This window comes from Schistocerca piceifrons, chromosome 1 (assembly GCF_021461385.2).
Source record: "Schistocerca piceifrons isolate TAMUIC-IGC-003096 chromosome 1, iqSchPice1.1, whole genome shotgun sequence".
Taxonomy (NCBI): domain Eukaryota; kingdom Metazoa; phylum Arthropoda; class Insecta; order Orthoptera; family Acrididae; genus Schistocerca; species Schistocerca piceifrons.
Window position 1 is genome coordinate 1,144,572,638 of NC_060138.1, and position 144,179 is coordinate 1,144,716,816.

Consider the following 144,179-nt stretch of genomic DNA (forward strand, 5'->3'; position numbering starts at 1 on the left):
AAAATCTCTTAGGATTTTCTGCCAAGTCATTACATAGAACTTTACCACGGTACGGTTCCTTATCTAGCCCATCGAATTATTTGTTAACAATTTTTTGGTCTCCTGAGTAGTGTCCTCTTTCCTTACACTAGAAAACACGTTTTTGCTAAATATACTCGTTGTAAAAGACATTCCAGACTAAATTTGACATCTGTGTCAGGATCTTCGTATTCCATGCTCTGGTTCGATCGTATATTTTGAGACCCTATGGTTGAATGGTTGATTCATTGTCCACTATCGCTGGCCCTTAAGGCCGAAAAAGCGACTAGTGGCTACTGAAACTGCACGAGAAGCTCGCATAGCACATTATTATCCTTCGAGGTGCTTTCCTTCTCGCCTTCACGCTGTAAATCCCTGTATAATTGGATGAGTGAAGAAGTTCTCATTTTTTAGCGATGAAGGCATGACCCCATCCAATAAGACCGCACATAGTAAACTATTCTTTTATATTATTCCTGCCAGTTTCGTCTGGGAACTCTCGCACAGGTATCATTATTTTTTCCTTTCTGCTCGTCTGAGTTTTTGTCCTCACTCGTTCTTTGCACTACTTCTTCATCTCGTGTTTTCCTTTTTGACATGGCTTTCATATCCATCTACGGCACCACATCACAAGGTCTTCGAGTTTCCTCTTCTCTGATTACCATGCACTTCTGCCTTCAGTCATAAATAAATTGTGTGTTGTAGATAGTGTGATTTAGTAGGTCGTATGTTGTCTGGGAAGACAGTCTGGCGCACTAGATAGTTTGCAGCAAGTCCACCTAACATCACACAAGCACTTTTGGTTCAAATCAAATGGCTCTGAGCACTATGGGACTTAACATCTATGGTCATCAGTCCCCTAGAACTTAGAACTACTTAAACCTAAATAACCTAGAGACAGCACACAACACCCAGTCATCACGAGGCAGAGAAAATCCATGACCCCGCCGGGAATCGAACCCGGGAACCCGGGCGCGGGAAGCGAGAACGCTACCCCACGACCACGAGCACAAGCACTTTTGATAACAAACGAAATGTAGCCCTTCTGCGTTCGATGACCCTATAGATGCTCATCAGAAGAGGATAAACGTATTTGATAGGATGTAGATATAGATGAACGCTTTTATAGCGACGGTAATTATTCCAAGTGTTTACAGAGAGGCGAAGTCATTATCTCTGAACTTTGTGCTTTTATCGATAATCATCAAAGGACGCGATTTCAGTCGTATTAATGGAACTGTATATAAACCGAAGCGAGTTTAACGTCGTACGTTGCAAGCGCACAATCACTGTGGACGTACTAGGTTGAAGAAGACACTATGGCGAGGTCTTCGCTGCTTACGTTGGTCTTGGTGATCTTGGTGGCAGTACACTACGCTGCAGGTGGGTTGTCGCATTGCAATATATTCTGAAGAGCCAAAGAAAGTGGTGCACCTGCCTAATATCGTGTAGCGCTCCCACGAGCACGCAGAAGTGCCGCAACACGGCGTGACATGGGCTCGACTAATGTCTGAAGTAGTGCTGGAGGGAATTGATTCAATGAATCCTGCAGGGGTGTCCATAAATCCGTAAGAGTGCGCGGGAGTGGAGATCTCTTCTGAACAGCTCGTTGCTAGGCATCACAGCTATGCTCAATAATGTTCATGTCTGCGGCGTTTGGTGGCCAGCGGAAGTGTTTAAACTCCGAAGAGTGTTCCTGAAGCCACTCTGTAGCAATTCTGGACCTTTTAAATATCGCATTGTCCTGCTGGAATTGCCCAAGTCCGGAGAATGCCCAATGAACATGAATGGATGCAAGTGATAAGATAGGACGCTTACATACGTGTCACCTGTCAGAGTCTTATTTAAACGTATCAGGTGTCCCATATCACTCCAACTTCATACACCCCACACCAGTACACAGCCTCACAGTCCCCTGCTGACATGCAGTGCCTGTCCGCATCTCGTGGTCGTGCGGTAGCGTTCTCGCTTCCCGCGCCCGGGTTCCCGGGTTCGATTCCCGGCGGGGTCACGGATTTTCTCTGCCTCGTGATGACTGGGTGTTGTGTGATGTCCTTAGGTTGGTTAGGTTTAAGTAGTTCTAAGTTCTAGGGGACTGATGACCATAGATGTTAAGTCCCATAGTGCTCAGAGCCATTTGAACCATTTGAACAGGCAGTGCGCATGGATTCCTGAGGTTGTCTCCATACCCGTACACAATTTGAAACGAGTCTTTCCCGACCAGGCAATATGTTACCAGTCATCAACAGTCCAATGTCGGTGTCGACAAGCTCAGGCGATGCGTAAAGCTTTGTGTCGTGCAGTCATCAAGGGATCACGAGTAGGCCTTCGGCTCCAAAAGCCCATATCAAATGGATCAAATGGCTCTGAGCACCATGGGACTTGACATCTGAGGTCATCAGTCCCCTAGAACTTAGAACTACTAAACCTAACTAATCTAAGAAAATCACACACATCCATGCCCGAGACAGGATTCGAACCTGCGACCGAAGCAGTGGCGCGGTACCGGACCGAAGCGCGTAGAACCGCTCGGCCACCGCAGCCGGCCAAAAGCCTATATCGATGATGTTTCGTGGAATGGTTCGCATGCCGACACTTGTTGATGGCCCAGCATTGAAATCAGAATGGTTGCACTCCTTTCACGTTGAACGATTCTCTTCAGTCGTCGTTGGTCTCGTTCTTGCAGCATCTTTTTCCCGATATTCAAGGTACAATCGTGAAATGGTCGTACGGGAAAATTCCCACTTCATCGCTACCTCGGAGATGCTACGTCCCATCGCTCGTGCGCCAACTATAACACCACGTTCAGACTAACTTACTTCTTTATAGCCTGCCATTGTAGCAGCTGCATCCGATCTAACAACTGCGTCAGACACTTGTTTTCTTATTTAGGCGTTGCCGACCGCAGCGCGGTATACTACCTGTTTGCATATCTCTGTATTTGAATACACGTGCCTATACCAGTTTCTTTGACGCTTCAGTGTATGACACAGTGTCACTGACTGTAGATAATCTCATCGGACATTTATTAGTGATTGCCTTAAAAAATCACACTGGTGTCTTTCGATTTTTTATCATTTCGGGACCCAATTTTATAGGAATGTTATTCAAACTGTGGGCTGCACGATTTGTGTTGTTAATAGTGTTAGTCTCTTGACTTGTCGTTAGGCGCCGATACTGGTACGGCGACGTAGGGTTGGAACACAAGCATCAACGTGCATTACAGTTGCACATAGTCAGTGTGGGCCTGGATAAGCCAAACAGGACTTTACTCGTAAAACTGTTTTATCCACACAACACCAATGGTGATGCTGTTCTTCGCCAGTCTCTACGCATTAAAGGAGTAGTAAGAGTCCTCTTTTCACTTCGGGGTTGAAGAACATGACGCGCGAATGCGGATCAACTGGCGATCTGTGAATCGCTCCTGAGAGATGCCGACGTCCCATTGCGCCACAAACTGTTGAATAATTTACTGTTGTCGTGGCTGAGAATGTTGAGCGCAATGTGCGATCTTCGAGCAGTGCTCGAGCTGTCAAAACAGCTAAACATTCCATGGTCTAGCTTTCGAAAAGTGCTACGAACAACTACGAGGGGCGTTTGAAAAGTCGGTGCAAAATAAAAACTACTTACTTGTTTGGGGTAAATCTCTTTTATTTTTCGACATAGTCTCCTTTTAGACTTATACACTTCGTTCTAATTTATTGATCCCTTCCGAATGATAGGAATTGTCCAAAATAGCTATTAGTTGCTGCAATCACCTCCTCATTTGAATAAAATCTTTGTCCCACCAGCCATTTCTTCAAATTGGGGAACAAATAGTAGTCCGAGGAGGCCACGTCTGGAGAATAGGGGGGATGTGAAACGAGTTGGAATCCCATTTCCAATAATTTTGCAACCACAACTTCTGAGGTGTGCGCTGGTGCATTGCCGTGATGGAGAAGGACTTTTTTGCGGTCGAATCGTAGGCGTTTTTCTTTTAGGTCAGTTTTCAAACGGTCCAATAACGATGAATAATATGCACCTGTAATAGTTTTACCCTCTTCCAGATAGTCGATGAGGATTATTCCTTGCGAATCCCAAACCAGTCGCTATAACCTTTCCGGCCGAAGGAATGGTCTTCGCCTTTTTTGGTGCAGATTCTTCCTTGGTAACCCATTGTTTAGATTGTTGTTTGGTCTCAGGAGTATAGTAATGTATCCATGTTTCATCCACAGTGACGAAACGACCCTTAAAGTCCTGCGGATTCTTTCTGAACAGCTGAAAACCATCCTTGCAACACTTCACACGATTCCGTTTTCGATCAAGCGTGAGCAATCGCGGAACCCAACTTGCGGATAACTTTCTCATGTCCAAATGTTTAGCAAAATTTTCTGTACCCATATATTCGAGTTGCCCACAGAACTAGCAATCTCTCGCGCTTTAATTCTTCTGTCATCCATCACCATATCATGGAATTTATCAATGATTTTTGGAGTCGTAACCTCCACAGGGCGTCCAGAACGTTCAGCATCACTCGTGTCCATATGGCAACTCTGAAAATTTTGAAATCACTTATAAATTGTTCTAATCGAAGGTGCAGAGTCACCGTAATATTTATCGAGCTTCTCTTTAGTCTCCTGAGACGTTTTGACTTTCATAAAGTAATATTTAATCACCACACGAAATTCTTTTTCGTCCATTTTTTGACAATCACTAGACTTCCTTGATTCACACGAATGCCAAACACAAAGAAATAGGCCAATATGGCTGAAACTTGGTGTGAGTTCTTTCCAAAGATGCTACTAACTAAACATGACCTCGATTGGCACCGGTGGTGCAATCTCTCTGACTTTTCAAACGCCCCTGCTATGAAATGGTGTTACGGTGAAACAAGCGCTGTATCATTTGGGAGATTCAGAGGCGAGCGAGTGCGCGGGGACTTACCCCAGTTCACTGGCACTAGCGCCACGTGATCAGAACGCGCATGTGCGTAGGATACAGGAGTATTGTGCCATAATCAAGGAATGAAATAAAAAATTAAAGTAGCTTTTCCAAACTTTGTCAACATATGCTTCAGTATATTTATGTGATCAGATGAAGATGTTTCCCTAAATACATCGTTTTAAATAAAAACTATGTTGCGGCAAATAATGAAGCTAGAAAACCAAAAATTGCCCAGAATCGGCAAATGTATGCCACAATAAAATGTTTCCAGTCTCAACTTGATCGGAGCAACATATTTGTTAAAGTCCGAGGTTTTTACGAAAAACTGAAGGCATAAATATTAGACTCAGAAATATGAAAATTCTTATGAAGCTTCAGTTTGACGTAAAAACGTTAACTGTGTGGCCCCATTAAGATATCTCTAATACTTTTCAAGTAATTTACTAAAAACTAAATCTGGAACAAAAACTTCCTTATTTTTAATAGATTTGTATCATTTATATTAATGATAGAAAGTTCTGATTAGAACACTTGATCACATCCATTAAATAATAAAGATATTACAAATTTCCAAACTTTGATGCAAATACCAATCAATACGTGGTCTCTTAAACATGTTGTTGAAAGGTCATATTCTGCTATCGTTTCCGTTCTAAAAATTCTAGCTGCAAAGTTTAAATGCAGTAGAGCTAGAACTTTTTCTGTAACTAAAGCCAACTTAACTACATTCATATAAAAAACATGAAGAGTGTAAACTAAACATAACAGTGTTATGAAATAAAGTGTCCGAGAAAGTGGCCATTCAGATGCTGCTACCTGGGCATAGAGCAGATGATGGCAGATGTTTCGTTTGGCCGGCCGCTGCGCCCGTATACAGGGTGGTCCATTGATCGTGGCCGGGCCAAATATCTCACGAAATAAGCATCAAACGAAAAAACTACAAAGGACGAAACTCGTCTAACTTGAAGGGGGAAACCAGATGGCGCTATGGTTGGCCCGCTAGACGGCGCTTCCATAGGTCAAACGGATATCAACTGCTTTTTTTTCTTTAAATAGGATCCTCCACTTATATTACATATTCGAGTAGTACGTAAGGAAATATGAATGTTTTAGTAGGACCACATTTTTCGATTTGTGATAGATGGCACTGTAATAGTCACAAACGTATAAGCACGTGGTATCACGTATCATTCAGCTAGTGCGGACGGTATTTGCTTCTTGTTAAAATGGACCGTTCACCAATTGCGGAAAAGGTCGATATCGTGTTGATGTATGGCTATTGTGATCAAAATGCCTAACGGGCGTGTGCTATGTATGCTGCTCGGTATCCTGGACGACATCGTCCAAGTGTCCGGACCGTTCGCCGGACAGTTACGTTATTTAAGGAAACAGGAGGTGTTCAGTCACGTGAAACGTCAACCACGACCTGCAAGAAATGATGATGCCCAAGCAGGTGTTCTGCCACTGGGCACAAGAGAAATTACGGGATGATGACAAATTTTTTTGCACGCGTCCTATTTAGCGGCGAAGCGTCATTCACCAACAGCGGTAACGTAAACCGGCATAATATGCATTATTGGGCAACGGAAAATCCACGATGGCTGCGACAAGTGGAACATAAGCGACGTTGGCGGGTTAATGTATGGTGCGGCATTATGGGAGGAAGGATAACTGGCCCCCATTTTATCGATGGCAGTCTAAATGGTACAATGTATACTGATTTCCTACGTAACGTTCTACCGATGTTACTACAATATGTTTCGCTGGATGACAGAATGGCGATGTACTTCCAGCATGATGGATGTCTGGCACATAGCTCACGTGCGGTTGAAGCGGTAATGAATAGCATATTTCATGACAGGTGGATTGGTCGTCGAAGCACCATACCATGGCCCGCAAGTTCACCGGATCTGACGTCCCCGGATTTCTTTGTGTGGGGAAAGCTGAAGGATATTTGCTATCGTGACCCACCGACAACGCCTGACAACATGCGTCAGCGCATTGTCAATGCATGTGCGACCATTAAAGAAGGCGAACTACTCGCTGTTGAGAGGAATGTCGTTACACGTATTGCCAAATGCATTGAGGTTGACGGACATCATTTTGAGCATTTATTGCATTAATGTGGTATTTACAGGTAATCACGCCGTAACAGCATGCGTTCTCAGAAATGATAAGTTGACAAAGGTATATGCATCTCATTGGAACAACCGAAATAAAATGTTCAAACGTACCTACGCTCTGTATTTTAATTTAAAAAACCTACCTGTTACCAACTGTTCGTCTAAAATTGTGAGCCATATGTTTGTGACTATTACAGTGCCATCTGTCACAAAGCGAAAAAAGTGGTCCAACTGAAACATTCATATTTCTTTACGTACTACACGAATATGTGATAAAAAGGGGGTTCCTATTAAAAAAAACGCAGTTGACATCCGTTTGACCAATGCCAGCGCCATCTAGCGGGCCAACCATAGCGTCATCTGGTTTCCCCCTTCAAGCTAGACAAGTTTCGTTCTTTGTAGTTTTTTCGTTTGACGCTTATTTCGTGAGATATTTGGCTCGGTCACGATCAACGGATCACCCTGTATAAACACGACCTGAGAGGCAGTGAGAGACACACTGCACACCTAGCTATCAGCCAGTCCGCGTCAGCCAATCGCCGCTTACGCAATGCCACGAATGACGTCACAGGCAGTCTGCTGCTAAACGCTTGTTTTTCGATAAAAACAGGAAGCGAACTAGCCAGGACTGTACACTGTCGCTTAGATTTTGCGGAATAATTGTGTGCCGCCCATAATGTTAGCAAACCCGCGTCACAAGTGGTGAGATTAGTTTCCACTTTTGTGGTGAGCAATTAACTTTGATGATTAGAAGTCAGGGCGAAAGCCTATTTAACTGGAACTTGCCGTAGAGGTCGCTTCCGAAATGCTCATAATGCTGTTTGTGATAGAGACATCATTATTATTATTATTACTATTATTATTATTATTATCAGAGACATTACTGTGTTTGTGAGTGTGAAATTTTACTGAATATGTGAATCAGTTAGAACTCAAAACTTGTATTTATAACCATAGTTCCTGATCCCATGCAATAAATAGAGAGTAGAAACATTTCTTTCAGTGAGCACAAGAAGAATGGAGACGTGCAGACTGGAAAATATCGTCAGCATGTTCTCCATCGCTTTGTGGCTGCCCGCGTCTTGTAAAAGACGCCGACGAACGATCAAATACAGTAATTCAATTCTTACTACAAACATAAAACACCTCGGTTCCAAGAGTTCCGGAACCTGTACAGAAAATAAGAAAAGAGATCAACGTAAACATCATTTCCACCCTTTTTATTGCTCATGAAAACCACACATTGCACGTTGTACCACTATACAGCGAGACCTTCAGAGGTGGTGGTCCAGATTTCTGTCCGCACCGGTACCTCTAATACCCAGTAGCACGTCCTCTTGCATTGATGCAGGCCTGTATTCGTTGTGGCATACTATCCACAATTTCATCAAGGCACTCCTGGTCCAGATTGTCCCACTCCTCAATGGCGGTTCGGCGTAGATACCTCGGAGTGGTTGTTGGGTCACGTCGTCCATAAACAGCCCTTTTAAATCCATCCCAGGCATGTTCGATTGGGTTCATGTCTGGAGAACATTCTGGCCACTCTAGTCGAGCGATGTCGTTATCCTGAAGGAAGTCATTCACCCAAGATATGCGCTGGCGCGAATTGTTGTCCATGAAGACGAATGCCTCGCCAATATGCTGCCGATATGGTTGCACTATCGGTCGGAGGATGGCATTCACGTATCGTACAGCCGTTACGGCGCCTTCTATGACCATCAGCGGCGTACGTCGGCCCCACATAACGGCACCCCAAAACATCAGGGAACCTCTACCTTCTGCACTTGCTGGACAGTGTGTCTAGGGCGTTCAGCCTGACCGAGTAGCCTCCAAACACGTCTCCGATGAGTGTCTGGTTGAAGGCATTTGCGACACTCATCGGTGGAGAGAAAGTGATGCCAATCTTGAGCGGTCCATTCAGCATGTTGTTGGGCCCATCTGTACGGCGCTGCATGGTGTCGTTGTTGCAAAGATGGACCTCCCCATGGACGTCGGGAATAAAGTTGCATATTGCGCACAGTTTGAGTCGTAACACGACGTCCTGTGGCTGCACGAAAAGCATTATTCAAGATGGTGGCCTGCTGTCAGGGTTCCTCCGAGCCACAATCCATAGGTATCGGTCGCCCACTGCAATAGTAGCCCTTGGGGCGGCCTGAGCGAGGCATGTCATCGGCAGTTCCTGTCTCTCTGTATCTACTCTATGTCCGAACAACATCGCTTTGGTTCACACAGAGACGCCTGGGCACTTCCCTTGTTCAATGCCCTTCCTGGCACAAAGTAACACTGAGGACGCGATAGAACCGCGGTATTGACCGTCTAGGCATGGATGAACTACAGACAACACGAGCCGTGTACCTCCTTCCTGGTGGAATGACTGGAACTGATCGGCTGTCCGACCTACTCCGTCTAATAGGTGCTGCTTTTGCACGGTTGTTTACATTTTTGGGTGGGTTTAGTGACGTCCCTAAACAGCAAAGGGTCTTTGTCTGTGATACAGTATCCACAGTCAACGTCTATCTTCAGGAGTTCTGGAAACTAGGGTGATGCAAAACTTTTATTGATGTGCGTATTATCCACCGCCGCACAGTATCAGTACAAAATTCAGATTACCAGTCAACATTCGCCACGTGACGCACACATTCGAGTAGACTTTGTTCTTACGTTTCTTGCAAGGGCTGAAGCTGACGACAATCATGTGGCCTTGGAAAATTGTGTGGCGTGATGAAGCACACTTTACGCTCAATGGGGCAGTGAACACTAACAATTGTTGCATTTTTGGATCGTCATCGCCAACGAACGTTCGTCACGTTCTCTTGCATGATGAACGCGTCACTGTATGGTGTGGCTTCACGGTATAGTTCCTGATTGTTCCAATTTTCTTTGAGGAATTCGGACCCCAATGACCAACGACATGCAGCTTTGCTTTCACAACATGTGATCCCTGATCTATGGCAGAGAGGTGCCTTGGACTCAACTGTTTTGATGCACGAAGCAGCTCCTCTCAAATTGCTCGTACGTCGCTCGGTTAATACGTAAAACATATGCAGATAACGGAATCATTGGCCTATCGTCTCAAATTGCGTGGCCATCAAGATCGCTGGATTTGGAACCATATGACTTCTGGCAGTGGGATGGCCTGAAAGACAGGGTTCGTCAACGGGACACTAAGACATGCTGGAGATGGAACATGGGCATAGTGAGGGAGAAAGCCAACATCCCAACTGAGACGTTTCGGGCAGCAGTAGAGCAGTCTCTAGTGTGGTTCCAGGCTGCCGTGAATGGAGATAGTTGTCACACTGAGCAAAGTTTGTCACCTGGAAAGTAACCATGGCTCTCAATTAACGAATGTTACCTTCTCAAGTGGAAATTACAATGTGTTCCTTGTTAATGGTTTATTTGTTATTTCTCTTCCGAATCTCCTTACAATTGCTTCCACAAAGTATCTTTGCCCTACGGTCACTCCTTTTTCGTAGGAGACGTCTCAAGCAGCGAAAATTTAATTATACTCGTTACCACCCAGTAGCACTCGTACCAATTATAAGATTGGATTCGTGATTTCCTGTCAGAAAGGTCACAGTTCGTAGTAACTGACGGAAAGTCATCCAGTAATACAGAAGCGATTTTTCGCGTTCTCCAAGCCAGTGTTACAGGCCCTCTGCTGTTTCGTATCTATATAAACGATTTAGGAGACAATCTGAGCAGCCGTCTTAGGTTGCTTGCAGATGATGCTGTCGTTTATCGTCTAGTAAACTCCTTAGAAGATCGAAGCATACTGAAAAACGACTTAGAAAAGGTATCTGAAAGGCGTGAAAATTGGCGACTAACCGTAAATAATGAAAAGTGTGAGAGTGTGAGTTCATCCATGTTGTTGTTGTGGTCTTCAGTCCACAGACTGGTTTGATGCAGCTCTCTATGCTACTTTATCCTGTGCAAGATTCTTCATCTCCCAGTACCTAATGTAACCTACATCCTTCTGAATCTGTTTAGTGTATTCATCTCTTGGTCTCCCTCTGCGATTTTTACCCTCCACGCTGCCCTCCAATACTAAATTGGTGATCTCTTGATGCCTCAGAATTTGCCCTACCAACCGACTCCTTCTTCTAGTCAAGTCGTGCCACAAATTTCTCTTCTCTCCAATTCTATTCAATACCTCCTCATTAGTTATGTGATCTACCCATCTAATCTTCTGCATTCTTCTGTAGCACCGCATTTCGGAAGCTTCTATTCTCTTCTTGTCTAAACTATTTATCGTCCATGTTTCACTTCCATACGTGGCTACACTCCATACAAATACTTTCAGAAACGACTTCCTGGCACTTAAATCTATACTCGATGTTAACAAATTTCTCTTCTTCAGAAATGCTTTCATTGTCATTGTCAGTCTACATTTTATATCCTCTCTACTTCGACCATCATCAGTTATTTTGCTCCCCAAATAGCAATACTCATTTACTACTTTAAGCGTCTCATTTCCTAATCTAATTCCCGCAGCATCACCTGATTTAATTCGATTACATTCCATTATTCTTGTTTTGCTTTTGTTGATGTTCATCATATATCCTCCTTTCAAGACACTGTCCATTCCATTGAGCTGCTCTTCAAGGTACTTTGCTGTCTCTGACAGAATTACAATGTCATCGGCGAACCTCAAAGTTTTTATTTCTTCTCCATGGAATTTAGTTCCTACTCCAAATTTTTCTTTTGTTTTCTTTACTGTTTGCTCAATATACAGATTGAATAACATCGGGGAGAGGCTACAACCCTGTCTCACTCCCTTCCCAACCACTGCTTCCCTTTCATGTCCCTCGACTCTTGTAACTGCCATCTATTGTCTGTACAAATTGTAAATAGCCTTTCGCTCCTTGTATTTTACCCATGCCACCTTGAGAATTTGAGAGTATTCCAGTCAACATTGTCAAAAGCTTTCTCTAACTCTACAAATGCTAGAAACGTAGGTTTGCCTTTCCTTAATCTATCTTCTAAGGTAAGTCGTAGGGTCAGCATTGCCTCACGTGTTCCAACATTTCTACGGAATCCAAACTGACCTTCCCCGAGGACGGCTTCTACCAGTTTTTCCATTCGTCTGTAAAGAATTCGTGTTAGTATTTCGCAGCAGTGGCTTATTAAACTGATAGTTCGGTAATTTTCACATCTGTCAACACCTGCTTTCTTTGGGATTGGAGTTATTATATTCTTCTTGAAGTCTGAGGGAATTTCGCCTGTCTCATACATCTTACTTGCCAGATGGTAGAGTTTTGTCAAGAGTGGCTCTCCCAAGGCTGTCAGTAGTTCTAATGGAATGTTGTCTACTCCCGGGGCCTTGTTTCGACTCAGGTCTTTCAGTCCTCTGTCAAACTCTTCACGAAGTATCGTATCTCCCATTTCTACATTCTCTTCCATTTCTATAATATTGTCCTCAAGAACATCGCCCTTGTATAGACCCTCTATATACTTCTTACACCTTTCTGCTTTCCCTTCTTTGCTTAGAACTGTGTTTCCATCTGAGCTCTTGATATTCATGCAAGTGGTTCTCTTTTCTCCAAAAGTCTCGTTAATTTTCCTGTAGGCAGTATCTATCTTACCCCTAGTGAGATAAGCCTGTACATCCTTACATTTGTCCTCGAGCCATCCCTGCTTAGCCATTTTGCACTTCCTGTCGCTCTCATTTTTGAGACGTTTGTATTCCTTTTTGCCTACTTCATTTACCGCATTTTTATATTTTCTCCTTTCTTCAATTAAATTCAATATCTCTTCTGTTACCCAAGAATTTTTATCAGCCCCCGTCTTTTTACCTACTCGATCCTCTGCTACCTTCACTATTTCGTCTCTCAAAGCTACCCATTCATCTTCTACTGTATTTCTTTCCCCCATTCTTGTCAATCGTTCCCTAATGCTCTCCCTGAAGCTCTCTACAACCTCTGGTTCTTTCAGTTTATCCAGATGCCATCTTCTTAAATTCTCACCTTTTTGCAGTTTATTCAGTTTTAATCTACAGTAGATTACGGTCAGAGTCCTCATCTGCCCCTGGAAAAGTCTTACAATTTAAAACCTGGTTCCTGAATCTCTGTCTTACCATTATATAATCTATCTGAAACCTGTCAGTTTCTGCAGGCTTCTTTCATGTATACAACCTTCTTTTATGATTCTTGAACCAAGTGTTAGCTGTGATTAAGTTATGCTCTGTGCAAAATTCTACCAGGCGACTTTCTCTTTCATTTCTTCCCCCCAATCCATATTCACCTACTAATTTTCCTTCTCTCCCTTTTCCTACTATCGAATTCCAGTCACCCGTGACTATGAGGCACCCATATGAGTACTAAAAGTAATCCTGTAAACTCCGGTTACACGATAAATCAGTCTAATCTAAAGGGCGTAAATTCAACTCAGTACATAGGAATTACGAGGGTCGTTCAATGAGCAATGCCCTCAGAACATATTTGTTGTTAAGAAACAGAATTTGGTGTCATTATGCATCAACATGTCTTGTCCATGCCCTATTTTTCTACGCAGTCTCCATCACATTCTATGGGGACGTACGCCGTGGAAGAGAGAAGCTCTTGTGCTATATGCGTTGCCATGTTTTCACTGCATGACTGACACTCTCGTCATCTTCTAAGTGTGTTCCCCGTAGAGCAGGGCTGGGCAAATACCGTTCCGCGAGCACGGGCGCTCGCAGATCCCCTCAAGGCCTGCCCGCGGCTCTCCCCCACTCCGCCAGCCAGCAGTACCCCCACCACCTACTCGCCTAGCCACGCACGCCACTAGATCCGTTTACTTCCCGCCGTTTCTATCACATTCTGTGTTTGTGATGAAACAGAACTAGTGGGTGGAAAATGGCTGAGGAGGAGTTAAAATCGTTGAAACGAAAGTCCTTTGATCTTTAATCCACAGTGGGAAGAAGAGTACTTTTTTGTTGGAACGCAAAGCGGACCTCGGTACTTATGTGCAATGCGACATTGTTTTCACGGAAGAAGCACAATGTGAAGCGACTTTATCAACTGCTTCACGAGAGGGATACAGTGGTTTTGAATAATGAAGAAAGAAAAGCCAATCTTATCGAACCGAAGCAGAAAAAGGTTCAAATGGTTCAAATGGCTCTGAGCGCTACGGCACTTAACATCTGAAGCCATCAGTCCCCTAGAACTTAGAACTACTTAAACCTAACTAGCCTAAGGACGTTACACACATCCATGCCCGAGGCAGGATTCGAACCTGCGACCGTAGCAGTCGCGCGGTTCCGGACTGAAGCGCCTAGAACCGCTCGGCCATCGTGGCCGGCCAGAAAAAGGAGAAAGACGTGCGAATACATCTGCGGTCATCGCACGGTGGCGCTGGCAGCAGTCCACATACTCAAGAGGTGTGTTGGTGCTTCTCAGAGTACAGTGCAGCGAGTAAGTGTTCAGACGTGTCAATGGTGAACTTTCAATGCAAACGGGTGCTGAAGGAGAAGTTTCGCACTGCAGAAACCTTGCGAAACTTCTACAAATATTTCGCACGTGAACAGTTTGCAGGCCGGCCGGGGTGGCCGAGCGGTTCTAGACGCTACAGTCTGGAACCGCGCGACAGCTACGGTCGCAGGTTCGAATCCTGCCTCGGGCATGGACGTGTGTGATGTCCTTAGGTTAGTTAGGTTTAAGTAGTTCTAAGTTCTAGAGGACTGATGACCTCAGAGTTAAGTCCCATAGTGCTCAGAGCCATTTAAACCATCTGAACAGTTTGCATTGTTACTTAAAATAACTGCTTGCGTGTATAGTTTTCTTGGAACAACATACCTGTGCGAAAGTGTTTTCTCCATAATGAAACTGACAAAATCGAAGCTTAGTAGTAGTCTAACTGATGTTCATCTGACTGGTGCAGTGCGCCTAATGAACAGTAGTTTCACACCAAATATCGCGATGCTAGTTCAAAGTCATTCTAACAACATCCAGGATGATGTAAATTAATGCCTGTGTTCTATTCGTACGTAGCACCCCCGTTTCTGAACTACACACGTTTGTGTAAATATAACGTAACATTTTGATACAGGTTTGTTCGTTTCTTAATCTTTATATCTGTATCCTACACAATGGTTCGAAACTGTGTTTCATCCGTACATGGCCAACCGTTGCATGGCACAGGATACACAAACTTCGGGTAAGCACATTGTAAGACGTGTATATTTCTATTGTCTATTGTCAAACCACAATTTATGAAAGATGTTTATATTTTACTAATAGGTTTAAGTAGGAATAATTAATATTTGTCATTTTGGAAATAATTGTGGTAGCAGGGAATGTCTGTACCAAAGTATTGTTGGTGGGACAGACCGCACATTAATATAATTTTAAAAAGAGCGTGAAAGGCCGCGCATTGATACATTTTGTAATGGTAGCAGGGATTGTCTGCACCAGAAAGCATTGTTGGCGGGAGAAAAATGGTTCAAATGGCTCTGTGCACTATGGGACTTAACTTCTGAGGTCATCAGTCCCCTAGATCTTAGAACTACCTAAACCTAGCTAATCTAAGGACATCACACACATCCATGCCCGAGGCAGGATTCGAACCTGCGACCACAGCGGTCACGCGATTCCAGACTGCAGCGCCCTAGACCGCTTGGCTAATCCATGGCGGCGATGTACAGAGACATCAGCTAACTGTTGTCATAAGAGGAACTAATATTATTGAATTTTTTTTTTTGAGAAACTCTAGACTACTGAAGGTATGTTTGTGCAATGCTAGTTGTAAGATTATTGTAAAAAGTAAGTCCCAGTTGAACGTTTCTAAAATCATTTCATTACCAACAGTAAATATTTGAAGCATCGTTTTCAGAATATAATTAATAAAAATGGTTCAAATGGCTCTGAGCACTATGGGACTCAACATCATAGGTCATAAGTCCCCTAGAATTTAGAACTACTTAAACCTAACTAACCTAAGGACATCACACACACCCATCCCCGAGGCAGGATTCGAACCTGCGACCGTAGCAGTCGCGCGGTTCCGGACTGCAGCGGCAGAACCGCACGGCCACCGCGGTGGGCTATAATTAACATTTGCTAGCAATATTGCATTACTGATTATAATCAATCCCAAAAACCATTAACTTAAAACTTTGCAAAATTTTATTGTTGTCAAGAAAAAGTTTAATTATGAATTACGTAACTTCAGTCAAATTAATTAAAGAATAATGTCAGCTTTGCTATTAAAGAAAAACGTCAGCTTTGGTAATAAATACAGCCACTTATTATGACAGCCAGCAGCTAATATAGTATAGTAAAACAGAGTAACTATATTCATGCCGCAGTTCGATGTAGCAGTCAGATGGCGATCCAGTAACAGTAAAAAAGGTAAGGAACAGTTTTGGGTTATTGCAGGTAACGACTGAGGGCCACGACGACGACACATTCTATGTTTCGTCGAAATAATCAGCAAATCACTTTTAATAAGCAGCATTTAAATTTGCATGCGAAGACTGCACTTATTATTATTGAGAAAGAGAATTAATTTCAAAGGGAAGATTTCATTTGTTATTATTAAGCAAGAGATATACATCCTAAGGGAAGGTTTCATAGGTTATTGTAGAAGGGAAGGTTGCGTAGCAAAAGAGATATAAGGAGACGGGAAGGTGTCAACATTTTACACTTACGTCCCACACACGCATGTTGTGCACATATGATAGGCCCCCCGACAACCGTGTATCGGTGCCGAGTTCACGGACGCCACATATGCGTGAAACGACCTCTGACGTGTGTGTGCTCCACCTGCTCTACGTACGTTAGCTGGTCCATACTCAGCTGTGTGCCCGACGCGCTCTCGCAGCGGCACGGTTGCCCCCGTGCAGTGCGCATACCCAAGCGGCCAACCACATCGCACAGCTCTGCTATCCACAGTACGTGCCGTCACGTCTGCTCAGCGTTGCCCTCGCGGCAACCATGTGGGCAGCTCTCGTGCCCACCCCTGCCGTAGAGCATCTCAAAACGGTTGTGATGAGCCCGCCGGTTGGCACAAATAATGGCATCCGCATGATTCAGCATTCCTGGAGTAGTGGCTGCGACAGGACGTCCCTGGCGTGGCTGATCATGGAGCTCAGTTTCTGCATTTCCTGTGGCTGTAACTTCCTTTACCCACCGCCCAACTGTACTCCTATCAACTGCAGCATCGCCATACGGTGCACAGAAACGTTTATGGGTATTCACCACGGTTTCTTTTTCTGCACACAAGAACACGATAACAGCGTGAGTCGTATGTAGACGCCATTTTGACGCTGTACTATGACTCTGCCATCTACCAGAACGGTTCGAAACTTCACCGGCGCACACAAGAAACATAAAATGTGAAGCACCAACAAGGACGTTTGTTTATGTATATTAATGACTTTTTTTTTAAAAATTGGGTCATTACTTACTGAACGACCCTCGTACAATTTAAATTGGAAAGAACACATAGAAAATGTTGTGGGGGGGGGGGGGGGGGGGAAGCAAACCAACGACTGCGTCTTATTGGCAGAATACTTACAAGGGAACCTCCCCATCGCACTCCCCTGAGATTTAGTTATAAGTTGGCACAATGGATAGGCCTTGAAAAACTGAACACAGATCAATCGAGAAAACAGGAAGAAGTTGTGTGGAACTATGAAAAAATAAGCAAAATATATAAACTGAGTAGTCCATGTGCAATACAGGCAACATCAAGGATAACGTGAGCGCAGGAGCGCCGTGGTCCCGGGGTTAGCGTGAACAGCTGCGGAGAGAGAGGTCCTTGGTTCAAGTCTTCCCTCGAGTGAAGAGTTTACTTTCTTTATTTTCGCAGAGTTATGATCTGTCCCTTCGTTCATTGACGTCTCTGTTCATTGTAATAAGTTTAGTGTCTGTGTTTTGCGACCGCACCGGAAAACCGTGCGATTAGTAGACGAAATGATGTGCCTCTCCAATGGTAACCGAAAACATTTGATCGCAAGGTCATAGGTCAATCGATTCCTCCACAGGAAAACACATCTGATATATTCTATACGACACTGGTGACGGCATGTGCGTCACATGACAAGAGTATGTTGTCGACCCACCTAACTCGTACACTTGGCAAATGGGTAAAAAGATTCTTCTACCTTGCCCGATTTAGGTTTTCTTGTGGATGTGATAATCACTCCCAAAAAAGTGATTAAAACATAAGAGTTTGTCACATAAACTGCAACAAATGAATGCAACAGTTTCACAGTCGCACAGATTTCCCTGTGCTCTGTCAAAACATATGTTTTTAAAGTTTTCAAAATTTTCCGTGTGTAGACCGTCAAATCCTGCATATGTCCAAGCAAATATGAACATGTCCTGGAATTTTGGAGAGCGAAGTTGATTATGTGTGAGTGCCTGAACTTTGATAATTGTCTGAAAATAAAAATTTTTTCATTTGAGGGATAACTTGAACCATGGACCTCTCGTGACGCAGTTGCTCGCGCTAACCACGGGACCACGGCGCACATTAGTTCATGTTGTCTCTGATAATGCCTATCTTGCACATGGACTGCTCATTTTGTATATTTTGCTTTTTTTTCATACTTCCATACAACTTCTTCCTATTTTCTCGATTGATCTGTGTTCAGTTTGTCAAGGCCTATCCACTGTGCCGACTTATAAATAAATCTGAGGCGGGTGCGATGTGGAGGTTCCCTTGTTAGAATATGCAACAGATCTACTAAAGAAAGTGCCTACAGTACTCTTGCCCGTCCGCTTTTGGGGTACTGCTGCGCGGTCTGGGATCCTTACCAAATAGGATTAACGAAGCACATCGAGAAATTACAAAGGGGAGCAGAACGTCTTGCATTATCGCGAAGTAGGAGAGTGTCGTGGACATGATACAGGATTTGGGATGGACACCATTAAAGGGAGGTTTACTATATTTGGCCCGAAAAAAGGATAAGAATGAGAATTTTTTCTCGGGATGTGTTATAGATATCAATGTCAAATTTGGTCAAAATGTTTATTGATATTTCCTCTACAAATTGGAATTTTTTTCGATCCGAAATGTCAACGAGAAAAGGCGGAAGTGCTGTCGGAACGAAACAAAATTTCGATGTAGACTTCCACGCGCGGTATGTCACAGGTCAGCCGGGTCGTCATAAATCAAAATTGAGTTGACTTTAGCGAAGTAGATAAGATTCTATTGGAGTTGTACCTCGCTTAAGTTATTTGGATCATAGGGAACAAAATGGCGGCCATTTGAAAAAATAGGGTTTTTTTCATCGATTTTTCGACTTCGCCGGCCAAGTAATAATATTTATAGTTGATGGATCGGCATAAAAGTTGTACAACTCCTAGACAATTTATTTAGCCTTGGTGGGAAACAAATAATCATGCCAATCGGTTCAGTAGATTTGAAGTTACCATACCGCGCGATAAAAAAAAAGTCATTTCGAGAAAAACGCGTTTGAAGTTTCGACTGCATATAAATGCAATATTATGCAACTTACGTTCAATCTGCTATTCGAGTCCACAAAATAGTCCTTCCTATCCCTCACAGAGGGCGTTCTGCTCGATCTGGGCGATCCTGCGCTGCTCCAGAGTCGCTCGCACGGCCGGTGACAAGCGGTTTACGTCCGCTTGAGTCCGGTGGTCGTTCGAATGCTTGGCGAAATGCGTCGATTAGAGTCCTAGGGTGACGTCCATCGTTGTCACGGTCTTCAGAATTGCTGAATACCCACCATTGAAGCTGCTCACTGCCAGGAAAGTCGCAATCTCCACAGTCTTCGCACCAGAATGCAAATGCTTGGGGGCTAACTTCCAAACACATGCGTTCAAACTTTCATCTGAATTTTGTGTGTTTCCTCCCAGGCACCCATACAACAACTCGTCCTCCGAAAGGGCCTCGTAGATCGGATGAACCACTTTTTGAATCTCTTTGGAAAGCGGCTGGTCGTGCTCATATTCGTCCAGATGTCCGGTAGCCTCTGCAGTGCGCCACTTGCACCAACTAGTTTCCCCAGCCGGACAATTTTGGTGTTGTGGGAGGTCATCCGTGGAACACTTGTGGAAATACGTAGCCCAAATTGCCTATCTGTTCCTCCGAATTGGAATGCCGTCGGATTGCCAAGCTACTTGATCACTTTATCAGTTTCAGTCATGGGCAAGCACATTCCCGAAAAAAACTGGTTGTGAAAAAGGCCGATTTCAGGCAGGTGCATTTTTTTGTTCAACCGCGAATAACAAACATTTACGTTACGCATTCGGAAAAACCGTTTCAGGAGTGGATTCTAAACACTTTTATGGATCCAAAAATGCAATTTAAAAAATCGATTTTTTGAACCAAAAGATAGTAAATCTCCCCTTAAAACAAAGACGTTTTTCGTTGAGGCGTAATTTTCTCACGAAATTTCAGTCACCAACATTCTACTCCTAATTCGAAAATGTTTTACTGACGCCGACCTACATAGGGAGAAACGATCACCATAGTAAAACGAAGGAATCCGAGCTCGCCCGAAAAGATATAGGTGTTCGTATTTTACGCGCCGCTATTGGAGAGAGGAGTAATAGAAAATTAACGTGAAGGTAGTTCGATGAACCCGCTGCCAGGCACTTAAGTGTGATTTTCAGAGTATCCGTGTAGATGTAGATGTACCAGGTGGTCGCGTGACGCTCCATCGGTGATGCAAGTCATGTGAGTGAAGTGGTGTGTACTTGACACTGTGCTGCGTTGTATCAGCACAGTGAGATGGGTCTTCGATGGTAAGTCACAGAACGACAGCAGCCATGTGACACGTCGTAAGAGTAATGGTCGTAAAAAGATAAGAACCGATATAGACCGGAGAATGGGAGCCACGCCGGAGTCACGCCTCGTCAGTGGCAGTCGGACAGGAACCGCTGCTATCAGCGCATGCGCTCCGTCTCAACCAGTTTCCGAGAGGAGATTTCTAAGTGAACTGCTTGCTGTGGACATCGTGTGTCACGTATGTCGCAAAAGGCGTTGCTCACAGCACCAGATAAGGTAGGGCTGTTGATAAAATGTCGATGATTTTTCCAAAAAATATGTATACAGGGTGGCTCATTGATCGTGACCGGGCCAAATATCGCACGAAATAAGCGTCAAACGAAAAAACTACAAAGAACGAAACTTGTCTAGCTTGAAGGCGGAAACCAGATGGCGCTATGGTTTGCCAGCTAGATGACGCTGCCATAGGTCAAACGGATATCAAGTGCGTTTTTTAAAATAGGAACCCCCATTTTTATCACATATTCGTGTAGTACGTAAAGAAATATGAATGTTTTAGTTGGACCACTTTTTTCGCTTTGTGATAGATGGCGGTGTAATAGAGAACTAACTTTGCCTCTTCATGAATATAGAATGGCAAGTCATTAATATATATTAAGAACAACAAAGGACCCATATAACTGAGTCAGTCACGGTAAGAAAAGCGACAGTGAAACGTCACTGAACGACTTCAGCTCGAACTAGACCCTCCACACATTGTGAGTTAGACACCTCACTGGCCCGCCGTTACGCTATACGCTTCACATCATTTGGAAAGAGGCAAAATCGAAATTCATCTGACCCCGTTACAATCCTTCGGTCGGCTATTGTCCATTTTATGTGTGGTTTGGCGCATTGAATACGCGAATCTTCCTGTTAGGACTGTTGATATTTTAAAAATTATCAGGAATCAGATACACCGATATTTAAAAAACAACGTTATCTGCTCTTGGTGTATGGAAGAATAGCATCGATACATCGACGAAAAAAGTATCGACGACCCTGGCTATAAAAATATCGGCACCAGATTGTAGATATACTGCCGCTTTTAGAGCTGTATATTTAAGCATTGATTTGTTACTAGATATTCTGTACATCGACAAGCTGGCAACCAGCCTATCCCCCTTAGAGCAAGAATCGAAAGAAAAAGGAAGCACATTCACGCTTCGGCGATAACCACTCTCCTAGCGATAGCAGCTGCACATAAGTGGCACAACAAAATAAGTCCGATGGGACCGTTGTTCGGTTTCGTCACATGTCGTATGTGTCCGGAACACTTGCATGTCGACTTTCCTGTTTTTTTCATTCCTGCCAACGCCAACGACCTACCAGCTGTAGTGTCAAAATGTCGCGGAGAATCTAAACATTACAGTTTTTGGTGGTAGCACCGAGCGCAGTTTACGTCAGCATTTCCCCTCACACGTCTCCACCCACCTAAAAGCCCACATTTGTCATTTACATTTTTGTTCATCGCTTTCAGCAACTGTTTTCGAATAATGCCGACGTGAAGAAATAGCACACTAGCTGCGTTAAAAGTTTTTGTTTTAATGCAGCTGCTGTACAATTTCTTCACATTGGAAATCTTATCCCATTCATACCGCCACCGCCCAGTGCAATCGCACTTCATTTGTGCCACATATACTTGCTTCACGCAGTCAAAGATAAAGGTCGGACCTGATGAAAGCTAAAAAAGTGGTAAGACTCCTTCATACAGTGACAGTAAAATTATGATCTACTACAATTTCAAAAGAACAACTTCAAATACTTACCGAAAATTGTGGAAAAAAATAGACTGAAGAACCGGTACACCAGCCTAAATCGTGTAGCGCCACAGCGAACACGCAGAAGTGCCGCAACAGGTCGTGGCATGGACTCGACTGATGTCTGAAGTAGTGTGGAGGGAACTGACACCATGATTGCTGCAGGGCTGTCCGTAAATCCGTAAGTATACCACGGGATGAGGATCCCCTCTGAACAGCACGTTGCTAGGCACCCCATAAACGCTCAATAATTTTCATGTCTGGGGAGTTTGGTGGACAGCGGAAGTGCTTAATCTCAGAAGAGTGTTCCTGGTGCCACTCTGTAGCAGTTCTGGACGTTTTGCGTGTCGCATTGTTCTTCTGGAATTACCGAAGTCCATCGGAATGCAGACGAATGGATACAGGTGATCAGACAGGGTGCTTACGTACGTGTCACCTGTCAGAGTCGTATCTAGACATATCAGGGATCACATACCACTCAAACTGCAGACATTCCACACCATTATAGAGCCTCAACCAGCTTGAACTGTTCCCTGCTGACATGCAGGAATCCATGGATTCATGTGGCTGTCTCGATACCCCTATACGTCCATCCGCTGGATACAATTTGAAACGAGACTTGTCCTACCAGACAACATGTTTCCAGTCCAAAGTCGGTGCTGGCGGACCCAGGCGAGGCGTAAAGCTTTGTGTCGTGCAGTCAGCAAGGGTACACGAGTGCACCTTCGGCTCCAAAAGCGCATATCGATGACCTTTTGTTGAATGATTCGCACGCTGACACTTGTTGAAGGCCCAGCATTGAAGACTGCACTGATTTGCGGAAAGATAGCACTTCTGTTACGTTGAACGATTCTCTTCAGTCGTCGTTGGTCCCGTTCTTGCAGAATCTTTTTCCGGTAGCAACGATTTCGGAGGTCTGATGTTTTACCGTTTCCTGATATTCACGGTACATTCGTGAAATGGCCGTACGGGAAAATCCCCACTTCATCGCTACCTCGAAGTTGCTGTGTCCCATCGCTGGTGCACCGACTATAACACCAGGTTCAAACTCACTTAAATCTTGATAACCTGCCATTGTAGCAGCAGTAAGAGATCTAACAGCTGCACCAGACACTTGTTGTCTTATACAGGGGTTGCCGACGCAGCGCCGTATTCTGCCTGTTTACATATCTCTGTATTTGAATGCGCATGCCTATACCAGTTTCTTCGGTGCTTCAGTGTATGATATGAAATATAAATATCGGCACTCGACATTGATGATCTGCTGAAACGTTTGAGTTCAGCTACTTATGCAATAAGGGTCATTGCAAATTTTGGTGATAAACATCTTAGTAAATTATCTTACTACGCCTATTTTCACTCATTGCTTGCATATGGCATTATATTTTGGGGTAATTCATCACTGAGGAATAAAGTATTTATTGCACAAAAGCGTGTAATCAGAATAATAGCTGGAGTCCACCCAAGATCATCCTGCAGACATTTGTTTAAGGCTCTAGGGATATTCACAGTAACTTCTCAGTATATATACTCTCTTATGAAATTTGTTATTAACAACCAAACCCAATTCAAGCATAACTACAAGACTAGGAGAAAGGATGATCTTCACTATTAAAGATTAAATATAACTTTGGCACAGAAAGGGATGAATTATACTGCCACTAAAGTCTTTGGTCACTTACCAAATAGTATCAAAAGTCTGACAGATAACCAACAAGTATTTAAGAAGAAATTAAAAGAACTTCTGAATGACAACTCCTTCTACTCCATAGAGGAATTTTTAGATATAAATTAAGAAAAAAAATAAAAAAACAAAACAATTTAAAAAGTTGTTATATTAACTTAATTATGTTGTTAAATTAACTTAATTATGTCATGTATTGGAAAATTTGACTCGTTCCACATCATTACGAAATATCGTATTCATGATCCATGGAACTAGTATTAACCTAATCTAATCTAGGTTGCCGTTAACATGAAACAGTGAGCGCTTCGGTGAGTATATGTTGAGTATTCTTCTAAATCTTCTCATCCTCATGATGAGTGGGCTGTGGACATTCCTGCCTTCGGAAGGGATCTATTCACAGGACTAAGTATCCGTTTCTGGTCGCCAAACACTCTCGCACGTTAGCGCACATCGTCTGAGCCCCCAAATTAACCCGACCTCAACCCCAGAATAAACGCCTCGGCCGTCCGGAGTGGCCGAGCGGCTCTAGGCGCTACAGTCTGGAACCGAGCAACCGCTACGGTCGCAGGTTCGAATCCTGCCTCGGGCATGGATGTGTCTGATGTCCTTAGGTTAGTTAGATTTAATTAGTTCTAAGTTCTAGGCGACTGATGACCTCAGAAGTTAAGTCGCATAGTGCTCAGAGCCAATAAACGCCTCGAACTATTGGTAACAACGGGCGAAACGTAGCAATTAATATACCCGCAATTTGTAAGCTCTACAGGGTGGAATCATCGATGAGTTACTTTAGTTCGATATGACACAGCTGAAGAATTTGTGGACTCTCTTCCTCGACGAACTGAAGCTGTTATCTAAACTAGAGTTGGTGTTACGCGGTGTTACTGTGATGTCTCGTAGGGCTAAATAACTTTTTGTTACGTGTGGTTAGTTGCACACTTGCAAGTACTTTGACCAGAGACCATTGACGAGTTGCTGGAATATCCACATATTTTTCGATCACTGCTAGAACATTGAGACACTGCTGTTGCGTTGGGGATAACCTTGTTCATATATCCAAATTAGGTCTCTTGCGGATACTCAGCAATTATTTACAACAGCTCGCTCGTCGAAAGATTCGTAGGCCTAACTAAAGACCGGAAAGCTGGATAGGAAACACCAGTACCGAAGAAAGGAAATAGAAGTAATCCGCTGAATTATAGGCCCATATCACTTACGTCGATTTGAAGTAGGATTTTGGAACATGTACAGTGATCGAACATTATGAATTACCTCGAAGAAAAGAATTTATTGACAAATAGCCAACAGGGATGCAGAAAAAATCGTTTTTATGAAACACAACTCGGTCTTCATTCTCACGAAGTAATGACTGCTATCGACAGGAGACGTCAAATTGATGCCATATTACTGGATTTCCAGAAGGATTTAGACACCGTTCCTCACAAGCGACTTCTAATAAAATTGCGCGCCTGCGGAGTATCGCCTCAGTTACGCGACTGGATCTGTGATTTCCTGTCAGAAAGGTCACAGTTCGTAGTAACTGACCGAAAGTCATCGAGCAAAACAGAAGTGATCTCTGCAGTTCCCTAAGGAAGTATTACAGGCCCTCTACCGTCCCTGATTTTGCTGTCATTTATCATCCTATAAATTCATCAGATGACTGAAGTCATCCACATGAGTACTAAAAAGGATGCGTTAAATTTCGGTTTCAGGATGAAGCCAGCAAATCTAAAGGCTGTCAATTCAATTAGATACTTAGAGATTAAAATTACGGATGACTTAAATTGGAACGATCTCATAGGTTATGTTCTGAGGAAAGCGAACCAATGACTGCGATTTATTGGTTGAACAAAAAATGCAGCAGGTCTACTAAAGAGATTACCTACACTACGCTTGTCCGTTCTCTGTTGAAATATTGCTGCATAATGTGGGATACGCATCCGATAGGTCTGATGGATGACATTGAAAAAGTTCAAAGAATGTCAGCTCGTTTTGTATTACTGCGAAATAGGGAAGAGAGTCCCACGGACATAATACGCGAATTAGGATGGCAATCATTAAAACAATGGCGTTTTCCGTTGCGGCAGGATCTTCTCAAGTAATATCAGTCACCAAGTTTCTCCTCTGAGTGTGAAAATATTTCGTTGGGGCCCGCCTACATACGAAGAAATGAACACCATAATGAAATAAGAGAAATCAGAGATCGCACAAAAAAATTCAAGTGTCCGTTTTTTCAGTGCGCTGTTCGAGAGTGGAACGATACAGAAATAAGTTGAAGGTGGTTCGTTGAACCAACTACCAGGTACTTTAATTGTGAACTGCTGAGTATCATGTAGATGTAGACTTAGATATATATTCGAGATGTAAACTTAGATGTAGTTGTCGTAAACTGCTTAAATCAAATGTCGCGATGTTTCCTCTGCAAAAGACACGATCAGTTCTTCCAATTCCTTCCCCAGTCCGAGCCAACAAAACAAAATCTTTCTTTTCTTCCTGCTTTATTCATCACTTCTTCCCAATTCCTAATTGAGGAAGTTTGTTTATTGCCATACGCGTTTCGCTTCTTTTACTTGTGGAGCATCATCAGCGGCCTGTAATACATATTTCTTTTAGTACATATAATAAATGTATTATGTGGTAGTTACATTATGTTGCTGTGTTACATTTTGTCATGTCTTTCTCTTGTTTTTTAGGTTAGAATCAACTTTTGTAGCACATATTTCGTGATGTGAAATTATCGTTCGCTGTTACTTACGATTCACAGCGTATTTACCCCATTTCTGTGTTCCTGGAGATGTGTTCATTAGTTTCCATGCTCAGTTGCCCGATTTCCGACGTTCTTTCACCAACATTTTATTCAACACATCACATACACCACTTACACTTTATATTTGTACTGAATGTGTGTGTGTTTTCGGTGTATAGCGTTACCAACTTTCTCCGTGTGTTTACCTCTCGTCTTTTGTTTTTTGTTTGTGTCGTGTGTGTGTGTGTGTGTGTGTGTGTGTGTGTGTGTGTGTGTGTGTGTGTGTGTGACAGAGAGAGAGAGAGAGAGAGAGAGAGAGAGAGAGAGAGAGAGGGAGGGAGGGAGGGAGAGAAGGGACTAAGAGAGGAAGATTAATTAATTATTTAATCTGGTTATTTCAAGATCTCTGTTTGTTATTGTTTATGTGGCTAACATGATCATTGAGATATTGTTTATATGATTTTGGTGATCGAGTACCTTCTTTTTCATGCGATGGCTCTTTGAACGTGAAAGTTTTCTTGCAATGTCAGGAGCTTTTTGTTGTGATTATTCAATCTGACAACCGTCATAAGTTCAATGTTGGATAGTTCATGTCCATGTTTTATCAGGTGTTCGGCGAAGGTAGAATCGCTATTTTCGTGTTTACAACTTCTTATATGTTCTTTATACATGTATCTAGTTTTTAAGTTCCTACCTGTCATCTTTAGATATAATGACTTACATTCTTGGCGCTCTAGCTTGTATATATCTGCTCTTTGGTATTTATCTAGTTTGTCTGTTGTTTGTGTTACTATTTTGTGTTTCCGTGTGCTGCAGTGTCTGTGGGGTTGTTAGGTGTTTGTTTTCTCTGCTTGTTTTCATTTTTCTTTAATTGTATTTTAATGTTCAGGTTGAGTTTTCTTGCTACTTGGGTGCTGTAACCACTGTTTATGGCTGTGAGTTGTATTGTTTTTTCATAGGTTTATTTGCTGTGTGGGATGTTATTTAGTCCGTGTAACATGTGTCGTAGGAGTGCTAATTTTTGATTTTGCAGGTGGTTGGATGAAGCATGTACAATTGCGTCTGTGGATGTAGGCTTTCTGAAGGTGTCTAATGTGTGTTTGTTGTTGTCTCTCTTTATTGTTATATCCAAGAAATGTATTTGCTTTTGTGTTTCTCTTCCCATGGTGAATTGAAATTTTTATGTATATTGTTTATGTCTGTTTGAAGTTTGTCAATTTTTTCTGTTGGTTCATCTACCATACAGATTATGTCAACCACATATCTGTACTACTGAACAATTTTGCATCCTTTCTTTGTGACGACTGTATCAAAAATTGTGTTTTCTACGTGGCTGATGAATATTTTTGCCAATGTTCCTGATACTGGGGCTCCTGTTGGAAGCACAATTTCTTGTGTGAGAAAAACCTTTTCAAATTGGAAGTAATTTTAGGATGTGACTGCTTTGAGCGTTTTAGATATTTCATTAACATTATCTGTAGGTAGCTTGTTGTATGTCAGTAAGTTTTCTTGAATTAGTTTATTGTGTCAGCAATGGTTGTTAAGTTGTACATGTTCTCTGTGTCGAAAGAAATAGGCGATGCTGTCTGTGTGATGTGTTATGAGAACATTTGTGTTCTGCTGTCCTTCATTTCATAATGTTGCATTACAATTTTGTTCAAGTGTTTTGCCACATGGCATGGTGGTGCGTTCATGAAATTAATGACAGACTGCATGGGGGCTTAATTAAATAAATTTGAAAATATTTTTATTTTTTAGTATGTCCGATTACGCAGTGTCTCGTAATCGGTTGGCCCTGACTAGTATTATTACGCAATCTGACTGCAACAAACAATGTAAGAAGATTTTCGTAAACACAATTAATTAATTAAGACCCCAGCAACTATAAAAATCTACGAAGCCAACAAGCACAAGAGTAACTGTTCTGTATGTGGGAGTGTGACTCAACGTCCACATCTGGCACGGTTCTTTTCCAACAAGACAAGAATTTTCTTTTTAAATACCAACTATGCTGACGTGACAAAAGAAAATTTAGAAAAACTATAATTACGCAAGAAAATCACAATTACACTCTAATCCAAGAACACAAGCCAGATGCTTTGTTGACTGAACCTGTAGTGACACATTATTTCAGATACACAAAAAATAAAGGAACATTGTAAGTTTTACCTTCATATATTGATGAAATGCACTCATTACAATAACATCTGCTATCTCTCCCATCAAATAACTGCATAAAACAAGGAGCAACACTCTTTACTACCACATCTCACTCCGACTTCACGACAATCACGAGCTCTTAACACACACTGTGCTCTCTACTAGCACTGACTGCCACGAACTCTCAACAACCACTGACCTCTACAATCTCGTAACAAGCACAGACTGCCATGAACTCTAAACACACACTGTCTTCAACGATCTCTTAACAACCACTGTGGAGGCGGCTTAATAGTACTCTTTGGCGCACTCTCTGGCGCAGTGGCACAGTGTAGCCACCTTTCATATGCCCCTCCTCCACAGGCCAGAATTTGATGGTATTTTTGCCAGCATTGGTGGTGAAAATACCACCAAATTCGTCCAGAAAAATACAGACGAAAATAAAAGATAATATTAATACCTAAATATCACATAATTAGTTAAAAATTTTGGCTTTGCACTGACCTTCACTAACCTAATATATGAAATACAGTAAGCAATACAACTTCTTTTCATACATGTGACTTTACATAATAGTTTACACAATATACAAAAAATCAGTTTATACAAATGTTCACATAAAATGCTTTCAATGATTAGTTTATACAAACAAAAAAAAAAGACACTAACAGGTGACATCTTTTCAGTAGAAGCAGTTCATCAGTTGCACCCAGTAAAGTTTAGCAGGTACACCCAGCAACAAGTCACATTAGTTCAGTAGAAGCAATCCATCAGAGGTACCCAGCAATGTTGAGCAGGTGCAGACACCAACAAGTGACATCATTTCAGTAGAAGCAGTCCATCAGTTGCACCCAGCAAAGTTTAGCAGGTACACCCAGCAACAAGTGACATTATTTCAGTAGAAGCAGTTCCATCTGTGGCACCCAGTAAAGTTCAAGAGGTACACACAGCAACAAGTCACATTAGTTCAGTAGAAGCAGTTCATCAGTGGCACCCAGCAATGTTGAGTTGGTGCAGACAGCAACAAGTGACATCATTTCAGTAGAAGCAGTCAATCAGTTGCACCCATTAATGTTGAGAGCAGGTGCAGACACCAACAAGTGACATCATTTCAGCAGAAACAGTCCATCAGTTGCACCCAGCAATGTTGAGAGCAGGTGCAGACACCAACAAGTGACATCATTTCAGCAGAAGCAGTTCCATCTGTGGCACCCAGTAAAGTTGCAGAGATACACACAGCAACAAGTCACATTAGTTCAGTAGAAGCAGTCCATCAGAGGCACCCAGCAATGTTGAGTAGGTGCAGACAGCAACAAGTGATATCATTTCAGTAGAAACAGTCCATCAGTTGCACCCAGCAATGTTGAGAGCAGGTGCAGACAGCAAAAAGTCACATCTCTCAGCAGAAGCAGTTCGATAAAATTCACTAGCACTGATCACACTGTTCATCAGCAGAAATTAAACACGACCAAATGTCACACATCATATTGAAAAGTGCAGGTAACAGTTCAGAATATTTATCTTCACTAATCAGACAGTTCAGGCATGAACAATAGTTTGAATGCACATACAGTGCTTTTACACTAAACATACAAATCATAACAAACACACAAATGATATCAGATAATTGTCCTATTAACTATTACAATACACAAATACCAATAAACCTATAATATTCATGGGTGTCAGTGCAAGCCACTACAAACAAATAAAATAATATTTAGGAGATAGGTGGTTAGGATTAGGAAAGGAAAACACACAAAACACACTCACTCATCTCTCATCCACATTAAGTACTACTGTATAACTGAATAGTGTTAATTGTGTAAATGAAATTCTGTCAAAATTTAATGTTCATCATGTGTATCAAGTAGTACTGGCAGCAATGTATAACAGTCAATAATAGTTAGTCAACGTCATAGTCATCATGTCAAGACCAATGTTTGCCAAGCCAGATCAAAATGTACTGTTGTTGAACAACTGTCAGTGAGCCAAGATATGCAATTACTTCCTCTCTCCAAAAAAAAGTATATACTGCTTAGTCATTTAACAAAGTGTGTGTATAGACCATCTTCCTTCTATTTTAGTGTTCTAGTCTGCTCTCTTCATCCTCCTTGTTCCATAAGACCAACCAAAAAAAAAAAATGCTACTCACTTACTTTACCTCTTATACACCAAAACTCCAATAATCATCAGCTTCACATAATCTCAATACGTCACTAATACTTCTTCAATACGTCGATACATATAAACCTCATCATTAATATCACCTTACCTCTTGTCCACAAACAACTTCATATACTCTCAATACCTATAATAATACGTCGATAAATATAAACCTCAGCACCAATATCATTTCACTTCCATAACAACTCTTTCCTCTAGTCAGTCTCCTCGAACAAGTACAGATAAAATCCTAATGCAAACCTCAATTCAGCATCCCATACAATTCGAAGACACAGTGTCCACACACAACCTCTGTGTAATCCATCTGACCCAATCTTCTACTCATTATAAATTATAAGATACATTTTGGTTCCTTGTCCATCATTAAATAAAAGAAATGCATACCTGACCTCTAACAGACTTAGTTCGAATAACTCTCAGTAATTAAGTACGATAACGGAGTGTGAATAATCATAATGTTTCACAGTGTGTACACCACTTCAAGAATCATAGCAGACAGAAGCAAACATGTGGAGTATTTCTTGTGTCAAGTGTCACTTCCTATTTCAATTGCTCACGAAAAATGCAGTGTAATAACTGTTAATGGTCTAAACCTAGTATTGGTATGTCATGTCGTTAGCTTCCTTCCTATTAGCATAAATTTATACAGCTTCCATAAAACCTCAGCTCATGTGACTTCTATGACTTTCTTGTACTAATGTCGTTCGTCGAATTATAGCAGTTAATTTTCTTATCTTAAAATATAAGGCACTGAGCGTAAGCAAAACAAGCAATAGCGAGTAAATACACCAGTAGAGAACAGAATGTCAACTAGTGGATGCAGCACAATTCCTACAACGAGGCTTTGCCAAGCGAACAATCTATAATTAATACCACAGTGTAACCTAAACTCTATGTTTATACACAGTACATCAGCATTGCTATACACCAAATTAAAGAGCAGTTATGGCAACAAAACAGAAATGTGTAAATATGTAATCCATACAAAAAGCAGCAAACATATATCTTACGTAATAAACAGGTCATTAGCATCATATCAGCATAAGCAAATAAATGTTCATATGTAATCTTAATAAGTAAACATGGAGGCGCAAGCAGATAAATCACAAAGTATAACTTACATACCTAAACACATCAGCACAATAAATCCGGTTACCATTACAATTTAAATAAATAAGCACAGCAGGCACATAATTAAAAAATATGACATCAGTGAAAAAGCAGTGCAGCCAAGCGATGCATAATATATACAAGTTACAACCCAGTTCATTAATCAATAATTGTCAAAATCAGTAAATGTATACAAGCATGTCGCTTCACAAGTAAATTCATAGAACATGAAATTAGCACAAAGTATGAATCACATAATCGCGAGCAGCAAATTACGTCTAAAGTACGTACCTAAGTGGAAAGAGGTTACCTGTAAAATGAACTCAATTAATAGTTACCTTTTTTTTTTTTTTTTAGTTTATTACTTTCTTCTTCGAAATTACATTCTTCCTGAAATTTTCTCGATAGCAAGTCGTCTTAACGTCGGACACGCACAGAATTTACCTGAAGGTCTTAAATATTTTATACAACCGTATCCTGCAAAATACTGAATGTTAATAACACAATTCAACAAGTCCTTATAGCTTATACAGAATTTAGTCGGAGAAATTAGACTGTGTATTTGTTTACGGCTGTCAGTGCATTCGCACTGAGCGCTCGATCAGCTGTGGGCGCGTGACGTAGGAAGCTATTGTTCGCGGTCAACGACTGCCTTGTGCGGCGCGCAGACTTCACTGTTGCTTTGAGTATGTGCCGCCGCCAAAACACAGCGCGGTATCCTTGTACTCTCCGCGTGTTTACATGTAGCTGTTAGTTTCTCACAAGTATGTCATTCCACAAAAATTTTAACGTTTGATATATGATGTATTCCTTTAGAGCGTCGAGATTTAAGAGTTTCTACTTCAACAGTGTTATCATGTATAATTTTGCGAATTCTGTATGGACCGTTATAAAGCAGAAAAAATTTGCGACACAAGCCTTTTCCTTTGTGAGACAAACGGTGGGATTTAATTAATGCCTTTTGACCAACCGACAAATTTTTTAAACGACCAGGACGCTTCGCCGATTTCTTTCTTCTAGCAGCCGCAGATGCAATATTTTGTAGAGCCAGGTTAACAACTTCAGAATGCCGCAGTTTCCGTGAAGGCGGAAAAGGAACGATTTCAGATATGCGATTTGTCGGTGCTTTATTTTTTAATACCAGTATTGGCGGTAAAGAAGTTGAATCATTAGAGAGTTCATTCAGAATGTTTTGAAAAATATGAAGATACTGATCCCAAGTTCTGTGATTCTGATGACAATAAAGACGGCACAATTTATTGATTTCCTTCATCCATCTCTCTGAAGCGTTAGATTGAGGGTGAAAAAGTGAAATGAAGATTGGTTTAATTTTACGACGGTGTAGAGTACGAAGCCAAATTTTAGAACGAAACTGTGATCCATTATCTGATATAACCTTATCAACGTGACCGACTTCTTTAAGAAAATGTTTGATGAAAGCGTTAGATACTGAACGAGCTGTTGCTTTGCGTAAAGGTGTAAAACACACATATTTTGACGTCAACTCCACTGCTACGAAAATGTACGCAAAACCATTAGTAGAACGAACCACTGGACCAAACAAATCGACTGCAGCCATCTCCTTTAATTTCGCTGGAATGATGGGAAACAACGGTGCTCTGTGAGAAATCGTTGGAGGCTTAGCCATTTGACATAATTTACATTTGGCAAGAACAGATCGAATACGTTTTTCCATATTACTGAAGTAACAATTTTCTCGTAATTTATGAAAGCATTTTCGGGGACCAAAGTGTGCATAACTGAAATGCGTATACCAAATCAATTTATTGACCCACTCATCAGGAATACAAACTAACCAAACGAAGCTGTCGACCGATTTCCGTTTAAAAAGAATGTCATTGCGAACTAAATAATGCTGTCTAATCGCCACGCTTTCCTTTCTCCTCCACTTCTCCTTAATGTCCTTCCAGATAGGATCCTTATTTTGCTCCTTAGCGATGTCCTGGAGCGAAGACGAAATAAAGTTCTCAAACGCAACACCTTGAATATACATCAAACAAAAATTGTTTTCCTTGCAGTCCTCTTCAGCACTTCGTTTCAAACCCATAGGTGCACGTGATAAAGCATCAGCAACAATATTTAAAGAACCCTGTATGTAAACAATACTAAAGTCAAATTCCTGTAGGTACAACGCCCATCGTGACAATCTGCCATGAGTTAATTTTGTTGACATAAGAAATTCCAGAGCTCGATGATCGGTATAAACCTTCGTATGTCTGCCAAACAAAAATGTGCGAAATTTTATGAAAGCCCAAACAACAGCCAAAGCTTCAAGTTCCGTAATCGAATAATTCTTTTCGGATTTAGAAAGAACACGACTTCCAAATGCAATAGTCTTCTGTACTACAACGCCGTTTTCTTCTATCTCTTGAAATAAATGTGCACCTAGGCCCTTGTATGATGAGTCCGTTGCCAAACAAAATTCTTTAGATAAATCCGGATGTGAAAGAAGTGGAGCAGCAACTAAAGCATCACGAAGCTGTTCAAATTCTGACTGAGCTTCCTCATCCCAGCACCAATTAGATTTCTTTCCAGATAGTTCACATAAACGAGGTGTGGCCAAATCGTCCAATTTAACAAAGCGTCGCAGAAAATTACAGACACCAAGGAAACTACGAACATCACGTTTTGTAGTAGGAACAGCATAATTACGAATAGCGTCTAATTTCTCTGGATCAGGAAGAATACCTTCTGTAGAAATAATGTGACCGAGAAATTTCGCCTGAGAACGACCAAATTCAGATTTTTCCAAGTTTACTGTAATGCCCACTTTTGCAAAGATACGTAATAATGAATCCAAAATTTTGTTGTGTTCACTCCAAGAACGTTTAGCAATAAGAATGTCGTCAACATAAGAAATAATATTGTCACGAAGAGAAACAGAAAAAAATTCATTTAAGCTAAGAATGAGTGCTGCTAAAGGTACAGTAACTCCACATGGTAATTTACGAAATCACTTTTAGGTACAATTAGTCAAATCCGGTTATTGTTTACTTACTTACTAGATAGATTGATAGTCGAAGAGTTGTTTTGACAGATGCAAAGAATAGTAAAAGAGTAGGCAGCGGTCCAGAAAACTAAAAGAGAAATAGCACCACTACAGCTCGGGGCCCTATGCTCGCTACCGCACATATTCACTTAGAGTAGTGAATCCCCTGAGGACTTTAATAGCCGCACATAATTTCAAGTTTGTGACTTAATGGCAAATTTGGCGGAAGTGCGTACGTAAATTGATCTAACCATGCACATGGATGTATGTCGTTCTTCGAATTGCGGAAGATCTTAAATTTCCGGACAGTCAAAAAGTGTTTATAGTCAAAGTTTTCGCCTCGTGGCGACGAAGATCTACCGCGTCTGTCCCAGTCCGAATGTCGATTATTGTAAAGTTCGCGCGCCTGGCGCTCTCTTATTGCATCCCGTAAATGTAATAAATTATTTTCTTCAAAACCTTCTGCTAAACTAGCACTTGTCAATTTATCTGAGATCTCCTCAACTCTTTCCGATGAGTCACTTAATTGTTCTTTCTGTTTATTTACGTCTTCCGTAAGTGTCGCGACTCTGGTTTCGGTGTTGTCACTTTTAGTAGTTAAGTGTTCACACTGTTGCGTTAAGTTATTTATTCTGTCATTTGGTACGGATTCCTCGATTCTTTCAATTATTTCTTCCTTATCGTGTACATGCTGTAACTCTGAAAATTTCTGTACTATCACGCGATCTTCTTCTTCCTGTTCTCTATCCTGTTCCCTTTGTCTGATTTCTGTTGAAATTAAGCTATTATTGTGAGCCTTCAAAATCGGTTGTACTTCTTCTCTAATTTCTTTATTTGATTCGTCTTTCATGTATTTGAAACATGTCCCTGTTCGTGAGCCTAACTGTGTTTCCATTGTTCCCATATCAGTTTCTAATTCAGATCGTAACTGTGATCCCACTGTTCCCATCCGTGTTTCCATTGTTCCCATCTGTGTTTTAATTGTTCCCATCTGTGTTATCATTGCTTCCATTCGTGTTACCATTGTTCCCATTTGTGATCCCTGTAAGTCTAACCGTGTTTCCATACGTGCTCCCACATTTAATATAGCACTCATCAACTGCTCCATAGTAACCGGTTCGCAATTCTTTTCGCGCCTAACATTTCCCGCAAAACCAGTTTCCTTCGTCATAGCTGTAAGGCTGTCTGTGTTCGATACTACTTCAGAATCTTCTATCGTTGATCTCGTATTCTGTGAATTTTCTGATTGAGAAAAATTTTGAAATGGTTCCGGACTATTTTCCCGACTTATTACATTGTTTTCAACTCCATTATTCATCATGCTGTTTTCCTCTGTTGGCGAGTTCGCCATGTCAACAATTTCGTCATTCTCACTATCCATCATTTTTGCCTTTTTCATAGATCGCGTAATCATTTGCAAAACATACAAAGAATTCGTCACTGTACGAAAATTACACACGGTGACTCTTTATCTCAACAATACCATTCAAATGCAATGACTCCCTCAAACACGATCAATCGAACAATAGAAATAATTGCACAAAATTGTCAAACGCGTATACAAGGCAATAAAAAAATTAAATTTTGAAAAATACCATTAGAAGAATGACAATTACCAAATCTACACATGCAAAATAGACTACAATTACTAACTACAAATTACTACAACAATACTACATTCTACAATTTTCACAATCAGAAGAATCCAAGGGACGATCCGAAGCAGCGGTCGCCACGTGCATGGGGGCTTAATTAAATAATTTTCGATTGAAAATGATTTTTTAGTAGCTGTATGTCCGATTACGCAGTGTCTCGTAATCGGTTGGCCCTGACTAGTATTATTACGCTATCTGACTGCAACAAACAATGTAAGAAGATTTTCGTAAACACAATTAATTAATTAAGACCCCAGCAACTATAAAAATCTACGAAGCCAACAAGCACAAGAGTAACTGTTCTGTATGTGGGAGTGTGACTCAACGTCCACATCTGGCACGGTTCTTTTCCAACAAGACAAGAATTTTCTTTTTAAATACCAACTATGCTGACGTGACAAAAGAAAATTTAGAAAAACTATAATTACGCAAGAAAATCACAATTACACTCTAATCCAAGAACACAAGCCAGATGCTTTGTTGACTGAACCTGTAGTGACACATTATTTCAGATACACAAAAAATAAAGGAACATTGTAAGTTTTACCTTCATATATTGATGAAATGCACTCATTACAATAACATCTGCTATCTCTCCCATCAAATAACTGCATAAAACAAGGAGCAACACTCTTTACTACCACATCTCACTCCGACTTCACGACAATCACGAGCTCTTAACACACACTGTGCTCTCTACTAGCACTGACTGCCACGAACTCTCAACAACCACTGACCTCTACAATCTCGTAACAAGCACAGACTGCCATGAACTCTAAACACACACTGTCTTCAACGATCTCTTAACAACCACTGTGGAGGCGGCTTAATAGTACTCTTTGGCGCACTCTCTGGCGCAGTGGCACAGTGTAGCCACCTTTCAAGACCTAAATGGAATATGGGGTTTGTGGACCTTGGGTTGGTTTCTGAGTGTCAGTGCTTTTGGGTTCTTCTGTGTGATGTGTTATTTTTGTTTATCAGTGAGTATGTCTTTGCTGTCTTTGAGTTTGTTCTTTATGTATGTCTGGAAACGTGCTGGTGGATCAGATTTCACTTGTGTGATATTGTTAGAGGAGATGAAATCTTTAATTTTTTTCTTTATATTTTTCTTTATTAATCAATACTGTGCTGTTCCCTTTATCAGCTCTTGTAACAATGATGTTGTGAGCTTGTAGTTGTTCTTTTAATTTCTTAGTGGTGTTGTTTTCTGCTTGAAGTTTCCTGTTTTGCTCGTTCTTTAACATGGTGATTACGTTGTTTATTAATTTCTTCACTAGTTCTCGTGTTAGCCCAATATTTATAGTGTTATTTTCTTTTTTCTCTTCTTTTGTCCCTTCTTTTTGTCCCTAGAATCAGATTTTATATGAAGTGGGTATCTATTTTTGTACTGCTGTCGTGTTTGAGCCCTTCTTCTATTAGGTGTCTTTCTTTCTCTTTTAATTCTGTATCTGTAAGATTTATGAGTTTTGTGTGAAATTTATGTTGGTGTGAGTGTTGTACTTTTTCGTGCTTTTCTATCTGTTTTTGTTAGAGAGTGTTATGATTTGTGTTTGTTCTGTGTATATTGCGGTGCTCTTACTGCGATGTGTTCAGTTTTTTATATTATGTTGATCGTCTCTCTCTCTCTCTCTCTCTCTCTCTCTCTCTCTCTCACACACACACACACACACACACACACACACACACACACACACACACACACACAGATACGCACACAAATACCGTTTAATTAATAAGAAATCAAAATTATACTCTCACAAAGAACGACACATTTACACACAACAAAATACGCACACGCACACACACAAAACAAATGAAAATATCAAACCACACATACGGCACAAACAAAAGGCGAGGGATAAACACATAGCCACAGTTGGCAACATTACACGCCGAAAACAGATACACGTCGAACACAAATATAACGTGTAAGTGATGTATGCGACGTGTTTGAATCAAATGTGGGTGATAGAAGCTGGAAATCCGCCAAATGGAGCATGGAATCTAATGAACACATCACCAGGTTCACACAAGTGGCCTAATGACACTGGAAGTCGCAAGTAACAACGAACGATAATTTCACATCATGAGATTTGTGCTGCAGAAGTTGATTTTGACCTAAGAAACAAGAGAAAAACATGAGAAAATGTGACATATTAACACACTGTAACTACCAGATAATACATTTATTATATGTATAAATAGAAATATCTGTTACAGGCCACTGAAGGTGCTTCACAAATAAAAGAGGCGGAACGCGTATGGCAATAAACAAACTGTCTTCAGCTAGTTGCATGGACGGAACATACCGCCACCAACTTTTAAGCAACTAAGGAACGACGGAAAACAGACAGAAATGACGATTATCTTTCTTGTTCATTCATGTAAAGCACCACAGGGAACTGTGTCATGCAACTTTCGAAATGCTGGCCAAACGTCTCCACAAAGGATCGTTCAAACAATAACATTTGAGGAGACTGTACTGGATCAAAATGTACCAGTCACCTTGTCCGTGAAATGCAAACACTGAAAATACAGTACGTCCGTATCCCAATTAGGGCGCTCTAGCAGTGCAGCCAAACGATTCCACATTTCAAAGTATTATCCAGTGTAGGACTGCAGTGAAAGCAACTTCACAGAGGACGCCTCGGCATTTTCAACTACCGCAAAATCCTCGTGTGGAGTGGTAAAAACCAGTACGACATGCTCGTTTCAGATGATCTGCAATGATTCTCTATAAACTTGTTTGCAGGAATTGCACAGGATTAAGAAATGGGATCTTATTACCTGCAGTTCATTCTAGATGCGCTTCCACAAAGTTTGGAGACTTGGGCGATCTTGAATATGGATCGCTGCTACGAGCTTAAGTCGTTGCCTGCGAGAGGATGAGATTTCAGCACGGCAATGCATCACCCCACTTCGATATTTATATCTATGAGCACGTGAACAACAGATATTCCAATCGCAGGATAGGGCTATGTGAAGTCTTTGGCTTGTGAAAGCCAAAAAAATACTGATGAGCAGCTATTTTCTATGTTACTAACTGACTGTCTCATTGTATGACAGATAAAATATGAGACCAAAAATGTTCAAATGTGTGTGAATTCCTAAGGGACCAAACTGCTGAGGTCATCGGCCCCTTGACTTACACACTACTTAATCTGACTTGTGCCAAGAACAACACGCACACCCATGCCCGAGGGAGGACTCCAACCTCCGGCTGGAGTGGCCGCGCAGTCCGTGACATGACGGCCCTAAACCCGCGGCAATATGAGAGCGTCAAAATAAAATTTTTGCCACTTAGGCGATCGTGAATTTGGATTGTTATTACGAGCTTAAGCAGTTGTTATAAGGTGTAAGATGTCTCAGTTTTGAGTATCAAGATGATTGCTGTCTTATGCAGAATTTAATGATTTCATAGTGGAATAGGGAAATAAAAGAAATATGTCGCAACGGGTAAATAGGAAATGGATTTTGCACCTCCGCGATACCTCTATAAATGACGAAATGCAGCTCGTCTTGTGGATGGTTATTTTAGGAAAAAAGCTACACTCCTGGAAATTGAAATAAGAACACCGTGAATTCATTGTCCCAGGAAGGGGAAACTTTATTGACACATTCCTGGGGTCAGATACATCACATGATCACACTGACAGAACCACAGGCACATAGACACAGGCAACAGAGCATGCACAATGTCGGCACTAGTACAGTGTATATCCACCTTTCACAGCAATGCAGGCTGCTATTCTCCCATGGAGACGATCGTAGAGATGCTGGATGTAGTCCTGTGGAACGGCTTGCCATGCCATTTCCACCTGGCGCCTCAGTTGGACCAGCGTTCGTGCTGGACGTGCAGACCGCGTGAGACGACGCTTCATCCAGTCCCAAACATGCTCAATGGGGGACGGATCCGGAGATCTTGCTGGCCAGGGTAGTTGACTTACACCTTCTAGAGCACGTTGGGTGGCAAGGGATACATGCGGACGTGCATTGTCCTGTTGGAACAGCAAGTTCCCTTGCCGGTCTAGGAATGGTAGAACGATGGGTTCGGTGACGGTTTGGATGTACCGTGCACTATTCAGTGTCCCCTCGACGATCACCAGTGGTGTACGGCCAGTGTAGGAGATCGCTCCCCACACCATGATGCCGGGTGTTGGCCCTGTGTGCCTCGGTCGTATGCAGTCCTGATTGTGGCGCTCACCTGCACGCCGCCAAACACGCATACGACCATCATTGGCACCAAGGCAGAAGCGACTCTCATCGCTGAAGACGACACGTCTCCATTCGTCCCTCCATTCACGCCTGTCGCGACACCACTGGAGGCGGGCTGCACGATGTTGGGGCGTGAGCGGAAGACGGCCTAACGGTGTGCGGGACCGTAGCCCAGCTTCATGGAGACGGTTGCGAATGGTCCTCGCCGATACCCCAGGAGCAACAGTGTCCCTAATTTGCTGGGAAGTGGCGGTGCGGTCCCCTACGGCACTGCGTAGGATCCTACGGTCTTGGCGTGCATCCGTGCGTCGCTGCGGTCCGGTCCCAGGTCGGCGGGCACGTGCACCTTCCGCCGACCACTGGCGACAACATCGATGTACTGTGGAGACCTCACGCCCCACGTGTTGAGCAATTCGGCGGTATGTCCACCCGGCCTCCCGCATGCCCACTATACGCCCTCGCTCAAAGTCCGTCAACTGCACATACGGTTCACGTCCAAGCTGTCGCGGCATGCTACCAGTGTTAAAGACTGCGATGGAGCTCCGTATGCCACGGCAAACTGGCTGACACTGACGGCGGCGGTGCACAAATGCTGCGCAGCTAGCGCCATTCGACGGCCAACACCGCGGTTCCTGGTGTGTCCGCTGTGCCGTGCGTGTGATCATTGCTTGTACAGCCCTCTCGCAGTGTCCGGAGCAAGTATGGTGGGTCTGACACACCGGTGTCAATGTGTTCTTTTTTCCATTTCCAGGAGTGTATATTATATAAAAAAATCAAGAGAATAATGCTACAATTTAGGGAGAATTTGTGAATAGAAGAGTTAATTAATACGTACATATAGCTTGTTGTCAAACTCCACGTGTTAATGGCGGAATGCGACTACCCCTGAAATAAGTCAGTCCTGCGTTGTTCAGTTTGATCCGTTCCTGCTTTAGCACATTTCTCAGCGGAAGTACAGATGGCGCGTAAAATTTTCACCTAAACTACTAGTGTGAAGCTTCGTTAGAGTTGTTTGCGGTGACGTTTGTGCTTCAAACCACCCTGGATTTGCGTCAAACCATCCTGGATTGAATTGCTACAAGGCGTTAATTTAAAGTGATAAACAATAACGTGTAAATTTATTGTGGATTCATTCTGATTTTGGAGGAGGAAGACAACTATTTCGTTTTAGCAAAGACCGGGATCGTCTGCAGGAGACACAGTGACGGCTTTGACTAATATAGAGATAAGCCGCTAAAGTTATCGTATTATTTAATTTTAATTTCGCTCGGCAGACTCGATCATCTTGAGCTATTCATTACCTTGGTAGCATGGCGTCACAAGTTTGAAACACCGCTCAGCACCGCCGCCAATATAGAGTGGTGTGAGTGGGACCTGCGATTTAGATTTAGAAGATGAACGAAGGCGAAGACTCCTGTCTAGAACTGCGGACGTTGGCGAGGCTTTGCACATGCGCCGATGGTGTGTGTGAGAGGGCCTCATTGTCATTGATTAATGGCTGAGGCGCTGTCTTTTAACGGTTTTTCGAAACACATTCAAATCAGTCATCGCCTCTGTTCACAGGATTCGTCGACCTGGAAAAAGCGTTCGACGACGACAAATAGTGCAAGATGTTCAAAATTCTGAGGAAAGTAGGGGTAATGTATTAGCAGACATGGGTAATACGCAACATGTACAAGAGCCAAGAGGGGATAATGAGAGTTGAAGACCAAGAAGGAAATGCATGCATTAAAAAGGGTGTAAGACAGGGATATAGTCTTTCACCCCTATTGTTCAATTTTACATCGAAGAAGCAGTGATGGAAATAAAAGAAGGCACCTGAGTGGAATTAAAATTCAAGGTGAAAGGATATCAATGACCAGATTCGCTGATGACATTGCTATCCTGAGTGAAAGTGAAGAATTACTTGATCTGCTGAGTGGAATGAACAGTCTAATGAGTGCCGAATATGTATGGAGAGTACATCGAAGAAACACAAAAGTAATGAGAAATACCAGAAATGAGAACAGCGAGAAACTTAACATCAGAGTTGATGGTTACAAAGTAGATGAAGTTAAGAAATTCTACTGCCAAGGCTGCAAAATAACCAATGACGGACGGAGAAAGAGGGACAGCAAAAGAAGACTAGCACTGGCAAAAAGGGCATTCCTGGCCAAGACAGGTCTACTGGTATCAAACTTAGGTTTTAATTTGAGGAAGAGATTTCTGAGAATGTACGTTTGGAGCATAGCATTGTACGGTAGTGTATCGTGGACTGTGGTAGATCTTGAACAGAAAAGAATGAAGCATTTGAGATGTGGCGTTTTAGACGAATGTTGAAAGTTAGGTGGACTGGTAAAGTAAGGAATGAGGAGGTTCTGCACAGAATCGGAGAGGAAAGGAATATGTGGAAAACACTGACAAGAAGAAGGGACAGGGCAATAGGACATCGGTTAAGACATCAGGGAATGACTTCCATGCTACTAGAGGGAGCTGCAGAGGTTAAAAACTATAGAGGCAGACTGAGGCTGGGATATATTCAGCAGCCGGCCGCGGTGGTCTCGCGGTTCTAGGCGCGCAGTCCGGAACCGCGCGACTGCTACGGTCGCAGGTTCGAATCCTGCCTCGGGCTTGGATGTGTGTGATGTCCTTAGGTTAGTTAGGTTTAACTAGTTCTAAGTTCTAGGGGACTGATGACCTAAGATGTTAAGTCCCATAGTGCTCAGAGCCATTTGAGCCATATATTCAGCAAATAATTGAGGACGTAGGTTCCAACTGCTACTCCAAGATGGAAAGGTTGGCACAGGAGACGAATCCGTGGTAGCCTTAAAGGCTACCCAGCCATTGACCTTCGTCTGTGCGAATGCACACAGGTTGCCCAGACTCTTACGGGAATCGCCAAAGCGTGCGCGAGTAACGAGTGGGTGGCCAAATGTCTATAAGGTACAATACATATGTAGAATTGTGGACAGTTGGGAATGTGAGTCTCACGGGAAGAGTGCAAGGGATAAGTCCCTGCAGTCGCGCTATTCATCTCTGTCCTCAGTGGCTCAGATGGATAGAGCGTCTGCCATGTAAGCAGGAGATCCCGGGTTCGAGTCCCGGTCGGGGCACACATTTTCAGCTGTCCACATCGAGGTACGAGTATAACAACAACACCTGTCGGCAGCTGAGGGTGTCAGTTAGTCATCAGTTATTATTGACTCTCACTGTGCAAAACGTAGAACACAAAACGCTTATTGTTCTCCCGATACCATTTTTACTAGAACTGAAGTGAGCACACAGTGTTGCTACCTAGCGGGAACCATGTAAAACCCGAGAGTTTGCTCTTTCTACCAGTACGTTGTTCACGCACATATCTCACATAGCATAATAGTTATGATTTTTGTAAAAAATCGGATGATTCTTTTTGATACATCGTGTACAATAATTACTTCGTAAATCAGGGAGAACAGAAATAAGAACAAACATTGTCTTTACAGCTTGTATGGCGTTAAAGTATGGTTGGTCTTCTCGCCAACTGCAGCGCTAGCCCTCGCTCCAACTGCCGGACGGCGACAGCTTTCAACGCAGCGCGCATCGCAATTGTATAATATTATGTTAGGTTGTAGTCTACTTCTTGTGTGTTGCAGGTGGCGCTGTACCACGGACGGTGTCTACAGAGCGGGGGCGAATTATCAACGGCGTGCACGCAGCCCCAGGAGAGTTCCCTTTCCAGGTCAAGGTCCCCAGCCACATAAATATAACAAAATATGCAGCTTATATATTGCATGGCTAGTGTGACAACTTTAATTGTAAGCTCTTTTAAACCACACATGATATGTAAAAGACAGTTTTTGATGTTGCTGAGCAACAGTCATACAATACTTTTTGGGAAACATATCACCATTTGACTATTATTGTTTATTTAATTACGACACAGATTTCGGTCTTTTATGCCATTTTCAAGTGACTAAGTTTATGTCGTTAACATATATCGCAGGACATAAAGCTCAAAATTGGGCAATAAATTAAGAAAATGATCTTTTAACAAGATGGTGATTTTACTTTTGGCATTTCGTGGGGAACCAATATATTTCTTAAATTATGGCCAATTTTGAGCTTGATGTCCTGCAGTATACTCGTATGTTAATGACAAACACTCAATCGCTTGAAAATCGCATAAAAGGCCGAGCCTGGGTCGTAATTAAATAGAAAACAATACAGTCAAATGGCGGTGTGCTCATTTAAAAAATATGCAAAAGGCTTAACATGTAGAAGAATATTACGATCACAGCTTCTTTCAACAAAGGCTTCATTGTCTCTCACAGTCACAAATAGACATCGTTCGATATCATGTTGTTGTTGTTGTTGTTGTTGTGGTCTTCAGTCCTGAGACTGGTTTGATGCAGCTCTCCATGCTACTCTATCCTGTGCAAGCTTTTTCATCTCCCTGTACCTACTGCAACCTACATCCTTCTGAATCTGCTTAGTGTATTCATCTCTTGGTCTCCCTCTACGATTTTTACCCTCCACGCTGCCCTCCAATACTAAATTGGTGATCCCTTGATGCCTCAGAACATGTCCTACCAACCGATCCCTTCTTCTGGTCAAGTTGTGCCACAAACTTCTCTTCTCCCCAATCCTATTCAATACTTCCTCATTAGTTATGTGATCTACCCATCTAATCTTCTGCATTCTTCTGTAGCACCACATTTCGAAAGCTTCTATTCTCTTCTTGTCCAAACTATTTATCGTCCATGTTTCACTTCAATACATGGCTACACTCCATACGAATACTTTCAGAAATGACTTCCTGACACTTAAATCAATACTCGATGTTAACAAATTTCTCTTCTTCAGAAACGCTTTCCTTGCCATTGCCAGCCTACATTTTATATCCTCTCTACTTCGACCATCATCAGTTATTTTGCTCCCCAAATAGCAAAACTCCTTTACTACTTTAAGTGCCTCATTTCCTAATCTAATTCCCTCAGCATCACCCGACTTAATTAGACTACATTCCATTATCCTTGTTTTGCTTTTGTTGATGTTCATCTTATATCCTCCTTTCAAGACACTGTCCATTCCATTCAACTGCTCTTCCAAGTCCTTTGCTGTCTCTGACAGAATTACAATGTCATCGGCGAACCTCAAAGCTTTTATTTCTTCTCCATGAATTTTAATACCTACTCCGAATTTTTCTTTTGTTTCCTTTACTGCTTGCTCAATATACAGATTGAACAACATCGGGGAGAGGCTACAACCCTGTCTTACTCCCTTCCCAACCACTGCTTCCCTTTCATGTCCCTCGACTCTTATAACTGCCATCTGGTTTCTGTACAAATTGTAAATAGCCTTTCGCTCCCTGTATTTTACCCCTGCCACCTTTAGAATTTGAAAGAGAGTATTCCAGTCAACGTTGTCAAAAGCTTTCTCTAAGTCTACAAATGCTAGAAACGTAGGTTTGCCTTTCCTTAATCTTTCTTCTAAGATAAGTCGTAAGGTCAGTATTGCCTCACGTGTTCCAGTGTTTCTACGGAATACAAACTGATCTTCCCCGAGGTTGGCTTCTACTAGTTTTTCCATTCGTCTGTAAAGAATTCGTGTTAGTATTTTGCAGCTGTGACTTATTAAGCTGATAGTTCGGTAATTTTCACATCTGTCAACACCTGCTTTCTTTGGGATTGGAATTATTATATTCTTCTTGAAGTCTGAGGGTATTTCGCCTGTTTCATACATCTTGCTCACCAGATGGTAGAGTTTTGTCAGGACTGGCTCTCCCACGGCCGTCAGTAGTTCCAATGGAATATTGTCTACTCCGGGGGCCTTGTTTCGACTCAGGTCTTTCAGTGCTCTGTCAAACTCTTCACGCAGTATCATATCTCCCATTTCATCTTCATCTACATCCTCTTCCATTTCCATAATATTGTCCTCAAGTACATCGCCCTTGTATAGACCCTCTACATACTCCTTCCACCTTTCTGCTTTCCCTTCTTTGCTTAGAACTGGGTTTCCATCTGAGCTCTTGATATTCATACAAGTCGTTCTCTTATCTCCAAAGGTCTCTTTAATTTTCCTGTAGGCGGTATCTATCTTACCCCTAGTGAGATAGGCTTCTACAACCTTACATTTGTCCTCTAGCCATCCCTGCTTAGCCATTTTGCACTTCCTGGCGATCTCATAGGCGTCCAAAAGGGAAGGAAAGAGGGTGCTCTTGGCCTTTGCTGGTAGAATCTAGGAACAGGATTTTTAGTCATCACAGAATTCTCGCTGAGATCTAGCCATGACTGTCTAGGACTCTGCTAAACTGCGTAGTTGAAGCTAACAACCACAGCGTCAAATGCCGTGACTTTAGCAGTCACTACATATAACTTGCCTTTGTTTAGTTTTCACGCTGTTCCAGAGAAATTACACATATTCCTAATTGGAGAGCCGGTTTTGGCACTGTTCACTAGTCAAAGAGGATGTGAACCTTTGAGGGACTGTGCTGAAACAGTGCCTTCAGTGTTTCTCTGGTACTTCCTCGTATCGCCCTTATCGAGCTGCAGAAAGGGACCCATCGAACACGCTGATGTACGGACTGCCAACACAACCAAAATATGGCAGCAGTGCACATGTCCATCGCCACTTCTCACAAGGGAAGTTCCTCATTGCAACCCTCTTCAGATTTACTGGTAAGAGAGCCCATTGGCCAGCCCGTCAAAAACTGAATTCAGATCAGACATGAAAACAATAAGGTGATGTACTAATCAGTGAAAAAAAGGCGGAACAGAAACAGTGTACGTTTCAAAAATAAGAAGTGCAATATGATGCAAGCGGGAAGTTAAATGTCGTCGTGGTTAAGGGATTGCTGTGTTGGACCGGCGAGACGCGTTCAAACCTCCCTTCTACCAATTTTGTTTTTTTTCGTGTTCCCTTTATTCAGGTCTGTGTCGTGGTGCAATGTCCGTTTGCAACAGCGAGATGTAAGGTAGGGGACCTATAATGACAGCTGATTCTGCAGAACTACTCTGCTAGTAGCCGAACGGAAGCTGCTTTCGAGTGGGAACCGCAAACGTTTGATGACGAGGCGACAAGTCAACCGAATCCTCTACCAGAAATCACGTCTGGTTTGTCATACATGGCATTAGTGACAGTAAGTGTGTCATGTGATAGGAATCTCTTACCGACGCACCTAATTTGTACCTTGCACATATAGGTGTTCATATGATTGTGAATGTGATCACTCCCAAGGAAAAGATGAAAATATAAGCTGCAGCAAATGAACGCAACAGTTTCACAATCACACAGTTTTACTGTGCTCTGTCAAAACATAGGCTTTTAACGTTTTTGAAGTTGCGTTAGCTTCTGGAAGTTTTGACTCTTGAATTCATTTGTCGTAACATAGTTCACGCCCGTTTAATTGTTGTTTTCATTTCTGTGAGACGTCTGTGTGGTATCTCGCTTGCTCTCACTATTCATCACATTTACTTGCGACAATAACGTGTTCTTATCACATGACTCATTTTCTATAACCATTGTACAGTATGACAATTGCCAAGACTACAGAAAGAGGAGAAATATTTCAGTGACCGGACGGACAGCTGATGATGTGAAAAAATAAATAAAAAAATTTGCACGAGGTCGTTTCGAACAATCCAACACCACGACCACTTGCGACGCCGTTCCAGTTCCAAGCTGCTCTTTGCTGCCTTTTAATTCTTGGACCGTTCATTGATACTACACTACTGGCCATTAGAATTGCTACACCACGAAGATGACGTGCTACAGACGCGAAATTTAACCGACAGGAAGAAGATGCTGCGATATGCAAATGACTAGCTTTTCAGAGCATTCACACAAGGTGGCGACACCTACAACGTGCTGACAAGAGGAAAGTTTCCAACCGATTTCTCATACACAAACAGCAGTTGACCGGCGTTGCCTTGTGAAACGTTGTTGTGATGCCTCGTGTAAGGAGGAGAAATGCATACCATCACGTTTCCGACTTTGATAAAGGTCGGATTGTAGCCTATCGTGATTGCGGTTTATCGTACCGCGACATTGCTGCTCGCGTTGGTCGAGATCCAGTGACTGTTAGCAGAATGTGGAATCGTTGGGTTCAGGAGGGTAATACGGAACGCCGTGCTGGATCCCAACGGCCTCGTATCACCAGCAGTCGAGATGACAGGCGTCTTATCCGCATGGCAGTAACGGATCGTCCAGCCACGTCTCGATCCCTGAGTCAACAGATGGGGCGTTTGCAAGACAACAACCATCTGCACGAACAGTTCGACGACGTTTGCAGCAGCATGGGCTATCAGCTCAGAGACCATGGCTGAGGTTACACTTGAGGCTGCATCATAGACAGGAGCGCCTGCGATGATGTACTCAACGACGAGCCTGGGTGTACGAATGGCAGAACGTCATTTTTTTCGGATGAATCCAGGTTCTGTTTACAGCATCATGATGGTCGCATCCGTGTTTGACGACATCGCGGTGAACGCACATTGTAAGCATGTATTCGTCATCGCCATACTGGCGTATCACCCGGCGTGATGGTATGGGGTGCCATCGGTTACAGGTCTCGGTCGCCTTTGGTTCGCATTGACGGAACTTTGAACAGTGGACGTTACATTTCAGATGTGTTACGACCCGTGGCTCTACCCTTCATTCGATCCCTGAGAAACCCTACATCTCAGCAGGATAATGCTCGACCACATGTTGCAGGTCCTGTACGGGCCTTTCTGGATACAGAAAAAGTTCAATTGCTACCCCGGCCAGCACATTCTCCAGATCTCTCACCAACTGAAAACGTCTGGTCAATGGTGGCCGAGCAAGTGGCTCGTCACAATACGCCAGTCACTACTCTTGCTGAACTGTGGTAACGTGTTGAAGCTGCATGGGCAGCTGTACCTGTACACGCCATCCAAGCTCTGTTTGACTCAATGCCCAGGCGTATCAAGGCCAGAGGTGGTTGTTCTGGGTAGTGATTTCTCAGGATCTATGCACCCAAATTGCGTGAAAATGTAATCACATGTCAGTTCTAGTATAATATATTTGTCCAATGAATACCCGTTTATCATCTGCATTTCTTTTTGGTGTAGCAATTTTAATGGCCAGTAGTGTATTTTGCTTTATTTTCACAGTTCAGAACACTTTCTCCTTTTTTCATGCTTGACGTGTGTTAAGCTTTTGACGGGCAGTCCACTGGACCCTCTTACCACTAAATCTGAAGGGGGGGGGGGGGGGGGAGGGTATGAGGATATTCCTTTGTCAGCTACCTTAAGGAAATAAATAGAAGACATAAAAATAATGCAATAAATCCAGTAAAGTCATCAAACGAGAAGTTTTGTTAACAAACGAAGTGTTGTAGATGGCGTCTAATAAGGCGTACCGATTCGATTCATAATGACAGTGTGTCTAAGGCACAACTAGGTTGCAACATATGTAGACAGTAAGACGCAACTCTCAAGCGTTTTTGGAAAACCCGAGTTTGAAAATTACAGGCATGCGTATCCTGTATGTGATTAGTACAACCGCTAGTGTTCAGAAAGTAGGTAGCTGAGGGAATAAGCTCTTAGTTTCACATATGCGAGATCTCCGTATCGGATCTCACTGCCGATACGTTATTTTTGGTTTCAACGTTATTCTAACAACAGATTTATTATGATCCTGCAAAGTGTCAATATTTAATCATACATTTACTGTTTTCCTAATCTTCAACACGAAAAAAGGAGAAAAAGTCCTTTCTGTTACGGAGACTGGAAATGAAAACAGAATACACGAGAACTTTCAGTCATATCAGTGTAGTCATTTTATTTGCATTACTGTATCCACATTTACCACAAGTATAACGTGTAACCTGTGCCGGACTGCACGAATCAGGATGATACTGACTTAAGAACATGGATAACAATAATCATCGCGACCTACAGCAGATGTAATGAACGCAGAATTTTTGGATGTTCATATTTTTTTTTTCCAATGTGTCTACTTCAAAACAAACATGATTTACATTCATAAACGGTTCTCGGTCGTCACACAATTTCATGGCGTACCGCACATATCGCAGTGTAGCAGGGAATATTGGTGTAGACAGTTCACAAAAAGTGGTAGTACCGGCCGCGTGATCCGAACAAAAGACACGGCGTTTATGAAACCGCTCAGATGCGACCACGCAAAGTATATAAGTACGCCTAAAATGTTCAAAGCCAGTTTTCTCGATAATCCTTGAGAGTTGCGACTTCATTTTTACAGATGTTGAAGCACCACGCGTCCTGTCAATACCAACCAAATTACTGAGGTGATGTTCGAACAGTTCCCTTGTAGGATGCATTACTCTCTGTTTCTCCAATTCGAAGAGTATATTTTGTTGTTGTTGTTAGTATCCAACAGAAATATCTCAGTCGTTCTGACTTTCTCTTCTATTTCATATCTTTGATGTTCGTTCTCAGCCTAACTTTATGAGAATATGAATAAATATTTTTGTGAATATTTTGTAGCTGTATTTCACAATTTTTCGGATACTGTGGATTTAATCATGTGGGGATGTAATTCAGATTATTGAGTCAAAAAGGTGACATCTGTATTCTTATTAATCATATGAAAAGCAGTACTTTGTGTGTACTACTCAGTCTGGTTGTTGTTTAGATATCAGAATAATATACCGTAATTATCCCTTTCGGTTCATTTTACAGAATTTTTCTCGAATGAATAAGAATTAAATCTACACTTGTGTCCAAAATTAAAGCACCAAACGGAAGTTCAGCAAGGTTGCGTTTATTTTGCCACAAAACAGTATCAACAGGAGATAGTTAAGTAGAGACAATGTAAAGAATACAGAACGTAATCAACTGCAACATGCATAACAGTAGACATAAATGTTCTTCGTTTTTTTTCCAAGTTAACAGATATGTACATACATTCTGACAACCGGTTAATGTTCTCAGTATGGAGTGTGACCACCTCTGGCAGCAATACGTGCCTGACAACAACGGGACATGTTGTGAATTACGTCATCAGTCTCATGTTGAGGCAATAACGCCCATTCTTTCTGCAGAGCTGCTCACAAGCGTTAGAGAGTGGTTGGTGGCCGCTGACGTCACGCAACCCGTCTCCCTAGTGCATCCCAGACATGTTCTATGGCATTCAAATCGGGACAGTGAGCAGCCCGCGCCATGCGTGCACTGTCCAACAAAAAATCAACCACTATTGCTCTATGAGGTCGAACATTATCCTCCATCAGTACGAAGTCAGGTCTGGGCCCACATCACCTCGCAACAACCGTCGATGATATTCTAAGATCTCCTGGTACCTGACAGAAGTTGAATCTTCCTGATTCACCTGTACAATTTCATGAAGAAGTATTCGAGTGATCATCATAATCCCTGAATGAGATTTCCACTCTACAGCGGAGCGCGCGCTGATATGAAACTTCCTGGCAGATTAAAACTGTGTGCCGGACCGAGACTCGAACTCGAGACCTTTGCCTTTCGCGGGCAAGTGCTCTACCAACTGAGCTACCCAAGCACGACTCACGCCCCGTCCTCACAGCTTCACTTCTGCCAGTACCTCGTCTCCTACGTTCGAAACTTAACAGAAGCTCTCCTGCGAAACTTGGAGAACTAGCACTCCTGATAGAAAGGCAAAGGTCCCGAGTTCGAGTTTCGGTCCGGCACACAGTTTTAATCTGCCAGAAAGTTTCAGCATAATCCCTGCCAATATCAGTAGGGATCCTCCTCAATATCGGTCTCTTTCCACAATGTTTGAGTGCCGAAAAGGTGTTATACGTGCTCTCCAGATGCGAATCCGTCCAGAATGATCATGGCTCTGAGCACGAGGGGACTTAACTTCTGAGGCCATCAGTCCCCTAGAACTTAGAACTACTTAAACCTAACTAACCTAAGGACATCACACACATCCATGGCCGAGGCCGGATTCGAACCTGCGACCGTAGCGGTCGCGCGGTTCCGGACTGTAGCGCCTAGAACCGCTCGGCCACTCTGGCCGACCCAGAATGACTCTCCAGACCAAATCGGTTCTCATCTGTAAAAGAACGTTGGCTCACCATTCGATCATCCAGGCGACAGGTTGACAGCTCCAATATAGACGTTCCCTTCTGTGAAGACACGACAGGGGTAAACACACAGCAGGTCTCCAACAGTAAAGGCCACTCTTCTGAAGCCTTCTGTACACTGTTTGCCTCTATACAACACGTCCAGAGGATGCTGCGAGGTCAGATGCCAGTTGCAGTGCAGTAGTAAGGCGGTACCGTCAGCCCCTTACAGCCAAATAACGACCCATTGTTTCTCATGTCACACGTGGTTAGTCCTGTCCTGGTCTCCGGGATACAGCTACGGTCTGTATAAACAGCACCTCATCCGAGAAACAACAGGACGATTCACATTAAGCCATCGGGCCACTTGCTTTGGCCCTTCACATCAGAGAGTCTCAGGCGTCTTCTCTGGGCCACAATGCATCGTCTGCGACTGTGTACACAGCGACTGTGGATGTTAGACTACCCTGCAAATAGTACCTCGCTTGACAGGTGCCCTGACGTCATTGCTGGCGTGGTTGTCTGTTGTTCGGAATGCCGTAGTCCGTGGACAACACGATCGTACGGACATCTGTTGACAGTTTGCATGGTTATATCGTGAATTAGACACAGGGCAGGGAAATAGCAGTTTGTTGCTTTAATCTTGGACACCAGTTTGTATTGAAAGCCACAGAGGTTTACTATACGAGGGTTCATGTGTTATTTTGTATGAAGAGTCATTGACAGATACGGAAGTACCTTCAGAAGCACCCCAGGCAAATGTGTTGGGACCATTGCTACTCATATTGAATAATAATGACCTGGCAGACAATATTGATAGAATCCTCTGACTTTTTGCAGATAATGCAGTTATCTGCAAAAAAGTACTGTCCGAAAAAAAGCTGCACAAATATTCCCTCAGATCTGGATAGGGTTTCAAAGACGTACAGAGACCTTTAGCTCGCACTCAGTGTTCAGAAATGCATTTGTCACTATTTTTGCTTCGCAGCCTGGTAGGTAGCAACAACTGAGCTATTAGAATGCGTTGTGTTTTGTTGCAGCTGTCGGTGCAACTTGATTTTCTCGGCACCTACATCCACGCCTGTGGCGCGTCTATCCTCAATGAGTTCTGGGCTATTACCGCCGCCCACTGTTTCGAAATGTAAGTATGTGTGAAACGAAACGATAAACATAGACAGTAGATTGATTTCCAAATCGTATGTGATGTAGCCTCGTGTATGCGAAAGAGAAAGGGAAAGAGTGGGGAAACAGTGCAAGAGCATGTCAGGATTGTAGCCAATTGCACCGAACTGTGGGGGCCGACAAAGTACTAAAGTGGCGGCCGAGTTTAGGTTCGTTCTGCGCATCTAACGTCACGAAACGCAGTCAGCTAATGAACAGAGAACGACGTTGCCAGAGCTCTACTGCAGTGCAGAGCACGGACGAGTGAACATTCAGTCATAAATAAAGTAATTGAACAAAAGCAATCTCTTGATAGCATACTTCCTCTGATAGAAAGTTTGGAAAAATCATTCTTTATACAAATTGCTTCATATTCTACTAATTAATTAAATCAAACAAGCAATATGCCTCCTAACTCAGGCAATATCAAGGAAAGCTGTTTGTATCATTCTCACAAACCGCTTTTTCGCAATAAAGAACAGCGGTAATTGTTTATTTCCTATAGCACTTCGACGAAACGTGAGTAATTCATAGTCATACCAACAATGTTTGTCGGTATTTTGCGTGATATTTTAAAGTCCTCCGGGAGAATTATTGCATGACGAGCTGCGATAGTGTAATAGTTAAAGTGTCGCTGGCATGGTAGCTCAGCGTGTTCGGTTAGAGGGTCAGCTACCCTGTGTAATGAAGAACCTGAATTAACCAATCAACGACGAACTTGAATGGTTGTCTTACGACGTCCGCCCCGAGCAGATGCAACGCACGAAAGCGAACAAAATGAGACAAAAAAGAAAAAAACTGTTTGGATGCTAAGCGAAAGGTTCTGAGTTCAAACCCTGTTTGGTGCTTAGTGTTTTCTTTATTTAAAAACAATATCGATGTGTCTTACTTCATGAATTTTATTCGTTTGAATGTCATTTTTTGAAATTTCTAGTGGCAACTAAAATCGACCATACGGAAATATACGCTATGGACTTTTACCTCTGAAAACTCTTCAAAATTTCGTGCAATGATTTACTACACCTAATGCTGCACAGAAATTGCGTTGAACATCGAAACAAAATTAAGTCATTTATGGGGGGTAGGTATCAGTCAAGAAGATGTGTAAAAATCAAATTTTTGGGCCAAATAGTTTTTGTGAAGCCGAATGATAAAGTGTGTCAAAGCAGTCGAAGCACCATGTGTCTGCACAGGCAAGCAGTGCAGTAATGACAAAATCTCGCTCAGCGCGGAGTGCAGGGAGCACGTCTCTGTAGCAGCGAAAGGGTTAATGCGGCCGTGATGGCTTTACTTCATAAACTGCGCGCTCCCACCTAACTTAAGTTTGCGAACTATACTATCCTATGGCGCTGCTTCTCTTGGCGCGTGCAACTGGCAACGCAGCAATCTCCCGCGTCTGGGCGGGCATGCGCGAACCGCCAAGATAAAAGAACTGAACTACAAATCAAGAGCTACGAAAAAGAATACATAAGCGAAGAACTCCAAGGAACCACTAAAAAAGAAGGAATAGATAAGTTGTGCATGTGAATATAAAAATCTTTTTAATCTGGAAGTAGCAATAAAGATTTAAAAAATGGATAAATTAAAGTAGATATGATTTAGAAACTGTTCTAGATAACGGATACAAGACTTAAGATAAATCAAGAGACGTTCATAGGGTTTGTTGACTAAGAAAAATCGTTAGACAATGCAAATATGGTGCAAGACCGATATTCTCAAAGCAATAGGTGTAAGCTACGGACAAAGACGGGGGACATGTAATAGATAGAAGAACCAAGAGGGAAAAATAAGAAGACTAAGAAAAAAGTGCTCGGGCTAGAAAGAGAATAAGACACAAAAGTTTCGTCCCTACTGTTCAGTCGATACATCGAAGTACCAATGATGGAAATAAAAGAAAGATTTAGGAATGGAAAAATTCAGGATGGAAAGACATCAATGATAATGTCAGCTGATGACATTGCTATCCTCAGTGAAGGTGAAGAAGAATTAAAGGACCTGTTCGATAGAATGTACAAATGAGTACACAATATTGAATGAGAGTAAACCGAAAGTAATCAGGAATAGCAGAAATGAGACTACTGATGAGCTTGACTTTGAAATTGATGACCACGATGAGGACGAAGCGAAGGAATTCCGTTTCATTACAAGCAAAATAACAAATGACAGGCGAAGCAAGCAGGACATAAGAAACACACTAGCACAGGCAAAGAGGGCATTCCCGGCCAAGGGATTTCTGCTAGTATCAAACATCGGCCTTAACCTGAGGAAGAAGTTTCTGAAAATGTGCGCTTGGAGCACAGTGTTCGATGATTCTGAACCACAAAAATGGTTCAAATGGCTCCGAGCACTATGGGACTTAAATTCGGAGGTCATCAGTCCCCTAGAACTAAGAACTACTTAAACCTAACTAACCTTAGGACAACACACACATTCATGCCCGAGGCAGGATTCGAACCTGCGACCGTAGCGGTCGCGCGGTTCCAGGCTGTAGCGCCTAGAACCGCTCGGCCCCACCGGCCGGCTCTGAACCACAGACTATAGGAAAACCGGAAAAGAAGACAATCGAAGAGTTTGGGTAGGTTGCATAGAAGAATCTTGAAAATTATGTGGACTGATTAGCAATAAGGATGTATCTCGTCGAATCGTTGAGGAGGGGAACATGTAGAGAAACAAATGTTCAAATGTGTGTGAATTCCTAAGGGACCAAACTGCTGAGTCATCGGTCCCTAGACTTACACACTACTTAAACTAATTTAAACTAAGTTATGCTAAGAACAACTCACACACGCCCTTGCCCAAGGGAGGGGCCGCGCAATCCGTGATATGGCGCCTCAAACCGCGCGGCCACTCAGCGCGGCTGTACAAAAACATTGACAAGAAGAAGAGGCAGAACGACATAACATGCTTTACAACACCAATGACTAATTTATATGGTACTTGAGGGAGTTGCGGAAGGTAAAACACTGTAGGAGAGATTTGAATATCTCTAACGAATATTTAAAGACGTCGGTTGTGTTCTACTATGAAGTGGTTGGCACAGGAGAGTAATTCGTGGCGCTCCGCTTCAAATCGATTAGAAGACTCATGGTCCAAAAAGATCATTTACTTATACTGACGAGTCAAAGATACTGATACACCTGCCTAATATCGTGTAGGACCCCTGCGAGCACGCAGAAGTGGCGCAACACGACGTGGCACGGACTCGACTAATGTCTGAAGTACTGCTCGAGGGAATTGACACCTTAAATCCTGCAGCACTGTCCGTAAATCCGTAAGAATACAAGGGGGTACAGATCTTTTCTGAACAACACGTTGCTAGGCATCCCAGATATACTCAATAATGTTCATGTCTGGGGAGATTGCTGGCAAGTGGAAGTGTTTAAACTCAGAAAAGCGTTCCTGGAGCAACTCTGTAGCATTTCTGGACGTGTGGGGTGTCGCATTGTCCTGCTGAAATTACCCTAGGTCGGTCGGAATGCACAATAGACATGAATGGACGCACGTGATCAGGCAGGATGCTTACGTACGTGTCACCTGTCAGACTCATATCTAGACGTATCAGGGATCCCATATCATTCAAACTGCATGCGCCTCACACCATTACAGAGCCTCCACCAGCTTGAACAGTCCCCTGCTGGTTATGCAGGACCCATGGATTCATGAGGTTTTCTCCATACCCTTACACGTCCATCTGCCCGATACAATTTGAAACGGGACTAGTCCGACCGGGCAACATGTTTCCAATCATCAACAGTCCAATGTCGGTGTTGACGGGCCCAGTCGAGGTGTAAAGCTTTGTGCTGTGCGGTCACCAATGAATGTGCATCCGGCTCTGAAAGCCCATATCGACGATGTTTCGTTGAATGGTTCGCACGCTGACACTTGTTGACGGCCCAGCACTGAAATTTGCAGCAATTTGCGGAAGGGTTGCACTTCTGTGACGTTGGACGATTCTCTTCAGTCGCCGTTGGTCCAGTTCTTGCAGGATCTTTTTCCCAGCCTAAGCGATGTCGGAGATTTGATGTTTTACCGAATTCCTGATATTCACGCCACACTCGTGAAATGGTGCTACGGGAAAATCTCCACTTCATAGCTACCTCGATGTTGCTGTGTTCCATCGCTCGTGCGCCGACTATAACACCACGTTCAAACTCACGTAAATCTTGATAAACTGCCATTTTTCTGCAATAACTGATCTAACACTTGTTGTCTTAAGTTTAACTATCTCAGTATTTGAATACGCATGTCTATTCCAGTTTCTTTGGCTCTTCAGTGGAGTTAGTGAATAGTTTCTTGGGGTATCCCCGAAGCTACTTTTACTGCTGAAGATTTTTCTCCATTGGGACCGAAGTGCATTATTCTGTTTTCTGGTAACATGTCAATCCGTGTGAGTGTAATAGACAAAGATCTTTACTTTGCCGTTAAAATTATATTTCAGATGTACTGTTTGTAGTGACAAAGACAGTTATGTTAATTTGTTTACATGGAAGCCTCTGTGCGCTACTTAGTCATCTGCAAGAAGGGAGCCATACACAGCAACATATCATGTACGTGATTGGATATTATTTCGGAAGAAATAACAGAAATCTAAGGAACATGTAGTGCCGAACTAACTTAATTATCAGTAACAGGTTCAACCACTGGGAGAAAACTGGATTAGTTACGACCAAGGGCACAAAACTGGAAGAGCGATGTTATCTCAGAGAGTGCACAAGAGGGGAGCCAAACAGATGAAAATCTGCCCCTAAGGGAAGTGGTCTGATTCTCTTAGTGAAAGTCACTGGTGGATTTTTCGTCTACCTTGTCAGTCACCCTTATTCTTCTCCCATTAATGGTTTTCATCTGCTAACTGAATTCAGTCATTCACTGGCTGACCTTGCTGGCATGGTACGCTAAATGTGGTACGCTAAATACTATTGTGATGACAACCTCCGCAGACTGGCGTTACATACGTCACACTGTATAGGACTTACAAAAAAAAGTCAGCAAAAGAAGGCCTCACGATTAGAATTAATACAATTAATGTTGACCTTTTTCTTGTACGCAGCTACTTTATGTTCGATAACAAAATGAACAAATACATACAAAATTCTCTCTCTCTCTCTCTCTCTCTCTCTCACACACACACACACACACACACATACACGTACAACAAGAAGAAACAGTTTCATTTACAAGTTGGCGATATTCACAACCTAGACGGAACACAAATGAATAAATGTAAAACATAACGTCGAGTGTAATGGTACTATTTCTCTTATGAATTTTACAACAGTAAGAAGAAGCAAAAAAAAAAAAAAAAAATCTGTGTAAGTAAATGTGGGTTCATAAAGGGCGAAAAACTGAAAAAAGTGAATGTGCCAACAGGTTTCTAAGTTTCGCTAACATTGAAGGAAAAACAATGGCCTTCATACAATATAAACAAGAGGCAAAAACAACGTAAGTAATTTATTCCTTACATGGTCAGTCTGGGGACGATCAGCAATGTAACATCACAAGTCAAGATCGCTAAAAAAGCCTTTTATTGGATGACTGTTTTTAATCCGGAAATACCAAAATGTACAGATGTTTTATTCATACTACAATTCCAGAATGACCACAGAAGGTGCTTCATCAATGAAAGCGAAACGCAACTAGTGAAAAGTACACTTTATTTGCAGTAAGCTTAAGACGGGGAAACCAACAATATGTGCTGAGAAAATAACCCACAAAAGAACATTTATCGATATAATAACTTCTCACAGCAACGACGTGTGGGAAAATGCAAAATGCTGCGTGATAATGGAAGCAAGATATCAGGATCGCTTCAAAATTGATGAGTAGGCACGGACTAATTGTGCGACAGACTCACAGAGCCATACACCTTAGCAGACAAGAAAGCAGGCGCTGCTGCTTATCACGAAGCGCTATGCGACATTTTACCACGGCTATTCGAGAACGGTACCCTTGCAGAACGTCAATGGATGTGGTTTTCGGACGAAGAGGCGCCATCCCATTTTCTACGCCTAGTACGACAGTACTCAACACAAACATTTAATGAGGGATGGATTGATCGAGGAAAACCAAAAGCATGGCTTCCCCATTCACCTGATCCTAATCCCTTAAATTTATTGTTGAAGGGACATTGTAAACACACTGGTGTATTCCATGCTCGTCAGCAAAGTGCACAGCTCATATCACGGAGTCTCCCAAGCATGCGACCAAATTCGAGGGCAGCCAGTTTTTCGCACTATTTTGTGAATCATTGAGGAAAAGGGCTTGAGGATATGTAAGCACAACGGGCAGCTCCTGTAGCGTCAATAGACGGTTGGCTATCATGACTGGCCTGTGTGTCAACGATTACTTTTCCTGGGCAATAATTCATAGAATCTTTATTTCTACTTTTTGACCAGTGTATCTCTTATAAGGATATGGCACAAATTTTTTTACAAAGATTATACATGGCGTTGTGAAACTATTCGTTCAAATTAATGTAGGAAGTAGAGAACAACAGAACAGTTATATTCACTGGAGCGCCAGAGAAACTGGTACAGGCGTTAATATTCAAATACAGAGATATGTAAATAGGCAGAATACAGCGTTGCGGTCGGCAACGCCTATATAAGACAAGAAGTGTCTGGCGCAGTTATTAGATCGGTTACTGCTGCTACAATGGGAGGTTATGCAAGTTTGAACATGGTGCTATAGCCGGCGCACAGGTGATGGCACACAGCATCTCCGAGGTAGCGATGAAGTGGGGATTTTTCCGTACGACCATTTCACGGGTGTACCGTGATATCAGGAATCCGGTAAAACATCAAATCTACGACTTCGCTGCGACCGGAAAAAGACCCTGCAAGAACGGGACCAACGGCGACTAAAGAGAATTGTCCAACGAGACAGAAGTGCAATCCTTCCGCAAATTGCTGCAAATTTCAGTGCTGGGCCATAAATAAGAGTCAGCTTGGGAACCATTCAATGAAACATCATCGATATTGGCTTTCGGAGTCGAAGGTCCACTTATGTACCCTTGATGACTGCACGAAACAAAGCTTTACGCCTTGCCTGGGCCGGTCATCACCGACATTGGACTCTTGATGACTGGAATCATTTTGCCTGGTCGGTCGAATCTCGTTTCAAATTGTGTCGAGCGGATTTACGTGTACGGTATGGAGACAACATCATGAATCCATGGAGCCTGTACCTCAGCAGGAGACTGTTGAAGCTGGTGGAGGCTCTGTAATGGTGTGGGGCGAGTGCAATTGGAGAGATCTGTGTCCTCTGATACATCCAGGTACGACTCTGACTGGGGACTGGTACATTAGCATCCTGTCTGGACACCTACACTTACATCCTTTCATATTCATTGTGCATTCCGACGAACGTGGGTAATTCCATCAGGACAATACGACACCCCACTCGTGCAGAATTTCCACAGAGTGGCTCGTCTGAGTTTAAACACTTCCGTTGGCCACCAAACTTTCCAGACATGAACATAATTGAGTATATCTGGGATGCCTTGCAACGTGCTGTTCTGAAGAGACCTCTACCCCCTAGTACACTTACGGATTTATGGACAGCCCTGCAGGATTCATGGTGTCAATTCCCTCCAGCACTGGTTCAGACATTAGTCGAGTCCGTGGCACATCGTGTTGCGGCATCGATCCCTAAGCTTACTCAATACTTAATCTAACTTAAAATAACTTACGCTGTGGACAACACACACACCCATGCCCGAGGGAGGACTCGAACCTGTGACGGGGGGAGCAGCGTGGACCGTGACAAGACGCCTGAGACCGCGCAGCTACCACGCGCGCCGCTTCTGCGTGCTTGTGGGGACCCTACACGATATTAGGCAGGTGCACCAGTTTCTTTCGTTCTTCAGTGTATTTAAGTTAGGAAAGTACGGTCTCTGAAGTCAATTTTTAATGTTAGCGAATATTTTGTTAGTGGTTTTGAAGTAAAGTGTTGTGTCGATGTCGCTGGCTGGAAATGCGTACTGTCATTCAAAACTGGTTCTGACGTCTGCTAGGAAACACATCGATTCGTTCGCAAGCATCACCGCCTTGGGATAACAACGGTGACTTATTTTGTAAACAAACCAATTCAGTCCCAGTCATTATCGCCCTGTGACAGCAACAGCGTACATGGAGCGGTTCACGTACGATGAAATGGCTGACATGCATCTCGTATACGTGACTGTGAATGGAAAAGGACGTGATGCAGAGAGGCAGTATCGACAGCGCTTTCCAAAGTGACGGCTTCCACAACACCAAACGTTCGGACGTGTTCATCACCTGCTACGTGAAACAAATACTCTCCGCGCAATACTGCATGATGCAAGTCGGAATCGAACAGTGCGAACTCCCGAAATGGAAGCCGAGATTCTGCGACATGTTGAAAACTCTGCATCTACAATTAGCCTAGTGTGGAACGTATTGCATGAACAGCAGCTTCACGCTTTCCATATTCTGTGTGGCAGCACAACCAACCGAAGATTTTCCCTAACACGTACAGTTCATACAGTTGTTTTTAGAACGGACTGCGCTGTACGCCTTATTTCCAGCCGAGGTCTTGTGCACTCACTAGGCTTTTCAGCGTCCACAATTCGCATGTTTGAGCACGTGTGAATCCATGACGCACTCGACTTCGTGCTCGTCAACAGCGATTCGGTGGTGTGTGGGCCGGCATTCTCGGTGGTAGCTTGACTGGCCCAAACAATCTTCCATTCTGCCTCAACGGCCGGAGATAGTTCATCTTTATGGAACATGTGTTACCAGAACTGTTGGAGGATGTACCTCTGAATGTTAGACAAAGGATGTACGAACGCGATGGTGCGCCAAACCATTTCAGCAGTTCTGTGAGGAATCGTCTGAGGACCACGTTTGGCGATCGATGGATCGGCCGAAGTGGCCCTATGGCCTCACCACTTGTCACGTGACCTCACGTGTCTTGGATTTCTTCCTCTAGGGGCATATGAAGCAGCTGGTGTATGAAACTGTTTTCGAAACAGAAGAACACCTCTCTTGCTAGAACTGTCGTCCTTGCTGCTAGTATTGCGGACATGCCAGGCATCTTCCAACGGACAGTCAATAGTCTGACGATGCACTGCTACATAAAGGCCAATGGTCGCGCATTCGAACAATTCCTGTGAATACAACTGCTGTAACTAGCATGCTAAAATGCCTTCTGTGTAACTCGTCCCCAGCTTCAGAAATTGCCTTCAGGCAGTGTTTGGTGGACTGGAGGAGCACTTTGAGGACCGCATGTTGTTGTGGTCTTCAGTCCAAAGACTGGTTTGATGCAGCTCTCCATGCTACTCTATCCTGTGCAAGCTTCTTCATCTCCCTGTACCTACTGCAACCTACATCCTTCCGAATCTGCTTAGGGTATTCATCTCTTGGTCTCCCTCTGCGATTTTTACCCTCCACGCTGCTCTCCAATACTAAATTGGTGATCCCTTGATGCCTCAGAATATGCCCTACCAACCTATCCCTTCTTCGAGTTAAGTTGTGCCACAAATTTCTCTTCTCTCCAATTCTGTTCAATACTTCCTCATTAGTTATGTGATCTACCCATCTAATCTTCAGCATTCTTCTGTGGCACCAGATTTCGAAAGCTTCTATTTTCTTCTTGTCTAAAGTATTTATCGTCCACGTTTCACTTCCATACATGGCTACACTCCATACAAATACTTCCTGACATTTAAATCTAAACTCGATGTTAACAAATTTCTCTTCTTCAGAAACGCTTTCCTTGCCATTGCCAGTCTACATTTTATATTCTCTCTACTTCGACCATCATCAGTTATTTGGCTCCCAAAATAGCAAAACTCCTATACTACTTTACGTGTCTCATTTCCTAATCTAATTCCGACAGCATCACCCGATTTATTTAATTAGACTACATTCCAGTATCCTCGTTTTTCTTTTGTTGATGTTCATCTTATACCCTCCTTTCAAGACACTGTCCATTCCGTTCAACTGCTCTTCCAGATCCTTTGCTGTCTCTGACAGAATTACAATGTCATCGGTGAACCTCAAAGTTTTTATTTCTTCTCCATGGATTTTAATACCTACTCCGTATTTTTCTTTTGTTTCCTTTACTGGTTGCTCAATATACAGATTGAATAACTTCGGGGGTAGTCTACAATCCTGTCTCACTCCCTTCCCAACCACTGCTTCCCTTTCATGCCCCTCGACTCCTATAACTGCCATCTGATTTCTGTACAAATTGTAAATAGCCTTTCGCTCCCTGTGTTTTACCCCTGACACCTTCAGAATTGGAAAGAGAGTTTTCCAGTAAAGCTGCATTCCTTCGGGAAAAAATTACGGCCGTAGTTTCCCCTCGCTTTCAGCCGTTCGTAGTACCAGCACAGCAAGGCCGTTTTGGTTAGTGTTACAAGGCCAGATCAGTCAATCATCCAGACTGTTGCCCCTGCAACTACTGAAAAGGTTGCTGCCCCTCTTCAGGAACCACACGTTTGTCTGGCCTCTCAACAGATACCCCTCCGTTGTGGTTGCACCTACGGTACGGCTATCTGTATCGCTGAGGCATGCAAGCCTCCCCACCAACGGCAAGGTTCATGGTTCATGGGGGGAGGGAGGACCGCATGCTATAACTAAATTTATTTGTTTTGATGTTCTCTGCCTGCATACAAAGGGAGCTTAAAAATGTCACATATTTCTACAGGACGTAGTATTGGTCAAAACTAGAAGAAAAGTTTCTATAACGATATGTCTGGAACCCAATATCTGTCGTGTACTGTGTTAAGTAAGTATGTGTATATCGATAGCATCGATGTTCCGACACGTCAACAGGTCATGCAGAATTTCATTGTTCGTGTGCGCCACATCATCGCCAGTGATGGCAGGCATATCGTACATGTCGTAACCTAAATCTGAATCTCTCTAGTGACGTTTACATGTTGAATAAATTGTGTGCACGCCGTAGTTTGTAACCAATTTACATTTTTTCGATGTGGTTCAATAATTGGATATATACACCTTTTTCATATATAAACCTAAATTAATTACAAGTTGCGGCGCACACACACTTTATTCAACATGTAAACGTCACTACAAAGATTCGGATTTAGGTTATGACATGTTCGATAAGCCTGCCATCATTGGCGATGATGTGGCGCAGACAAATAGTGAAATTCTGCATGACCCGCTGATGTGTCGGAACATCGATGCTGTCGATAACCTCGTGAGTGGCTGTTTTCAGTTCATCAATGATTTTCGTGTTATTCGTGTACATCTTGTCTTTAATACAGCCTCACAAAAAGGAGTCGCAAGTGTTCAGATCCGGGCCAATCGAGGCCCATGCCAGTGGCCTCTGGGTACCCCAGAGCCAGAATGCGGTCCTCAAAGTGCTCCTCCAGACCATCAAACACTACCTGCTTCGATGTGGTTCGTCTCCGTCTCGCATGAACCACATCTTGTCGAAATTAGGATCACTTTGGATAATGGGGATGAAATCATCTTCCAAGACCTTCACGTACCGTTCGGTAGTCACCGTGCCATCAAGGAACATCGCACAGATTATTCTGTGACTGTACATTGCACACCACACAGTCACCCATTGAGAGTGAAGAGATTTATCGATCGCGAAATGCGTATTTTCAGACACCCAGATGCGCAGGTTTTGCTATTGACGAACCCATCCAAATGAAAGTGGGCTTCGTCGCTAAACCGAACCATACAGTGCATACCAATTCCTACCACGTCCCGTGACCATCGTGCAGCTACTATTGCAGGTCATCAAGATATAAATGACTTTGTACGTGGTATTATAGTCGGCACACGTGCGATAGGATGCAACATCTTGGATGTAGCGATGAAGTGGGGATTTTCCCGTACGACCATTTCACGAGTGCACCGTGACTATCAGGAATCCGCTAAATCATCATCTCCGACATTGCCGCGTCCGGAAAAAAATCCTACAAGAACGTTACCAACGACGACTGAATAGAATCGTCCAACGTGACATAAGTGAAAATTGCTGCAAATTTCAATGCTGGGTCATCAACAAGAGTCAGCGTGCGAACCATTCAACAAACCATCATCAATATGGGCTTTCGGAGCTGAAGGCCCACTCGTGTACCCTTGGACCCTGCATGTCAGCAGGGGACTGTTCAAGCTAGTGGAGGCTCTGTAATGGTGTGGGGCGTGTGCAGTTGTAGTGATATGGGACCCTTGATTCGTGTAGATACGACTCTGACAGGTGACATTCGTGTACGCATCCTGTCTGATCAGCTGCATGCATTCAAGTCAATTGTGCATTCTGACGGACTTGGGCAATTTCAGCAGAACAATGCGACATCCCACACATCCAGAATTGCTACAGAGTGGCTGCAGGAACACTGCTGAGTTGAAACACTTCCGCTGTCCACCAAACTCCCCAAACATGAACATTACCCAGCATATCTGGGATGCCTTGCAACTTGCTGTTCGGAAGAGATCTCCAGCCCCTCGTATTTTTACGGATTTACGGACACAGCCCTGCAGGAGTCATGGTGTCAGTTCTCTCCAGCAGTACTTCATACGACGTCGAGTCCATACCACGTCGTGTTGCGGCACCTTTGCGTGCTCGCGGGGCTCTACAATATATTAGGCAGGTGTATCAGTTTCTTTAGCTCTTCTGTATATATAGACGGGATAAGAACATATATATTCGGGGTGTCTCTCCTGATAGACGCCAGGCGCATTTTCTGCGGTGTTTTATCAGATATTTGCAGTTTCATTTTTGCTTTGCGTAGATGAAGTCAGCCCAAACAAACACCGCTTATCACGTCTTTCATGCATCGCCCAGTGTCCACGGAAAGCGTCGGACTATTTCCCGTTAGAAACAAAATGATTTGTAAATTGGAATTTAGACGCCCATCCAAATAACAGTAAAACTCGAAGACTATCCAGTACTCGAGCAATGACGACACTGCCTTGGCCCGCGATGACTGCACGCAGCAGTACTGAATCGCTGGTGGATCGCTTTCTTCGTGTTTTTTATTGTACTTGCTAATATATATCGCTGAAACGAATGTCGGAATAGACTAATTTGGGAGCGTTCTATCGAATGGGCACGTAATATTCCGGTTTTTAGAAACTTTTTGTTTGTAATGGGAAACAAACCGACTCTTTCTGTTGACATTTGTTGGGGCTGACTCCAGTTACACAGTGCAAACGCGAAATCTCAAACATCTGTTAAAAATGTCGTGTGACTAGGGCCTCCCGTCGGGTAGACCGTTCGCCGGGTGCAAGTCTTCGATTTGACGCTCTTCAGCTGTTAGAGGCCGAATTACGATCTTCAGTTATTAGAGGGCGTATTACGCTCTTCAGTTGTAGGCAACTACTGTCAAACAGTGTAGTAGTGCATTGTCTCTGTTTACTAATGGAGCGATAGACCTGGAGTGAGTACTCTGATATGGTTGGTGCTTGAGACCGGGTCATTTAACAGATTGCCTGGATAGGGACGCCGTCGCACGGTAAGAACGCTGCAATTTGAGGAAGCTGTCTTGCAGCATGTGGAGCGGGATCCTTCGATCAGTACTCGTGCAACTGCACTTAACATGGGGACGAATCAGACGAATGTAAGAACAGTCCTTCGAGAGCAATTGTTACGTCCATTTCACTTACAGCGTGTCCACAACCTGGAACCAGTTGATTGTCCAACCAGAGCACAGTTTGCGCAGTCGTACCTGGAACAATGTGAAATGCGTCCTGTGTTGTTTACCGATGAAGCAACGTTCGGGCGTGATGGAGTCTTCAACATGCACAATTCGCATGTTTGGAGTGAGGATAACCCACAGGCCACAGTTACTAGCGCTCGTCAAGTACAGTTCTTCGTTAATGTGTGGGTCGGTGTTGTTGGGGACTGTTTAATTGGGCCGTATTTGCTACCTAGGCAATTAAATGGCAGGCAGTATTACAATTTTCTCGCCAGAGCATTGCCAGAATTGCTGGAAGACGTCCCGCTCCCTACAAGACAATGCATGTGGTTCCAAAATGACGGGGCGCCGGCACATTTCAGTCGTCGTGTGCGTCGATTCCTGGACCGACGGTTCCGAGAAACGCGGATTGGCAGAGGTGGTCCTGTACCATGGCCTGCTCGATCCCCAGACATGTCCCCTCTGGAATTTTTTGTGTGGGGAGAGATGCGCAACCTTGTTTACCCAACTCCTGTTGCATCAAAAGAGGATCTGGTAGCCCGGATAGTAGCAGCAGCAGGAACAATTCAGGATACTCCCGGGGGTTTTTGCCCTGTCAGACAGAACATGATCCGACGGTGTAACCTTTGTTTACGTGTCAATGGAGGCAATTTTGAAAATATACTGTAATTGAAATTGGGTTGTGTTAATGTGTTGTCTCTTGGTCATAAAAAAATGGAAAAGTGTTTGCTGGTTTAATTAATTTGCCGCCAGAGGAATCTTCCTCTACCGGTTTAAATACTCATCATACGAAAAAATGACATTAGGGAAAAATATTTGTTTTGATGCCCCCTATATCTTCTCAGAGTTTGTCGGTTAAAATACTTTTCACCCCGGTGGTTATAATTAAAAATTCACTATTTAACACGTTATAACACGGAAACTAATTACTGTACAAACTCGGTAGCATTAATGTCAAAGACATGGGAGAGAGAAATAATGCAGAATCAGTTCAATTGAAACACTTCTAATGTGATGCTACGGTACATCATACCATTATACACCAGTACCGTTACTGCTACAAAAGGGGCTCGATATGGCGCCCATCAGTGTCCAGAAGCGTCTGTAAGCTCGGGATGTCATTCTGCACAGCAGTACCAAGCATGTTCGTAGGTATACTGACTACCTCTCTTGATATGTTGCGCTTCAGATCAGCACATGTGTGAATGTTTTCCTGGTAAACCCTGTCCTTCAGGTAGCCTCGCCACCAGACATCACAGGGAGTGAGATCAGGTGATCGTACCGTCAAATGTGTATTGGAGAAGCAGGTAAACCTCACGAGTGGTGTGCGGTGAGACCGTACCTAGCTTGAAAACTGTTGAGCTCAATGTGTCTCTCTCCTGTGGGGCGGGTATGACATGCTGGCGAAACATATCGAAGTAACGCTGGCCAGTCGCACTGCACATCTTTTGTTTCTGAGCACCAACTTTTTCCAAAAAGAGTGGGCCAGCGATGAACGTAGCTCTGAATCCACGCCATTCAGTGACACATTCATCATGCAGAGGTACTTCATGAACAGTGACTGGAGGTGAAGATCCCCCACACTCGGAAATTCTGTGTGTGCACCTCACCTGTCAGAGCTTCGTCTATCCATAGGATTGTCCAGGGGCAGCCCTAGACAGTTTCAATCCTTGCGAGAAAATGGAGAGCGAAGTCAACACATTGTTGTGCGTCCTGTGGTGCAAGCTGCTGTACGACATGGATCTTGTACGGACACCATTTGAGAATGGTTCGAAGCACCTTCCGTACAGTGGACCACGGGATGTTCAACAGCACGAGCCCTGCCTGACAATCGGGAATTACGCGCAGCGTTGTCTGCCATAGTAACAGCGATTTTGTCAAACACCTGTGGTGCAACCAGTCGTCGGCCTCTTCTCGGAGCGACGCCCAGTTCTCCTGTGGTTTCGAACTTCTTCATCATTCTCCACACAGCAGGTGGAGAAAGAGGACCCTTCCATAATCCTTGCAGCCGGCGATATTCTCCAAGTGCAGCTGCAGCATTACTGTTGTTTTGATAACAGAGCTTTAGCAATAATGCCCTCCTCCTTTCGTTCAAGCCCATGTGGACACATCAACAAGTGCACTGCGACTGGTAGGGTGTGTGAGACTATGAATCACGATGACTAATCACGGCATCTGGTGGCCATAGTTGGAATTGGACAGTGGCGCTGTGATGCATGGAAATCGTGCACCCTATATTCTGGACGTTAATGCTACCAAGTCTGGTACTCGTACAGTAATTAGTTTCCGTGTTATAACGTGTTATATAGGGAAAGTTTAATTATAACAGCCCAGTATATGTTTTAGACAATTAAGTAAAGCAAAAAGCAACGTCAATGGCCGGGTATTTAGGTAAGTGACCAAATAGCTTCGAATTCTTGTATAATTCATCCGAAACTGAAATTTGCCAGACAATGACGTTAACGACCATTTGATGCTGAGAAGTGTTGATGAATAAATAACTCAAATGCTATGAAAGATATAGTATTACAACAAGTTTCAACGATGACACCTCTACTTTTTTTTTTACAGTGTAGCGCCACCACTGTTTAGGATAGGGAAAGTTAGTTTTGTGCAATATTCTGCGCCATGTTACAGTCAGGTGTGGACTGGATTGCAGTGGGTTATGCATGCCAACAGCTGCGAAGTAGAATGGAGGCCACAGGGCCGTCAAATTGATGAAAGAGTGCATGTCGCAAATGACAGGCAGCAGGGGCCCATTCACCAACCTAGCGTGTTATGAGTACGTGATGTGCAGATAGTCAAGAATAAAAATCTGTCAAATTAACTGAAATCATTTTTGATGGTCATCTCTGTACACGTTATACATATTTTAGGAGGTAGTGTGTGTGTGTTTTATTTGATAAAACAAACGTAAAATTAAATGTAATATATACAGTCACACCAACAAACGATCAGTATGTACTTATGCACAAATATACACGAGACATAACATTTCCATCATCAAAGAGAAAAATGCGGCACATGATCGGTGTATCTCTGGACTGTCAATTATGATGCAAATCTTACAATATCGTAGCGAAGTAACAAATTTCGGCACTGTGTGGCAATCTCCTTTCTCTTGTAATCACTTGTTTTCTTGTTTGTAGGGGTGGCTACTATGCGATCCTAGCAGGAACAACCAGTCTCGTGCAGGGTGGTTCCATGATAAACATCAGTGAGACTATAATCCATCCTCAATACGACAGTTCTAATTCCTGGATCAACGACATCGCCTTAATCAAGGTAGGCACAGAACTTAACATCTGACGGTAAGACAAAATCTTTATTAGATTAAGTTTCGCCGTTGGTCTTATAACACCCCCCTGCTTCCCGGGATTTGCGAAATTACAAGTTGACAATGACCGTGAATTATGAATTTTGACCAGCGTCGGGATAAGGCATCCAAATCCGAAATAAATAATCATTATTCCGCGGGAAACAGAAGACGTTATAACGTGATCGTTATTGAATGAGTAATTTCATTCAATAACGATCGGTAAATGAGGTAATGGAAATAATTTGGAAATACATTTTGCCAGTGGAAATTTTGCCGAAAGAAATGATTAAGTTCTAAAAGCAATTAAAAAATCGGTCGCCAGCTCAACTGATGAGCGACAGTACTGTTAAGTGCGTGAATAATTGTGTCAAAAATAAAGTTTACCTGCGTGTAGCGCAGCAAGTGGAACGGGAACTTTTACGTAAGTGCTGTGTCAGGATCAGTAGTCATATAAAACAATGTCATAACAATCTAACTACCCTTTTTTGTTCATAATTTGTCAGCTAAGAGCAATGCTGACAACATATAATTATCTATCGAGATTATTCATGGACTGTCATTCTGTCTTTAAAATTAGGTACTTTGCACAGTTTAATCTACTAATAATGAAATATATTGCCAATAACGGATTAACTATGTTTTGACTGATATTAATTCGTTAATTGGGGGATTGTCAGGTGGAATAAGCTTTATAGGTTCATGAAATATCCTTGAATTAACTTCAGCCGAATATGCGTTGAAATAAATCTTAATAATCAAATTTATTACTTCAGTCTATTATTAAGTTACTAGGGTTGGCGTAAGCTTATTAAGTGCAACAATTAACTACGCTAATCAGTCTGAAATTTACTCTTCACTGTCTATGCAAATAATTTGATAATTAACATAGTTTCTCTTGATAATGGCGTGACACACTCGGTTCAATAACGTAAGGATTGAAAGGAACCTACTTGGTGTTATTGTCGGGTGGAATGTAACTGCAACACTTCGATTATAAAGTGCTTGTTATTAATTGTTCAACTTCAGAGAAAAGCAGTCACTGTCAAGCCTTCTACAATTTTATCCTTCGAAAATTACGTAGATCTTACTTCCCTCGTTGTCGGTGGATCGACGGAAGTCCACGGCAGCGTCACAATGTGGCAGCGGGCTTTTACTGTTGCGACTTGGGCCCACAGTGCGCTTCATATTTAAGTCCTCGTTTCTTCAGCACTATGCCCATTAATCCATAATAACTTGCCCGGCCATGCTTCCAGATACGCCGACCATTACTTTCCCGTCGTACTTAGACCCACACACTAGCCGTTAGATGTAACACAGCTAGGACTCGCAGCACTCGACTGTGCGTCTTACTCCGAGCACGGCGTCACTGCTACTTCTGCTCGCTGGCGCGCTCCCGCGCCCAGCGGCACGATAAAACAATCTCTCTGACTTCAACGTTAACTAAATATGCCCTGACTTGCCAGTGTTAAATATTACATAATTTAAACATAGTATTTACAATACATATTTACACCAGACAATACATCGTATACAAACAGTTTCATGTGTTAAGTAAGCGAAAAAATTCATAGCAAGGACTGCGTTGTAGCGTCACAGTCTATAGCTTGAGATGTGCCTAATGCCCAGAAATGTATCCCACTTTCTTTTTCAGGAAGACTTGTTACATTGAGGCCTGGTTTTACGAGGTTTTCTGATATCAAGATCCATATAAGCAGTTAAAAATATTGAATGTGCTCATCCACTGCTATAATAACTGTAGTAGCTAAACTAAAACCCTGTATGGTCGAGTAAACGAGCACAATATACAAGGAGGGCCGAACACATCCTAATTTGATAGGCTGGCCGCACTAATTCTCGTGGCGGAGCGTAGGAGCCATGACCAAATCCAACGTCATGTTTGACTCCAAAGACCTTAATCGCGTCGTTATTCGTGTACAGCAACAGCCAGCACAAGTTCCTCATTCATGGTTTGTGTGTGTCTGTAATCATGTAGCGTGAGGAAATCATTAAACTATGAAGTGAGACAGGAACCAATGTGTGAATGCTGAAGGGGCGGAAGGGATCTAACAAGCGACGAATGAATAAATTTCTGTTGGTTGTACACGAAAACCGGAAGTCTAATGGAAACGTATAGTGCACAAACTGCTTTACGTTGTTGTCGGGAAGGACTCATGTTCAAAACGTTCAAATTTGTGTGAATTCCTAAGGGACCAAACTTCTGAGGTCAATGGTCCCTAGCTTACACACTACTTAAATTAACGTAAAATAACTTATGCTAAGAACAACACACACCCATGCCCGAGGTAAGACTCGAACCTCCGACGGGAGGGGCCGCGGAACCCGTGACATGGGGCCTCAAACCGCGCGGCCACTCCGCGTGGCAAAGGAATCATGTAAAAAAATACAGTTGGTAAAGATAGCTATTCAGATTAGTGACACTAATGTTCACTCCGTGCAAGTGGTTCAGCGTCGGCCTCATCTTAATGCTGCTGTTAGGCGTGTTAACATGGGGCTGGAGAAGGCACTGATGGCGGAGGGCATGGCTCACACTACAGTAGCGCCAGTTGAATCTACCAATAGATCGAGTTTGTCGTGGAAAGCCCACGTTCAGGATCTTGTTCAGAGACTTAATGCTGCCAGTTATTATTCGAACGGTATCTGAAGTATGTAATAGTTCGACACGAAAAGTAGTCTACTTTGCTTACTTTCATTCGCTTATATAATATTATGTTTTGGGATAATTCTTCCCATTCTCAAAGGATAAAGTAGTCTACTTTGCTTATTTTCATTGGCTTATATAATATTATGTTTTGAGATAACTCTTCCCATTCTCAAAAGATATTTTTGGCTCAGAAACTGGGGGTTCGGGCAGTTGGTGGTGTCACTTCGCGAACCCCTGGTCGACACCCATTCACTAGTGTGGGTATCCTGACATCGGCCTCTCAACATATATATACCGGGTGTTACAAAAAGGTACGGCCAAACTTTCAGAAAACATTCCTCACACACAAAGAAAGAAATTATGTTATGTGGACATGTGTCCGGAAACGCTTACTTTCCATGTTAGAGCTCATTTTATTATTTCTCTTCAAATCACATTAATCATGGAATGGAAACACACAGCAACAGAACGTACCAGCGTGACTTCAAACACTTTGTTACAGGAAATATTCAAAATGTCCTCCGTTAGCGAGGATACATGCATCCACCATCCGTCGCATGGAATCCCTGATGCGCTGATGCAGCCCTGGAGAATGGCGTATTGTATCACAGCCGTCCACAATACGAGCACGAAGAGTCTCTACATTTGGTACCGGGGTTGCGTAGACAAGTGCTTTCAAATGCCCCCATAAATGAAAGTCAAGAGGGTTGAGGTCAGGAGGGCGTGGAGGCTATGGAATTGGTCCGCCTCTACCAATCCATCGGTCACAGAATCTGTTGTTGAGAAGCGTACGAACACTTCGACTGATATGTGCAGGAGCTCCATCGTGCATGAACCACATGTTGTGTCGCACTTGTAAAGGCACATGTTCTAGCAGCGCAGGTAGAGTATTCCGTATGAAATCATGATAACGTGCTCCATTGAGCGTAGGTGGAAGAACATGGGGTCCAATCAAGACATCACCAACAATGCCTGCCCAAACGTTCACAGAAAATCTGTGTTGATGACGTGATTGCACAATTGCGTGCGGGTTCTCGTCAGCCGACATATGTTGATTGTGAAAATTTGCAATTTGATCACGTTGTACAGTACATACTGACGAAACTAAAATGAGCTCTAACATGGAAATTAAGCGTTTCCTGACACATGTCCACATAACATCTTTTCTTTATTTGTGTGTGAGGAATGTTTCCTGAAAGTTAGTCCGTACCTTTTTGTAACACCATATATATATATATATATATATATATATATATATATATATATATACTCCTGGAAATTGAAATAAGAACACCGTGAATTCATTGTCCCAGGAAGGGGAAACTTTATTGACACATTCCTGGGGTCAGATACATCACATGATCACACTGACAGAACCACAGGCACATAGACACAGGCAACAGAGCATGCACAATGTCGGCACTAGTACAGTGTATATCCACCTTTCGCAGCAATGCAGGCTGCTATTCTCCCATGGAGACGATCGTAGAGATGCTGGATGTAGTCCTGTGGAACGGCTTGCCATGCCATTTTCACCTGGCGCCTCAGTTGGACCAGCGTTCGTGCTGGACGTGCAGACCGCGTGAGACGACGCTTCATCCAGTCCCAAACATGCTCAATGGGGGACAGATCCGGAGATCTTGCTGGCCAGGGTAGTTGACTTACACCTTCTAGAGCACGTTGGGTGGCACGGGATACATGCGGACGTGCATTGTCCTGTTGGAACAGCAAGTTCCCTTGCCGGTCTAGGAATGGTAGAACGACGGGTTCGATGACGGTTTGGATGTACCGTGCACTATTCAGTGTCCCCTCGACGATCACCAGTGGTGTACGGCCAGTGTAGGAGATCGCTCCCCACACCATGATGCCGGGTGTTGGCCCTGTGTGCCTCGGTCGTATGCAGTCCTGATTGTGGCGCTCACCTGCACGCCGCCAAACACGCATACGACCATCATTGGCACCAAGGCAGAAGCGACTCTCATCGCTGAAGACGACACGTCTCCATTCGTCCCTCCATTCACGCCTGTCGCGACACCAATGGAGGAGGGCTGCACGATGTTGGGGCGTGAGCGGAAGACGGCCTAACGGTGTGTGGGACCGTAGCCCAGCTTCATGGAGACGGTTGTGAATGGTCCTCGCCGATACCCCAGGAGCAACAGTGTCCCTAATTTGCTGGGAAGTGGCGGTGCGGTCCCCTACGGCACTGCGTAGGATCCTACGGTCTTGGCGTGCATCCGTGCGTCGCTGCGGTCCGGTCCCAGGTCGACGGGCACGTGCACCTTCCGCCGACCACTGGCGACAACATCGATGTACTGTGGAGACCTCACGCCCCACGTGTTGAGCAATTCGGCGGTACGTCCACCCGGCCTCCCGCATGCCCACTATACGCCCTCGCTCAAAGTCCGTCAACTGCACATACGGTTCACGTCCACGCTGTCGCGGCATGCTACCAGTGTTAAAGACTGCGATGGAGCTCCGTATGCCACGGCAAACTGGCTGACACTGACGGCGGCGGTGCACAAATGCTGCGCAGCTAGCGCCATTCGACGGACAACGCCGCGGTTCCTGGTGTGTCCGCTGTGCCGTGCGTGTGATCATTGCTTGTACAGCCCTCTCGCAGTGTCCGGAGCAAGTATGGTGGGTCTGACACACCGGTGTCAATGTGTTCTTTTTTCCATTTCCAGGAGTGTATATATATATATATATATATATATATATATATGTCCAATCTGCATTTGGATCGCACTTCCTTGACTCTTGTGCAGAAAGGTGTGCAGTATACTGCTGCATACATTTTCAATAAGCTGCCACAAGAATTCAGAAATCTTAGCAGTAATACAAGCGCTTTTCGAAGAGTTTGCTCATGGGTCAATTCTTTTCTTACGAGGAGTTCCTTGAAAAATTAAGCTCATTCCTATGTTATATTGTTGATTGCGTTTATATATACTTATGGCTTGTATTTTTTGGGTTCCTTAACGTTTTATTTTATCTGTTATTAATTTTCGGTTGTAATTTCATGTAATAACACGTTCCATAACCATGAAGATTTGCTCCTCAATTTGGTCCTACGGAACTAGAAGTGTAAAATAACAAAAAAAAGGAATGACACACTGATAGAGCTCCTTCAAGTATACCTACAGTAATAAAAAACATAGTGTAACATCAAAGTATGTTGCAATATGTACTAAGAAGCTCAGATCTTGTAATCCTGTTACTGGCGAAAGTTTGAAAGAACTAGGACAAGAATGAACAGAACTAGGTGTACATTATGGAGAAATGATCATGTGGCATTGATTCCCGGGAGACCCCATTCGGTGAAGTTGGGCCGCTGGGTTGCAAACTTATTTCATGTGACGCCGACTTACATGGGGAGGAATGATCACCATAATAAAATAAGGGAAATCAGAGCTGAGTATCCATGTGGGTGTGGATGTAAATGTAGATGATTTCAGCTGTCAACACGAATATAACCCGATCTTTGCCCCCGCCTGTGCGTACGCAGTCGCGTGTTTGGTGATTGAATAAAGCGTGTCTTCCCTTTACAATAGGCTGTCTTGTTGCAGTGGGGAGAGATCGGGATTGTATCGATGATGTATAAGGACTTCCCAGCGAAACCTCTACAGCATACTCCGAAGAGCCTTGGCAACATGTAAACCCGCATGCACTTCAATTGTTAATGTTCGCTCGAAGATAATTGGATTGTCCGCCCTGGTACAGCAACAAATCGGGCAGCTCCATTTGCAGTACCGTCCAAACGCGAAAGTTTCTTTCTGCCTTCCAGTCACGTCTTAACATCGACCAATCGTACTGCTGTGATTCCATACAACCGGACGACACGCACGCTGCATTTCACTGCCATTTCCGCCAACGGTTTTGTGTCACGTGACCAGGTACCAGTTATACACCATCCACAGCGCTCCTAGCGAACTTCTCCACATAGTCGCCGATCCGACTTAAACAATTGTCGTAGTGTTGTACCAACTCTCCAATACTCTTTCATAGAAGGCAACCGCCTGTGCTTTCCGCCAATTTCTCTACCTTCGTCTGCAGCTCGTTGTCTGTGTCACAATGTTGTCATCATAGCCAGCGGCCGGCCGGTGTGGCCGTGCGGTTCTAGGCGCTTCAGTCTGGAACCGCGTGACCGCTACGGCCGCAGGTTCGAATCCTGCCTCGGGCATGGATGTGTGTAATGTCCTTAGGTTAGTTAGGTTTAAGTATTTCTAAGTTCTAGGGGACTGATGACCACAGGTGTTAAGTCCCATAGTGCTCCGAGCCATTTGAATCATAGCCAGCGGTTCACGTGAGCAGAGATGAAACTCAGGATCAGCCAATTACGGGCTGTGTCGTGGATGACCAAACACTTCCCATCGAAAAGGCTGCAGGAGCATTTTTTCTGCCGTTCAGTTCCTTTTCCTCCAAACCGACCAGCCAACCAACCGTTCTCATTGCTCCTGAAGAGTGCGGCCGAGAATTGTCATCAAGAAGGGCATGCATGAGAGTTACGTTATGTGGGCTGCACGCCATTAGTTGAAATCTCTCAGCAGGCCTTCACACTTGGCAGGGGACACTACTTTCTAGGCATCTTTACGTGGTCACTGCACGGTTAGAACTGAAAAGAGCGAAGTGGCGCAATTGACGGACGTACTAGAGAGGCACTACCCATCCGATTTTCACAGTGGTTTCCATTTCGCGTCCGATCGGAACTTACTTTCCGAACAGCCTTCATATGTTACAAGGCGATTTTATTTAATAGGTGAGCCAGCCTTTCTGAGTGCTAGCTGCAGTCTGCTGTCCTCCGTATTCTGTGTCGAGTTATTGTCTACCATTATCTGACCCGATAATATTTTTACAGGTAGCGACACCTTTTGTCCTGGACGGCACCACGATGGGAACTATACAGCTTCCAGCGCAAGGACAGGAGACTCCAGAGGGCTCCAGTGTCACTGTTATCGGCTGGGGTACAACCTCCGTACGTAATGTGTTCCTTACTGCTCTTTCATTGCGATTCCTCACTTTGTGGTGAGTAGGAAACTGTGGAAGCCTTTGACGTTAATCATCAAAGAAAATGTTGTTGGATTATCACCAACGAGGTTCCTATCTTCTTCTTCTCGTTAGCGTTCCCCCACCCCATCTACGACAGTCTCCACTGTACTCAATTTTACACAAATGTATTTCATTTAACTTTGTGGCCGAATGTCTTCCTGTTGCCGCATTGATCAGTAAGCTAAGAGAGGGAAGTCTCTGTATACAATGATCACCAAAAATCTCTGAGGGCTGCCCACCGCGACATTGGATGTCGCTTGCTGGTGTTGCGGGCGCGTGACGCGGTAACAAAAGTATGTAAACGGACCAGAGACGGACGTGGGATCACTCTAGCGAAGATATGGGCTGTAAATGGGGGAAATAAATTGAGACAAGCGACTTTGAGGAAGGGCAGATTATTATTAAGCAGTGACTGTGAACGAGTATCTCGAGAACGGTGAAGCTGGTCAAATGTTCACGTGCTACTGTCGTGAGCATGTTCGGAAAGAGGCAGTCAAAAGGCGCTAAATGGTCGGACGTCCACGACTCTCACAGAATGTGTGGTTCGGAGGCTTGTTTGCTCTGTTAAGTAGGATAGATGGTGATCTGTGGTATCCCTGTCCAAAAAGCACAATGCTCGCTACGGTCGCAGGTTCGAATCCTGCCCGAGACATCGATGTGTGTCATGTCCTTAGGCTAGTTAGGTTTAAGTAGTTCTAAGTTCTAGGAGACTGATGACCTCAGACGTTAAGTCCCACAGTGCTCAGAGCCATTTGAACCAAGCACAATGCTGGTGCACGCACAAGTGTTTTGGAGCACACCATTCACCGTACCTTGTTGAACATAGAGCTCTGCAGCAGACTATCTCTACGTGTCCACATGTTGACCCAACGATGTCGTCAATCACGAATGCAGTGGGCACAGGTCCGTCAGGATTCGACCGTCGATCAATGTCCGGTTGAATCACACTTTTGCTACACTAGGTCGATGGTCGTCTCCACGAACGCCGTCATCGAGATAAGCGGCGGCTCGGAACATGGAGCGCGCCACGCACGGATTCTGTTGGGAGTAGGATTATGCTACATGAGACATTATCCTGCACTTGCATTGGACCTGTGGTGGTAATCGAAGACACGCTGACGGCTGCGAACCACCTGCATCCGTTCATGCTTGATGTCTTCCCACCGGTGATGTTATCCTCCAATAGGATAATTGTCCGTGTCTCGGAGGCAGAACCGCGCTGCAGTGGTTTGAGGAGTATAATAGTCAACTCACGTTGATGTCTTGGCGACCAAATTTGCTTGATGTAAATCCTATGGAATCCACCTGGGTCGCTATCTGGCACCATCACCGCGTACAATAGTCAGGGGCGGGTTATTTACGCGAATTACATGGCCTGTGCGTAGACATCTAATGCCACATACCTCCAAAAACCTGCCAACAAACTGTGGTATTCCTGATACGCAGAATCAGTGATGTATTTCGTTCCAAAGACGGACAAACAAGCCATGAAGCAGGTGGTCATAATCTTTTGGCTCATCACTGTATGTGACCCCTATCGATGAACAGCGAAAACTTTGCTCTCTGTGTAATAGTATTTTTTAACTGTTGGTCCATCGTGTATTTTGAGACGAAACATTTGCTTCAACGGGCGTGGGAACCGACTGGAAAACCGCAGTCAGGCTGGCCAGTACTTCAGCCACGGTCGTGAATGCGCCGCGGGGATTCGACAGGGGTCTGGGCCACTGTAAGTTAAAAAGGTGTTGTGGGATAAAGTATAAACGCTAATGTCAAATTCAGTGTATTCCATCGTAAATTTGTGTCCGTATTTGAAAGTAGCTTTCCTGAAGAGTTATCCAGAAAATTAATTACACCAACAATTAAGCCACGGATAACTATTGGAACTAAAATCTCGTGTAAGAGGATGAGGGAAATTATATAAAGGCCAGAATAAGTCAAGATCCGATTTTACTTGCGTACTACAGATAATGCTGTTTATGTTTTAAGGAAAGTCATTAAAATGTTCAGAAGTATACGGGTCCTGACAGATATGAATAACGCAGATCGTAAGATTAAAACTATATGAGATATACAATAATGATAGAAGCTGAAGAAATGAATCAAAGTTTGTGTCGCGTCTAGGACCTGAGCCTGAAATTTCTTGCTTGCTAGGGAAGTGGAGCTAGCCATTACAGCCCCATTGCACTATAGGTAACACTGCTGCACGGACTAGCCTAGTCCAATGCTCCCCCCCCCCCCCCCCTCCTCCAACACAAACTTCTAGTCTTCAGCTTACTTTTCCCCTTCTTAAGTCGTCACTATTGTCGAGTCTCTGGAATAGCACACCACCACTCGAAATAGCGGGGCAATCCTGCCAGTACCTCAAGCTTAGGTGGTTTATATGTCTGATACAATTTAATTTTCATTGAGGCATTTGAGTCTTAACTTTATCTACCATAATGATTGAAGCTGAAGAAATGAATTTACCTGTATTACTACAGTGGTGTAACGGGTATAATTCCCAGCTAGTTGTAAGGAAACTCGGGTTTAAGTCCTGGCCATGGCGCAAATGTCAACAACTCATTTATTTAGCTTCTGTCATTAACGTAGATAACAATGAGACTCAAATTTTTCAAGGAAAATTTAATTACATCAGATCTGTATGGGATATTGTCAAACGGGAGATAGGGCAGCCAGTCAGAGAACAAGGTACCATAACAATTAAACTAACTGACAAAATTGTGACTGATTAGTGAAAAGTTGCAAGTGGTTGTAACAATCAATTTTGTAATATGGCTATTTAGGATGAAGTTATTGGATGTATTAATGTTTGTAAAGGAAAATGATGTGTCTGAAGAATTGTGGTCAGAGAAAGAATTGTTAGCCAACACTATGTGTGTCTTCGATGGCATCACTGTGGAGTCTTAAAATCTTTGGCAGTCAGCAGTGGAAAGCTGCGGTGTGCAGCAGGCGCGATTCCTTGAGTGTACAGTATTATGCATGGACCTACTTTCGGAACTATGTGAGTTTCAGATATATTACGAGGAGGAATAATGACTCATAACAATGGTCGGATGGCATAAAAAACATAAAAAAGGTTTTCAAATGAAGAACAAAGTATTATTTGATAATGTAAAAAGTTTATTTTTATTTTTGTAGACTTGTATTGTTGGTCACTTCACCTTCGTCACAGTCGAGTTTTTGATAACTATTCTATTGATTGATCTTCTGAGTTAATTTACTGTACCACAGAAGTTATTAGATTAAAAGAATTTTCATATTCTATATTTGTCATATTCTATAACTTTTTTTTTAATAAGTTCCTTCTTAACTGAAATTTCAGTACTTAAAGGTTGGGTCATGTGTTTCAGTGGCATTCTGTCTCAAGATTATGAGCCCAATTTCCCTCGACCAACTGTAGTTAAGTATTAGCAGTATTTTTTTAGCTGTTGCGGACTATTGTGGACTCTTTCTATGTTGCTGTTTCTGCCAGTACTTTATTTTGCAGGTGAGATTCATAATAAGTTTCCTTTGCGCAATGTAGGTTCTGTCAGTTTCTTTATTTTACCAGACCCATATGTCAGTGTTGTCGTGTGTTACAGGGCACATTCTTATATAGGTCGAGATTATAATTTGGTGTGCTTTTTTGTGCAGTTACGTTTTTTTCAAACAGTTCGCACTGAGGAAGCCCACTGAGGGTGAAATTATTGGTTTGTTTATTTATTTGCTTATGAATAAAATCAGATTCATCTAAGTGATGTGGGTTTGAGTTCAGTATCACATTTACGTTGTCAATTAACATTTCCAGGTTCGTATTTACGATAACACAATCACAAGTAAAGGCTACTCACATTTGCCCTCCCAGTTAGCCGAGCGGTCTAACACATGGCTTTCCGGAGCGGGAAGGAGCGCCTGGTCCCCGGCACGAATCCGTCCGGCAGACTTGTGTCGAGGTCCGGTGAGTTGGCCAGTCTGTGGATGGTTTTTTGGCGGTTTTCCATCTGTCTCGGCGAATGCGGTCTGCTTCCCCTTATCTTGTGACAGCCAGAGCGAGAGCACCAGCAGCAGCGAGTACTGTTTGTATAAAGCGTTTATTTTGCATTTTGTTTACGACCTTCCACTAAGGAAGGGATTCTATTTGTGTTTATCTGCTCTGCATAGTAACTAACAGTTCTTGATAAAACTTTACGTAGTTTTCGTGTTAGATTTCTTAGTGTTTTCTTGATCGTTTAGAACAGAAAGCGCCCTAAAACCGTCTTCTGTTTGTTTCGCGGCCGTTAGACACTAGTCACTTGAATCAGCAGTTGTCTTGTGACAGCCAGAGCGAGAGCACCAGCAGCAGCGAGTACTGTTTGTATAAACCGTTTTTGTACTTATTGCTGCGCTTAGCTTTTAAATAGTTTTTCTGGGAAAACCTAGCGTAGTTTTCGCGTCTCGTATTTCAGTGAGTGTTTCTTGATTATCAGAGTAGCTCATCAGAAGATTATCTTGGGAATTTGTCACCGTATAGAGTAGGGTAAACATAGTCATGTGCAGGGACTGTGGTTGTTGTGAGCGGACGCAAGGAGAATTGGCCACTCTTCGGGGGCAGGTGGAGGCTTTGTCTGTTAGGCTCATCGAGCTCGAGGCGCAGGCGTCGGCTCGTAGTGGCGTTGGGGCAACTGTGGTGAGACCTATGCCTACTTCGGTGGCCTTGGAATCGCATGGAACCCCTGATGTCGCTGCGTCTTCCGGCAGTGAGCATCTTACCGGTCAGCCATCACTCCAGGGTGAATGGCGGACAGTGGTGGGCTCGCGCGTGCCTGGCCGAAAGGCGAAGGTGGGATCTGGCCGCGTGGCAGCTGCCTTACCCCTTTCCAACAGGTACGGGGTGCTTCCTAGTGGTGATGACATCGTTTCCGAGCCACCACAGGATGCCTCGCCTGTTGGGCCAGTGGCCGATTCTCCGGCAAGGTCCCGACAGTCACAGAGGGCGGGCCTATTAGTTATAGGGAGCTCCAACGTTAGGCGGGTTATGGAGCCCCTCAGGAAAATAGCGGGTAGGTCGGGGAAGAATGCCAGTGTGCACTCGGTGTGCTTGCCGGGGGGTCTCGTCCGTAATGTGGAGGAGGCCCTTCCGGCAGCTATTGAACGCACTGGGTGTGACCGGCTGCAGATAGTAGCACATGTCGGAACGAATGACGCCTGCCGCTTGGGTTCTGAGGCCATCCTTGGTTCCTTCCGGCGGCTGGCTGATTTGGTGAAGACAACCAGCATCGCACGCGGAGTGCAAGCTGAGCTTAATATCTGCAGCATAGTGCCCAGAGTCGATCGCGGTCCTCTGGTTTGGAGCCGTGTGGAGGGTCTAAACCAGAGGCTCAGACGACTCTGCGACTATAATGGTTGCAAATTCATCGACCTCCGTTATTGGGTGGAGAACTGTAGGGCCCCCCTAGACAGGTCAGGCGTGCACTACACACCGGAAGCAGCTACTAGGGTAGCAGAGTACGTGTGGCGTGCACACGGGGGTTTTTTAGGTTAGAGGGACCCCCCCTTGGGCGAAACGATAAAATACCTGACGGCTTACCAGAGAGGACATTATCATCGTTGATAAAGAACGTCCGTCCTCAGAGACCAAAAACAGGAAAAGTTAACGTAATATTGGTAAACTGCAGGAGTATCCAGGGCAAGGTTCCTGAATTAGTATCTCTTATTGAAGGAAATAGTGCGCATATAGTATTAGGAACGGAAAGTTGGTTAAAACCGGAAGTGAACAGTAACGAAATCCTAGACACAGAATGGAATATATACCGCAAGGATAGGATAAACGCCAATGGTGGAGGAGTATTTATAGCAGTAAAGAATTCAATAATATCCAGTGAAGTTATTAGCGAATGCGAATGTGAAACAATCTGGGTTAAGTTAAGTATCAAAGGTGGGTCAGATATGATAGTCGGATGCTTCTATAGACCACCTGCATCAGCAACCGTAGTAGTTGAGCGCCTCAGAGAGAACCTGCAGAACGTCGTGAAGAAGTTTCGTGATCATACTATTGTAATAGGGGGAGACTTCAATCTACCAGGTATAGAATGGGATAGTCACACAATCAGAACTGGAGCCAGGGACAGAGACTCTTGTGACATTATCCTGACTGCCTTGTCCGAGAATTACTTCGAGCAGATAGTTAGAGAACCAACTCGTGAAGCTAACGTTTTAGACCTCATAGCAACAAATAGACCGGAACTTTTCGACTCCGTGAATGTAGAAGAGGGTATCAGTGATCATAAGTCAGTGGTTGCATCAATGACTACAAGTGTAATAAGAAATGCCAAGAAAGGAAGGAAAATATATTTGCTTAACAAGAGTGATAGGGCACAAATCGCAGAATATCTGAGTGACCACCATCAAACGTTCATTTCTGAGGAAGAGGATGTGGAACAAAAATGGAAAAAATTCAGAAACATCGTCCAGTACGCCTTAGATAAGTTCGTACCGACTAAGGTCCAAAGCGAGGGGAAAGATCCACCGTGGTATAACAATCATGTACGAAAGGTACTCGTACTACGGAAACAAAGAAAGCTTCATCATAGGTTTAAGAGTAGTCGAATCATAGCTGATAAGGAAAAGCTGAACGAAGCGAAAAAGAGCGTAAAGAGAGCAATGAGAGAAGCATTCAACGAATTCGAACATAAAACATTGGCAAACAATCTAAACAAGAACCCTAAAAAGTTTTGGTCATATGTAAAATCGGTAAGCGGATCTAAATCCCCTATTCAGTCGCTCGTTGACCACGATGGCACCGAAACAGAGGACGACCGAGGAAAGGCAGAAATACTGAATTCAGTGTTCCGAAACTGTTTCACTGAGGAAAATCGTAACACGGTCCCTGACTTCAGCCGTCGCACGGACGCCAAAATGGAAAATATTGAAATAAACGATATCGGAATTGAAAAACAACTGCTATCACTTAGTAGCGGAAAAGCATCCGGACCAGACGAGATACCCTTAAGATTCTACAGTGATTATGCTAAAGAACTTGCCCCCTTTCTATCAGCAATTTATCGTAGATCGCTGGAAGAACGTAAAGTACCTAGCGACTGGAAGAAAGCGCAGGTCGTTCCCATTTTCAAGAAGGGTCAGAAATCAGATGCGAATAATTATAGGCCTATTTCGCTTACGTCAATCTGTTGTAGAATAATGGAACATGTTTTGTGTTCTCGTATTATGACGTTCTTAGATAATACAAATCTCCTTCATCATAACCAACATGGATTCCGCAAACAGAGATCATGTGAAACTCAGCTCGCCCTATTTGCCCAAGAAATTCACAGTGCCGTAGACACTGGCGAGCAGATTGATGCCGTATTCCTGGACTTCAGGAAGGCATTTGATACGGTTCCGCACTTACGTTTAGTGAAAAAAATACGAGCTTACGGAATATCGGACCAGGTTTGTGATTGGATTCAGGATTTCCTAGAAGAAAGAACACAATATGTCATTCTTAACAGTTCAAAATCTGCAGATGTAGAGGTAATTTCGGGAGTACCGCAGGGAAGCGTGATAGGACCTTTATTGTTTACAATATACATAAATGACTTAGTTGACAACATCGGTAGCTCCGTGAGGCTATTTGCAGATGACACGGTTGTCTACAAGAAAGTAGCAACATCAGAAGACTCGTACGTACTCCAGGAGGACCTGCAGAGGATTAATGCATGGTGCGACAGCTGGCAGCTTTCCCTAAACGTAGATAAATGTAATATAATGCGCATACATAGGGGCAGAAATCCATTCCAGTACGATTATGCCATAGGTGGTAAATCATTGGAAGCGGTAACGACCGTAAAATACTTAGGAGTTACTATCCGGAGCGATCTGAAGTGGAATGATCACATAAAACAAATAGTGGGAAAAGCAGGCGCCAGGTTGAGATTCATAGGAAGAATTCTAAGAAAATGTGACTCATCGACGAAAGAACTAGCTTACAAAACGCTTGTTCGTCCGATTCTTGAGTATTGCTCATCAGTATGGGACCCTTACCAGGTTGGATTAATAGAAGAGATAGACATGATCCAGCGAAAAGCAGCGCGATTCGTCATGGGGACATTTAGTCAGCGCGAGAGCGTTACGGAGATGCTGAACAAGCTCCAGTGGCGGACACTTCAAGAAAGGCGTTACGCAATACGGAGAGGTTTATTATCGAAATTACGAGAGAGCACATTCCGGGAAGAGATGGGCAACATATTACTACCGCCCACATATATCTCGCGTAATGATCACAACGAAAAGATCCGAGAAATTAGAGCAAATACAGAGACTTACAAGCAGTCGTTCTTCCCACGCACAATTCGTGAATGGAACAGGGAAGGGGGGATCAGATAGTGGTACAATAAGTACCCTCCGCCACACACCGTAAGGTGGCTCGCGGAGTATAGATGTAGATGTAGATGTAGATTCCGCCTCAGCTACACTATGTCGGCGATTGCTGCGCAAACAAGTTCTCCACGTACGCGTACATCACCACTACTCTACCACGCAAATACAGGGGCTACACTTGTTTGGTGTGAGGTTTTCCCAGGAGGGCTCCACAGGGGAAATGCACAATATCCCTGAAAGAGTATTTCAGAGTGGGGCGGCAGAGGGGTGACGTGGACTGCGGTAGTCATCGTGGGTTTGTGGACCACTGCGGCTGCGGAGGGGACGGAGCCTTTCCGTCGTTTCTAGGTCCCTGGTTAACATACAACATACAACAACACTTACACTTTCTAAATGTAGCAGCAAAAGGATGACATAGTTAAAAAAAGGTTCAAATGGCTCTGAGCACTATGGGACTTAACTGCTGAGGTCATCAGTCCCCTAGAACTTAGAACTACTTAAACCTAACTAACCTAAGGACACATCCATCCATGCCCGACGCAGGATTCGAACCTGCGACCGTAGCGGACGCGGTTCCAGACTGTAGCGCCTAGAACCGCTCGGCCACTCTGGCCGGCATAAAATGGTTCAGTTGAAGGATAAGAGACTATACTAAAAATGTCTTTCCACAATATTTTGAACAACTAGAAGTAGCATCAACATCCTTCAATAAAATTAACAGAATTATAAGAGTTCCACAAAAGCAAAGGTTCATTTGGTGTTGTTGGCATTACAGAGCTCTGAAAAGTTGTTCTAACTGAGTGAATAATATCCTTAATAAAGTATGTAAGGCCTCACTGGCACAGGTAATTTTTCCCGACAGGTTAAAGTACGTCTGTTTATGAGAAAAGTGACACGAGAGATTTAAACAATTATTGCCTAATTCCACTACTGACATGTTTTTACAAATTGTTCGAAATAGTAATGTGCGTACTCAAGAGTACTCTCTCATTTATTGTGCACCAAGCACGTCGTACGAGGGCTATTCGGAATGTAAGGTCCGATCGGTGCCGAAATGGAAACCACGACGAAAGTCAAAAAGGTTTTATTTGCAACAGTTACATACACCTTCCAGCTACTTCTCTACATACTCGCCACTCCAACTTAGACATTTGTCGTAGGTAGTACCAACTTTTCAATACCCTTGTCACAGAAGGCCAGCCGCCTGTGCTTTCCTCCAATCCTCTACGCTGGTCTACAGCACGTTGTCTGTGCGAAAATATTGTCCTCGTAATTAGCGATTCGTGCGAGAAGAGATGAATCTCAGGGGGAGTCAATAATGGGCTGTGTGGTGAGTGATTAAGTAATGGACACACTGCAAAATTCTGTGCCATGTCGCACTATTGTTTAGAGACTGGCAGTAGCTGTAGTAGGATATTACTATCCCGCGCGGAGCCTGTCATTAACACCACAACACAAACGGCTGCATTTGGAGTGGTCCCGTGATTGGGAAGCATGGAATGCTGACGAACGGCGTCGCATTTCGTTCTGTACTATCCCGGATGATGACTGTCGGCGAGTATGGCAGGGACCTGGGGTGAGATTCCATACTTCCGCTGTTTTAGAGAGACGCTGCGATGTTACTCCTGACGTCACTGAGTGGGGTACAATCGAGTGTGACTTCAGGTCAGTGCTGATAATTACTCAGGGGATTTTGATGGCACAACAGTATGTCACGGACATGCTGAGTCATCCCGTGTTATCTCTTGTGCTTGTATCGTCGTGACATTTTCCAACAGGATAACGGTCGTCCACACATGATAGTTTTTTATATGAGCTGTCCGCTTGATGGGGAGGGACTCCCATGGTCAGTAAAGGGGGTATTACAAGAAGATCCGCCAGAACGGCACTGGTCTAGCGCGACAGCCATCTAGCGGTAGAACGGGTGAAACTACGAAAATTCGCAAACTCATAATCTGCGCGTCAGAATAGAGAGCAGTTCTAAACTGCCGTCGATTCGCGCATACGCAGTAGGCAGCGATAACTTGCGAATGCGCAGAAGGGGCATCGCAGTGCTTTCTTCTTGTTATTTGCTTATTATTAGGTGACTAGTGGCTAATTTCAGATTTTTGTGTTGGGGGTTTTCCACATTTTTATTCAGTAAGTAGGTTTTCATAAATGCAGAAAAGTATTTTTTCCAGTCGACAATCGTTTCTTTCTGAGTAATATGCATAAAACGTTACACGGTGATTTTCGATTTGTGTCGTAATGCCTTAGCCTATGTAAGTTCATGTTTGATTTGATTGCATCTCTTGCTTTATTTCAGCACACCAGGAAAGAGAAACTGGCAGTGATCGCCGAGTGCGTACATCCATAACAACTTCTGAAATGGTGGCCAAATGAAAGGTAGCCGAAAACCAGGCTTGTAAGAGATTCCCCAGTCGCCAGGAAACGCAGTGTAACAACCAGCCTGCATCATAACAGGGCATTTATCAGAAATTTATTCGTGATCTTGGCTGGTATGATCACGAAACGTATAAACAAATGATTTAATTCTTACCTTCGAGAATGTGAGACAGCCTCCCTGTTGGCTGTGTCACACTTCCTAATCCCACCTTCTATCATAGACAGCAGCTTCTCGATACAGGCCATGTCCATCTTCACGACGTTCCGAAATTCTTGCGGATCTTCGGGCCTCAGTTCTTTCTTTGGCAGTGAATATAATCCCCTGCCTTCGTCCATTATTTTCAGTCAGGGTCGAACTCAACAACGTCTGGTTTTTCGTTTTCATCGTCGTTCTGCCCTAATCCGAAGATTTACTGTCACTGCCAGGGCAATAGCTCCAAAAACAAGTGGATCCCTCATGTGAAAAATGTTGTATAAATCAAAATTTTGGATATACACATACCTGAGTGACCAAGTCTCATAATATAAAACTAACTGTTGAGTCTGTAATTCAGATAATGATAAAAAATGTCTTATTAAATTGTAACCTTGAGCTCAATTAAATAATTTGAACGAATGACGTTAAAATATGTCACTCGGTCCCGCTTGTGTTTGGCACACCGAGCGAGGTGGCGCAGTGGTTAGCACACTGGACTCGCATTCGGGAGGACGACGGTTCAATCCCGCATCCGGCCATCCTGATTTAGGTTTTCCGTGATTTCCCTAAATCGCTCCAGGCAAATGCCGGGATGGTTCCTTTGAAAGGGGACGGTCGACTTCTTTCCCCGTCCTTCCCTAATCCGATGAGACCGATGACCTCGCTGTTTGGTCTCTTCCTCCAAGCCGGGATGTGTTTGGCGCGTTAGACCGAAAGACTTTACAAGAGATCAGACAGACCTATTTGCGTTTCTCGCGTTATCACTGTCTACTGCGCATGTGCGCCGGGTACATCACGCGTGGATGGTGTAATAGGTCTGCGTGAACCAGCCTGTAGTCACAGATGTGCGCGCTTGGGGCGCTGGTGCATACGTGTACGGTTTACGCGCATTGTGTAATAGGCACTTAAGCTGCGAAGATCTGCCCCAGACAGAAAGAGTGTGGAGCCAGCTAGAGCGTCAGTTTCGCCTAGCGCCAGTATCCGTTATATCAAGGGCCAGTCACAACAGCTGTGTGCAAGCTTGCCTCAGGTGAAGATACAACAGTTCTATGACACACTCCCTAACCGACGCAGTGCATGCGGAATGTTAGTTGAAGCTAGACGCAAGAAATATTCCAGTTCGCATTTTTTTTTTTTTTTTTAATCATCAGCTTCTGACTGGTTTGATGCAGCCGGCTACGAATTCCACTCCTTTACCAACCTCTTCATCTCAGACTAGCTCTTGCACGAACGTCCTCAATTATTTGGTGGATAAAGCACTCCATATTTAGGCCACAAGTGGCCCATCGGGACCATCCGACCGCCGTGTCATCGTCGGTTGAGGATGCGGATAGGAGGGGCGTGTGGTCAGCACACTGCTCTCCCAGTCGTTGTGATGGTATTCTTGACCTAAGCCGCTACTATTCGGTCGAGTAGCTTCTCAATTGGCATCACGAGGCTGAGTGCACCTCGAAAAATGGCAACAGCGCATGGCGGCCCGGATGGTCACCCATCCAAGTGCCGACCACGCCCGACAGCGCTTAACTTCGGTGATCTCACGGGAACCTGTGTATCCACTGCGGCAAGGCCGTTGCCCCCAATTATTTGGTGGATGCATTCCAATATCTGTTTTCTTCCTCTACAGTTTTTACCGTCCAGTACCGTGAAAGATATTCTCTGATGACTTAACAGATGTCCTACCACCCAGTACCTTCTTCTTGTCAGACTTTTGCATATATTCCTTTCCTCGCCGATTGTGCGAAGAACCTCCTGATTCCTTACATTGTAAGTTGAGCTAATTTTCAACGTTGTTGCGTAGCACCCCATTTCGATTCTCCTCTGTTCCGGTTTTCTTACAGTCCGTGTTTCACTGGCATACAATAAAGTGCTCCAAACGTAAATTCTCAGAAATTTATTCCTCAATCGTTAGGGAATACAATATTCCGCGAGTCACAGTGTCAAGAGCGTGCCGAGTTTACCAAATTTCAGGCATTACCTTTGACTACGGATAACGCAGCGGTCGACGGCCTTCACTGAACGACCTATAGCAGTGGCGTTTGCATAGAGTTGTCAGTGCTAACACACAAGCAGTACTGTGGGAAATAACCGCAGAAATCAATGTGGGATGTACGACGAACGTATCCGTTCGGGCAGTGTGGCGAAATCTGGTATTAATGGACAGTGGCAGCAGACGAGCGGCGAGAGAGCCTTCGCTAACATATACGAAGATGACATGTCCGAAAGAACAGATACCATCTTCATATAGTTAAGGCTAACCGGCCATTGACCTTCTTCTTCTGTGCTGGATGCATACGCATTGCCCGAACTCTTACGGGACTCAGTAAGATTGTCTGCCGCGAGTAATGAGTGTAATGGGCAGGGGCACTACGAATGTAGTGTGTGGACATTAAGTTAAGAATGTGGGTCTCACTAGGAGCGTGCAAGGGATAAATCCCTGCAGTCGCACTATCCTCTATGCCCTCGGTGGCTCAGATAGATAGAGCTTCATCCATGTAAACAGGAGATCCCGGGTTCGAGTCCCAGTCGGGGCACACATTTTCAGCTGTCCCCGTTGATGTATATCAACGCCTGTCGGCAGATTAGGGTCTTTATTTAATTATAATTCCTTCGCTAACAGTACGACATCGCCAGCACCGCCTCTCCTGGGCACAAGACCTCATCGATTTGACCCTGGACTACTGGAAAGTTGTGGTCCAGTCGGATGAATCCCGATATCGGTTAGCAAGAGCGTCCAAGTGTGGCGCAAACCCCACGAAGCCGTGGACCCAAATTATGAAGAAAGTACTGTGCAAGCTGTTAGTGGTTTCATAATGGTGTAGTCTGTTTTCATATGGAATGGACTAGGTCCTCTTATCCAACTGAACTGATAACTGCCTTTAAATGGCTATTTTCAGCTACTTGGTGACAATCTGCAGCCATTCATGGAGTTAATGTTTCCGAAGAACGATGGCATTTTTATGGATGACAATGCACCATGTCACCGGACTACAACATTTTGGACATGTCGAGCGAATGGTTAGGCCACTCAGATAGCCCGACCTGAATCCCATCGAACATTTGTTGTTGTTGTTGTGGTCTTCAGTCCTGAGACAGGTTTGATGCAGCTCTCCATGCTATTCTATCCTGTGCAAGCTTCTTCATCTCCCAGTACCTACTGCAACCTACATCCTTCTGAATCTGTTTAGTGTTTTCATCTCTTGGTCTCTCTCTACGATTTTTACCCTTGACGCTGCCCTCCAATACCAAATTGCTGATCCCTTGATGCCTCAGAACATGTCCTACCAACCGATCCCTTCTACTAGTGAAGTTGTGCCACAAACTTCTCTTCTCCCCAATCCTATTCAGTACCACCTCATTAGTTATATGATCTACCCATCTAATCTTCAGCATTCTTCTGTAGCAACATATTTCGAAAGCTTCTATTCTCTTCTTGTTCAAACTAGTTATCGTCCATGTTTCACTTCCATACATGGCTACACTCCATACAAACACTTTCAGAAACGACTTACTTGCTCCTCAATGTATACTCGATGTTAACAATTTTCTCTTCTTCAGAAACGCTTTCATTGCCATTGCCAGTCTACATTTTATATCCTCTCTACTTCGGTCATCATCAGTTGTTTTGCTCCACAAATAGCAAAACTCCTTTTCTACTTTAAGTGTCTCATTTCCTAATCTAATTCCCTCAGCATCACCCGACTTAATTCCAACATTTATGGGCCATAATGGAGAGGTCAGTTCGTACCCAAAACCCTGCACCAGCAACATTTCGGCAATTATGAACGGCTGTAGATGCAACGCGGTTCGGTATTTCTGCAGTGGACTTTGAAAGACTTGTTGAGCCTATGCCACGGCAAGCTGTTCCACTACGCTGGCACAGTATTAGGAAGTATCCCATGTGAGGTACCGTAGTGAATCGGTTGCAGGTGCAAATCGTTTTAACACATCTTTCACTTCTGCTCTTGACTGAGTTGATGCGAAACGTACGTTCGGAAAATCAGGGAAGGTTATTTTTAACGTTTTAAAGCCAGCTGACGTTGATTTATCTGTTACGAAGTCACACATTACGTCAGCCAAGGCGCACACTTGTTTATATATTTCAAAACGCTTCACAGATGGAATGGTTGTAAAAAATAACAGGAAACCAGCGTATGCCATCATTCGCGAATTCCAAAATGCAACCAGCAGTCCAGCTCACACAATGGCTGTGCGTAGCGAGTTACGAGAGTGTGTGGTACAACGGTCGCGCGGTTCCTCATACGTCACACATCTCTGTAGCTAGTCCTTAGCGACACTTGAAGCGCTGGAAAGAGTGACGCCACTGGACAGTGGATGACTGGGAACGCGTCATCTGGAATGATCATTCACCCTACGCCCTGTGGCAATCCGATGGCAGGCGCTGGGTTTTGCGAGTGCCTCGGAAACGTTACTTGCCATCATGTGAAGTGCCAAAGGTGAAGCACAGAGGAAGTGGCGTTGTGGTGTTTGGGGTATTACTACGTGGTCTTCTTATCGCGCACAAGAAAACTCTAAAAGCGGAAGGACATGAAAACTTCTTTTGTAAATAAAACCGCCTTTCCTTACTGCGACTTAATTTCAAAATGTCCAAGATGTAGTCCACTGCGACTTAATTTATTTTTCCCAGACGCGTTTCGTCTTTTTCTTACTCTAAGGCATCTTCAGTGGCATCTTGAACGATGCATTTTTATTAGATTTAGATTATCAAACAGTTAACGTCGCGTCTTTTTTACCTAAGTAAGTACTCACTTGCAGGTTCTTGGCATCTGCGTTTCCTCTCATCTGGTCTGGAGGTCGCAGTACTGCTTCAATTCCGAAGCGTAAGCACAATTTTCTATTCCGAACTTTTTTATTTCACGCTGTTCACCATGTTTTCCTTCTTCTTTGTGCTGCACTATTATTCTTTTGCCCTAGTTATAGCCATTTGTTCGAACATTGTGCTTTTAAAGGCGTAATTCTTGTGAGTTCATTATGTGTTTTTCCTCCTGTTTGGTTTGTTTACCTACATGTTGCCAAACTGACGAAGTATATGTTGAAAGCGAACGTCTATTCATGATGTTACATTTGTGTGTGTGTGTGTGTGTGTGTGTGTGTGTGTGTGTGTGAAAGAGAGAGAGAGAGAGTGAGCTGAAGAGCATATATCTATATATATATACCGGGTGATCAAAAAGTCAGTATAAATTTGAAAACTGAATAAATCACGGAATAATGTAGATAGAGAGGTACAAATTGACACACATGCCTGGAATGACATGGGGTTTTATTAGGACCAAAAAAATACAAAAGTTCAAAAAATGTCCGAAAGATGGCACTTCATCTGATCAGAATAGCAATAATTAGCATAACAAAGTAAGACAAAGCAAAGATGATGTTCTTTACAGGAAATGCTCAATATGTCCACCATAATTCCTCAACAATAGCTGTAGTCGAGGAATAATGTTGTGAACAGCACTGTAAAGCATGTCCGGAGTTATGGTGAGGAATTAGCGTCGGATGTTGTCTTTCAGCATCCCTAGAGATGTCGGTCGATCACGATGCACTTGCGACTTCAGGTAACCCCAAAGCCAATAATCGAACGGACTGAGGTCTGGGGACCTGGGAGGCCAAGCATGACGAAAGTGGCGGCTGAGCACACGATCATCACCAAACGACGCGCGCAAGAGATCTTTCACGCGTCTAGCAATATGGGGTGGAGCGCCATCCTGCATCAACATCGTGCATTCCAGCAGGTCCTTATCAGCCAGGCTGGGGATGATGCGATTCTGTAACATATCGGCGCACCTCTCACCCGTCACGGTAGCAGTTACAAAAACAGAATCACGCATTTCCTCGAAGAAAAAAGGCCCGATAACGGTAGATGTGGTAAATCCAACCCATACCGTGACTTTCTCGTCGTGCAAAGGAGTTTCCACGACAGTTCTAGGATTTTCGGTAGCCCAAATTCTGCAGTTGTGGGCGTTGACAGACCCCCGGAGCGTGAAATGAGCTTCGTCGGTCCACAACACGTTACTCAACCAATCGTCTCTTTCGCCATCTTTTGAAACGCCCACACCGCAAATGCCCTCCGCTTCACTAAATCACCAGGTAACAGTTCATGATGCCGATGGATTTTGTACGGAAAGCATCGGAGGGTACGCTTCAGTGCCAACCAAACAGTAGTGTATGGAATGCCGGTGCGACGTGCGACTGCACGAGCACTGACTTCCCCGTGCATAGACGAACCCGCTACAGTCTCCATTTCTTCCTGAACTGTTCAAAATGGTTCAGATGGCTCTGAGCACTGTGGGACTCAACTGCTGAGGTCATTAGTCCCCTAGAACTTAGAACTAGTTAAACCTAACTAACCTAAGGACATTACAAACATCCATGCCCGAGGCAGGATTCGAACCTGCGACCGTATCCCTGAACTGTCTCAGCAGCATTACGCCTTGTGCTCGGTCGGCCACTACGGGGTCTATCGTCTAAACAACCCGTGGCTTCGAACTTCGAAATCATTCTCGCCACAGCTGCATTTGTCAACGGACCTTTACCCGTTCGAATCCCCTTCCTATGGCGATAGGATCGTAACGCTGAACTGGCACATTCCCCATTCTGATAATACAGCTTTACTAAAAGCGCCTTTTCAGGTAATGTCAACATGCTGCGACTGCTGGCGTATCTGATTCTCTCTCTCATTACAGCTGCTTTTATACTTTATACACGATTGTCATGCGTAGTCACTGACGTTTTGCTGTCCAGCGCGATCTGTCGGACATTTTGTGAACTTTGTTTTTTTTTGTTCTAATAAAACCCCATGTCATTCCAAGCATGTGTGTCAATTTTTACCTCTCTATCTACATTATTCCGTGGTTTATTAAGTTTTCAAATTTATACTGACTTTTTGATCACCTGGTATACATATGTAATGTGTGTGGGGTGGGTTTGATGGTTTGTGTTTTAGAGTGTTGAATGTGAATGTAATAGCTGTTAGAGAGTGGTTGAAAGCCTTGGTGATCAACTTTGAGTTTGGTTTAAATGTTCTGTAGAGGGTTCAAGGACTGAGTGAAAAGGTTTTCTGTGTTATTACTATTACTACAATAACAATCCTCGTTTGGAGTGTCATTCTATTATTGTATCTATTAGCGTAAAACAATGAACTGTTCGGCCTGTATGCTTGATGATCTATCAGCAGAAAGGAAAACCCTGTTGAATGATCAAGTACAGCTGCCAAACAATTCATTGTTTACATTTATAGATAAAATAATAGAATTAAATTCCAAAAGAAAATAATAATAATAATATCACCCGACACTTTTTCACTCAGTTGCCCACGAACCCCTCCACAGAACATTTAAATCAAAACTCAGATCAGCTGATCACCAAGCAAACAAACTGGATAAGAACACATTTTACAACACTGTGTGATGCATCCAGTATATCAACAGTGCGGAGACGATATGGTTTGTATCAATATGACAACGTATGCTGTATAAAAAGGCATTACTGAGACAATGGTTTGTAGACAATAACATTCCTGAATTAGACTGGCCTATCCAGAGTCTCGGCTTGAACACAATGGAGCATTTTTAGGATGAGTCGCAACTTCGACTTCTTCCAAACCCCAAGCGACCAACATCACTACGCTCTCTGGTTTGAGCTTTTGAGGAAGAACGGGCTGCCGTTCCTCGACATACATTCGGCACCTCGTTGAGAGTGTACCCTGCAGCATTCAAGCCGTCACAAAGGTGAAAGGTCGACACACCCCATTTTAATATCCTCTAAGAAGTGTTCTGGAGTGCATGTTTCTGATATTTATTTCATGGTAATATCTATTGTGTTTCATAAAGAGTATGTTTTCAGACTCCGTTTTCTTTCAATCTGAGGCTACAAACTGTCACACATATAGATGTTGTGTAAATTGGTTTTGAATAGCGAACAGTTTACAAGGATGGGTTGAATATCGATTGATTTGTGAATTACTCAAAACATTTTGATAGTTTTACTCAGCTCTTTGGAGTGAAACTGTTTTTGAGTCTGAGTGTTCGATAGCTGTGAACCGTGAATTTTAATTTCAAAACCTTTTCTTGAGAATTTATTTACTAGCGATTCATCAAGAACATTAACACATTTAATCACACTATGTGAATGTGGAAGTATTTGCCAATTGATAACTGATGAAACAAATTAAAAAAATAATTGTTAATAAATGGAAATTATATTCCTAAAAGTCCTTTTTTTTAAATAGATTTAAAATTATAATCAGAAAGCACCCGGTAAATATCAAGTTACAATTTATTCAGAGGCAGAAATAACAATTTTTTTTATATAGTATGAGCTATCAGGCTGAGAACCTTGCCGCTCCCTTTTAACACGGCCGTAGTCACGACCGCTCACAACAACCTCTGAAAGACTACACTGATGCAAATCTGCAACGCACCAGATTACTTTAAACTAAAAATTTTAACAACTCACACAAACACAAACTATGCACACCGTAAGAGGGATTGAAATGGTACAAAACACTAACATTAAAAAATTTACTTGCCACCGAAGGTGGTACTTTATTTTAAAGGAAACTCTTAAGGTGGAAGGGTGACGAATAAAAACCCATGAAATGCAGTCTTACATAAAATGTACAAACATGTTCTATATTACACATATACCGCCTCTCAAGATGATAAGCAAGATAAAACATATTTCAGGAATTCGGCCTTTACACCTTAAGCAATAAATTCGTTAACACCGAATCCGACAAACATGACAGAGGCAGCTATTAACGTACGGCAGATCGACAAACAGACAGACAGACACCAACTGCCTAACGAATGCGGACGGTAGACAGACGAGCAAGCTGGGGATGAGAGACTGACCAAGAGAACAAGTAGAATTTAACAAGTTAATGAAACAACATATCTCGAATCACTTCTAATAAATTGCGATGTCTGGCAAAGACCTGGCGCAGCACCCCCAAAACGCTCTCCCGAACCGTCCGCTGCCAGCTGCTTCAACGGACGCAGGAAGGCGCGCCGATCTCCCATCTCACGGCGTCGCAGCTCGCACCGGCCAGACCGATGTCGTAGGTTGGCTCCTGTTGCTCTCGTGTCGGCCGCGAAGCTACTACCCCTCGCTATTCGGCGCGGCCCACTGGACTCACGTGGCGACCTCACATGCACCGACGCTCAAGACGGACAAGTCATCTTGTGTCCCAGTGCGCTACCCACCAACCGATCGATCCAACCGCCAATGCCCATTGCCTGAACAAACTTGAGCAGACTGGCGTCCTAACACATATTAGCACTCCGGACGACAGCCCGACACTGACTGCCGCACAAATGCGAACGAGAGACAGACCAGCAACCGGTGACGAGTGACTGACCCAGACTCACTCCGACTGACCAACTGCCTATACTCGCCGAGAGTCCAGACTGACTACTGGCGAGCTTATAGCGCCCCTTAAATGCACGTGAACAGGCAACATTTCCCGCTTTCCACCAGAGGGAGACACCAAAGCTGTGATTGCCACAGCGGCGCCACCGCCAGAAACGGAGGGCGACTGCTACACACTACGCGCTGCGGCGCGCTCTTCAAAACAGCAAATTTTACCACGGCTCAAGCTGTAAACGGCTTCATTGTAGTTTCGGGACGCCCTAACGAGAAGTAACACATTTTGCAGTTCGGTGGAAGCTCTCCGGCTGAGCTGCAGAAAGTGGACATCGTGGTGTGGAACCAGGAGCTATGCTCGTCTCTCTACTGGGACGGCTTCGAGTACCCGGTCTACCCCACCATGATCTGCGCAGGTGGCGTCGAGCAGCAAGCTGGCTCCTGCAATGTGAGTGTGCACAGATACTAGTGTGCAAACGTTGCCTAAATGTAGCTTAAGTTTCTACATTTCGGGGTGTACAGGGCAAGGTCAGTTAAGGGGGGGTAGAACGTCAAACGGGCCGACTTGGAGGAGGAGAGGCACCACAGGACATTTTAATTTCCATTGTCTATACTTTTACAAATAAATTCATAAAACTTTGTCAACATGACCAGGAAGGATTCAGGATTCACACCCATAACAGTGGAAGTTCAAAAACATAACAAAATAAATTTTTTACGTGTGAATCTTCATCATTTTTTCACTTACTATTGGCTGCATTTGTTGCTATAGGCACACTTTTCTTCATGAGTAAGTGAGATTCTTCGATAAATTTTGCACAGCATGCAAACCATACTTACAGGTGTATGAAACTCTAGAATTTTCCAAACCTATCAAATAAAGTAGGCCTGTTCCCTTTCCCTTACCCTTACAAAAAACTACTCATTGCTTACTTAGTTATTGAGCGTGTTGCATCAGCCACATGGGAGTCACTCTGTGTGAGCGTTGACCTCAGTGATTACGCACCTGCTTATCGCTCTGTGTTTACAAACAGACTATAAAATTTGAGCTTTTTCTAACCATGAAGTTTAAAATGTAACAGCTCATTCACTTTTTCATAAATTAAAAAAAATCTAGAGTTTTGTACACCTGTAAGTACAGGGTGTTTCAAAAATGACCGGTATATTTGAAACGGCAATAAAAACTAAACGAGCAGCGATAGAAATACACCGTTTGTTGCAATATGCTTGGGACAACAGTACATTTTCAGGCGGACAAACTTTCGAAATTACAGTAGTTACAATTTTCAACAACAGATGGCGCTGCAAGTGATGTGAAAGATATAGAAGACAACGCAGTCTGTGGGTGCGCCATTCTGTACGTCGTCTTTCTGCTGTAAGCGTGTGCTGTTCACAACGTGCAAGTGTGCTGTAGACAACATGGTTTATTCCTTAGAACAGAGGATTTTTCTGGTGTTGGAATTCCACCGCCTAGAACACAGTGTTGTTGCAACAAGACGAAGTTTTCAACGGAGGTTTAATGTAACCAAAGGACCGAAAAGCGATACAATAAAGGATCTGTTTGAAAAATTTCAACGGACTGGGAACGTGACGGATGAACGTGCTGGAAAGGTAGGGCGACCGCGTACAGCAACCACAGAGGGCAACGCGCAGCTAGTGCAGCAAGTGATCCAACAGCGGCCTCGGGTTTCCGTTCGCCGTGTTGCAGCCAACGTCCACGTATCGTCTCATGCGCCAGAGTTTACACCTCTATCCATACAAAATTCAAACGCGGCAACCCCTCAGCGCCGCTACCATTGCTGCACGAGAGACATTCGCTAACGATATAGTGCACAGGATTGATGACGGCGATATGCATGTGGGCTGCATTTGGTTTACTGACGGTTTCGTCAATAAACAGAACTGGTGCATATGGGGAACCGAAAAGCCCCATGTTGCAGTCCCATCGTCCCTGCATCCGCAAAAAGTACTGGTCTGGGCCGCCATTTCTTCCAAAGGAATCATTGGCCCATTTTTCAGATCCGAAACGATTACTGCATCACGCTATCTGGACATTCTTCGTGAATTTGTGGCGGTACAAACTGCCTTAGACGACACTGCGCCGGCCGGAGTGGCCGTGCGGTTCTAGGCGCTACAGTCTGGAACCGAGCGACCGCTACGGTCGCAGGTTCGAATCCTGCCTCGGGCATGGATGTGTATGATGTCCTTAGGTTAGTTAGGTTTAAGTAGTTCTAAGTTCTAGGCGATTGATGACCTCAGAAGTTAAGCCGCATAGTGCTCAGAGCCAGCCACGACACTGCGAACACCTCGTGGTTTATGCAAGATGGTGCCCGGCCACATCGCACGGCCGACGTCTTTAATTTCCTGAATGAATATTTCGATGATCGTGTGATTGCTTTGGGCTATCCGAAACATACAGGAGGCGGCGTGGATTGGCCTCCCTATTCGCCAGACATGAACCCCTGTGACTTCTTTCTGTGTGGACACTTGAAAGACCAGGTGTACCGCCAGAATCCAGAAACAATTGAATAGCTGAAGCAATACATCTCATCTGCATGTGAAGCCATTCCGCCAGACACGTTGTCAAAGGTTTCGGGTAATTTCATTCAGAGACTACGCCATATTATTACTACGCATGGTGGATATGTGGAAAATATCGTACTATAGAGTTTCCCAGACCGCAGCGCCATCGGTTGTTGAAAATTGTAACTACTGTAATTTCGAAAGTTTGTCCGCCTGAAAATGTACTGTTGTCCCAAGCATATTGCAACAAACGGTGTATTTCTATCGCTGCTCGTTTAGTTTTTATTGCCGTTTCAAATATACCGGTCATTTTTGAAACACCCTGTATGTTTTGAATGCTGTGCAAAATTCATCGAAGAATTTCTCTTACTTATGAAGATTAGTGTACCTATAGCAACAAATGCAGCCAATAGTAAGTGAAAAAATGATGAAATTTGACATGTAAAAAAATTATTTTACTATGGTTTTGAACTTCCACTGCTATGAGTGTGAATCGTAAATCCTTCCTGGTCATGCTGACAAAGTTTTATGAATTTATTGTAAAAGCATAGACAGTGGAAATTAAAATGTCCTGTGGTACCTCTCGTGCTCCAAGTCGGCCCGTTTGACGTCCTTTCCCCTCTTAAATACGATGCAAAATCAAAAAATTATTCTGTATTTTTGAAAGTAAAAGTGTAACTGTTGGGGAAAAATTGTAATTATTACAGAGTATTTCATTTCTGAAGTTACAAATGAAGACTAGAAAAAATAGTAGCAGTGTATTTTTTGGGACAGAAATTCTTAATAATGTTTCATCAAATATATAATATACGTGTGATATTGTTATGTACACTAAAGATAGAAAATTGAGATCTTATAAATGAGGTAGAGAACACACGAAATAATACATGTGTATAACAGGGATTTTTTTTGTGGGCGATGCTTCTAGAATATTTATGGTGCGAAACGTACGTCGGAGAGAAATACAACTATGAATTCAACCAGCAATGGGCAAGAAGTATTTACAATTATACTTAATATATTGACAATAATATAGAAAAAAGACACACGCAAACGAGAATCACTGACTTGTATTCATTCATGAAAATCAGCAAAACCATTATGCACAAAGTAGAGTCCTCGTTTGATATTTCTCACCCCCAGTACCAATATGAGGAATTGACCATTTCCCTATCACATAACTCTTATTGATAACAGAAATGTCTTTTTTAATTTAACTGGAAAACTATTTTGTCCTTGTCCACAGGCTTTAGAGACATAACTTCTAGGTACTCTTCCAGTATTTTTTGTATGGTACGGACATCTCTGTAGCTGCATTAATTCGTCTTTCCCCCTCTAAATTTAGGCAGATATAATTTCCTCCACCTACATGTGCTGATTATGGTGTGGAATTTCTGAAGCGAACCTCCATGCTTTCGTCAATTTTTAAAAAGATGTCAGAATCGGAGTCAGTCTCCTCATATTTGCTTTTTTTTGTGTACTTGCCACAGCTTTGGTCACAGGCACAGTTTTCTGGCTCTCTTGTTTTTGATTTACTCCTTTTTTGTTGGGAGGCTTTTCTTTTTACAGCGATGGGTTTACTGCCGCAGGTGTGGTCGGTCTCCCGCGCTAGTGCGGCTGGCGTATGCGAATGGCGGCAACCAGCACTACACCATTGTGTGGTTGGTGGCCTAACCATAGGCAACAGTGCGTGTGAATTTTTGAATGGATCATATCGTGTTTAAGGATTATATTGACTGCTTTATAATTACCTCCATATAGTAAATGTGACAATAATGAGTAACTCAGCAGATAAAGTACAGTTCTCTGTGTATATAACATAAATTTGGTGGCTACACATTCAGTATTTGAACAAGTGTGGCAAATGTTCTAGAGCTGTGTGCACATTTATTTTCAGTCTAAATGTGCTGTTTGTGAAAACTATTTCTTAGCTTCAAAGTGAAATTTCTAATGGAAAAACGAATTTTGACTAGCTGTTCGTAAATAATGGCAGTGTAATAACACTAGGAACGTTAGTCATAGGTACGGCTTTCTTTTGAATAGGTGAGGGTGTATCTTTTTTCTCTTTTTTGAAAGTTTTCACTGTATCAGTTGTAGAACATCGTACCACTATGATGTCGGATAAGTCGTAAGAAGCAATTTGATATAGGACACTGTGGTCTATCAAGTCAGGGAAACAGCATAGAACTCGCCTATAAAATGCACCTAAACTGCGGCGCATGCACTCTGAGCGAGATTTTAAAATGCTCTAGAACCTCTTACGTCACCAGCTTAGCCAGTCTTAACTGTTTGAAGCTCATTTCTTTTTCTCGCTAAAATCATCCTTGAATGTTAAGCACACGTTGTTGTTGCACTAACAAATTGCACAACTGACTTTTTGCGTAAACTTTATGTCAGCTAAACCGTTTTGTTTCTTAATTAGTTTTTGCATTATGTTTACAAATGTCTTTTTTCTCCTCGTTACCCTCTTGGGAAAGTTTAAACTACTTAACAAACTAAACAAAAAAATTCAAAAACTGGCCAACTAAGTCGATTGCATAAAGAGGGCGAGAGGGTATTCAAAATGTCGCATGATGCTCATGTGGTCAGCTTAGGTGGCCCCTGCAGGAAAAATTGAGGTTTTTTCCAGGTTTGATAGATCACAAGTGTCCTGAATCAAACTCTTCGTCTTTACTTCCAATACGATACATTCTATAGTCCTTATTCGGCGTTCTCGGCCTATGACTTGCAAACGATTGTTCTGTAAGCATCGCTGTTTATTGACTCTAAAAGCGAATATGTCTCTATTGAAGTCATAATCAGATCTGTGATAGTATAAAGTAAGTTATATAGTGGAGCATATAATTAACCGGAATATAATGATTATGTATACGTTATATATACAGTTCTTGTGCCTGCTGCGCACGGCCATAACAGTAATTTTCTGTGGCTCTCTTATTTACACATTTGTAACTGACTAATGCCCAATACTACGACGCATACGAAACATATATCATTCACTTAATTCCACTTTGTGTCTCTTTTCCTACTCGTCAACCAATTCTTTCATCCCATGGCGGCGAACACCCCTCACACCCACATGTTTGTTTCGTACTTCAGCTTGTGGAGACAAACAAAATGGTGCAGGCAGGTCACACTTAGTTGTAAGCACAGTGACCGTCGGAGTTCAGTTGATTCAGTCAGCGGAAATAAATAAACCGAAGGAGATATGAGCAGATTGGTCACATAATATGGCAAAATCAGACGGACGGAGGACGTCGAAAAAGTTGATAGAAGGGCAGCTCGGTTTGTATTACCGTGAAATAGGGAGGAGAGTGCCACAGATATGATACGCTTGTTAGGGTTGCAATCATTAAAACAAAAACGTTTTTCGTTGCAGCAGTATGTTCTCTTGAAATTTCATTCACCAACTTTCTTCTAAGAGCGTGAAAATAATTTGTTGGCGAAATTATCACCATACATAGGGCGAAATTATCATAATAATAAAATAAGAGAAGTCAGAGTTCTTACGGGAAGATTTAAGGGTTCGTTTTTCACAAACACTTTTCGATAGTGGAACGGTGGAGAAATAGTTTGAAGGTGGTTCGAGGAAGCCTCTGCCAGGAGCTTAACTGTGAATTTCTGAGTAATCATGCCCCCCCCCCCCCAACCAATTGGATAAGAACCAACTCTAATCCATACATATTATAAAAATGTACGTATGTATGTGTGTGTGTGTGCACGTGTGTGTGTGTCAGTGAGTGTGTGTGTGTGTGTGTTCCTCATCTCCTCCTAAGCCTATGGACCGCTTTCAATCAAACTTGATACTCATATAGTTTACTGTCAGGCGAATAACGTTGTGGAGGTAAGAACCACGTACCTATAATAAGGGTGGGGGTGTAAAAGGAGCATAACCCGCAAAGGATGAATTCCCAGACTTTATTCATCCAATATTTCAGAATGAGAGCACTTAGCGACTTTCAACGAACTTTACACATAATTTCAAACCTTAACGAAACTTTTTATTGCTGACAATCCCTACTAAATGACGACAGGAAAAATTTTGCAGTGAACACATAGTGTGTTGTGGGGCGATCACTCTGTTGTAGAAATAATTCAAAAGCCAAGATCGCTTAAATACTGTTTACTAGATGACTGGTTTCAATACACTAAAGGTGCCATTATCGGATCTGAATGTAGATTAACATGTATAAATGTATCGTTACATCCAAATGATTTATACATGTTAAGCTACATTCAGATCAGCTGATGGCACCTTTAGTGTGTTAAAACCGGTAATCTAGTAAACAGTATTTAAGCGATCTTGGCATTTGAATTATTTCGACAGGAATTTTTTTAAACACATGCTACTTTTCCGCTGTTCATACAGTGAAAGTACCGTATGAGGCATGACGTTATAATTTATTAATTATTTACCACTAAATATGTTTGCGACACATTTTACAGACGGTATGCACTATAGCACACTTAATATAAGTGAAAAATTATAGCCAGCCGGAGTGGCCGAGCGGTTCTAGGCGCTACATTCTGGAACCGCGCGACCGCTACGGTCGCAGGTTCGAATCCTGCCTCGGGCATGGATGTGTGTGATGTCCTTAGGTTAGTTAGGTTTAAGTAGTTCTAAGTTCTAGGGGACTGATGACCTCAGCAGTTAAGTCCCATAGTGCTCAGAGCCATTTGAACTATTTGAATAATTATAACATTGTACGGCACATAGTTTAGGAGATATGCCGTAATAAACAATGAGATACGTGAAAAACTACCGCATCGTACATGACGTTAAAATTAGTTTCTTCGCTGCTACTGACTCTATTCGTAACACATTTTTCAGACAGTATTCACGTATGCTGCTGAATGTGCCTACACAATTATATCACTATACAACATATAGTCCAGGAGGGATGAATGGGCGACATTTTTTAAATTCCTGATATTCACTACTATATGTTATGGATTATTATTATTATTACACATATTGCTTGAAACAGTAATCACAGCAGATGAGTTCACTATTGTTATTATCATTATGCGGGGCGATTCAAAAGTAACCGTAAGCTCTTTGTTGGTGTAATGTATGGTTCAATATAAGAATAAAATGTTACATAAAGTTTTGCCTGAAATTGCTTTATTTCCGAGTTATGACACATAATGTCATTTGTGGTAGACATTAGATCATGGGCCAGTAAAGGCTTTGGCGTGTCGTGTACGCCTGCGTATCGACTGATGTTGCTTTGTCGATAGTGTCCCTGCATATTTCGGACGAGTGCCAGAGAATATCTCAAAGTTGCTTATCCCGATAAGCGGACAAGTCGCGCAGGACCAGATGCTGGGGCCGCCAAATCTCTGGATCTTAACCCCTGGGCTTCTACCCTCGGGGCTATTGCAAGGAGCTCGTGTATTGTGCTGTAATCGAGAATGTAGCACAACTACGGCAGTGAACTGTGCAGAATGGGATGAGCGGAGCCTCCAGGAGCGGTAAGACTTCAAGCACGTCAGTGTCTTCATCTCTATGGGCATCACTCTGAACGTGTCCTGAGGTAAACATACAGTACGTAGTTGAATTGAATTTCAGGTCTCTTCGCGTCGTTGTTTTCTGAAAAGAATCAATTCTGTGTTGCTTCCGTCGCACTTGTGATCCCTATTCTACTGCATAACTCTGAAATAGTTGCTTTAAGTGTTACTCTTACTTTGATGCATACATTACATCCACAAAACGTGTACAGTTACTTTTGAATCAGCCTGTATATTACACAGTTCTATACATATTGTAACGTTTACTCACCAGGTAGTTCGGTTAGATATAAAAAAGGGCATGTGCGCCCTAATCACTTCTGTTAAGATAAATGCATTAGTAGAATAAGTAAATAAATAAAATATGTTACTGCCATGGGTAAGGTAGTTATTATCAACATCTTTGATGACACAAAAATAGTAAAGGCACTAATGAATGAAAGACATTAGCTGCCAGTGGGCACTGATTTATATCAATGGAGCAAGTTGAAAATTTGTGCCGGACCGAGATACAAAGCAGGGTCTTCTGTGTACTAGGTAGACCCGCTGACCATTACGCCGTCACGGCACGGACTACCCTAGCACCCAAATTCTCAACTTATCCACACATTACGCATGTAGTGCCCCTATCCTCATTACCCGCTACATTTCTCTGATTCCTGTAAGAATTCGAGCTTTTTATATATATATATATATATATATATATATATATATATATATATATATATATATATATATATATGTATAGGGTGGTCCATTTGGTCCATTGACAGTGACTGGGCCAAATATCTCACGAAATAAACATCAAAGCATCAATCGAAAAAACTACGAAGCACGAAACTAGTCTAGCTTGAAGGGGAAACCAGATGGCACTATGGATGGCCCGCTTGATGGCGCTGCCATAGGTCAAACGGATATCAACAGCGTTTTTTTAAAATAGGAACCCCCATTTTTATTACATATTCGTGGTGTACGTAAAGAAATATGAATGAACCACATTTTTCACTTTGTGATAGATGGCGCTGTAATAGTCACGAACGTATAAGTACGTGGTATCACGTAACATTCCGCCAGTGCGGACAGTATTTGCTTCATGATACATTACCTGTGTTAAAATGGACCATTTACCAATTGCAGAAATGGTCAATGTCGTGTTGATGTATGGCTACTGTGATCAAAATGCCCAACCGGTGTGTGCTATGTATGCTGCTCGGTATCCTGTACGACATCATCCAAGTGTCCGGACCGTTCGCCGGATAGTTACGTTATTTAAGGAAACAGGAAGTGTTCAGTCACATGCGAAACGTCAACCACGACCTGCAACAAATGATGATGCCCAAGTAGGTGTTTTAGCTGCTGTCGAGGCTAATCCACACATTAGTAGCAGACAAATTACGCGAGAATCGGGAATCTCAAAAACGTCGGTGTTGAGAATGCTACATCTACATCGATTGCACCCGTACCATATTTCTATGCACCAGGAATTGCATGGCAACGACTTTGAACGTCGTGTACAGTTCTGCCACTGGGTACAAGAGAAATTACGGGACGATGACAGATTTTTTGCATGCGTTCTATTTAGCGACGAAGCGTCATTTACCAACAGCGATAACGTAAACCGGCATAATATGTACAACTGGGTAACGGAAAAACCACGATGGCTGCAACAAGTGGAACATCAGCGACCTTGTCGGGTTAATGTATGGTGCGGCATTATGGGAGGAAGGATAATTGGCCCCCATTTTATCGATGGCAATCTAAATGGTGCAATGTATGCTGATTTCCTACGTAACGGTCTACCGATGTTACTACAAGATGTTTCACTGCATGACAGAATGGCGATGTACTTCCAACATGATGGATGTCCGGCACATAGCTCGCGTACGGTTGAAGCGGTATTGAATAGCATATTTCATGACAGGTAGATTGGTCGTCGAAGCACCATACCATGGCCAGCACGTTCACCGGACATGACGTCCCCGGATTTATTTCTGTGGGGAAAGTTGAAGGATATTTGCTATCGTGATCCAACGACAACGCCTGACAACATGCGTTAGCGCATTGTCAATGCATGTGCGACCATTAAGGAAGGCGAACTACTCGCTGTTGAGAGGAATGTCGTTACACGTATGGCCAAATGCATTGAGGTTGACGGACATCATTTTGAGCATTTATTACGTTAATGTGGGTTTTACAGGTAATCACGCTGTAACAGCATGCGTTCACAAAGCTACATGTATCACATTGGAACAGCCGAAGCCGCGCGGGATTAGCCGAGCGGTCTACGGCGCTGCAGTCATGGACTGTGCGGCTGGTCCCGGCGGAAGTTCGATTCCTCCCTCGGGCATGGGTGTGTGTGTTTGTCCTTACGATAATTTAGGTTAAGTAGTGTGTAAGCTTAGGGACCGATGACCTTAGCAGTTAAGTCCCATAAGATTTCACACACATTTGAAAATTTTTTTGAACAACCGAAATAAAATGTTCGTGTAAAATTGTGAACCATATGTTTGTGACTATTACAAAGCGAAAAACGTGGTCCAACTAAAAAATTCATATTTCTTTACGTACTACACGAATATATAATAAAAAATGGGGTATCCTATTTAAAAAACGCAGTTAATATCCGTTTGACCTATGGCAGCGCCATCTAGCGGGTCACCCAAAGCGCCATCCCCCTTCAAGGTAGACAAGTTTCGTTCTTTGTAGTTTTTTCGTTTGACCCTTGTTTCGTGAGATTTTTGGCCCGGTCACGATCAATGGACCACCCTATATATGTCTTTCAGACATACAGGGTGACAATTATTGAACTACATGAAGTAAAATCGTCATAACTTCTGAACGTTTTGCATTAGGACGTTCAAACTGCACGGTTGGCAGCGGGGCGTCTTGGGAATTAGTATGCGCCGTATGGTTTGCCTTAGAGGCGAAGTCCACTTTCATTTGGATGGGTTCGTCACTAGCCAAATTGGCACATTAGGGGACTGAGAAACCGCATTTCGCGGCCGAGAAGTCTCTTTAGCCGCAAAGGGTGACTGTGTGGCGTGTAATGTCGAGTCACTCATTGGTGCGATATTTCTCGACGGCACGTTGACTACCGAACGGTACGTGAAGGGTTAGGAAGATGATCTCATGTCCATTATCCAAAGTGACCCTGATTTCGACAAAAAGTGGTCCATGCAAGACGGAGCTCGACCCCATCGAAGCAGGAGATTGTTTGATGTTCTGGAAGAGCTCTTTGGCGACCGCATTCTGACTCTGGGGCACCCAGAGGCCACTGGCATGGGCCTCGATTGGCAGCCATATTCTCCAGATCTGAACACACGCGACTCCTTTTTGTGGGGCTATATTAAAAAGGAGGTGTACAACAATAACCCCAAAGCCACTGCTGAACTGAAAACAGCCATTCAGGAGGTCATCGACAGTATCGATGTTCCGACACTTCAGCGGGTCATGCGGAATTTCGCTATTCATCTGCGCTACATCATTGCCAATGATGGCAGGCATATCGAGCATGTCATAACCTAAATCTGAATATCTGTAGTGTCGTTAACATGTTAGATATGGTGTGTGTACGCCGCAGTTTGTAACTAATTTACGTTTTTCCTTATATGGTTCTGTAATTGTCACCCTGTATGTAACTAAGGCGAGAAAAGCCAATGATTCCTTCAGTGTGGATGCACACCAAGCTCGTACGCTTACGGCAATCAGAGAAATGTCACGAGTAATGAGGATAATGGGGAATGTGTGGATAAGCTGAGAATTTGGGTCCGACAGGAGGTGGGGTAGGATAGTCCGTGCCATGACGACGTAGTGGTCAGCGAATCTACCTAGTAAACAGGAGACCCTGCTTCGAAGCCCGATCCAGCACAAATTTTCAGCTTGCCCCATTGATATAAATCAGTAACTATTGGCAGCTAATGTCTTTAATTCCTGTGTGCTTTGACTCACAGTGGCTTCAGAACTAGAATGATGTCCGAAAGAACAGACACCACATATAAATACAGCAAAATTATGCACTTTGAAATATTGAAAATTTTACATTGGAAATGATACCTACAGGCTGATTCTGGAGGGCCGCTGTTCCACGAGGGAGTCCTGGTGGGCATCGTGTCGTGGTCCTACAACTGCGGCGAGCCACCCTATCCAGACGTATTCACGCGCGTGTCCAGCTATGTGGACTGGATCAACCAGTACATCACCGCCTAACAGTGGCTGTGGGTCGCTTACTGATTACAGCAAAGTTTTAATGTATTACGTATGCCATCTTGTCATAAGTACAAACATGTGAACAACTGACAATAAAATACAAAATGTAATTCAGTTCAGTCAAGAGTGTGTTCTACCACTTACACATCACATGTCATCCTATTTTACTAAGCAGTCTCGTTATTGCGTAGAACAAACGTTACTTAACATGTAATATTAGAAAACTACAAAAAATATAGAATTTTTGCTGAGAAACACAGGAGAAATCGACGAGCCGGTTATTTTCAAGCTACTTATGTATAGTCGTGCTCAAAAGTATCCGAACGACCTGAATTGCATTTCGCCTGATTCACATGCAACCCACATAACGCAGGTGTCTAGCAGGTCCTCTAATCGCTCCTCGGTACAGTCGTTTGACTATTGAAAATGGTTCCAACAAGTCACCACTAGAAAACACTGCTCTGTATCGCAATAACTCAAGATGTAAAGTAATACCAAGGCAACACAAATATCAGGGAACACCTTATCACAGATAAGACTGTCTTTAAGGCTTGTAAGCTCACATTTATTACAATAAATGACACACCTGAAATGGTACCATTCTCATTATTACGTCAGATAGGTAATGCACATAGTAAGTTCGTCGTATTCATGATTTCCTCTTCAATGTGACATACCGTACTTATTATTTAACACAAAATGACATTAAAAATTTAAGCTATTCACGAGGAGCTAGTTGAGAATATGTATGAACTTCAAATGACACGACGAACCGTCTGTTCTGCATATGGATACAAACCCAGGTCATGCAGACTAAGCTAAGGCTTCGCGATTAACGGAAACTAACAGTCATTCCTGACGAAGCATACAGAGAGTGATATACCTCGATTTTAGACAGTATCAGTTATCAAATATCAACTTAAAATAACATAACGTATACATTTTTAACGGACGCGAATTCCTACCCAGCATCTACTGTCCTTGTTAACAAACTACGAGAGATGTTAAATATTTCTTCTTCACAAATAACTTACTTGAGATGCCATGAGGTAAAGCTTTGATTTGGACAGGAATTCGAACCCAAAACCTAATCGGATTGTTATCGAAGCACAATCTACTGTGCCATATCGCTTTTTCGTGGCAGTAGCTAGATGTTCTAACTGAAATGACGAGATGAAACATAAATTTTTTCCTTCCCAGGACTCCAAAGTGTCACCTATCGCTGTTATATTCCAGAGAAAACGAACGTTAAATATGGGTTTGCTACACCAGCAGCGACATGTGAGCATGTTTGAACTAGAAAAAATATGACGAAGAGTTCAGTGGTGACTGGGAATCGAACCCCATAAATATCGTTGTTGCCTGCACGCAAAGAGATGTCAGCTACTGAATTTTTCTCCACCAGCAGCTCGGAATAACATCCTTGAACTTACAGTGATCTCGCAAATAGTTCTGTGTCTTGCTTGGAGTCAAAAACGTCATATATCGATAGTGTTGACAACGAAAGAAAATACATTAAAAATCAAAATTATTATCCACCAGCAGATAGGTGTCCTCATGCTAGAGCTTAATAATACATAATGAAAACTTATACTGGTGTCACTCTGAGCTAGAATTTATGGTCAGCGACTAAGTGTAGGGTCAATGAGTCAGATGCGTGTTTTTCAGCAGGTAACGTCGGCCTAATCATGTGGGAGAAATGACAGCGACGTATATGGGAAGGGAGTAAGATTCCTTGGCTTTTGGTTTGGCAGTATTCGACAGCCATTTATAGGCGCTAGTAAATGAAGAAAGGCAACGCGTTTTTGTTTTCAAGTAAAGTCTTCATCAATTACTTTAGTTTTAATGTAATCTACGAGTAATTTCTGATGTTTGATATTAAGATGAAAAGGATTCCGTGACAGGAAAAGAACCTATTCTTGGGCAACTACTTCTATAATGACCAAAAGGCATTATATGATCTTCAAACACATGTGTTTCAGCAGCGGTATGAAGAAAATGATAGTAATAACGATGGTATTAATCGAATTATCCGGTAACTTCACGCTTCACAGTGGATTTTCTCGAAATTTGCTGAATTAGTGAAAATTTCCAAATGGCCTCACATCGAGGCTATGATGCCTAGAAGAGTCTTTACATCCTGCTGACATGAGAATAGCATAATCCCCGCGTCAGAAGCTTGCTTCTACTTAAACATTTAATAGACTCGCATGTTTTCCACCGTGACTAATTTCGTAAGCTAAGCAGATCATCCGTTACAGCACACTCTTGGGGCTGGGAAATGTGGCCAAAGTGGTCTGGTGGAACGTACTATCACAGGTGCAATGCGTGGGTTCAGGCGTTTAATTTTAAGAGGCACAAACAGACTTACTTTACCTCTGGTAACCTCAAGAGAAAGACGTTATAATCCAGAATCCGCATTAAACATCACGTTCCTTCATTACCAACTGGGGAATGACATAGGCGGAAGTCATGGTAAACAGAAATACAGTCGCCAGTAAACTTACTTACATTAGAAAATTTTATTTTATTTGATGAACCGATTGCCATTTAAAGGAACAGGGCTCTTATTTTACTCGTACCTGATTCAACTAGAGACGTTGAAAAATTTGGTGCTGGACTGTAAATCGAATTCGTATCTCCTCTTTCGAGGATCTGAATCTCTCGGAACAGTATAGTTCAATCATTTCGTTCCTTTTCCCAAGATTGCAACCCTCCAAAGGTAAGTATATGCGTCCGAATCCTGATCCAGTACAAAAATATTCATAATTTCATTTCAAGCCCTATCACGTGCACACCGGCCCGCTACTGAAAATTAACGTGCATTTTTAATGTCTGTTCATGTGTTGCCAACATTTGCAATAGGTGTCGTTATTACTGGTCAAACACGCACATATCTTACTGTTGGTGAGTAAGCAATTGATACTTAACTTATATTCGTGGATGATAAAGGACGGTAGGTGTGCGGTTCGATTGTCGCTCAGGCACAAAAATTTGTATCCTTACTTTAGATTCAAACACCTAGCAGGTGGTAAGAAAAACCAATATGTAACATTTGATTTTACTTAGTTAACAATCCAATTACGTGTTGGGTTCGTATCTCCCTCACAGAACTTCACACCATGCGATTCATCTTTAAATGCAAGCATACATTGTTACTTTTGAACGGAGGTATATCAGAAATCTTTTGTGGTTAGTTAACAGGGACGAAAGGGTCTTGATAGGAGTCATTACAAAAACTGTCGCCTTTTATTTTCAAGTTTAGATTTGATTATTGATATTGGCAAAAATTTCGGTAATTCATGCCTCTTCATGGCTAGTCAGCAATATGATATGACTAGATTACATTAGATTTGATTAGATTAGTACTTGTTCCATAGATCATGAATACGACATTTCGTAATGATGTGGAACGTGTCATTTTAATGAAAGATTTCCTTACATACCATGATTCAATTTCTTTACAACAATTTTTTTACTCTCTCTCTCATTCTTTTTTATTTCCCTCTCTCTCTCTCTCTTTCTCTCGCTGTCTCTCACACACACACATTCTTATTTTTATTTGTTTGTTGTGCTGGACTATCTGCGAGGCACGAAAACGTCCGTCAATGAGTTTCTTAGTTTTGAGTGCACTTACGAAAGTAATGTAAAAACAACTATGAGAGTTAGTGATTTATGATGCTTAGTTTGCAGTCAATTCTGAGTATTATTAGTAACTACGCTCCAGTCCCTAAACCTAGTTACAGAAATGTGAATCAGTCGGATTACGTATTCCAGGCCATAGCAGCTTTGAGACGCCAGCTATGGTCACTTCCCAGCCCGCTGTAGGATCACATTGGTTTGTCTTCTTCCTCCAGGCAATGTAACTAAGATTTGGCAACAAGGCAAGGTATGTTTGGCAACTCTGTGATCGACGAACTACTTCCTGGTGTGCACGGAATTGAGCCTCAAAGTTCACTTGATTTTTCCTGTCATTTCCATTGAATAATCTGAGTTATTAGCGCTTGAGGTGTAACAAAAGATTGTAAATTTATGGTTTTCAGCCCAGGAAAGTCGTTGCACGCGTAAATCGCAAGTAATCTCTTCCTTTAAGTAGCGGTTTACGAGTTCTAGGCACTATTGGCCTCGTAAGAGGACATGTAGGCACAGGCCTCTTCCCTAGCTATGTGGTAACGTGCTGACTTGCGAAGAATCGTTTGTTGTGGTTTGTCGTTCCAGTTTTGTTGAGTGTAACGTTTCTATCTCTTCTGTGAAAGAGCTACAAGCAGTCAGATCAAACATCGATAAGGAAATCGCAAGGAAGTACTTTCGGCTCATAGTGAAATGTTGAAAAACTTACAATGCTGCATAACAGGCAACGCCTCTCTCCGCTGCTGACAAGCAAATATTGGTTTTGTAGGAACACATAACTTTATTTATGAAATGCCACATTTGCATACCACTTGAGTATGACACAGCATACCAATCAAACACAGACCCAGTCGAAATCTTAGTGAGTAGTATTTTACTAATTCGTGGCGATAGAGGCAAGCTTGTGTACAGATACTCAGTTTTATTGAAACAGACTTTCGCCGTAAGATTATCGTGGGTAGTTTTATTCCATTTCTTATAATACAGTTCACAATTTTCGTAAGGTTTCTTTTAGTGTTGTTAAAACAATAGTAAACACGAGAGAGAAATTAATCATCAACGATATATGCGAATTCTCTGATGTTATCTATAACAGTCTGACAATGCACATGCAGTTTATTGATTACATGCATGTAGAAAACTTGTTCTGAGTTAAAGCTGTCAAACAAGGTTTGATGAAGAATAAAATGCCACAAACACACGACAGCTAATGTAGAAAATACTTTTCTGACGTATTTTGGCACGATGCGCTCTCGCCATACATATTACAAAAGTTTCGAGATGCATATGCTGCCTGGCAGTCTATTAAACCTGAAAAGAACAAAATGTCGCAGAAGTTAGCCCTTTTTCCACATGCGACTATTTTGTGTTGAGAAGTGAAGTGAATTATGTTCAAAGTTCCATTAAACTGATAACTTCAGCAGACAGCAGCATTGCGTTTTAAAAAATGTAGCAGTGAATGTACTCGAACTCACGACATCTCATCTTCAGTGGCCGACACTTACCGTTCTTTTTTGTTTCATTTTGTTCGTTATTGATCGTTGTGCTTGGTCGTTGCATACGTCGCAAGACATCCTGTTCAAGTTCGGTGGTTGATCCTTCCACTCAGTTTTTTTTATTACAGAGGCCAACCGGTTCTCTTACCGAACACGCTGAGCTACCGTGCCACCATTTTTAACCTATCTAACCTAAGGACATCACACACATCCATGCCCGAGGCAGGATTCGAACCTGCGAGCGTAGCGGCCGCTCCGTTCCAGACTGTAGCGCCTAGAACCGCTCGGCCACCCCAGCCGGCAACAAGGTAGCGCAGTTCTTTAACAAAGTGCAGGTGAGTCGCGCAGTTTCGTTTCGGCTGGTCTAGCGGCGAGCGAGGTACATTAACACTATGCCGTCCGGCGACCGTTAAGCTACTAGCCCAGATGTAGCTACAGCAGTTGCAGAAGTCAACAATGTCTCCAGAACTTCCGCATACCACAGTGCTGTGAGATAATGCATATGGTCGGATCTAGACTTCTGAGAGACAGACAGTTACAGCTTTTCTTTTGCAATGCACGACGTTTTCAACAAACAGTAAGCGCACTAGACTGGAAAGGAACACTTCCTATTTAAATTTCATCATCCTGCACTGCTGACAGTTCTGTGTAGGTTTCAGTTATATGATTTTATTTCGTTGATTACAAAATAGAGTCCAAAGTATGCACTGGGTAGCTGAGGCAGCAAGTTCATGGCGATTCGGTCAACCAAATAAATGAATTTACTGAACATGCTGCATACCACTACAGGGAGCCTGTGTGTCAGAATTCTCATCCAGTGTGGCGCAACGGTGTTTTCATAGAAAAATGAGCCACACGGAAGAAGTTTTGCTGGTCTGTTGGATTGATGATAGGTCCATATTTTCAAGGTATGGGTTCGATGCCAACCTCTACTGATGATTGTTGATAAGGAGAGACAGATTCTATTCTCTTCTGGCTACGCCAGGTGAAGAAGGTATAATGGCATTGTGGTCTGAAATTCACATTAATCATGATATTCCTTCTCTACGAAGTAGACGTTAGGTTGAACTACAATAAAGTCATGAGTGGCGACATGTAGAAACTCTATCAGCAGTAACCTTCCTTATACTAGTTATTTATTTCTAGTGACGGAACACTGGGAATGCAACTCAGCTCGCCCTTAACGCGGAATTTGATCCCTTCGTGACAATAGAGCTCGACTACAATTTGTTGTTTGTTTAAAACTGCAGATTCCTCAACATCAACACTAACGATATATGACGTTTTTGACTCCCAGTGAGACACAGAACTATTTGCGAGATCACTGTAAGTTCAAGGATGGTATTCCGAGCTGCTGGTGGAGAAAAATTCGGTAGCTGACGTCTCTTTGTGTGCAATCAACAACGATATTTGTGGGGTTCGATTCCCAGTCACCACTGAACTCTTCGTCAAATTTTTTGTAGTTCAAACATGCTCACATGTCACTGCTGGTGTAGTAAACCCATATTTAACGTTCGTTTTCTCTGGAATATAACAGAGATAGGTGCCACGTTGGAGTCCTGGGAAGGAAAAAATTTATGTTTCGTCTCGTCATTTCAGTTAGAACATCTAGCTACTGCCGAGAAAATCCGATATGGCACAGTAGATTGTGCTTCGATAACAATCCGATTAAGTTCTGGGTTCGAATCCCTGTCCACCACAAAGCTTTACCTCACGGCATCTCAAGTAAGTTACTTGTGAAGAAGCAATATTTAAGATCTCTCGTAGTTCGTTAAAAGGACAGTAGATGCTACGTAGAATTTCGCGTCCGTTAAAAATGTTTACGTTATGTTATTTTAAGTTGATACTGTCTGAAATCGAGGTATATCACTCTCTGTATGCTTCGTCAGGAATGACTGTTAGTTTTCGTCAGTCGCGAGGTCTTCGCTTAGTTTGCATGATCTGGGTTTGAATCCATATGCAGAACAGACGGTTCGTCGTGTCATTTGAAGTTCATACATATTCTCAACTAGCTCCTCGTGAATAGCTTAAATTTTTAATGTCATTTTGTGTTAAATAATAAGTACGGTATGTCACATTGAAGAGAAAATCATGGATACGACGAACTTACTATGTGCATTACCTATCTGACATAATGATGAGAGTGGTAGCATCTTAGGTGTGTCATTTATTGTAATAAATGTGAGCTTACAAGCCTTAAGAACAGTCTTATCTGTGATAAGGTGTTCCCTGATATTTGTAGTGCCTTGGTATTACTTTACATCTTGAGTTATTGCGATACAGAGCAGTGTTTTCTAGTGGTGACTTGTTGGAACCATTTTCAATTGTCAAACGACTGTACCGAGGAGCGATTAGAGGACCTGCTAGACAGTTATTGCGATACAGAGCAGTGTTTTCTAGTGGTGACTTGTTGGAACCATTTTCAATAGTCAAACGACTGTACCGAGGAGCGATTAGAGGACCTGCTAGACACCTGCGTTATGTGGGTTGCATGTGAATCAGGCGAAATGCAATTCAGGTCGTTCGGATACTTTTGAGCACGACTCTACATATCTTAGAAAATTTATTGCTGCGAATAGCTATCTGTACCGTACCAGTCATGAACGATATCTTATTTTTCTTAACATTAATCTCTCTCTAAAGTTATTAAGAGATTACCAGGTGAAAAGTGTGTTAAGCTGTTTCATAAACCGCAATAACCGGCTTGGGTGAAATTAGTACAGCTGCCATTGTGGCCATTTCAACGAGATAACTACATATTTACGTAACTATTTAGAAAATTGCCTTCATTTAATTGAACGTACGCAAACAGCCGATTGCAGAGTAAATTATGAGAGTAGAAACATTAAAAATTCATACAGGTGCGAAAAGACGAAACCAAGCCAGTTATTCCGAGAGTGTTATTTTGTGTTCTAGGATCTTTAAATCCGTAGACATTTCGTCAGTTTAACTCGCTTAGTCCTTATGAAGGAGAGTTAAATACTGACTCTCAGAATATTCAATAGCATCACATTTTCATAAACCGTAAATGCTGTAAGACTAATAATACTTTACAAAAACAAAAAAATTTGATGTTATATCACCTTTAAAATTTTATTAAGTGTTAAGCAAATGGTTTGTGAATATACAAAACACTGAATTTAGTATCATCAATTTACATGACTCTCCCGAAAGCGGTACAAAACCAAAAACGTTTTGACTTTTCAGTAACACCGGACTGCACCATTTTCCATAGTTTAACTGCTTGCTGGATATGCGAAAGTTCAACTCTTACGTAATTGTTCGGATTTAATGTCTTCCGTTACCAGTTGCCAATAACCTCATAAAAGACAAACAACGAACAGGTGAGAAACAGTTGAGAAAATCACCCTTTTTCCGTTAGTATAATTTTTTTTCGATTTGCACCAAAGTCGAAGCTGAGCAGCGAAAAATTTCTTCTCTTCTTCAACAGCGTTTGGTGCTAACAGTTAGTCGTTTTCGACCTCGACAGGCTGCTGCTGTTCCAGTCTTCCGGTCTTCCAATGCTTCCTGTCTGTATTCTTCCCATTTTAACGCTGGTCTCTCCTCTTTCTTCCGCGCGTCTTCCACGTTGAAATCTTCCTCGGCGCAAATTTTGATTAATTTTCGAACGTACCGGTACCAGTGAATGTCTGTATTCTTCAAAGATTTTGCAGTGGAGCACGTTATCTCTATTGGTCTCCACACTTTATTTCGAAATTTATCTTGTCACGTTACCTGCAGACTTCTCATATAGTCATATTCCAGTGTTCTAATTATCTCCCTAAATCTCCCCGTTTCAGGCCACATCTCTGCTCCTTACAGAACTATGTTCTCCGACACACTTTAATAATTTCTTTATTAGCGTCCTGCCGAACAATATTATTCCATAATGTGTCATGGAAAGATTTAGAAGCTCTCATCCCCGTTGTTGTTGTGAACTGTATCATTTTCACGCGATCATAAATTTGCAGTTTCTGCAGGATTTCAGTTCTCCTTCCCCATGACAAAGTTTTATCTCCTGTTTAGGCGATAGCCCTGGCGACCGTGTGGCAGAACGACCACCTTCTCGCCCAGTCTTTCCGCCCAGCAACGGCGGCAGCCGCGTCTGCGGCGAGCTGGGGGCGGCACCTCCCCCTCACTGGAAGCGCCATCGTCTGGGGCGGAGTGCACCACGGAGACCGTCGAGACAGCAGTCGCGTCACCCACCTGCACAGAAAATGAGTACTCACTTTGAAATGCTTAGTAGTAGAATGTTCACGAAGATGTAATTTGATGTGCGCACGGCTTAAGAAGCGTTTTGGAAAATATTTCTGTATTTCCGTTGTGATATTCGCTATTTTTGGCTTAATTAAAACAGCAAATTCAGCCAGAAGGCAAATACTTGTTTGTAAATAATGATTAATGTATAATGAGGCGTCGCATAGCGACGGTGGAATTTTCTAAATAATGTAATTCGTCGTCTTTGGGCGGCAAACAGAAAAATACGGATAGATATGCGATCCTTCATTATTTTGTTCGCTGGAGAACAAATGAAGCCTTCAGCGCTAAGAAGACTTTTACTGTTTTTCTCGAGTAAGACGGACGCAGATTTGTGGCGGTCTGATCTAATTATTTTTACTAAATAAATAAAAACGTGTTCCGTCTAAGTTTTGAGTGAAGTGTAGGAAGAAGAACTGTTGTAACTTACCGTGACGAAGCACGAGCGACTCAAGAGGACAATGGCTATATAAAAGAGCGCTCAATGGACATGATATGGACATAAAAATCTACCGTCATTGTAGTATTAAGCTTAAGGTACGATATATGTTTATTTATAATAAATATTTGTTCTGGGAATACTGAATCATTTAGCAGTGCTCATTTCTATTATCTCCTCAGTATTATTTTCATTTTAATTATGCATTTTGCTAATATTACCGACTCCAAGATCAGCAGTCCAATGTGCGTGTTACATTGATAAAAAGAAAACTGTTTTATCGTCTTCTTGCATCAGCTTTAATATTGAATGTCTCTTTTGTGTGATGTTACAGTTGTTTTTGCGCCCTTAAGAACTTTCTGGTCCCTTAGGAAATTTTTTTTGTCATAACAATAACTTCACAACCGGGTATGACCGTATCTACGATCATGAAGTAATTAGAAAGACGATAACGCAACTTCTTAATCAATAGCACGCTAGTTGTGACTGCCTCAAGCCACGCGAAACCGCAAGTAAAAACTATTCACATCTCATAATGCAATATTTTATGACAATGGTCAATCCATGATTCTTACGCCAATTGTGATTGATAAAACAGTTAGTTAAATCTCAATTTCCAACTTTCCATTGAATAGCAACATCACTTCTATTTTGTAACATCACACTTGGCGCCCGAACATGGACTTGACCAAAAATTAGTTCAAATTCTTGGAAAATTTTCTATGTGCTTGTGTTAATAAATGTTCTGTCGTTCCATGTACACATCGTCTCTCTGTGAGAATAACGGTCAATAATGCAGTTTAATTACCGAGAGAAAAGAAAAGAAAAGAGACGTGAATTTGCTGAGACAACATAGCGGTATTCAAGCCATCAAAAAGTAAGTCAGAATTTTGCATACGCAGTGTAGTGCTTCAGTAGCAACGTTGCTTTTTCAAGTCGATCCACATCCTTTCTATCTCCTTCCCGCTATAGAAAATCTGCTTTATTTTATCTTTCAAAGTAAAATTATTCGTAGTCTGATAATAGAAATTATTTTTCCCCATTGTTAGTATAGCTGGATTACATTTTCAACATGGAGGATAGTGTGTGCAATTTGCAGTGAAGAGCATCTTCATTCATTTGTCTGAAACGTTTAGGTTCCATCTTGTCTTCTCGCCAGATAGAATTTCATTTGTTGCTCACGCGAGAGTGGTGCTCTTAGCGGACTCACCACGTCACTGACAAACGACGAAAGCCTTGCGTAGCACCTGATTTACTGACGAAAATGGCAGATAGTAAACAGAGACAGGTGACAACAGGAGACGGGAGTGAAGACGTTAATAGTATTCCATACCCTTTACGATCGCGAACGGTAGGTTCCCGTGTGGAAACTGAACTAACCATGTCTGTAACAGGGGAAAGTGACCCTGAAGTCCAAACTCGTCCCGCTGCAGCTACAAATGACCTCGGTGCGTTAATGGAAATGCTGAAACAACAGTTTGACGCAGTAAATGAGAATATAAAAACACAAAATGAGACTATAAAAACACAAAATGAGACTGTTAACGCCCGACTAGATGCTGTAAGCGAATCATTAAAAACAGAGCTAGGCACAATCAAAACAGATCTGCATAAAGAAATTACGGCTGAATTAAATACCCATTTGGGTGAGGTGCAAACTAAGATCAGTGATCAAATTCAGAAAATGCAGAAACAGGTGAAAAGTGAAATAGCTGAAGTATCTGGAACATTAAACACAAAAATTCAGGCAGCTACCAAAGAAATAAACTCAGTTAGAAATGCAGTATCTGACATTGAAGGTGTAGTAGAGGATCTGTCGAGGCAGATAGACTCAATCAATATCGAAGAACAGGTTAAGAGCACCGTGAAAGCACACGCGGAGGCATTGTCGGAACACTACAGTGAATGGATAAAGGGTAAAGATATTTTTATCGAAAAGAAGGTCAGGGAGGAGCTTAGGGAGACTGTCAAGGATGTAACTTATGAAATCTTAGCTGCTCCTGGTAAGTCGGGAGACACAGTAGTTTCTGAATTGGGACAGATTCGGAGGACACTTACACGGGATCTTCCCGAGTGGAAGCAGCAAGTAGTGGACGAAGTCAGAATGCTGAGAAACTGGGTAGAAAATCCGCACACACATACGCAAACTATAGGGAACAACTCTTTTGACGGTGACGAATGTCAGTCAACTCCTTATCGTTCACCGCCTGATTACATGCAAAACAACAGTCCTGTTGAGTCCCGAGTAGGGAAACTAAATGATCCGCCCACAATTGTGAGTTTAATGCAAGAGGAAAGTGTGATTAAGCATCGCACTTTTCCTGTTTTTCATCCGCAGAAGCGAGAAATACACCCCATCGTGTTCCTAAAGAATTTTTCCGGCATATTTCCCAGGAGTTGGACAGACAGACAGCGTATTCAGTTCGTCACTGGCTTTATTTCTGGTGATGCAGCATTATGGGGAACGGAAATGGTAGACACGTGTAGGAATTATGAAGAGTTTGAGAAAATGTTCTTGGCAAAATTTTGGAGTAATGGGGTACAGCAAAGATTAAGGAAGGAGGTGTATGGTGCGGAAATTTTCAATGAGAAGCATGGAAGTCTCCGGCGATACTTCGAGAAGTATCTAGCAAAAATTAAATTCTGGGATTCTCCGATTTCTTCCAAGGACGTAATTATGATTCTCAAAAGCAAACTCCCTGTGTCTATTAGAGAGAAATTAGTAAATGTGTCCGAAGAAGACACGGATGTATTCCTTTCTGTGCTGGATTCCTTAGATTTAATTAGCGAGGATGTGCGCTCCAAGGTTGGCAGCGGCAAATTCTTCCCTGGCAGCCAGCAGAATGCATCGCACGCGGACAACAATGCGCCCAAGGAGAGAGCGAGCTACTGCGACCGCTGTTACCAACCTGCCAGCGGTTATCAAAACGCAAACGGCAATAACTTTAAACGGAAGCAGAAAACCAATTACAGTAATCAGCAGAGATACCACCCAATTTACAACCACCAGGTACAACATCAGTACGGAAACCCACCCTTTAATTCTGCGCCTGAGCAGTATGGAAATTCTCCACAAACTAGTGGTAATTTTTCAAATGGGCCAGTGTACAATCAAAGTTATAGGTCGAAATATAGCAAGTGGCATGGGCAAGGCGGAAGCCACCCAGCACAACATAAGAACAACTATTCACAGGATAGAGGACCGCGGAACAATTTTCAAATGGCACCAAATGCGAACTTTCCTTCACAAGGAAATGGTTTTGCCGGCAACCAAAAGATCGGGCGACATCAGCCTTCTCAAGTATTCTATTCACAAGTGAATGCACCCAGTGGATTTGACCCCTTTGCACCGGCATTTGTACCACATAACCAGCACCAATATGAAACGGAACAAACACTTAAGGCCATGAATGACAAACAGGTTAAACATCCTGCGGAAAATTAGAGGCAGCGCCTTTCAGCCTCCAAGAGGTCGCTGCGGATTTTGAGTGGGGCCACTAATCAATACTCTGATTCTGAGCATGCTAATGCGATACGGTACGACCATGAGACCGACTTACGAGATGACCTTGCACGTGACAAAGAAGCTCAAGATATTAACAACATTTATGATGAACAGGTCCAGGCTGCGATTAAGATTTCTATTGCCAACATTCCTGTCACAGCCATTGTTGATACAGGAGCAAACATCAATGTGATGTCATCATGTCTCTTCAGACAGATGTCTTCTGTTTCAAAAGTTTTAGCATTGCCGATTCAGGGCTGCTCCATATCGGGAGCGATTGGTCCATTGAAACAGAGAGTTAGTTTACAGACACAGCCTCAACTGCAGATAGCATCTGTTTTGGTTTCTTACCTCTTGCGTACTGGAAATTTCCTTGTGTGAACTGTTAATGATAAGTATTGTGTTGAACAGCGCACTGACTACATGGTAACGGCTACTACATGTCATCTTTAAGCATTAAATGCTATGTATGGAAAAATTGTTTATAGTGATGGACATGAACTGATATTTCTTCAACAAGCTGAAGCAGGAAATTGAGGTTGCACCAAGAATTTCAATTTAATTTTAAGTTAGTGATAAGAAAAAAAGTGCTTGCGAGGTGATTGCCCGGAGCTAAATAAAATATGTAAAGGCGAGAAATGGAGGAGGATGCGTAAATAAGCACTTCTCTCAAGGTACAAGAATATTTATAGATTTATTTTTAGTAATGTAAGTACTTGAAGTTCTGTAGTAAAAGCCCAAATTACCTGCTTAAAAAAAGGTACATGTTCAAACAGTCCAGACAGTGGACAGGAGTAGAAGAAATAGCTTAAAGTTCAGTTAAAGCGTGCTGTTAAATGGAAAAACAAGTGGTAACCCACATGTGTTCACGCAAGGAGACAATAAGCTGTAGTAAACTAAGTTAGGTGAAATACAGTACAAATGGAGGCAAACCATGAAGCATCAATAATGTAGCGTAAGTACTCCACGAGGCCATTAATTGCTATGAAAATATACTATTTCCCTGTGATCTGAGCCCAATGTAAAGAGTATATGAGGAATGTTAGCTGACGAATTGATTTCAGTAGAATAAAGGTACTAAATAACCACACAGCAAGCCCCCTGTATCATAAATAAGTCCAAGTAAAGATCTTCAGAAGATCTGTAGTGTAATCTAGCGACCATTCAATACCCTAATTGAAGGCTAATCTAAAGAACAAGCAATGCAGTGATATTTAAACTTAATATTGACTATAACCTGAGTAAGACGTAGAAGTAGCAAAGCATGCTGTAAGGAAGGAGGTTGAAGTTTATATATGTGCCTATGTTTATTAAGATAATTTTATTTACATGCAGATTTTATTGCAAAAATGTCTCCTAAGACACTCCTCTTATGAAATCCATTTTCCTTGTGCCCGTTCCTTTTGATCCTGGTTCATTAACCCAGACCAAGGGTCGACTTGTAAAAGGCACGTGTGCTTCGAAGCAAAGCAGTGCTTATGAGAAATGAGACACGTAGCGTGATGAACTTCGCTAGCTTTGGTAATGTTTGTTATGGACCGGTTGCGTAAACCCAGTGAACTGTCGGTAATTCCATTCATGCGAAAAAAAAAGTAGACACGCGTTACCCTATATTTTTTTTTAACAGAGAACGATTGCTGAGTACATGAAGCGAAGAGGGAGAACTATTGTTATCCAGTCTGCCCTCAAATATAAAAAAAAATTTGGCAAGCACAAAGGAAAGCACAAAAAAAAAAAAAAAAAAAGATTCAGCGTTAAATGTGTACTCGTTAGGTAGTAGATATGTTGCGTGGCAGTAGAAAATGATCTTGGGTGCACTAAAGAATAAATGCAACGAGTGTTGCGAAACCTGTAGTTTTCATAATGAGGAGATGAGCCCTTAAAAGAAAGTTTGAAAGAATATTTTTAGTAAACCTTGAGATATAAAGAGTCCATTCATAAAGCAGTTGTTCACTGGACTTAACAAAAGGAGTGACCATTAATTGTAAATATTAGATCGTAAGTGATCTTTTGTAAATAGTAGAATATAAGTCTTTCTGTACCAATGGAGGAAACCTGCAAAATTGATTGTTTTGTAAATGAATTCTATCGGCGAAGGAACTAAGCACGAATGCTGTGTGAAGATGCACACTAAAGTGCGACGTGCATAATAAAAATGACTGTTCACTGTATATTAGTGGTAGTGTTGTACTGCAAGTGTAAAAAGAAGTCAAGGCTACGACAACAGGTGCAACGCAAAGTTCAGTGTTGTTCTAAGTGCAGCGACAGCTAAAACATTCGTCGTCACTTACCTGTGAGCCTCATGGGAGGCAGTTGACAGAGAAGTATGGAGGCAACTTCAGTGTCCGGCTCCTCCGATGGGAAACGCGCGCGAGGTGTTTGTATCGATGCACTCGAGTGATACGAAGTTCACAAAAAAAAAAAAAAAAAGGGAGCAATCGACGACCAGCAGCTCTGTTACAGCCTGAGCGCGAACGGATACTAAGTATTGGAGCTCACGCAACACTGTGCAGCCGCTGTGAGTGGCTGACGTGTGGGTGACGAAACAATCCAAACTTTAAACTGCTAACCGCCATGACTTCAATCGTACATACTGGAGGAAAGACATTTGTACACTTGTGTGACTACATTTTCATATGTAAATTAAGCAATTTTCTTGAGTTGAAGTTAAGATGAGTGAGAAGTAGATTGTTAGATTACTCAGGCCTTAAAGCCATTAATACCGGCACTCCTGAACACTGCTAAAATGAATTATAATCCTGTCTCTTGATGGACAAAGAAAATGAATGTGTACTATAGGAAGACCCTAAACTCCAGACCAGTCCCGATCCTTAACAAATGTATCCAGTAGCTTGTAAGTCATACTAATAATTTTCCACTTCTTCTGTTTCATATTGTAAATAAAAACCCGGGAAGCCACTTGAATTCCTGGCACCACAGTGGAAAGGACAGATGTACTGCATGATGAACGCCGTAGACAGCTAACACAGAAAGTGAAAGCATCACGAAGTGTAGTGCTACGTTATTAAACTGTAATTGAACCACAAGGAGTCAACAGATGCTCGAACATTGTCCACTCTAGTTTAGTGAAAATAACCACTCACTGTACTCATGTATTAGTTGTTAAGCTCAAGAGAAAGTAATTCCTGAATTCTATCCCCTGAAGAGCGAAATGAACGTTCACTTATTGTTATAAGCAAATATGGACCAAACTTAAATATGCACATAAATGTTAATCTTGGTATTATGGAATGAAGTGACTGATGAACAAAGAATGAAAAACTTTATTTTGAAAAATGATAAATATCTAATATATGTTTATAAATGTGATTTCAATTTATGTACTTTGTACGCCAGTAACGTTATGTAAATGTCACACCAAAAATCACGAATATCTCATGAGGACATGAGGATCGAGGTAATCCTTCGGCATTCACTCTCTCCTCATGGGAGGCAATGTGATATTCGCTATTTTTGGCTTAATTAATACAGCAAATTCAGCCAGAAGGCAAATACTTGTTTGTAAATAATGATTAATGTATAATGAGGCGTCGCATAGCGACGGTGGAATTTTCTAAATAATGTAATTCGTCGTCTTTGGGCGGCAAACAGAAAAATACGGATAGATATGCGATCCTTCATTATTTTGTTCGCTGGAGAACAAATAAAGCCTTCAGCGCTAAGAAGACTTTTACTGTTTTTCTCGAGTAAGACGGACGCAGATTTGTGGCGGTCTGATCTAATTATTTTTACTAAATAAATAAAAACGTGTTCCGTCTAAGTTTTGAGTGAAGTGTAGGAAGAAGAACTGTTGTAACTTACCGTGTCGAAGCACGAGCGACTCAAGAGGACAATGGCTATATAAAAGAGCGCTCAATGGACATGATATGGACATAAAAATCTACCGTCATTGTAGCATTAAGCTTAAGGTACGATATATGTTTATTTATAATAAATATTTGTTCTGGGAATACTGAATCATTTAGCAGTGCTCATTTCTATTATCTCCTCAGTATTATTTTCATTTTAATTATGCATTTTGCTAATATTACCGACTCCAAGATCAGCAGTCCAATGTGCGTGTTACATTGATAAAAAGAAAAACTGTGTTATCGTCTTCTTGCATCAGCTTTAATATTGAATGTCTCTTTTGTGTGATGTTACAGTTGTTTTTGCGCCCTTAAGAACTTTCTGGTCCCTTAGGAAATTTTTTTTGTCATAACAATAACTTCACAACCGGGTATGACCGTATCTACGATCATGAAGTAATTAGAAAGACGATAACGCAACTTCTTAATCAATAGCACGCTAGTTGTGACTGCCTCAAGCCACGCGAAACCGCAAGTAAAAACTATTCACATCTCATAATGCAATATTTTATGACAATGGTCAATCCATGATTCTTACGCCAATTGTGATTGATAAAACAGTTAGTTAAATCTCAATTTCCAACTTTCCATTGAATAGCAACATCACTTCTATTTTGTATCATCACACCGTACAAGAGATGGTTTCGCAGCTCAGAACGGAATCAGAGGAGGAGGGATGACGGGAGACTAGTGTTTAACGTCCCGTCGAGAACATGGTCATCGGGGGCTGAGGACAAGGTCTGATTACGGAAGGATGGAGGACAAAAGCGGCCGTTCCCTTCCGTAGGAAACAATCCAGAATTTCCTTCAGTGATTTAGAGAAACCAGGAAAAACGTAACTCAGGACGGCCCGAAAGCGAGTCCCGTGTGCTAACCACTGTGCTACTCTGCACGGTACAAAGGAATCGTTAATGGTTATGTGATGATGACTCTGTCTGAGTAATCAATGATCCACATTGAGCATAGTCTATTACGTCGTAAGCGAAAAGCGCAAGATCTGTTTCAAACTAGTGCTGTTTCTGAAAAAGGAATGTAATATCGCTTGGCCTTTGGTCTCCTTCAAACCACTTGTAAGTTGCCGACTTCATTAATTTTTTCTTTTTTCTTTTAATTCGATGCATTCCTTGGGACACTGTCATCGACAACTATTTGAGGTTCTCCCACAATCGCTTTAATAGAAGAAATAAATACCGTAGAAGCTTTGAAATGTGGTGTTACAGAAAAACGTTGAAGATTAGATGGGTAGATCATGTAACTAATGAAGAGGTACTGAACAGAATTGGGGAGAAAACATATTTGTTGCACAGGATAAATTTTACCACCAGTTTACCACTGGTGTGGAGCTTTGAGAGGGGGGAGGGGTAAAAATCGTAGACGAGACCAAGGGATCAATACGATAAGCAGATTTAGAGGGATGTAGGTAGCAGTAGTTACTGTGAGATGAAGGTCCTTTCACAGAATAGAGTAGTTTGAGGAGCTCCATCAAACCAGTCTTCGGATTGAAGACCACAACAACAACAAACACCGAAATAGTAAATAAAATACCTGTAAGTTTAGGATGACATTTGTGTTATTAATACATTACAGTGGCAGATTCTAAACCCATACAAGGAGAGTCTGTAAACAATAAAACCAGTGTCCCACAAACAGAGATTTCAAACAAGAAATGTGAATGTAAAGTTGAAGCCTTCTTTTTTTTTCATTTCTGCTCTAAGCCTGCTGAAATTAATTGCTCTAGGACAGTGCATACAATTGCGTACAATTGTTAAAAAAGCTTTCAGTAAGTGGCAAAACTCGCTCCTTTATGCAACGTCGGAATCCCTCATTGAATAAATTAGTCCGTCATATTAAATGCAAATTTCATGATAGTTGTAGATGTACTTTCTGATGGTATATGCTCCTTACATAAACACGATATATGGAAAAATGTCATCCATAAAATTCCGAGGACAGCAAGGGTAAATAAGTGCTTGATAAATCACACAATATGCTCAACAGCTCTTGCATCCAAGCTGCTGACGGGAATGACATACAGGAAAGTGGAGAGGCATATCTGGCATTGTGATTGACAACGGAAGGAGGGCTGAAGAAAAATCAAGACACGGTCGTAGGGTAAGTAAACATTCAAAAATTGTCCAACTATGTGGAGTGGTGTAAGACATTCTAAATTCTGAGGGAGATAGGAATAAATCATAAACCAAAATTAAAAGACGAAGCTTAAAGGTCTCGGTTTAGAGTATAAGAAAGGACGCAGTCTTTCAGCCATACTTTTCAATCATTACAGCACAGAAGCAATGATGGAAATTAAAGAAAGCTTCAAAAGTTGGTCTAAAATTCAAGGTAAAACGATATGAATAAGAATATTCGCTGCTGACAATGCTATCATCAGTGAAAGTGAAGAAGGAAAACAGATTTGTTGCATGGAATTAACAGTCAAATGAGCACAGAACGTGGATTGACTGTAAACCGAAAAATGAGAAAAAAATGAGAAGTGGAAAAATGAAAGTACCAAGAAACCTGACATCAAAATTCGGGATTACGACGTAGGCGAATTTAGGGGGTTCTGCTACTTTGAAAGGGAAATAACCCATGATGAAAGACCACAAGGCGACATAGAAACGGAAATAGCACAGTCAAAGAGGGCAAATACAGCCAAGTGAAGTCTATTGGTAGCAAACAAAAAGAATGTGCGTTTGGAGGACAGCATTGTCATGGTAGTGAATCATACATTGTACGAAAACCAGTGCGGAAAAGAACAGAATCCTTGTAGAAGATAGAAGGTGGGGCACATTCAGCGAAAAATTTTGGGCGTTGGGTGCATATCCCGCTTCTTCATGAGGAGGTTATAGCAGAAGAGGAGTTCGTGGAGCGCCGCAGCAAAGCAGTCAGTAGACTATTACTTCAGAACAGTAGAACATGCTTGGGACGTGTTGCAACGTTCAGCGACCGTTTGGAGGTACTGTCTCCAAACACTGTATGACGTCTGGATGAACAATGTTGAGGACTGCCAGAGGTTTATGCAGGTATATTACGACCATGTTCTGGACAGCATACCTAGGATGTTCCTAGCAACGTACAATAGACAGAGTTCAGCTGCGCAATGTAGACTCATTCAGTAGCACATTTTGATTTCAGGGATGCACACTTTCAAACATAAAAAATTTGCTTTGGTTCTCTTCTAGATTTTGTGTCACATTAAATCGATATGGTTTAGATTTAGAAACGGTATTTCTTTAGTTTCTGCTCCCCTGCAGTTCAAGGTATAGATACTCAGAAATAAAGAACTTTTCCCAAATTAGTCTCTTATATTTGTACCCTGTCGTAAAAGAAACTTCCATAATTATCTCATGACTTTGTTGCATTAAAATGTTGCGTCAGCAAGATGCTCCGGACAGTGACATTGAACTGTATTTCCGAGGATCCCTTTTTAAAGTTATTATGTTTACGAGAGCTACCAACGTGCTTTTCGAATAATGTGATCGTGACCCAAGCGGGAGGCACTCACAGTAAATACGAGATAGAAGAACAACTTACTCCCCAGCGTGCACGAATTCAGAATTGGAATTTGACTGCCCTTACTTTCATTGTACCTTCAATATTCTTGCCCTCCCTGGTGATCATAATGTCGTCTTACCTTTCCCATGGTGCACTCCTCCTGCTGTGTGTCCTGTAGCCCGGGACTGACGTCTTCAGCATCAGCTGACATCGGCATCTTCTGCGGCTCTTCTGACCTCGGGGGAGCACCTTCCTCTTGACCGGGGCCCAAACGGAACCGCATCCACACCACGTTGAAATCCTGTGGGGGTTATGTTTTCGTGTTCATGTTTTGATTTATTGTTTCTACTTTATTTGTTTCCAATTTTCAAATGGTTCAAATGGCTCTGAGCACTATGGGACTTAACTTCTGAGGTCATCAGTCCCCTAGAACTTAGAACTACTTAAACCTAACTAACCTAAGGACATCAAACACATCCATGGCCGAGACAGGATTCGAACCTGCGACCGTAGCGGTCGCGCGGCTCCAGACTGTAGCGCCTAGAACCGCTCGGCCACCCTGGCCAGCTGTTTCCAATTATTTTACCATAATCTAAGACACTCATATTTTCCAATACAAGATACTGTGATTTTATCATCATGTAACTAGAGTCATATAATTTTCTCAGTGGATACCATGAAAGTCCGACTTCCTGTGTAAGACACATATCTTGTTAATGCGGCATGTTGACTGGTTTATATGGCAAAGTGGACGAGAGCATCCGCTCGTTGTCTCCGTGAAATACTTAACGGCAACCCTAGACAAGAAGAAGTTTAAACGCCGAGTATGTTGACCTGCTAATATTAGCTGTGGACTCAGTACCTATGTCACTCTCCGGTTACGTTCAGTCATGTCGCCGGCCGGTGTGGCCAAGCGGTTCCAGGCGTTACAGTTTGGAACCGCGCGACCGCTACGGTCGCAGGTTCGAATCCAGACTCGGGCATGAAAGTGTGTGATGTCCTTAGGTTAGTTAGGTTTAAGTAGTTCTAAGTTCTAGGGGACTGATGACCTCAGATGTTGAGTCCCATAGTGCTCAGAGCCATTTGAACCTTTTTTTTTCAGTCATGTCCATTTATACGTCGTTGCTTAGTGAGGAAACCGAAACACATATCGTTCGTTTCACAATTTTCAGATAAGTTCGGACAGGGAGTCAATGACCTGACCACGGCGAAGGTCACACGACAGGATGTGCTGCTGTGCAGAAGACATTAATCAACAAGGCAACGTGGAGTCATTTGTCCATTAAGCAACATGAACCCTCATTCTCACGGAAATGGGTCCATTGCCGATAAATATCTTTTTCAACGATTACAACACGTGCTTGATATGTATTCTATCCACAAAGACAAGTGATAACAAAAATAAATGGTGATTTAGTTTAGCTTTTTAGCTTTTCTTACCCCTCGCCCCCTTTCTCAAGATTTTACATTTATCCGGCATCAAATTCTGATCATGTTTCAAAGAGTGTGGATGTAATTACTGCTCTGTTACATCATAATTGAGAGGAAACTAACACAGACAATGAATAGTCGTCGTATTTAGGTTAAAAATCTGTGGTTAGCTGGCAATTAACTGCGTAAAAAGCAAGTCTGCATTCACGCATTCATTGCATACTCCATCTGGAGCTAAGATGAAATCTAACAGGAGTGGGAGAATGTTGTAGGATTGGTAAAATCGAGGGTGGGAGATAACTGACTGTATAAAAGACAAAAATGTACGGATCGGTCATATAGCAGACGGAGGTTCTTCAGGGATCACCGGTGGAGAGAGGCACCTCCATCACGTCCGACACCCCTCCGTGCCGACAAAGTGGCAACACAGTAAAAACGCTGATTCCGCCCACAGACCATGGATACCGTCCAATCGCCGGACCATCCTCTGCAATTGGGGTCACTGAATGCGGTATGATGGGCGTGGGATAAGCACACCGTTTTCCAGGTCATTGTCAGTGTCCGTGTATTGCAGCCTTCACTTCTCAGTCTCAGTAGTTCCTCGATTGGTCTCAGGAGGCTGAGTAACCCGTTCCCGTCCTCCCGTCTAAGAAAATTCGCTGAAATTTCCGGAAGCTGAACCGAGGTTTTCCGTGTGATATATCTAATGACCCATTAGCGCCGGTAACAGTTACCCAGTAAAATTAAGTTCTAGCCCAGCACAGAAGTAAACCTTAGAGCTATCAGTAAGTGATTGCTCGCTTTTAGCTACCGATACTTGTGCCAACTTTAGAAAATACAGAAGTTCTCGCGCTAAACTCAAATGTGATGTGTTAATTAATGATCACTTTGATTATGTATAGTCTATGTTCCCCTAACCCTCAGTGTTATACTCTTCACATTCCTCGACGCTGCTCACCTGTGGGTCCAACAGTACAGGGTCTGCGTCGTCGTCGCAGACCGCTACGACACGAAGATCTTCGGTGTCTGTCTCCCGTCCACAAGGGAGACAGAAAAAGGCGAGAGCTCTGCGGAACATCTGCGAAGATAAAAGAAGTGTATACATATATGAAGTGTGGTCCTACATTCATAAATTAGCCGAGCAGAATGCCTGCGGCGCAGAGGTGGACTGTAAGCCAATCTCAATGTTTGGGATAGGTGCTGCGACTGCGTTTTACGAGAAATTCCACGCCTCATCAACCTGCTACGCAAAGCTACGAAACTAAAGAATTTCTGGTAATGTATGATGTTGGTCGACATTAAATATTTTCTTACAAAAACCACGCCTTGACCTCAGAGCAAATCAACAACGCTTACTAGCAAAGTTATACGTATTTATTGAATAGGGATATTATTGTTTCAAGTAGAGTGAGTTGTTGCAACACTATACTAACGAATAAATGGAAAAACAAACTATTTTCACGTAAAGATACAAGGTGCACAACTTTGCTTCCGCCATTTGCCAATAGGTGGCGACAACGGTACGTAGCGGTCGAAAGAAACATATCGCCGATGTCAGGCAATTAGCTAGGACCTCGGTCAACATAAACTCATTCAAAAATTAGTCGATCTGTGTCTGCATCATAAAATTTTACTTTACTGAAAATGAAAGTTTACGAGTCTAATTCTCCTCATTTGCGGGAGGTGTTACTGTTTTGTTTCAATATGAAGAAAACAGCGACTGAGTCTCATCGAATGCTCTCAAGTACGTATGGTAAGGACCCTATTAGTGAAATAACGGGTCGTGAGTGGTTTCAATGCTTCAAGAACGGCGATTTTAACGTCGTAAACCGGAATAGTGATTGAACAGATAAAGTTTTCAAAGATGCAGAATTGAAGACATTGCTGAGACAAGACTCGCGTCAAACTCAACAAGAATTGGCACGATTAGTAGGAGTGACACAGCAAGCCATATCGAAACATCTCAATGCTATCGGCAGGATTCAGAAAGAAGAAACTTGGGTCCCGTGTGAGCTGGATCCGAGAGACGTCGAACGGCGTTTGTGTGTTTGTGAACAGTTGCTTCAGAGGCAAAAACAGAATGGATTTCTGTATCGCATTGTGACCGGGGACGAAAAATGGTTTCATTACGATAACCAAAAACGCTAAAAATCGTGGGGATATGCGGGACATGCTTCCACGTCGACGGCCAAACCGAATAGACATGGCTCCAAGATCATGCTCTGGATTTGGTGGGACCAGCTCGGCGTCGCGTACTATGAGGTGTTAAAACCAAGTGAAACAATCACAGGTTATTGCGTTTGAGCAGAGCATTAAAAGACAAACGGCCGAATACAGCGAGAGGCACGATAAAGTGATTTTGCAGCACGACAACGCTCGACCCCACGTTGCAAAAGAGACCAAAACCTACTTGGAAACGTTAATATGGGAAGTCCTACCCCACCCGCCGTATTTTCCAGACATTGCTCCCTCTGACTATCACCTGTTTAGATCAATAGCGCATGGCCTGGCTGACCGACACTTTTTTTTCATTAAAGCCTCAAATGTTGGGGAAAAAACGGTGGAAGCAAAGCTGTACACCTTGCAGTTTGGTCCCAAAGTTCGTTTAGAAATTTTGTATGAACGATATATTTAACGTGAAACACAACGGAGTCTCCATACCATATTTCTCAGAGAGTAGGTTTCTTAAATTTAAATGGTAGCCAAGGGCCATGGCCACTGTAACAGATCGATTGTCGCCATTCTTGTAATTTACTACTAGGACAAAAAGGTCAGTCGTCAGATGGACAGGAAAACCATATTTGTTTCTCTTTACCGGTTTCGACAGTTTACACTGTCGTCTTCAGAAGTGAAATACGTACAAAACAATGGTGTGTCGACGTCAAAACAAGATTCACCCGATTGTGTCCTTTGAAACAGAGTCAATGAAACCGGGAGACATCTCAAAAAATATGTCATATTTGTCATGAGTGGCAACCAAATACCTGACTAATTTCACATGGCATGTAATATGCGCGAGAAAAGTGAACCACCAAACTGACGTAATTTACATTTTAAGCCAATCCTGTGACTTGCTCGTTTGGAGATGACGGTTGATAAAGGGACAGTTGAGAGCGCAGCCAAGGTCAAAAATGCGGGAGATTCTATGTTTAATCAACGCGAAATATACATTGCTGAAAGCACAGTTTGCATCAGTAAGCACCGCTTTCAGACTTACTACCGGCAACTGCCCACCATCCGCGGATAGCCCACGGCCGAGCGAGAATGTGGCGAGCGTTAAAGAACAAATAATCGCGTATGCCGCAGATTGGACTTCATAATATGTTAGAAAAATAAAATTCAGTGCTGTGCTGCATTAGTTCATGTTCGAATCCATACACAGCCAAATTATAAATATGGGTTTCTTCTTGAATGTTGCACTGAAACTGAAATATAGTTAGGATTTTCAGTTCCACGATAGTGTTTTCATGGCCAGAAAATAAAGAAATGTTGATTTTTAATTCTGTTGGAAGTGATTAATAACTTGGACTTGAGTGATTTCTTCTGATGAATGAATACGAACTTAACTAAAAGTGTTACTCTTGGACTTTGGTGAATTTTGGATAACACTCATGTTACAATTCGTTCTGCAAATACACCACGCGCAGCATCGACAACCGCAAGACCAGCTATCGTCTTTGCCACAAGGATGAATATAAATGTTAACGCTCCTCATTTCCCGCCCAGCAATTTTGGTTGTTCTCTTCGGTTCCTGCCTAACCACGCACTCGGAAATCACCAGATATTTACTTCATTTTTCGTTCTGTAATCAAACGGAAATGTAAATATAGTCGACTATCGCAGAACATACTTGTATTAAATGTCACAAAAAATGTTAACAACACTAAGAGGAAAAAATATATACATATATTTACGTGTAGTGGGATGCGTTCCTACATCCTGCGACTCCATATACCACCACATTATCTATTACGCTCGCAGTTTGTCACGGAGTTTACTCTCCTCTCTTGGTTATCTTACTATGTCTTGAAGGCTTATATCGTTGATGCACTATTAACTGCCATTTAACAATATTAGTGACATGTTTGTGATAAATTATGAATGGACCGTTTCTTTAAATGGAATACTGCAATTATAACAAAAGTGTGTCTCATTTGTAAATTATTATTGACAACAGCTTACTCCACAGAGAAAATTTTTGCATGAAGGAGATAACCTTCGAAAAACTATTGTATGATGTTTAATTGTAACAATAATTATCAAAAATCGTACTAAGAGCGTCGTATTTTCACAAATCTCGGATACACGTACAAGAAGTCGTCTGAGAGACCCGTATCGAACGCTACCGAATGTCCACAGCAGTTACTACGGTTTTTGTTATTGTGCGTGACGTCAAAACCAAGTCACGTTTACAGAAAGTCTTTTAAATGAGTGTTAGCCGTAAATTTCCCGAATCCTGTCGTAGTTATGAAATTTCTCCCCCTCCACTTCTTCTGCTTAGGTGCATTTCAGTAAGTCAAGTCAGGGCTTATTAATAATTAGTAATACCGTAGTAGTCTCGGGAACTCATACTAAGGCGCCGCTTTGTGTGGCTTATCCCTAAGTTGGTGAGTACATCTCGAAGCACCCAGGGTCAGAGGCCCCTGTGGTCTAGGGCTGATGACTTTGATTAGAAATCAAAACGTTATCGGTACAGCTGCCGCTTAAATTTTGATTAATAATCAGCAATGGCGGACGAAGACTTCGGCATAAGCATTCACGGTTATTATGCCAACGGCCTTGTCAAAGCTGCCGGAGGAGCAGACAGCGGTTCAGGGCACTCTCTTGTCCTTGGGGTGGGACATTGCCCATAAGGGCAGAAGAATCAGCAATGATCAACGGCATGAGGATGCAGAAGGCAATGCAAACCACCGCATAAAAGACACTTAATGAATAGCCACAGGGTATGTGGTCTGTAATTAAAAAGGTGTCATGATGATCTCTCCTTTGGCAAAAGATTCCGAAAAATCCTCCATCCGGACCTGTGGGTGTGGACTGTCAAAGGGGTGGTGACCATGAGAAAAAGGCTGAGTAACCAAAGAAAGCATAACGTACTCCGAGTCGGTGGGTGGAATATCAGAAGCTTGGACATTGTAGGGAGGCTAGAAAGTCCTGATAGGGTAATGCAAAGGCTCGATCTAGATATAGTAGGAGTCAGTGAAGTGAAATGGAAAGAACAGAAGGACTCCCGGTAACATGAGTATAGAGTAATATCAACACCATCTAAACATGATGTAACGGAAGTAGGATTCGTTATGATTAGGTAGGTAGAGAAGTGAGTGTGTTACTCTGAACAGTTTAATGATAGGACAGTTCTTATCAGAATCGACAACAAACCAACAGCAACAACGACAGTTGAGGTATACATGCCGACGTCGCAAGCTGAAAATAAAGAGATTGAGAAGGTATACGATGGTACTGAAAGGGTAATACAGTACGCAAGGGGAGATGAGAATTTCTCAGTAATGGGGGAAGGGAGTTCAGTTGTAGGGGAAGAGTAGATGAAAAAGGTTACGGGAGAGTGTGGGCTTTGGACATGAAATGAGAGAGGAGAAAAACTAATGCTTGCGGTAATAAACTTCAGCTAGAAGTAGAATACTTTGTCCAATAATAAGAGGAGGACGCATACTTGAAAAACACAGGGTGATACGGGAAGATTTAAGTTAGATTACGTCATCGTCAACAGAGATTCCGAAATAAAGTAGTGGACTGTACGGCGCAGCCAGGATCAGATAATGTAGTAGCGGTGAAAAGTCGGCTGAAGATTAAGTGTTTAGTTAGGAAGAGTCAATTTCCAGAGAATTATGACACGAAAATACTAAGAAACGACGAAATACGTTTGCAGTTTTCTAAGGCTATAGATACAGCAATAAGAAATAGCTCGCTATGTAGTAGAGATGAAAACGAAGGGACATGTCTAAAAAGGGCAATCACAGAAGTTGGAAAGATAAAGATGGATAGAAAGCAAGTAACTGCGAAGAAACTCGGGTACCAGAATAAATACTCCGGCTGACCGATGAAAGAAGGAAGTAACAAAATGCTCAGTGAATTTCAGGAATACAGAAATACAAGTCGCTGAGGAATGAAATAAACAGGACGTACATGGAGAGTAAGACAAAATGGCTACATGAAAAATGGGACGAAATCGAAAAAGAAATGTTTTTCCGAAGGATGCCTCAGCTTACAGGAAAGCGAAAACAAGCTTCCGTTAAATTAAAAGCAAGGATGGTAACAATAAGCGTGAAACGGGATCTCCACTGTTAAATGCAAAGGAGAGAGCGGGTAGATGGGAAGAGCACATTGAATTCCTTTATGAGGCATATGTTTTGTCTAATTTGATAGAAGAGGAAACAGCACTCGATTTAGAAGAGATAAAAGATCCAGTATTAGAATGAAAATTTAAGAAAGTTTTGGAGGATTTAAGATAAAAGAAGGGAGAAGGGATAGATAACATTCCATCAGAAATGGCAACAAAATGACTATTGACGTTGGTGTGTGGAGTGTGTAAGTCTGACGTCATACCATCAGAGTTTCGGGAAAATATCAACCGCACAATTCGGTTGACTGCAAGACCTGACGTGTGCGAGAATTATAGCACAACCAGCTTACTAGCTCATGCATCCCAGTTGCTGACAAGAATAATACACAGAAGAACGGAAAAGGAAACTGAGGATGAGTTAGACGACTAACAGTTAGGCTTTAGGAAACGTAATGGCACCGGACAGGTAATTCTGACATTGCGGATGATAATGGGAACAGGACTAAAGAAAAACCAAAACACATTCTTAGGATCTGTCGACCTGGATAAAACGTTCGACAATGTAAAGTGGTGCACGATGTTTGGAATTCTGCGAAAAATTGGAGTAGGTTATGCAGAGAGACGGGTAGTGTACAATATGTACAAGAACTAAGAGGGAATTAATCATAGTGGACAACCAAGAGCGAAGTGCTCGGATTTGAAACGGGGTAAGACAGGGATGTAATCCTTCGCCTATTTTGTTAAGTTTGTACATACAAGAAGCAATAACGGAAGTAAAAGAAAGGTTCACTATCGGAATTAAAATTCAAGATGAAATGATATCAGTAATATGATTCGCTGAAAACATTGTTATCCTGAATAACAGTGAAGAAGAATTAAGGAGTCTGCTGAATGGAATTAACAGTGAAACGAGTACAGAAAATAGACACACGAACGTAATGAGAGGTACCAGAAATAAGAACAGCGATATCCTTAACATCAGGACTGATGGTCACGAAGTAGATAAAGTTAAGGAATTCTATTACCTATGTAGCAAAATAACCAGTGATGGGTGTAGCAAGAAGGACATCAAAAAGAGACCGACACTGGAAAAGGATCATTCCTATTCAAGAGAAATCTACTAAAGTCAAACATAGGCCTTAATTTGAGGTATACGTTTCTAAGAATGTACGTTTGGAGCACAGCACTGTATGGTAGTGAAACATGGACCGTAGGAAAACTGGAACAAAAGAGAATCAAAGCATTTGAGGTGTGGTGCTTCAGAAGTATGAAGAATGTAGAAAATTGGTTGAACTGATAAGGTAACGAATGAGGAGGGTCTGCGCAGAATGGGATAGGAAAGCAATATGTGAAAAACACTGACAAGTGGAAGGGAATGAGTTCGATGGTTGTATATGAAGCTGTAGAGTTCAGAAACTGTAGAGGAAGACAGAAATTGGAATATACTCTGCACGAAATTCAGGACGTAGGTTGCAAGTGTTACACAGAGAAGAATAGTTTCGCACAGCAGAGGAGTTCTTAGTGGGCCACATCAAACCAGTCAGAAGCCTGATGGCTCAAAAAAATGTCAGTGTTACAGGTAGAGGCTGACTGGCAGTCGTCCTCGCCACATCTCACGTGCCCGTCCCCCACCTTCCAGGTAACGGAATATATGCACTCTACCTGCCTATGCAGCTTTACTGTATGGCGTCCTCTTGGGTAAAATATTCCGGAGGTAAAATAGTCCCCCATTCGGATCTCTGGGCGGGGACTACTCAGGAGGGCGTCGTTATCAGGAGAAAGAAAATTGGCGTTCTACGGATCGGAGCGTGGAATGTCAGATCCCTTAAGCGGGCAGGTAGGTTAGAAAATTTAAAAAGGGAAATGGATAGGTTGAAGTTAGATATAGTGGGAATTAGTGAAGTTCGGTGGCAGGAGGAACAAGACTTTTGGTCAGGTGAATACAGGGTTATAAATACAAAATCAAATAGGGGTAATGCAGGAGTAGGTTTAATAATAAATAAATAAATAGGAGTGCTGGTAAGCTACTACCAACAGCAAAGTGAACGCATTATTGTGGCCAAGATAGACACGAAGTCCATGCCTCCTACAGTAGTACAAGTTTATATGCCAACTAGCTCTGCAGATGATGAAGAAATTGATGAAATGTATGATGAGATAAAAGAAATTATCGAGGTAGTGAAGAGAGACGAAAATTTAATAGTCATGGGTGACTGGAATTCAAGAGTAGGAAAGGGAGAGAAGGAAACATAGCAGGTGAATATGGATTAGGGAAGAGAAATGAAAGAGGAAGCCGTCTGGTAGAATTTTGCACAGAGCATAACTTAATCATAGCTAACATTTGGTTCAAGAATCATAAAAGAAGGTTGTATACATGGAAGAATCCTGGAGATACCAGAAGGTATCAGACAGATTATATAATGGTAAGACAGAGATTTATGAACCAGGTTTTAAATTGTAAGACATTTCCAGGGGCAGATGTGGAGTCTGACCACAATCTATTGGTTATGAACTGAAGATTAAAACTGAAGAAACTGCAAAAAGGTGGGAATTTATGGAGATGGGACCCGGATAAACTGACTAAAGCAGAGGTTGTACAGAGTTTCAGGGAGAGCATAAGGGAACAATTGACAGGAATGGGGGAAAGAAATACAGTAGAAGAAGAATGGGTAGCTTTAGGGATGAAATAGTGAAGGGCTTGGAGGATCAAATAGGTAAAAAGACGAGGGCTAGTAGAAACCCTTGGGTAACAGAAGAAATACTGAATTTAATTGATGAAAGGAGAAAATATAAAAATGCAGTAAATGAAGCAGACAAAAAGGAATACAAAAGTCTCAAAAATGATATCGACAGTAAGTGCAAAATGGCTAAGCTGGGATGGCTAGAGGACAAATATAAGGATGTAGAGGCTTATCTCACTAGGGGTTAGATAGATACTGCCTACAGGAAAATTAAAGAGTCCTATGGAGAAAGGAGAACCACTTACTTTAATATCAAGAGCTTTGACGGAAACTCAGTTCCAAGCAAAGAAGGGAAAGCAGAAAGATGGAAGGAGTATATAGAGGGTTTATACAAGGGCGATGTACTTGAAGAAAATATAATGGAAATGGAAGAGGATGTATATGAAGATGAAATGGGAGATATGATACTGCGTCAAGAGTTTGACAGAGCACTGTCGAAACAAGGTCCCGGGAGTAGACAACATTCCATTAGAACTACTGACAGCCTTGGGAGAGCCAGTCCTGACAAAACTCTACATCTTGTGAGCAAGATGTATGAGATAGGCGAAATACCCTCAGACTTCAAGAAGAATATTATAATTCCGATCCCAAAGAAAGCAGGTGTTCACAGATGTGAAAATTACCGAACTATCAGTTTAATAAGTCACAGCTGCAAAATACTAACGCGAATTCTTTACAGACGAATGGAAAAACTGATTGAAGGCGACCTCGCGGAAGATCAGTTTGGATTCCGTAGAAATGTTGGAACACGTGAGGCAGTACTGACCCTACGACTTATCTTAGAAGAAAGATTAAGGAAAGGCAAACCTACGTTTCTAGCATTTGTAGACTTAGAGAAAGCTTTTGACAATGTTGATTGGAATACTCTCTTTCAAATTCTGTAGGTGGCAGGGGTAAAATACAGGGAGCGAAAGGCTATGTACAATTTGTACAGAAAGCAGATGGCAGTTATAAGAATCGAGGGACATGAAAGGGAAGCAGTGGGTGTGAGACATGGTTGTAGCCTATCCCCGATGTTATTCAATCTGTATATTGAGTAAGTAGGAAAGGAAACAAAAGAAAAGTTCGGAGTAGGTATTAAAATCCATGGAGAAGAAATAAAAACTTTGAGGTTCACCGATGACATTGTAATTCTGTCAGAGACAGCAAAGGACTTGGAAGAGCAGTTGAACGGAATAGACAGTGTCTTGAAAGGAGGGTATAAGATGAACATCAACAAAAGCAAATCGAATATAACGCAATGTAATCGAATTAAGTCGGGTGATGCTGAGGGAATTAGATTAGGAAATGAGACACTTAAAGTAGTAAAGGAGTTTAGCTATTTGGGGAGCAAAATAACTGATGATG

General features: G+C 42.6%; 1 protein-coding gene and 1 pseudogene across 1 annotated transcript; one reads left to right on the forward strand and one right to left on the reverse strand.

The window, feature by feature from the left end:
• The first annotated feature begins 20,887 nt into the window (after positions 1–20,887).
• LOC124712818 (mite allergen Der f 3-like) lies at positions 20,888–111,740 on the forward strand. The gene is made up of 7 exons (XM_047242901.1): positions 20,888–21,017; positions 44,919–45,004; positions 54,346–54,446; positions 71,264–71,399; positions 78,948–79,064; positions 99,724–99,879; positions 111,525–111,740. Coding segments are annotated over exons 3-7 (558 nt in total). The 5' UTR covers positions 20,888–21,017; positions 44,919–45,004; positions 54,346–54,444; the 3' UTR covers positions 111,672–111,740.
• On the reverse strand, positions 91,511–91,628 carry LOC124726544 (annotated as a pseudogene).
• Positions 111,741–144,179: the final 32,439 nt, after the last annotated feature.

Excerpts from the sequence above, each read along its gene's own strand:
- LOC124712818 (XM_047242901.1), top strand. Across the intron at positions 79,065-99,723 it reads TCGGCTGGGGTACAACCTCC|TTCGGTGGAAGCTCTCCGGC; the intron begins GTACGTAATGTG and ends CACATTTTGCAG. Across the intron at positions 99,880-111,524 it reads AGCAAGCTGGCTCCTGCAAT|GCTGATTCTGGAGGGCCGCT; the intron begins GTGAGTGTGCAC and ends TGATACCTACAG.